This window comes from Corvus moneduloides, chromosome 6 (assembly GCF_009650955.1).
Source record: "Corvus moneduloides isolate bCorMon1 chromosome 6, bCorMon1.pri, whole genome shotgun sequence".
Classification (NCBI taxonomy): Eukaryota; Metazoa; Chordata; class Aves; order Passeriformes; family Corvidae; genus Corvus; species Corvus moneduloides.
Genome location: NC_045481.1, coordinates 57,639,656 through 57,783,834, shown reverse-complemented (window position 1 = coordinate 57,783,834; position 144,179 = coordinate 57,639,656). Strand labels below are relative to the sequence as shown.

Sequence of the window (144,179 nt, the reverse complement as noted above, 5' to 3'; positions counted from 1 at the left end):
CAAGTCCACTTACTGCGACATTTTTTCTCTTTTCTTCTTTTTCAACATAATTCCCTCCACACAATTATGTACTTCCTCCTTATTTCTTAGTTATTTTTGTTACAGCTTCCATTTATACTTTATCCTGGTTTTATTTCCTATTAATGTATATAGACATTTTGGAATTTTTCTCTTCTTTTTTCTCCCCACTTGACCATTCTTGCTTTTTGAAGTTAAAATGTATCTTCTCCATATCTAGAAATCCTCAAAGATTTCATGTTCATTTCTGGGTTTGTTACAGAGTCTCCGCTCCAAACCTATTTTGCATCATGTCTGCCTGTTATGCTAAAAGCTAAAAATCTCAAAATGTGTCTATCATCATAACATTCCCCAATCTTAGAACTAGCTGGTTTGAAAAAGCTTGATTTAAAAAAACAAAAAACAAACCATAGAGCTGCGTCATCTTTAAAGCTACAGACATTTCTACAAAAGAAGATACAGGTTGCTGGTAGACGAGAGGCTGGACCTGACCCAGCCATGGGCACTTGCAGCCCAGAGAGTCAAACATATCCTGGGCTGCATCCAGAGCACCATGGGCAGCAGGTCCAGGGAGGGGATTCTGCCGCTCTGCTCGCTCTGGTGAGACCCCACCTGCAGTGCTGCACCCAGCTCTGGGGTCTCCAGCACAGGAAGGACATGAACCTGTTGGAACATGGCCACCAAGATGATTAAAGGGATGGAACACCTCTCCTATGAGGAAAGGGTGGGAGAACTATGATTGTTCAGCCTGAAGAAGAGAAGGCTTTGGAGTGACCTTATTGTGGCCTTACAGTACCTGAAGGGAACCTTCAAAAAAGGGGGAGAGGGACTTCTTATAAGGGCTTGTAGTGACAGGACACGGTGGAATGGCTTCAAACCAAAAAAGTTAAGATTAGATATTAGGAAGAAATTCTGTACTGTGAGAGTGGTGAGTGACTAGAACAGGCTGCCAGAGAAGCTGTGGATGCCCCATCCCTGGAAGTGTCCAAGACCAGGCTGGATGGAGCTCTGAGCAACCTGATACAGTGAAAGGCATTGCTGCCCATGGCAGGAGGGTTGGAACTAGATGGTCTTAAAGGTCCTTTCCAACTCAAACTATTCTATGAGTCTATAATTTTACATACCAATATCAGCAAACTATCTTTTAAGAGGATGATTAAATATAGGATTGAACAACCTATGTTAAAACAAAATAGATTTCACTGTAGATCTACAATTATAAATAATTAGAACAGAGTGAATAATGGCTGCATCCTTCTGCTGAACCATGGACCTCTCTTTCCTTGAGGCAGATCACCAAAACACATTGCATTTTAAAATGAATTATTTGCAAAGGTTAACAAAATAATTTATGGGACATTTTGTGCAGATCGAAGAACTTTTGGTCCTTTTCTAAACTTGTAATAATGTAGATTGTCTCAACTGATGACCTTCAAAAGACCATATCTGACGTAACTGAGTTCCACTGAAATGACTGCCTGCTCATTACATTTGTAGCACAGATTTTTTTAATCCTCACACCCAAACAGATTACATTGTTGTCTAGTAGATGCTGTCCTTTCATTTTTATAAGCACCTTGTAACTGAGTATTATTAGGGTAGAAACATCTTTTACAGGTTTTCTGGAAGCCTAGCATAACTTCTTCTTATGAAATAATATAGGAGGTCAAAAAAGAAAAATTCCACAGGTTTTCTGGAGTAAAAAGTATCTAGGAAGGAAGGGGTGCTGTTCTTCCCACAAAACTATGGTCATGCAGATGAATTACTGCCCTGGTTTCTGCTGGAATAGTTACTTTTTTCCCAGTAGCTGGTACAGAGCTGTGTTTTGGATCTAGTGTGAGAATTCCGTTGGTACTATGCTGCTGTTTTGGTTGTTGCTAAGTAGGGCTTACGCTAAATCCGGGACTTTTCTGTGCCCCATGCCCTCTTGTGCACAGTGACCAGGTGCACAAGAGGCTGGGAGGGAGCATGGCTGGGACAGGTGACCCGAACTGGCCAAAGGGATGTTCCATCCACAGAAGATCATCCCCAGTACATAAACAGGGGGGAGTTGTCCAGGAGTCACAGATGACTGCTTGGGGACAGGCTGGCATGGCTGGTGAGCAACGTATTATTGTGCATCATTTTTTTCTCTTGGGTTTTATTCTCTCTCTCATTTTGTTGTCTCCTTTTTCGTTGCAATTATTGGTATTATTAAATTTTATTTTGTTTCAGTTATTAACTGTCCTTAGCCCACAGGTTTCAGGTTTTTTTCCCAATTCTCCTCCCCATCCCACTGTGTGGCTGGGCGGGGGGACTAGAGGTGAGGGTGATGATTAAGAAGCTGCATGGTACTTAGTTGTCACCTGGAGTTAAACTATGACAATGATCGCAAATGAAGAGCTGTATTTTCCTGCCTTCCTCTGCTCCTATAAGAAAGTGACCTACCACTGCTTGCTTTTCACTGTGTCCTTGTTTTTGTTTGTTCATTTGCTTGTTTTTAACAGAATCTTGTTTTTCTCTTGGTGGCTGAAAAAGTTAATGGTCTTTAATTTTCTCTCTCCTATTCTTGTGGTCTAATGCTCCACAATATCAGAGAAACTCCCATGTTTCTTAGTTCAAAATCTAGCTCAGTTGCCTAAGAGTGACCCTTTGGCTTTTACTGTGTTCTCAGGACTCTCTAACAAATTTAAATCTTATTCTGCAAAGCTCTTTCATATAGGCTGAGCTTACTCCAATTAAAATAACTCAAGTCTTAATAAACATAAGTGGAGGTGGGAGGAAGTTCTGGTTTAATTTTGGCCTACTATAACATGCTTTGTAAATAGCACATTATGCATATTGGAATTATCTGTACCACTACTTAGGTATAAAAATAACAAAACAAATGGGTCTATAGTGGTAAATCTGTCTTGTGCTGTCAAACTAGCTGTACTTGTCTGTCTTCCAAGCAAAAAAACCCTTGAAAAGCAACACGTCTTTTAAAATAACAAGGAGAAAACAGTACAGTAGTTAAATTCATGCCATCTATCTGAACGACAAGTGATACAATATTTCCTTAACTATAGTAAAACTAAACTAGAGACAACCCACAGACATGGGCAGTTGGTGAGTGGGTAGCACTCCAGTACAGTCATGCCTGAAGAGTAATTGCATTGTAATTGGTATTTTTTTGCTTTTGCTCTCACTCTACCCAGCTTCCAGCAAGTGGGTACTCTTCTGCCCCCACACACTCCTCTTATCTGCATGGACTGGGGGAGTGCAGACAACTGAGAGAATTTCTAAAATGCTCCAAAGAAAATCAACTTTTCTCTCATTATATTTAACTATAAGACATACCTGTTTTGTTGTTGTAAAGCTGAGCTGTCCCAATGTGAAGCCTTCAGGAGCTCTCCAAAAACGTACAGGGCTACACCAAGTTCTCTATCGTCTTCTCCTTCAGATTACTTTTATCCCACAGTAATTGCCTCGTTACCTCTCAGCAACTTTGTGCCAAAGGACAGTGAAAATGGATGGCCTTGCACTGTGAGTTAGCAAGCAATCTCACGTCCTTCTCATATGTATATTGGGGAATATTGGTTCCAAAACAGATTACATTTTTTTCTGAAATCACCCTACTCACCAGCCTCTAGGGTCATGTTCACAACCTTACTTACTGTTATACAGTTGGTAAGAAGAATCTTGTGGAACACATTTGACCTTTATGTGGAAAAACTTGTCACAATGGTTAAGAGAACACTGTAAAATGTACAGGTTTGACTCTCTCTTGAAGTCATTAACTCCCCATAAAAGTAATTTTTTCACCCACAGATTTCTCTGTTCTACTCTCTCACCAGAGAATCTGACTGGCAGGTATTTTGCAGGGGAAGATTCTGGGGGAAACTATGTGTTCTTTTGGCTTTATTATTAAACTGTGTATTCTTCTGGCTGCTCTTCAAGACTCTGAGAAAAGAACTTAGATCAAATGTTAGTTATCCTAAAGCTGTGGAAGTTGGTATTCTAAACTTAGACTGGATTTAGTTTTGCTCACCTCTCCAAATTTAAGACTGAATCTATGTGCAAGACCAGTTACCTTTGATAGTAACTCTGATCTGACTCTTTGCGTTTGTAGCACAGCCAACTGTGTTTACTTTTAGATGCAGACCATGAGTTTACCAACATTTAATTATTCACCTGTGCTTTCTGTTATGAGAGGTACTTTCCCCTACACCTTTGCAGGAAATGGGAGTGGCAGTCAGGGCCATCTGTTAAGCACTGCTATTTCATGTGCCTCTGCCAATATTTTATGGGATCAGAGTTTGCCAATACACACATTAATTAAAGCACTACAAAAAAGTCAATACTCTAGATTGACACTAATCAATGTCAGCTTCTTATTGAATGAAACAATGCAGTTAGGCTTGCAATTGTATGACTAGAGAAAAATACAGAGCCTGCTGCAGAAAAGTATAGCCAGCCTTACTGTAGTGCAGTAGTAAGCATTAGAGGTGTTAAGAACAGTGTTGTCCCCAAGGCATATACATGCAGTACTGTGTCTTTCAGTGAAAGATGGCTATAATTTGAAGAGCATTACAGAAAGCAGACAGAACTGGTATTCTTGGTTTTGTCCATGCAAAATGGAATCCTAGTGAAATATACTTAGGGACACTTAGAAATTAAAAAAAACCCCAAAACCATGTGTTATATATATATATATATATATTCTCTCTCCATATATATTTATATATCTGTGTATATATATCCAATTAAGCTGGCCACACAAACTTAAAACTGCAGCTAAAGTGATACAAAATTGCATCTTGAATACTTCTCTAAACCAGTCTGACAATGGTTGAAGAAATGGAAAAGAAGACAAATCCATGGGAAAAAATGTAAATGGATTGAAGACCTTACCCAATGTGTTACATTTTATAAATGTCAGTCAATTTTTCTAGGAAAGACCATGGTAACAAAAATGTCCATAATCATTGTGATACAACACATGAACACAACTTTTCCTAGCAACTGAGATGTTACTGCTGTATCTAGTGGTTAAAAATTCACTGTCTACATATTTTTGAAGAAAATAGAACCCCAAATATATTTTTCCCTTCCAACTCTTCAAAAGATAAATACAGAGCTGCTGGAAAACTTAAGACACAAAGAAACAAAATCAGTTTTTTAAAGTGGTTTCAATTGTCATCAGATAATGTTTGCTGCTGGGAATATTCTTCGACAAAGGGTTGACTACAGAAGAAATTAAAGATATATCTTGAAAACTGATGAGACATTTAAAAGTCATCCTTTCTTTAATTAAGAAATAGAAGGTGAAGAATATTTCAGTTTCTGTGAAGTAGAGAAGTAAAAATACCCATAGTGTGAATAAAACCCATAATAACTGTTACAGTCTGGGCATGATCACTAGATTATTGGATTTCTATTGATTATTTCAACTGTATTTCTCTGAAGTTTTCAGTGCTGCCAAACCCTGATCTTGTTGGTTTCAGGAATACGAGGCCAATACTATCTTCTTTAGAAATGTATGCCTACAAATTTTATCCATGCAAGTTTGTCCCATTGTTATGAAAGCTCACACTTTATCTCAAGATATCATGGTAGTAGGAGAGTTCATAACTATATCCAGTTTGTAAATATTCTTCATGAAAGTCGCTGCTGCTACCAACAAAAAGCCTTCCTTCATGTGTGCTATTGTGATTTGCTATTTTTATTTCTATCCAAATCTTGAAATCTAGTTATTAATAATTCAGTTTGGTTACAGAAACTGAATTTTAGTAGTTTTGTTGAAATTCTGTGTTTATTTTTTTCTTAATTTCAAATTAATAGCAATCATTTGCAAACTCTTAAATATTTTGGTTATGGTTTCAAAGTACCAGTCATACCATAATACTCTCTGGTATGCACCCAAAATGTTAAATGGCAAAGCTTTAAATGCTAATTTTGAAAAATAGTTGCTATCTCATGTTACCCTGTGTGGCAGCTAATAAGTGTGTGTATGCTCAGTATGCAAATTCATCCTTATATATAAAAATACTGAAGTTCTGTTGTGCTGCAATAGGCTTTCAAAGTTGTAGTAGACACAGCAGTAGCAAGCTCTACTCTATAGAAAACATAGAATAAACATAATTTTACAGTTTTAGTTTAACAACCATTTTTAGTCTTCAAGAAACACTAACAGAAAAAACATATATAACTTAATATTTAAATGTTAGTATTTGTACCAATTGATAGTAAAAGGATTTCAGGCATGCATCTATTGCTAGGAGCTAACTAATGAGTTGAAAACTTGTTGGAAAGTTAACTTCTAAGTTACAGTTCACTTTGTGCTTCATTTTAAGTAATGGCATTAAACATGGTAGGATCATATAATGCAAGGTACAGAAAAACACTATGGAATCCAATGAAGTAAGAGAAATTTAAAAATTATACAAAAGATTTTAGTTATAAAGTTGATTAATTAATGGAACTAGCTATCAAGATACCAGTTCTCTATTTTTTATTAGACTAAGTTAGGTGATTTTCTGTGTGTGTATTGTGTGTGTCAGTCTGGCTGACCATAACTGAAAATGTCATAATGCTTTTTGGTCGAGTAATGATGATGTATTAAGAATCTCTGATGGTGACATCTATATTACTTCTTGAAGTTGTGTATTATTGTGTGTTTGCATACCTAGAGTAAATTCTTACACGCCATGCAGATCTCTGTTGGACAGCAGAGGCTTCAGGAGAGGGAACATTACATCTGCTATATTTTTGGAATTAAAGGCTGCAAGATCCTTTCTCAGCTTTCTGTGGCTTTTAAATAGCAAGAAATTCCTGTAATAGCCTATTAACTGTAGCAGTTGAATGTCTTCAAGAATTGTAGGGTAGCTTCTCATATTTGAGAAGTCATGGAGGTCCAATGAAGTTCCCATGACTGGAAAAGTAGAAACACAATCCTTGTTTTTAGAAAATGAAAAAAGGAAGACCTGGGGAACTAGTCTAGTCCATCTCACCTCCATGCCTGGCAGGATCATGGAGTAGATCCTTCTGGAAATCATGCTATGGATAATGAAAAATAAGAAGGTGATTGGTGACAGCCAACATGGTTTCACTAAGGTTAAATTGTGCGTGAAAAATCTGGTACCCTTCTACACTGGGATTACCACATTGGTGGAAAAGGGAAGAGCAACTGAGCTCATCTGTCTGGACTTGCGCAAAGCATTTGACACTATCCTGCATGACTTTCTAGCCTCTACACCGGAGAGACATAGATTTGATGGATGCATCACGTGGTAGATAAAGACCTCCTTGGATGGTCATACTCACAGAGCTGTGGTTGCAGTTTGATGACCAAGTGGAGACAAGTGGCATTGCTCCAGGGTCAGTATTGGGATCAGCACTGTTTAACATCTCCAGTGGCAACCTGGAGGGTGGGACAGAATACACCCTCACCAGTTTTACCACTGACATCAAGCTGTGTGCTGCAGGCAACACTCTGCAGGGAAGGAATGCTATCCAAAGGGACTTTGAAAGGCTTGAGAGGTAACCTGATGCAAACCTCATGAACTTCAGCAAGGCTGAGAGCAAGGTCCTGCAGCTGGGTTGGGTCAATCCCAAGCAGAAATACGTGTTGAGTGGAGAAGGGATTGGGAGCAGCCCTGAGGAGAAGGACTGGTAGGTGTTGGTTGAGCTGGCAACATGTAGTTGCAGCCCAGAAAGCCAAACCTGGGGTGTGACAAGCAGGTCAAGGGAGGTAATTTTCCCATCATCTTGTGAGAAGCTCTTGTGAGACTTTATCTGGAGCACCGTGTCCTGCTCTGGGGCCCCCAACATAAGAAGGACAAGGATGTCTTGGAGTGAGTTCAGAGGAGCTGTGAAGGTGATCGGAGGCCTGGAACACCTCTCCTATGAAGACAGGCTGAGAGAGCTGGTGTTTTTCAGCCTGGAGAAGAGAAGGCTCTGGGGGGACCTTCCAGCAGCTTTCCAGAGCCTAAAGGGGCTACAAGAGAGCTGGAGAGGGACTTTTCACAAGGGCATGTAGTGACAGAACAAGGGGGAGTGGTTTTAAACTGAAAGAGGGCAGGGTTAGATTAGATATTAGGAGGAAATTCTTTACTGTGAGTGAGGTGATGCATGGGCACAGGTTGCCCAGGGAAGCTGTGCCTCCCTGGAAATATTCAAGGGAAGGCAGGATGGGGCCTTGAGAAAGCTGGTCTAGTGGAAAGTTGCTTGCCCATGTGAGGGTGTTGGAACTAAATGATTCTCAAGGTCCCTTCCAACCCAAACCATTCTCTGATTCTGTGAATAGTTATAGTACTGACTGAGATCTTTGGTTAGGATTAAATTATTGAGTATAAGATCAGCATTCTGAAATGATTCTGAATACTTCCTCTCTCTAATACAAGAAAAACCACAGATTACTATGAAAAGCTGTAGATGAGGCCATATAACAAAAACTGTGAAAATGAGCTAGACTAGGCTACTTTTCGTCTTAGCTACAGCTTATCAATATGCTTCATTCTATACAAGATATAAAATAAGCTCTCCATTCGGAATGTTTTAATTCTACATTAATAGGAAATACATGTCAAACGCTTACCTAAAACTGTGCTCTTCTATTCAATCTTCGGACACCTGAATAACAACCTTATTCTTTAAAGTGCTGAGCTTTCAATTACAACCAGTGATACCTCAGTGTGATCCAAAACAAGAAATGTTTTAATAATGACCTGTTTTAATCCTGGCCTGTATCAAAAACAGTGCGGCCAGCAGGACCAGGGCAGTGATTTTCCCCCTGTACTCAGTACTGGTGAGGCTCAGGAGAGACTTTAGTGTTCTCTACATCTCCCTGAAAGGAGGCTGTAGCCAGGTGGGGATTAACCCTTTCTCCCAGGCACTAGCAACAGGATGAGAGGAAATGGCCTTCATCTATGCCAGGGAAGGTTCATGTAGAGTATGCCCAGCCACTGCCCTGGAGGGACGTCTGCTGAGATAAGAAGATTGAGCAATCTCCCAGCAGGACCCCCCCTGGGAAGGCAGCTACTTTGCAGTTATGGCAAGAAGAAGACAGACCCAGAATCCTCAGGGAGACCCTATGCAGATCTTTTGTAACCCATTGGCCTTTACCCTCTGACACCCACCCCCTGTATCCCTATAAAGCCAGCCTCCTGCCCCTGCGAGGGCAGAGAGTTGCTCGTCCCTAGCTCCCCTTTGCCGGAGTACAGCATACCTCGTGCGGAATAGCCACACGAGCCTCTCGTCTCTCTCCCTGGTCTGGCCTGGAGGCTGCCCTGCAGAGCTGAGCTGAAATCACGAGCTGACAATCACTAAAGAGCTGACAGCTTCTGCACGGGCCCTCCTAGCCAGCAGCTGAGGGAAGACACCGGGCCTCGGGAAGACGACCCTCCACGGGACCATCTCTCTAGACCGGTCACAGCTTCCTCAGTCAGATCTACTGACCCCACACCAGCTGTAATAGGTTCAGGTTGGATATCAGGAGGAATTTCTTCACTGAAAAGATGGCTAAGCATTGGAACAGGCTGCCCAGAGAGGTGGTGGAGTCACCATCCATGGAAGCATTCAAGAAACAACTGGATGTGGCACTTAGTGCTGTGGCTCTGTTGTCATGGTAGTGTTCAGTCCAAGGTTGGAGACAGACAGATAGACAGAAAGAAAGAAAAGAAAGAAAGAAAGAAAGAACTATGATACTGCCTTTAAACAACTCTGAGTGCTGATTTGGAAAGTACAGAACAAAAAAACCCAATAAAGCTCAAAGTGCCTGAACCCACGTATTGGACACAAGTGACAATGCTTACAGAACTCTTTGTCTGACAAGGATGTGAAGTAGTGTGTGGGATAACATGAAAAGACCTCCCTGAAGGCAATCGTACTTCCTACAAAACGAGTGTTGGAAGCTTTAGATTATATACTCAACATTTTGTTTCCGTAGTAGGCATAGCAGAGGACAGATTTGCTTCTGCCCCCCAGCAGCGTTCCCAGCAGTTGTTCCCTTGATGGCAATCCAGCCAGTACTATCTTCACATAATTAGATGCTCCTGAGTTGTCTCCATAGGATCTTAGTTTTTTTCAACCTGCCTGCCTACAGACAGCTTCAGTGGATGCTGCAACTTTTTGATTCATGAGTGTCAGTCAGCCTGATGATCAGGTTTGTCACTCTGGCTACTTGCACAATGTTTTAGGACTTGTAACCATACAGATCAAACTGGCAGTTTCTGGCCATCTGCTTACATGAATGTAAGCGTGTGTGCTCAACCACACTGAGGTTAGTAACTAGGATTATCTTGGACATGGTCTCAGCAGCTGCATTTTCCGTGAGTGAAGAACTGTACGTTATAGGAACATTTATGGCTCAACAAGGGAGAAAGTGCCTCTTCACAGAGTATTACCTTCCCCCACAGAGTGTTTATCTCTTTTTTTGTCTCTCTTAGTCCAGCAACTATATACCCTAGGGCATCTCAAGAAAAGCAGAGGAAATTTTTAAATAAATGTCTAGGAAAAGATTGTTTTCTCTGCTGGTAATTTGCGTTTCTGTGGAGGGGCCAAACTGGTAATGGAGAGAGGCCCCAGAGAATTCTGAAGAACTTGGAGGTAGATATTGCTGACATCTGGATGTGGCATGAAGATGTTTTTGGACAGACCATAGAATTAGGTATGGTGAAATACCTGTTTCAGATCTGCTTCTATCTAGATTGCAGCAGTCTCCAATACTTGTCATTCCCCTTTCATGTACCATTTTCCAAAGGAGTGTTCTGATACTTGGCCATGGAAAAGGACTTTCAAGTAGGTCTTCTTGCTGAGGTGTTCAACCATGTCCCCAAGTGCTTCTGCTGCAAGGCAGCATACATAGACCATGAATTTGGCTTGTAGGCTGTTACTGCAGGTACTCTGGTAAGGTTTTGTAGACACAATAGCTGAGTTGAAAAGGCTCTTCAGGGGTATCAAAGGAGAATTTTCAAAGAGTTACAGTGCCTTTACCTAGAGCTTGAGCTAAATATCCCAGATCTGTTCAGTGCTTGGTTTGGTTTGGTTTAGCAAGCTGCAACCCGCTTAGGGCAGGGCAGCCATTCCGCCCTCCCGTAGTCCTTTTGGACGGCCCCGAGCTCCTGCTCTGGTCAGCTGGGCCCCACAACACGGTGATAGTAAAGGAGGCCAGAAGAGTCTCTCCATTGGGAAACTTTATTGTTACATGTTGATCTGCTGGTTCCCAGAGGCAGAGTGACCAAGAGAGACCACGTGATCCAGGTGCAGGGGGGTTTTCTCAGAGCTCAGGGGCGGTACATGGGCAGAGTTGGGGTACAGGAACTAATAGGGAGGACTCGAGGGGGTGGCCAGGACTAGGGGAGGGGGAAGGGGGGGGGGTCTCCGTGGAAGGGGAAGACCTTTAATAGGAAAAGCAGTGGGGAAAATACACCACCACACAGATCTTTCAAACCTGATAAATTTGCAGGTATTTCTAGCAAAAATGACAAGAAAGAAGCAGTAAAGATGAAAAAGGACAACTACAAGTATATGAAGACATTCAGAGACAAAAATCTAAACTAAAATAAAAGTCTCAACTTTCACTGAGAGCTGAGACCATCAAGTGTTTACAGAGATGGTCCTATACAATGTTCAATATTTCAAATAAAAGATGGTCATACTGTAGTGATTACCTGCTACACTGAGCATATTGGTTTTTCTGTGGAATGCATTCCTCTCCTTCACTATGGACAGTGCTGTCAAGAGAAAATAAGTTTTATAAGAAGCTGCACTGGGGGAGGGGTTGAGGGCCTGTAACCCCTGCTGCCCGTCACATGGATGTCCTGGAAATGGGCAGCAGCTGCCTTTTATTGTGGTGTTCCACAGCCAGATGATTCAATACTGTGGGAAATCCTTTTAAAACCTGATCTTGTTCAACGAAGCATTAGTTTTTATGCTGTTCCCTTTTCTGCCTTCCTTTCTCTAGGGCTGGGAAACATTTCTGGGCAGAAGAGAAATGGGAAACAAAGAACATTTCACAGTCCAGGTCAGGTTATGATTTCAAGGATTGATGGCAGAAGGCAGTGCACAGGCAGCTAGGGAGTTAAAATACATTGTACCAGCTACCCTGCATTTCATCTACAGCCACACGCTTTTGAGAAACAGAGATACATAAGGGAGATTTGACTGCTTTCAGAAGTGGTTCTGTGATTTAAAGGTCATTGGCATGTCCCTCCTCTAGGATAAATGGAAGCTGCTTGTCCCATCTAACCTTCTCTATAGCCAAGCACTATAAAGGGCCTTACTGTGGATGCCCAAAGTTCCACAGTAGCGTAAGCAGGCTGCCCCAGTTTCCTCACTCTGGGCATCTCCATACCCCAGGCTAGGGAAATGAGGTACCTAGTAGATATGCTGTGAGTAATAACCATTGTGGTAATACGTATATGGGAAGATACTGGTTCAGCCATCTGCATTAATTATTTATTAGTGGTCTCATCAGGAGGAGCATCAGCTCTGAGGCTGGATATGTGGGATAATCTCATGGTCTGTCTTTGGGCAGGAAATGCAACTGGACAGTAATTTACAGAGAAATAACATAACCTCCAGCTCCTCAGAACTGATACCACCCTGTCACATCTCATCATTATTCAAGTGTGAAACAGCTGCTCGTCTCCATCCACCTCAGGTTTTTCAGCCAGAAGAATTGCTGAAATACATCTTCTTTTAAGCTTACAAGACTTTTTAAAACATGCATAAGGCTTGAAAATGGAATGCTACTCAATGATTTTTATAGGCACCTTCACAGCCAATTTCTGCTCTGATGAGACATATCAAACATCTGCTTTTAGAAAGCAGCTCAGGTCTTTGTACAGTCTTAAAAATGGAGTTTATTGCATCTCTTTTTTGATAGTATGCATGTTTTACCACACAACCATCATAGATCTCATTTCTCTTAGCTGTATTTTGTTCTTAAAAATGAAGTTTAACAAACAAATATTTTATGTTTACCTATATGGAACAAACAGTTTAGCAGGAAGGTAAATTGCTAATCTTAGATGGTTGAAAGCAGTGAAAAGGAGAAAAAATTAATTTGGTGCAAAATAGATGGTAAAAATTGAGGTTAGAGTTTCTCAGTGGAGTTAGTAGGAGTTAATACTTAATAAAATGAGTTTCTTGAGTAAAACAGTAGGTGCTGATGATCCAGAGTTCAAGGTATACCCTTTTGAGGGTGGTGAATATGCTCCAGATGAGCTCTATGCTGGTTTTGTAGACAGAACACCGCTAGAAGCTGATGTGCATCTTCTGGTTTAGTTCTACTCTGCACACCCTGATATTGTTCTCACATGTGAACCACATTGGTTACATGGGCACAGTAGAAATGATTCACTTCACACAAAAAAGCTCCCAGGTTGCATCTACATCAGTGTCTTAGTTTGAGGTGTGATTCTGGATGTGATGGAGGGATGCCCACTAACCCCCCAATAATCCCATGTATTCTATCCATTGGATGAGTGGGAAGATGCCACTAAGGTAGCTTTTCCACTGGCTGTACTACTGCTATGCATCTCAGGCTGCTATCAGATGCCAGACCACCAAGAAAATGGAGGATCTGAATGTGTCAGTTGATTTCCTTCAGGTATACTGGAACAATTGTTCTGGGACAGTGTTCTTAAAATCCCCTGGGTCTAATCCTTCATGTTGAAATTCAGAAGGTAGAGGAGAACACTTTGAAAGTGTTGCCACCAGGAGACAGAACATCTTTTGTTTTACTTTGTAGGTACTGTTTTTGTTGAACAGAAATATTCCCCATCAACCGTATATTTGTTTGGTTTTGTTTCCTTGTTTGTTGCATCAATAAAATCTGCACCTGTTTGTTTTGGCATCAGGAACATTTAGTTATCTGGCCTGTATAAACATTTCCCACCTGCCTTGCTTATCTCTCTTCCAGTGATAAATACTCACTACTCTTGTGGGTAAATAGCAGACCAGTTAATCCAGGTGAGGCAAATTCTTTAGGACATCTGCTGACACTTCTTTTTTAATGTGTGCTTTTGTATTAGAAATTATGAGAGAGGTTTTTTTATTTAAGATACATGGGGAGAAAGAAAATGCATTTCTAGATGATGTGCTGTTATGATGAGCAGGCATTAATAATTGACATTCGTGGTGAGACAGAAGGCAGTATGCACTCTGAGGGATTGTGATGATATCATGGTAACCATGAGAGCAAAGCACGAGTGGTCTGTGATGACGGCAGATATGTGCATTGCTCTATACAAGCTGTTCCTCTGTTGGGTAGTTTACATTTGATGGAAATCCATTTATTAAACTCATACGTAATATATCTACATGTACCCCTGAAAGTTTGCTGGGGACAGGATTGGGTCAGCTCAGTTGCACAAACATGGGGAGAATGAACAGCTTCTAACATGCATCACCCCAGCAAAATGAAGCAGAATTTCCGTCCTTGTGTTACAAGGGGAATAGCTGTGCTGCAAGGGAGGAACCTGCAGACGGATGAGCCTGTTTTCCAGAACGAGTAGGTGAGACTTTCATCTTGTGTGCCCAGGACGCAGCCTGCTTTATGAGAAATTATAGATAGCTCCTATGAATTGTTGTAGTTGCAATTTCCTTTCATAACCTCAGTCCTGTCCCAAATATAATGCAAAGATGTATCTCCTCTGTGGTTACTGGCATGCATCTCCTTGCATTTGTGTAAGTTAAAACGAGTATGATCATACAGAGAGCTGCTTGTATTCTTCACACCCTCATAAACCAGTGTAACTCCTGAGAAAAAGATTGTTTTCTCAGACCTTTTTTTTTTTTTTAACTTAATAATAAACTTACAAAAAAACTGATAAAAGTTTTGTTAAAACTTATCAAAATACAAATAGTTATTGTTTTCACTCTAATAATTTAGCAAATCAATTAATTAGCCTGGTGATAACCACCTCAAAGGGCAGCACTTTGACTCGGGTCCCACCTTTTCAGAATGGTTAAAATGGTGAAATGGTTTGGAGCAAAGTCTGGTACAGGACAGTGGACCTCCAACCCACTTTTTGCTGTGGTGTTAGTATATCAGTTTTCTTCTGCCTTTCCTTTTCCATGAGGGAAGGATGCATGCTAGCAACGATACAGGGCACCATACAGAGCTGCTGCTTGTTTCAACATATTTAACTAGGGCCTTTTTGTACATTCTTAGTTTTCACTGATGTTCAGGTGTTCTGTTTAGCTGTATGAGGTGGTAAAGAAAATGACTTCTGACATTCGAGAATCAGTCTGGAGTGAGAATTTTGTCATTGGCAGAGAGGTCTCTGCCTTCACAACACCAGTGTGACAAGGACCAGCCATCATTGGGTACTACTATGCTGTAGTAGTTCTTTGAATTAAGACATGATCAGCTTAGTATATAAGAAAATCTTTGAAAGAATGGAAGAGGAATTAATGTGTTCTTTATAATTCCTTACTGTCCAGAGAGATGGGTAAGGATTGCTGCCTGAGTTCCTCTGTTTTTCCCCGTACAATATCTATAGCCCAGTTATCTGAATTCCCTCTTAGGCTTTTCCTGTATTCATCTGTTTTAGTATTATTTCCACATAAGTTAAAGTATTTTACAAAAAAATTATTTAAAGATGGATAAGAAAATATAAATATAACAAAAATGTACCTCCTTTGTTTTTCTCCCCCTTCCCCTGATACTCAAACATTTTGTGTGAAGACAAAATATTTTAGTGACCTGGGGGAGAGAGGAAGAAGGGTTCAGTGACCTTCAGCAATTTTTGAACTCCATCTTTATGAATGTCAGACCCATTTCAGGTAAATACAAACTTTTCTGGTGTCTGTCTGGAGAACCTGTGGAGCCTATTGATCTTTTTAACTTGCACTTACTCCTCAGACATTCATTGCCACAAGGTAGGTTAAAAGACAAGTTTCTACAGAGTCTGATAATCAGCCTTCAAAGCTGAATAATTTACATTGTATTTTCAACCTGTTTTTTCCCCCAGGGTTGAAGAGCTATTAGGTGTGGGATTTATCTACCAAAATTAACCTGTTTTGTTTCTATTAATATTCAGATTTAGCTCAGAAGAAAGCATTCTTCCATTTCAACTTTATGGTTTTTGCCAACCCAGCTTATTACAGGCTTGAAAGGCCAAAGTGAAATGCAAAAATTGGCATTAGTTTTCCCATTAAAAAAAGCAGGAAACATACAATATTGGCACAAACCCTGTATTTCCTCTTTTGGAACACAAGGTGTAAGTAAACACCACGTTTTCAGCCCAATAAATGACATCTCTTCCAAGGAAACTAAATAAAACTACTCTTTCTGTCTGCTTTGTATGGAAACCGCTTGTTGAGAAATGAGCACTTGTATTTGAATAGCACAATTAACAATTATTTGTTCATTTACGACATTATTACATCTGTTTCTCTCAGTAGGAGTGTCAGGTCAGGCTGTTCTTGCCATGATGTCAACAGTTCATGCCTGTCTGTGGAGTTATTTTCCACAGGCTTATTTTCAGGCTGAGTGAATTCCCGATGCAGTTTACATGACTTCATAAGCAGTAGCTTGAGAGCAATGTGGTGGGTAACAAGTGGAGAAGAGAATGAGTCTGTTTGCAAAGATGGTGCTGAACCTGGAGGAATGTCTGTAGAACCAGGATTTCAAAACTGTCCTTGCTAGGGTGGGCTTGCTGCATCCTACCCAAGTCTTAAAATGTGTCCAAGTAAAAAAGGTTTAACTTGGAATCCAGCTCAGGTGTTTTGCTACACGTAGGCTCCATGTTCTTTGTTTGACAATCTGTGTTCAATACTGGTTTCTCATCTCACCTGGTTTTCCAAGAGTTCTTAAGATTTCTATTTCAGATTTAGATAGTTGCACTGATTTGTTTTGCTTTATATGAAACATTTTAGACTATGCTTTAATCCTTTTCTGTTTTGTTTTTTTTTTTGTCTCATGTTTCAGGTGCAACAAGAAAGTTGTTTTAGTTTCCCAATAAAGTTATTTTGGTTTCAAGAATACCACCTAAATGCTTTTCCTTTAGTTTCAATATTACATTGTGACCAATTGCGTATTTTTCCAGGTTGTTTGAAATAGTAATGATATACTTTTATACAGAGATACTGCGGGTATTCAAACACATTTTACCCTCCAAAACCCAATATGAACACATTTTATTTCTCTTTTATACTTTGAAGATTAAATTAAAGTCAGAGAAGCATAGAATATCCTAAGTTGGAAGAGACCCCCAAGGATCATTGATGTCCAGCTCCTGGCCCTGCACAGGACTACTTCAAGAAACACACCATGTACCTGAGAGCAGTGTGCAAAATTATTCTACTACCATTTTGGAATTATTTATGGGTAGCAGATTTACATATTTAATATTAAAAATTAAATTTTAAATGGGAATTATGAATTGAAGCTATGAATCTCTTTTTTCTACCAAGCAGGCAATATAGCAGAATTCTTAATGTGAGATATTTTCACAAATTGCACTGTACTAGTTGAAGATGAAGTAGAAATTTGACTGATGTTGATGGACATCTCTGCATTGGTACTGAGTGGGAATACACACCAGCTAATTATAGCATAGGCTAAATCTCTAACTTCTTGGAGCAGTCAGTGGAGAGAGAGCAACTTTTCCAAGGCACAGTTTAGAGTAGGAGCCTAGCATAGCTGTTCCTATTTGTGCCCTGAAGGATCACGTGGTAGATGTGTGCTCAGCCTCTAATTATCTGCATAACTTAAGGTTTGTATAAGGTCTGATGTTATAACAGCTAATCCTTACACGTTAATTAAATAAGTATTATGATATAAAATCACAACTTTAACTTTACATAGAGTAGAAAATGGCAATGTTGATAGGTTTTATAAAAATGTCTGTTATAAAATTATATAAAAGCACATTATTATTATTTTCAATAAACATGTGTAAAGACAGTAAGATTAGCAGCTGAACATTTAAGCTTCCTTTTTTAGGCAGATTTCTTAAAGACAAATAAGAGGTCAGTGAAGGAAGAATGTGTGCCATCATTCAGTAGTTAATAGGTACCATTACTTGCTATCCCTGATTAGTAAAACTATGGTTCTTGATTCAGGCACACACACCACACACACATCTCATTTTTTGGAAAAGTAGTCTGAAAGATTTATTGCATCTTGCCTTTGAGCTTTAAAGGGAAAAGGTTAAAACAATGTAATAACTCTTAGTCAAGTCATTTCATATTGTAAAATACATGAAATCTCATGAAAGTATCACTAGTCCCAGCACTAACAGGGAAAAAAGTTCTAATGGTTTCTTCTTAAATCCCTGCAAATGTCAGCTTTTAGTTTCCTTTGGTCAAATCAGAACACTATGTATTCTTTTTAGGACATTTTTTTTCCCCCCAAGGATTATATATTTCACTTTCTTGTCTCATCTTACTGCATCCTGAGGCATTCCCAGCTTTGTTCTCAGTCCAGTTATCAGTTCCACATGTCATCAAAGGAATACACAGGTTTTGGGTATCTGTTTAATATGCTCCTTTTAGTTTCTCTTTCTCAATTTACTGAACAGCTGCACAGAGAAAAACCTGAAAGCAACCCAGATGTGTTTAAAAAACCGATGTTTTTTATATGCAGTCATATAAATAATATTCCTGTTGAAACATTAACATCTAAACTATTAATTTAATTAAGGCCAATATAATCCTATAGCACATACCTTAACATTGTAAAAATTACAAGGTTCATCACTGTCCACAACCTAAAAATTGTGTTGAAAGATATATACTGGACCAAAGCTATCTGCTAAAAAATAAGCGAAGTAAGCTGCAGCATTGTGGTGTTGTCTAACATTTAATCGACATTCAGGAAGCCTGAGCCTGCTCTGTATACTTTTCAACAACAGTGCTCCACCACCAGCTGCTAATTCCTCCATTCCCTTTTGGTGTGCTGGGGCAGCTAGTTGTGCAGCTGAGAAGTTCAAACAACTCAAACCTACTGTTTTCTCTGCTGGACACCTGTCAGTGAGATCAGTTCCCCACTTTGGTTCATGAGTAAACACTTATACCAGGAGGAATGAAGAGATAATAAAACGGCAGGAATAAGATATGATGCTGTTGAAATAAAATGATTATAATAAATATAATAAAACATATGATGCTGTTGAAAGTTTTAGAAAGAGTAGACAAACATTTCACACCTTCCCATGTCAGTAAAGCTCAAGTAATTAATACTTTTCCTTACATGTACATCAAGAACTCTTTAATATATATGTATATATCCAAGATTGTGAGGAGTGGACTAAACAAACCAGTCTGTCATGGTTTAGGAATGGTATTCTCTATGCCTCTCTGGAACTGCCACAGCATTTTTTTTTTCAAATACTCTGCCATTTTATCAGGGTCCTGCTGTTTTTCAGGGGTGAACTTCCAAACCACTGGAGCAGAATAATCCTTCAAAAGATGACCCATTTTCTCCCACATTCCATGCCACTCATGTCTATCCACTCTTGGGGCAGATTTCTGAATAATTTCCCTAGAAATCTCTTTCATGACTTCAAGCATGGTGTGGACCCCACTGAGGAGATCTGGAAGACTTAGCAACAGGAATATTTTTTTAAATGTCCAAAGGGAATTCAAGTCTCAAAAGCTGTTGTAACAGGCCTGAAGGAGAAAAAAGGGGTAAAAGGCTGGGGAAAATCATCCTCCCCTGTTCCCTCCACAGACTGGATACGATTATTAATGGACTCCCAAAGGTAGTGCCCAAGGTAAGGGCAGGAGAGCAGCACTGCATACCCATCTCAAAATACCCTAATTGCCCTTGATGTCGTGTCATAGACTGATATTCCACAGCACAGCAAAGCAATCCTGATCCCTCTTCCTGCTTTGAAAATGAGCTCCATGATGGGCACGTAGTGCTTATATGGAAAGATATACAGGGTTAGGTGCCACACCCACATGAACAGACCAAGAGACATTGTGACCAGTGGCTCCAGACTTAATATACAGCAAATGCTTAGATCAAACTTGTTTCCAACCGTCTCTGGGCAGATCTGTTGCTATCTCAATCCTTCACAACCCACACTGGGCACCAAATATGGCTGTCAGTTTAGGAATGGTTTAGGAATTTAGTGTTCTCACTGAAACCACTCCAAAACATGCACTGCTCGCTCACTCTTCCCTGTCTCACTCCATTCCCTGTGTGGCACTGAGAGAAGAACTGGAAGCACAAAAGGAAAAGATCATGGGTTGAGATAAGAACCAATAAGATAATTTACTGGAAACAGCAATGGAATAAGAAAATAAACAGTAACAGCAACAATATTAACAGCAAAAGTGTACAAGGGAGGAGAGTGCTTCCCATGTGAATGCTCACCATTGTACCACAGGATGCTTGACAATACCTGGCTGTCACCATACTACCCTGACCTGGAAGGGACCCTTTCCCCATTCCTGGAAAATGACATGAGGTGGTATAAAATAACCCCTGGGTCCTGGCCATGGCCCCTCCTGGCTACTGTAAAAATTAACCCTGTCCTGGCAGGAACCAGGACACAGGCAAAACAAATAACAAATCATCCTTTCTGAAGAGCTGAGTTAACTTTTCCAGTGTAAGTTCAGTTCACAAATTGTTTTATCCACCACGCACGTGTATCTAGAAGTTTTTTCATTACATAGTGCATCATTTTTTTCTATAAATAAGTTGCAGATATCCTTTCTTGCAAAAAAAGGGGACAAGGTGAAAAAAGTCTATTATCTCTGTTCTCTGAGTGACGTTCAAGGCAAATAAAGGTTAAGAATTGAAGGTCATTCTTTCTGTTGTTTATCCAATTCTATGCATAAGAACAGGATTTTAAGAGTCATACTAGATGTTCACTGTTAACATAATAAAGGAAGATTTTTTTTTTTTCTTTTATTCATGAGTATTTCTGTGACATGCCAGAGATTCTTTTTTTATATCAATTGAGTGAGTTATGCTGGCCAACTTAGTATGAGTATCATAGTGCTTTTTCAACATCTCTATTTAATACATCTTTCCTACCTGCATACTCTGATATGATTCTTTCTTCTTTTAAGCCAGAAAGCCAGTTTTAGAGGCTTTTGTTTCTAGGCAGTTGTTCCTGATCCCATGCTGCAGTTTTGGTTGTGCCAACACTACTGCACATGGAGTTGCCTGGGTTAGAAAAAATCTTTCGGTTTTTTTCAGTTTGTTATTTAACCTGAAAAATGTAACTGAATGAATCTACAGCATATTTCCATAAACCTTTGAATTGCCACAGCTCAGTAAACTATCAAAAGGGCAGAAAACATTGGTAAAGGTGAAGAGTGATGTATGAAAAGCAGGAGGGTATTTTGTGAGATAGTTCATGATTGATAGGATATTTCTAATGAAGTTAAAGCATTCTTGAAGTTATTAGTATTTAAAACCATGTTTCAAAGTCAGGAAAAAAATTTTTAGTCATGGCTCCTCTTTTTCAGCACCACACCTTTTGGGCATATACTTAATAATTTTATTCCTGGTATTTCTGTTGTGTGCAGAAGTGGAACACCTGTTCAGGTTCACTTCTTCCCTCTATCCATTTTTTAAAATCTTTTAGTAATGCTTGTTATCTGGGAAAGATTTTTTTCTGCTCCTAATGGCATGGGTCATAATTTCCGTTGCGTTGTTTGATCTTTCTACAAATCATGAATTTGGTAGCTGTAATAATAACAAACCCCAGCAGATAAGAAATATGAAACAGAGGATTTAAAAGTAGTCCCATCACCAAAAACCTTTTTCCATATGAGTAACATGTGCCTGAAATAGCTCTCTTAAATGAAATGAAATGAACTAATATTTAAATTTGCCAAGGCTTCCACACTTGTGGAATTTGGATTTGGTCCTTTGCTCTTGGTCAATTTGGGGCTGGGCAGTTATGAGACACCTTTTTTCTTCTTGTGGATATGCTCCTTATTCAATTGTCTGGGCTGTAGAGCTCCACAGCTTACAGCTGTCAGGTAACTGCATTTTCCATTTCCCTTTCTGCTGCTCAGGGTGAGAGAGGGGGATGGACCTTTTTGTATCAGTGACTTTCTCTACACCAATCCCTCCTCTCCCCCAGAAAAGGTCTACATTTTTCCCGATTCATTTGGCTTTGTGTGGGATTGCTAGTTGTATAACCTTGAAGGCAGCAGCTCTTTACTCTGAAATCAGGACAAGCTGGTTTTTATTTTCAAAGCCACAAAAGAGCTTGCTTTAATATTTTCAGTAATGCTTTCCCAAAATTTATTTTCACATCAGTAAACTCTCTTCACACCCTCAATACTTCCACTGCCTATTTCTAATACTTAAAATAACTAGTTATTTCTTTAGATTCAATCTCTACCTTTGGGAAGTGTAGCGGATTTTCCTCTCATTAATTCACATTCTATTCTTTAATCTCAGCCATTTTTATTTTCAGTTACATGTCTTATTAATACACTCATGTTTTAGCTTTCCTAATCATCATTGATCATTTTTATTTCAGTTTGACATTTTCTCTTTAATGTCTTTTAATTGAACATAGTCTAATTTTGTAAAAAAAATTCATCAGGTTCCCAGTAACTTATTTTTCTGTCTTTCATCTTTTCCTAGATAATGAAATTCAACTAATTGTATGGTTAAGCTGTTCATTCCTCAATTATGAACTGTAGGGACTGTGAGAAGATGGACAGGTTTTATGTGATATATATTTTATACAAGCAGCTCTTTGGTCAGATTGAAAATAAACAGGAATTTAAAAATCGTTCAGAATTTAAATGACGTGGAAACCTAAATCCATACACTAGGCAAAGAACCTAATTTGTTTTGCCATACATAACATAGGTTTTTCTTTATATAGCCCTTCACCAAGGAAAATAGATATGCTGACTTATTACCCTTAGCTCCACCAGAGGACATGCAGAAATGTCTCACACTCCAGACTATATACACTTAAGACTATATAGTGGCCTCCTTTATACGGTCTCTCACTCTCATGTAGAGACATAGTAAAAATCTCTCACAGGACTGCCTCAAGGCATAACTGGCTAATGTTTGGAGAAATCATCACCAACTTTCAGGTCATAGAAAGGATGGCTCAGGTCTTATTAATTTAATAACTATGTTCCTTTGTTGTCACTTAAATTTTCCAAACTTAAAATGGGAACATTTATAGGACAGTTATTCTGTTTTAATCCTTTGTTCTGCAAAACATTCTACTGCTTGGTAAGATTAGTGGGCAGGTGCTCTGTCAAATTGCACTGATGCTACACAGCAAGTCTCGAGGCTTATGCACAGTTGCACTTATCCCTGTCGCTCCCTTGAACTGACCAAAGGATCTCAAAACAGTCCCCATTCACAACAACCACCACTTCCTAACAGTTTGTTACTGTCTTTCCCTTACTTCATTCATATGCCACTGTCTGTGTATATATAGTGACTGTTCAGACTTTATGATAGCATGAACATGAAATGAGTGCAATACAAATAATTTTTTCTCAATTTCAGTAATTGTTTCTTCCCTGCTTGATTATATGACATCGGTTAATACCTTCTGTAGTTTGTATCTTGCTGTGATGCCTGCCAGGTGGCTAGCTTGTGGGCCAGGCACTGGGCAATAGCCCTGCCTGCCACAGTAGCAGAGAACGGGTGCTGAGGGAGAGAGGGAGGCTAAGCGAGGTCCAAGCACGGCTCGCTTTAGCCACCAATGGAAAAGGCGCAAGGAGAGACGAAGCAACAAGTGACTCTTCTTGGAGGGACAGGAACGGCTTTACTGGAGCGCGGAAGAGAGGGGCCGAGAAGAGCAAAGAAAAGTCTCTGACAGGGGATTTTCTCCCCCACTGCTCAGGGCAGAGCAATCATAGAACATCCAATAACAGAACAGACAAGGGGTGGTACATTGGCGGGAATACATACAACTTAACCCATGGGGAGAGAGGTAGGCGGAGAGGGTGAGCAGAGTGGTGTGGTGACCAAGGGAGGGAAGAGCGGTGGCCATCGCAGACGTGCAGGGTGTCACATCTTTCCCACCTTGGCCAAGGAACTTTCTTGCCAGACAGCCTGAGGGCATCTGTGTTGTGGCGGGCAGCTATCTTAGGGTTCCTGGGCCTCATGAGAATTAAACCACTGGACCTTTTGTCCAACGGGGCCTAGGACACCCTGGCACAAGCCATGGCTCACTGCAACAGTATCTGTTTGCAACAAATGAGCAGCCAAGATGTTTTGCTTCAGGCATGAGAAATTTTTATGAGAAACCGATCCTTTATTTCAATACTTATTAACTTTGAAACAGATAATTTTCAATATAAGGTTGTAAGTATGGTCTGATTTATGGCAGTTAAATTATTGTAAAATTGACAAATCTCTTAGATATCCAGCAATCTTATGGGAAGAATGACTTCACATGTGTTCAATGCTACACATTGAATTTTACTGATAAAGTCTGAAATTCATGTCACCTCACAACCTTATATATTCTTTCACTTAGAAGTATTCTCCTTCTATCTCTGCTCCTTTTCACACTGCTAGAAATGGCAAAATCAGGCTTCTGAGATTGCCTTTTTCCCTTCTGTTTCAAGTGAAATGCAAAGTTTAAAAATCCCTGAAGAAAACATGAAATCCTATATTATTTACATGAGTAAGAATTCTACAGATGGAGCCTGACATAAGGGTGATTCAGTGGTGTGGGTTAAAGAGGAATTTCTCCAAACCTTTTCACACAACTAGGAATATCTCTCATCTAGTGTTTTTGTGAGACTTGGAAGGAAAAATAATACCCTTTTTGTCCCTCTATATTGTATTTTGAGTAATTATGCATTCCAGGTATTTTCTTCTAGTCACCTCACTGTCTTCACTGGGCATTGCATCAGACCTCATTGGCAAAGTCCTTAGGCTTGAAGTAGAAATACACCTAGCTTTGATAACTTCAGTGGAATTTTGCACCTGAAGTGGTTTGATTGTGTTTTGATGAGATTGTAAGCCTCTGTACTTGCATGAACATAAAAAAATGGATTGATATTAATGCTTACAAAATACTCATAGAGCAAATTCTTGTCAAGCGCTATAGCGGTCTGTGTAACAAAGGACTGTTTCTCATGAACCAAAAATATATGTATTTTCTAATGTTGCAAAACTGCTATAGCATTTTCTTTATTCTTAATAAAACCTAAATCCAGTATTTAGTAGACAAGTGAATACTGAGATCAGTGAGTGTTTTGCAGTTTAATGAAAGAATGAGATAGGCCTGGATTTCTGTAACTTAGTGTTTATTTTTTAGAGTCCAGTTTCAAATAGTACAATGTGTCTTCAGTTCTAGTCTAATGAGATATGAGGGTACATACTCAGCTTCTTGTTGATCTGAAAAAGGTACAAAAGTATTGCAGAAACCTGGTGCTTTCACTGAAATCAAGGGTCCTCAGTGTCTTCATGAAATGTGTGTTAAGTGCCTCAGGCTGATGAGAAAAATTGGAGTCCCCTAAATGGAACATGAGTGCCTTTCAGATAGTGCAAAACCTCCACCAAAATTACTCTGGTTATTGGTATTAGAATCAATACAAACTAAAAGTTAAACTAAACCAAAAAAATTAGTACCGAAATGGATAACCCAAATCTTCTGACTCATTTACCTCCTTCAACCCAAACTGCATGTGTACTTCAACTGATACTAAAATACTTGGTGTTAATCTATTGTTATGAATGTCACTGTTCTCTACAATTTGCTTAAGATTAGATTTTTTTGAGTATTATAATTGGGAATTTGGCAGAGCATAAAGTATGAGATAATGAATTGAAAGAACAGCCTGTGCTTGCAAATTCAAAGCATTTACATACGAACTATTTGCAGTTTCTTCAGAAATTTGTATTCTGAGTACCAGGTACTGACCTCACTTGCAACTCCCTTACCCTGTATTGAGCACGATGAGTAACATTTCCTGATAGTTTCCCCTGTATAAAGAATTATCTCATATTTTTAGCATGTAACTCAAACACAGCCCTAAAGTAACTGTTGCTCTGCAATTTTTTCAGCACTGATGAAGGTGAAAAAGTACAGACAAACATGCCCCTTTACTGCCTTGTCTGACTTTTGTACATTCAAGACTACTGAAGATATTTTCTAAAAATTCAAGCCTGATTTTTTGGCCTGCTTGCCTGTGGAGGACTGCTGGAGCATACTGTAGCTGGTTTACACTTTATTCATTCACTGGGAAGTTGCCTTGTATCCGGCTATTCAGATTTTGTGATGATAGAGAAAAATATAAAAGCCTAAAAGACATCAAGTCAAATGAGCAAGGGAGCTGGGGAGGGGTCTGGAGCACAAGTCTGATGAAGAGCAGCTGAAGGAACTTGGGGTGCTTAGCCTGGAGAAAAGGAGACTCAGGAGGGATCTTATGGCTCTCTACAACTCCCTGAAAGGAGGGTGTAGCCAGGTGGGACTTGGCCTCATCTCCCAAGGAAAGGGCCTCAAGTTATGCCAGGGGAGGTTTAGACTGGATATGAGGCAAGCTTTTTTCACTGAAAGACTGGTCGGGCACTGGAACAGGGTGCCCAGGGGAGTGGTTGAGTCATCATCCATGGGGATATTTGAAAGCTGTGTAGATATGGCACTTAGGGACATGATGTAGTGCTGGGTTTTTGGTTGGACGATGACCTTAAAGGATTTTTTTCAACTTAATGATTCTGTGGTTCTATGAGTATGTTATACTAAAAAGGAGAACTCTCCCTTCTCTTGATTGATAAGGGAAATTTTGGCTGTACCTTGTAGTCTAACTTCTAAATTTTCATATGATATTATGTATTGTCTACATATACTTCATACCATGGAAGTCAAGCTCATAAGCAACATAAGTAGACTTTATATTTTAATTAATCAAATACCTCTGAATTATTCCTTGTTCACTTTTTAAGTGAAGAAGCAGTCCTAGCTTCAAGTTGGTCTCCATGGCAGCAAATGAAGGCATTTCTATGAGATCCCTGTGCCCAGTTCCCTAGTGCAGCCAGCAGCTCTGCCATACAGTCTGTTATGTACCCTGCTCAAGCTTCAGCAAAAGCAGGCATTTTCAGGCCCCAGGACTTTTTATTAAAATTCAGATGATTATAAACCTCTTCCTAATTTCCAGACCAGGTATCAAAACTCTGCTTTAATAATTGTGTCATCTCTTCACTTTACAAAATCTCTGTTAAAACATTTTTACTTTTATACTCCAAATTCATCAAAGAGGTGGAAAAATCAGCCCTTACAGAGTGACTTTGTTCCTACACTTAAGGAGATGGTCAATGTTAATAATAAGATTTAATTGCACTTGGAAATTAATTTCATTTTTTATAGGCCAGTTTTATAATCAAGGTAAAATGGGGTTCTAACCTGCCATGTCTTTACAGGCTGATGGGCTAATTTAGTAGGAAGGTAGGATACCTGGATATTGGCTGCTCTAAAAATCCACAGAAAAGATCCAAAAGAATTTTACAGTATATATTGTATATACCACTTCTTATTAGCTATGCATTTTTGTAAAATATATATAAAAAATTAAAGTCCATTTTCTGAAGCAAAAATCTAAAGTGAAATTTCCAATACAAAATCTGAATTTCATATAATTTAAATGTCTTTGAGAATCAGGGATCAGATTTTAAAGGTCAGAGCCACACCAGTTCCTAGAATTCGGATTCAGGTGCTTCAAATACTTTGCCTGGTAATGTCATGACGGATGACAGCACTGCAGGATTTGTGTCAGGTTGTTTAATATTCCTCCCCCCACATAGAATTGTATCACCATCTAAGCATTTATATATATAAAAAAATTTGTTTTTAAACATGAAGCAATGCTGTCTGTAATTTAGAAATTTAGTAATTTGCATTATTTGGAATGTCCATAAAAAGTATTATACAAATGTACATAAAACTCTCTTTAGTCATTTACAAAATTCCATCACTATGAAAAAACCACTTTTGTTTGTTTTGGAGTATGTTAACAGTGTCAATTACTGTTGTAGTAACAATAAATTTTTTTACTTCACTTCTGAAAAGTGACCATATAGATACTAAAATAAAATACCAGATGCTTCTGATACAAAGTTTTTATACTACTATAACTACAAACAATTAAACCAGTTTGTTTTCTAGCCTTTTCTTTGTAGAAAAACCTTACCTGCATTCATTTAATTTTTAAACTAAGTTTTCTAAATCCCCTGCTTGGATTACTGAGGTAGATAGCTGAGTTGATTAACTTGCTAAATGCATATAAGCTTAACTATAGAAAAATTCATGTCAGGAAAATTTATGATGCTGTGTTAAGATACTCATTTGCAGAGGTGTATTCAAATCAGATTCAATAACGGCACTGAGGTAAAAGCAGTGCAGTTCATACATTAACAGTAAAAGCAAGGGCAAACATCAAATATTCAACATGCAGAGAAACAGAAAATGTTGGGTGTCTTTGATAGATGATGACTAAGAATGGGCACAGTAATGGTATACAAAACAATGAAGGACACAAAGATTACAAGTTCTATTCAACCCATTTTTCAACTCAAGTTGAAGGACTCGTCATAAGACTAGAATTTTAAGGTAAGAAAAATATCTTAAATCTTAACTAACAAGCATTCTAAAGGCTTGTATAGAATTTAAACAGCCTCTGTATTGGGGGTTAACACAGATCATTAACTTCATGGCAACCAAATATTGCCAGCTCTTTAGTGGATAATGAGACCACCTATTTTTTATATTTAACAGTAGGATAAGTTTGGGACTGCTCTACAGAAGCAAACGGATTCACAGAAGGCTAAGAACTGAACTTGGTATGAGCTAGTAGCAATTCACTAACTCGCTGGATAAAGCAAGATATCGGTAAATCTTTTTGTATCATGGTATTGTCTAAGAGTGATATATTAATAAAGCAGCCTGCTTAACCATTCTGCTATAGCTTGCCCAACATTAATTTCCCTGTTTAAACAAGTCTCAAAATTCATAGGGAGAAAAGACTACAAAGACTATATAAGTATCTTGTAGTGGGGGATTTACATTTATCATATGTTGGTGATTATAACAATTATGAATATGTACTTGGCAGATGATAAACTGGGTACGTTTGGTGGTATTTATGTTCCTCAAGCTGGCCTTGTCCAAGAGGCATAAACATGGATAGGCCACTTCTCTTTTGCTGATGTTACTGGCACCTATACTACTGCTCTCTCTTCTCCAGTTCTTCTCAAGTCTTGGCATTACTCTGTGTTTGAGCCTCATGGATTTTCTGGAATTGTGAACGTGTAGCTTAGCTTCTACTCTACTAGTGCTAAATTCCAGTTTTTCAAGGAAGTATTGTGAGTTCCTGTAAAACAGTATGAACCTGTTATGTACAAATATGTTTTCGTTCTAATTGCAAGATGGGCTACGTTTCTGATCAGGCAAAACAAATGGAATAGAGGTAATTTCCTGATATTACTTGCAAGTGTAAAGAACAACAATGCATTTAGCAATCTCTGTTCATTAAAGGTTTGCAAGTGGTCCCTTTAAATGTTTGTTAACTTTGCTTTCCAATTTACTAGAAAAAGGAAACTTATGCTGACAGGGAGGCAATGTTATGGGGGTGGAAAATAGGCACTATCCAATCAGTGAAGCTGGAGGTGGGAGGAACAGCTGCTTCTTAAGCAATGACACATAAGTAATATTAGTCCCATTTGTTTACTTACACTGTAAACTTAAACAACAAACATCTGTTTTGCATGTTTTCTTCCTAAAGGCCCTGACATTTTCAGCATAAACAAGGCTTCTTAGATTTTTTCATGAGAAAATAGTTTGAAGCAGTCAATAGTAGGAAGGTTATTAGTATTAAAAGAACACTCAAACCCCAAAACCACCACTACCGAAAACCAAAAATCACAGAGAAACTGCATCCAAACCCAAAACCAAGATCCAAAAGAAAAACATAGTTTTCTTTCAGTTGTTATCATAGTTTTCTATATTATATGCTACAAAACGCAGAGATAAAGTATGAGGGGAAAGTTAGATTAAGATTTTGGTTTTTTTCCCTGCTTTTCTCCTGTCTTCATGAATGTTTGCAAAGAACACATACCTGCGATCTATGAAACATACTTAACTTTTAGATAAATTCTGTTTCCCATATAAAAATAACTGGTGAATCACTCTTCAGATCTCAAGCATATTTTTATATTCTGTTGTGTTTCCTTTCTCTCTTTTGTGCATCTACAAAACCAATCCATTTTTAGGTCTTGTATACTTGGGGTATGAAGTACTGCTGTGATAAAGGGTGAGGGAATCTGTGTCTGTATGCTATACAGGAGGTCAGAGTGAATTACAGAAAAACAAAAAAAAACCCTACAGGGCAAAGACTTGTTTTATAGTGAAATTCAGTGCCCTGAAATGAGATGCTGGCTGGGGACTACCCGAAGGGGCACAGCGTCCTTTCTGCAGATGTCCCCAGGAGGGCAGCTGCAGCTTGTGCAGGCTGGTTCCTCTGCTCTAGGAGCAAACCCCAGGAAAACGTGACAGGAGCGTCGGCAGAGGCAAGGAAGAGGGAGTAGTTCTCTGTATAGGTTCCACAAGCGGAGTTTATTCCATCCACAGGCAAACGGTACAAGGATAAAGAACAATTTGAGGATAGGGTCCAGGCTTATACTTGGTGGATTAGGGGTGGAGAGAAGGGAAACAACCAATCGGATAGCACCAAATGGGATGGACTAACAGGGAGGTATCCAATGGGAATAACTTGGAGGAGGGATTTATAACAATGAACCAATAGGGCATCTAGCTGAGAAGAACTGTCTAGACTTAATGCATAGTCAAACAGGGAAAATACATATGTATAAGTATATACATAAAATTGGTTTGGAAATACGACCTGACTCCTCAACTCTGATATTGGATTAACAACAGAGTTGGAAGACATTTCATTATTTTAAGTGTCAAATTAGCCTGTACTAATTGTCAAAGATGTATTAAAATATTTGGAAAATAACTGATTTCATATGGTCAAAAAATATTTGCAAATATATTGTATTCCAAAACTACTCTAATCGGAAAAATACAAAAATATATTTGAAATATTTTTTACATATATTCAGAAATAATAACTTCATGTTTTGTTTAAAAATTTGCCTCAATTTAATTTAGACGGAGTAAAAAATATTTGGCATCTAGAAAAAAAATTCAGAATGAAATCTTTGCATGACATAATATTTGTTTTCCAAGAAGGCTGTGCTATCTTGTGTGCAAAAATGGGTAATTCCATCTACTTTCAGTCTACCTAGCAGTTGTTTTCACAAACCTACAATAGATTTTGCTTATAAAATGCTCCTTCTACAATATCACACTAAAATACCTTTACTTACTTGCTGCTTCCATGACACATATCAAGGATCATACCAGGGTAACTGGCAAATCTTGCCTCAGACCTTCAAGCCATTCCCAGTGCCACTTATTCACCCTGATCCTTTTTTTTTTTTTTTTCTGAAGGCTTTGCTCCCAGCTATATAGTCAGAATGTGCATACCATCTTAGCCAGTGCAGTCCAAACTGACATTTTATCTTGACTGACTCATAAAAGTAGATATTAAGCTAAGGTTCTGAGTTATGAGCTGAAACTGCAGAGGAAGCAGCAGACATTGTGTTCTACAAGCTACACTGCAGGGAAATAAGCCGAAACAGAACAGAGGTGTGACAAAAGTAAATTCCCATAATAAAATTTGTGAGTTCTTTTCTCAGTTTCTTATCTGTCAGATTAGAAGTCTCAAGCATAGGGATACTTATGAACTTGGATTAAACTCTCCCGTCTTTCTTCTCAGTGATGAAATCTGTGACGAAAGTCTTTATTTTCAAATTGCAGCATCATTCTTGTGGCTTCATTTTAATTTGTATTTCATTTGAAAAGTGGCGATCAAAATTAAACGCAGTAGTCTGCTAATCCCACAAGATGCTACATCATTGATCCTAATCAGTTGTCTTCATATTACAAGTGTCAAAATTAAATTAAATATCTTAGCAAAGCATCACTTTGTGAGTAATGGTAACCGCAGAAGTGTTATATATACAGATCCATGCCTTGAAAAGGCATCTATCTGCATGCATTGTGTGAACAAGGTGTATAATTGTAGTTCATGCATACATGTTCTTGCACCTAGCTGTATTAAAATGCAAGTTTGTTAAACAGCCATGGAAGCTTTTGGTTTTAAGCTGGCCCAATGAGATAAATATTGAAATGAAGTCACCTGACTCCACTGGAAAAACTCCAATTAACACAGTGGCTTGCAATCTGTCAGCATCCTCTGTTCTATATTGATTTTTCCATACTTATTCCTCAATGCTAAATGCTTAAAATTGAGAAACTTTATGTGAACAACAAACTCATTTGCTCGAAAATTATATATAGTTTGATGGATGAAATTTAATTCAATAAAATTGGAAATGATTTGCAGCACCCCTGTTTTTTGTATTTCAGTCCACATTTATTTTCTGTCCCATCGTGTCTATTTCTATGCTTTCTTTTGGCCTGATTCAAAGCTGGTGTTCTTAATATTGCAATATTTTCCTGGAGCTAGACATTTTGTCACAGTGTATGCTAAGGATATAAGTGGGAAATAAAAATTTTTGAATTGAGATATATCCTATTTGTGTTTTAGATCCTGTTACATATGGATTATCTAAACTGCTGGTGATCGATCAGAAGCACCCTCAAGCATTGGATCCCTTGGTTTTCTGTGGATCATTCAAAAGCTGGAATTGGAGTGCTCCCAAAAAAGCAGGATGAATCGAATCAGTGCATCAAATTTAGCTTCCTCTACCTACACATTCTTAAAAAAAAAATCCCAGAGTGTTTAGTACCCTCAAATGCCCCCTCATGACAGTCCCTCAGTCCTTTCTGTCACCTCAGTTTTGTGGTATATAATCAATCTCTCTGGAAGGCTGCCATGGAGCCATTGTGTTATCACAGACACTCTGAAATTGTAGAACTGTGCTATAATAATAATAATAATAATAATAATAGCACCACCTGGGGACCAGAGAATGGTGAAATCCAAAGCCAATCTATGAATGTGGGTAGTCTACCACAAACGAGACTACATGGTGCAGATACTTGCCCATCCACTTGACTTGCTGTTGGATTTGTTTAGGTATTTGAAATTGGTACTGTTGAGAATGTGAGAAAAAAAAATCAGGGTTGGTCTTCTGCTGTACCTAAACAATTTTGCATGGGAGGAAGTAGTTTAATTCTGAAATTTTATTTTGGTCTCATTCCTAGTTAAGAACAATTTTTTTTTTTTTTAGGGAAAAATAAAATCCTATCCTAGGCTCTTAGGAAGAAAAATAAGTGTTTTTTTCTGTAACAAAAGGTGTGGTAGGAGCCACTTGTGTCATCTTTGTGCCAGGCCAGTCAAATGACATGTAGTGTTGCATTAAGATAGCATGAAGGTTTTCCTTTTCAGGACTTAGGAGTTGTATGTAATTTCTGGTGACATTAACTTAAAAATGTGTAATTCCAGATTTTAGGGAGAACAAGAGTTTGGTGGTTTGTCTAGATTTTCATGAGAATCAAATGGGTAAAGAACAGAGGATTGGCTGTAAAATCTAAAATCTCTTGGCCTATAGTGGAAAAATTTTGTTTCAAGTAACTTGAATGCATGGACAGGAGTAATTTTAGAGTCTTGTTTGGATCACTAAGGCTGTATGTTGGGCATATTGGAACCTGGCTGTCTTAATTTCTGTGCCCAACTTGAACTATCATTTCCATCTATCCTAACTCTTGTGAATAGTGAGTCTTCCCATCCAACGTAAAATGTGTGGAGTGAACTTCATCATTTTACATAGCTGCTCTGCTGTGGCTCTTAAAATACAAAAGTTATTAATAGAGGACGCATGTCAGCCAATCTCTAAAGACTGGGAGAAGATAATAAAAAAGATGAAAATAAACAGTAACGTGACATCGGCAGTGATTTGGACTACTGTGTGTGAATAATCTTTGAAGAACAAGGCTGAGAAAGAGTAAAATATGGGGAACGCAGTGGTATACCTTGTAAGACTCAGTTTCCTTGGATGTTAGCCTCTCCTTGGTCTTCAGGTTTTCAGAACTTTTCAGTTTGCAAGTTCTACAGTAGGAAGAACAAACAAGCCATAAATAACTAAATATATGATCTCTCCGGAAGACCACACAGGACATTTTAGTGTGGCAACCAATGCAATCCTACGTAAGTTTTTCCTATTAAAATTCAAATAAACCCTATTTCCTTACATAATAAACTTACACACAGTAAACTCTAATCCTTACTCTAAGTCCAACAATTACAGAAAAACAGTAGCAGAAGGGACACTGACAGGTCATGTGCTTCACCCTTTTGTGCTGAGGTGTGATCTGACCTGTTGCTCCTCAAGCTCTATTTGTACAGTTGCTATTTAAATGTACTTAAAATGTTGTTATTTTTCTTACTGAGCATTTTCTGCGGGGCCTCATAACTGCACCACAGAATTTGTTCATTGTTTTATCCTAGGATAATGCATGCATTTCCAAGCAGACGACTTAACCACCTTCATTATATAATGCCAAACAATCAGACAATGGAAGCTAAGCCTGTTGTCAAATTGCATTTACAATTGACATTCTGTGAGACATTAGAAGTTACTACATATATCTTCAGTGCATGTGGGAGTCATGACATTAAAAATGACATAAAACTTATTATGCAGACAGAAAATAAACATTTTTCTTCCCTTAAAGAATTTGAGATTGATGGATAATTACTTTGCTTGCCAAGGAGAGACTTCCATAATCAGTATAAATCATAAGGTCATTAAATTGGTAGGGCAATGAGAAATAAATCAATGCCCTGAAGATGACTTGTAATTGCTTGTTGCAGGATACATGGCTGAATGATATTTTGTAAAGACCATACTGTGCATCTATTTAATTGTGTTGGATGTGTTTGCGAGTCTATAACAGAGCTAGCTGAATAAGTCAAAGACCACCCACATATGAACCAAATGACTTACGTGTCTGTGGGACACTCAGGAAAATCTGTACTTACTGCTCTAACTCAACTTTATCAGGAAATTCCTAGGCTGCCTTAAAAGAGCATAGAAAAAGAAACAAAAGTTTGATGCAATTCATTTAATGTAATACTAAATCCAACGATACGGAGACAAAAATGAAATGCAGTCATAGCGACAGCGATACTATTTTGGAATGTTCTGTATGTACATACTTCATAATTGGATTAAAATGACCAGAAAGTGACAATTCTCCCACAACCAGCCAGCTCTATTGTACCATATCTAATAAATAGTTTGGAATCAAAATCACAAGAAATTTGCAGTTCATGACCTTTTAGTAGTGTGGGTTTATAAATAATATATTCATCTAAATCAACTTGATTAACATGTGCATCTGCAGAAAGGCAGTAAATAACTATTCTAAAATTGAAGTAAATTGTGGTACAGGATTATCAGAGGGCTTCACATTCTAGAGAATTGCCTTGAGTCTGTTCCGCAACCTGGGCAAAATAAATATGCATATCTAAAATACATTTATGCTATTGTTTTCCCTGTGGATTCTGGACATTGTTGTTTTCAGTTAATATTTATATCAGTCATGATTAACTCCACTCAAAATAATAGGATCATTCCAGATTTATATCAGTGTCATTTTGTTAGCATGCCAGTTATCAGTGAAGTAAAATGTTCTATTAATGGTTGCTCATTCAACATGCTTAGTTTCAAGCAAATGTATTTGTTTAGTATGGATGACAATGATAAAGTACTTATATGACATTAGGGCTTAATCAGTGTCTGATTCCTATTGTGTTGTGGGCTGTACGAATATGGAAGTCATGTACCTTACCTCCAGATGTTTTAGGATTACAAATGAGAATAAAAGGCTTGGTGTAGTGCTAACAAATGAGAAAAAAAAAAAAGTATAATTAATATACTTTTGTTCATTATGTATTGTAGCCAAGGTTTTGGATTTTGTCTGTTTGGGGTTTTTTTTTTTTACCTCGGAGGCAACATACTAGAAAGTGGAGACAGTAGGAATGGCCAGACTAGCTACTGTGAAAATGCTGGAAAGGCATAAGAAGTGAGTACTACATATTTAACCAGTAAGTTACTGAGAAGAGTAAAGCAAATCTGAAATGATTATTTAATCTGAATCCTACCATTTTATTGTTTGTTAACTGAGAATAAGCAGACGCACAAGTGTTAGAGACTTTTCAGAGCACATATTGAAGCAGTTCACAATCTGCAGATTTCCATGGCTACTATCCAAGCATGTATTTCAAAGAGCAGTGAATATGACAGCACTGAAAATTCCAAACATTGTTCTTGATTAAAAATTTGTATATTGCCCCAGTCTTTACAAGGAACCAATGCAAAAGCTGCATCAGAACTCCAAAGCATACAGCATACATTCAAAAATGAGATTCATCATTCTGAAGGAAGCTGATCTTTCTGAAAATAGATGAGAAATGTAGAAATTTTATATTACATATTTGTCTAATGGTTGGATCCAGTTTTAAATTTCATTTATGATTATATTTAATGTTAAGGCTTTTATGTGAAATGTAAGAATACAGCAAAATTGTTCCCAGTCTGTTAAATTACAGATAAATATGTTTATCTGTTTTCAAATGGAGTACTCAATGGCTATCTCTATTTGCCTTAATTATGTTCAGTTAACCTTTGGAAAAAAAAAATCCAAATGTTTTGAATTATGTGTTAACATAAGCAGTTAGAAAATACACTGCAGTTTCAAACGTGATCAGTTTTAGTATGGATACTCCACTTCAGAAGTCACAGACTTCTAGTAAAATTAGTTTGCTGAATATAATAGAATGATATTATTTTTATTGCTTGATTATATTCTACTTTCAACTTCATCCTGTCTCAAACCTTTTCTGTATATTGAATATATTTTTTTTTTCCTGGTATATTTAAGCAATTGTCCTTTTCTCTTATCCACAAGCAAGAATGAGAGAAGGAGTCTGTGATTTCCTAAAAAGTTGGTATGTTTCTGTAGTGGTTCCTTAGAGAAGATGTTGGGCCAGATTTTCAGGTGTAACAGTTCAGTGCTGTTCCATCAAATCTGGTTCTTTTAACATAAGCAAACAAAATATGCAGTCAGGAAGACAGTACACAGGCAAATTGAACAGGTCTACTGAGTCATATGAACTTTGAACTTTGTTGAATGCCTAAAAATAAATATATGGAAAAAAAGAGATTTAAAAATAGCAAGGCTTCAGCTGACTAAACTAGAGCCATAGTATCTCCGGTGCTGTTCTGTTGCCACATCTCAATACAGAGAAGGGATAAAGAAGTCTTGGAAGAATTTTCCAAATAATGTTCTTGAGTAGCTTTCTTGGACTTGAGCCCTTTCAAAGTTTATATCATACTGGTACTGAGGAGAATATTCTTTTTTCAGCAACAGCAGTGGACATTTTCATTTCCACCTGCACTGTCTGAATACAGAGGAGGAAGACCAGAGGGCACTGAGTTGCCATAGACTGGCATTTGTACCTAATCTTCAGGGTTGTATGGTCTGAGCTTCACAAGCTAGATAAAGAGGACCTGCTCCTCCTGTTAGGCATCTGAACCTGGATGCTTATTTGTAAAGCATACAGAAGATTAGGTAACACTTTTGAGTCTCTATGACTAAATGTCTTTGATAACAAATCAGATATTTAGACAGGAAAGTAGACTAGAACTTCTGTTTTCTACAGTTCTGTGATAGTCTTATGTCATTCTTTTTTCACTTTCCACTTCAACAATGACCTGGTAAAGGAATTGCAAACATAGCAGATGGAATTTCAATATTACCTGGAGAAAAAGACTGAAAGAGGAAAGCCAAAGCCATTTCTTGTTTTATTTTGGGAATTAAAGTTGAGGATATGAGGTGTTTTCCCTTGGCCAGGGAGGCGGAGGGAAAGGAGGGGTAATGCCAGCTGCTCTGTTACTCATGAAAGCAAGATCTCACTAATTCGATGTTCTTCTCCACCTACATACAGAGAATAATCATCTCCTAAAAATATTTATATATCCATACTGATTTCAAATAGAACACATGCTTCCAAAAATGTAATAAAGAGATGTATGTTCCAGTAATGAAGGTTATAAAATATTTAAATACTTCCTCCGCTTCTTTCAAGAGGAAATGCCAAACAGCTAAGAGGAAGGAGATTCCAACTTCTCTTGTTTTTAGTGTGAGGTTCTCATTCCCCTTTGATTTATCACTCTCTTCTCCCAGAATAAAAACCTATTACTATTTTGTGATGCATATCCTGATCCAAACTTCATACATATGCATTGCCATATGTTTCACACTTCATATGCTTTCCTTAGTTTCATTTCAGGTTCAACATCAACACTCTTTACCCATCATGCTTATATACACATACTTTGTTCATTTCACACATCTTCTTGTGTTTGCAGAGTGGAATAGAGAAAGAAGTTGAATTGACTATATATCTTCTGGGGAAGAAGAGACTCCAGCTCATATATAGGCCCTTCTATGTCATTCTTACTCACTGCTTACTTGGAAAGTATAGTATAAGGTACTTACTGACTATATGAATCCAATCTAAACTCTATTGCTTGTGCAGGAGTAGAATTTCAGTGAAATTAAGAAAAACCTTTTTTATTTTGGTAAAGAAAATTAAGTCACGTTAAGAAATTACAAACAGCTTTGGGAATCTCTAGGCAGCATTACATAACTGGATTTTAGATTCCTTGTCACCTAGTGGAATACCTTGCTTGGTTTAATGCTTATGCTATCTTGGGGACAGGTAAGGATCCCTGAGTAGGGATTCTCAGGACCAACTTCCTGGCACAACCTAGAGTGAAGATGCAACTTGCTGCATGCAGGCTGCAGGGAGAGCCCTGCTTTAGCTCTGGATGCTCAAGACAAGTGTTGTAGACTCCAAAGTCTGTATTGTGGCTTTCCAGACAATGTAGTCCCTGCAATATAAAAAGAATCCTGTTTCCTGATGACTGAATGGCAAAGAAGATGGTACAGAAAGGACATGCTTAAGGTGATTGTTCACAGCACTAAATCTCCGAAGAAAGTGCTAAGGAACCGACTATGGCAGAGTATTCATGTTTAAAGCATTTTTCTAGGGTAGTGCTATGGATAGGTAAAAGGACTGCTACACAGGGCACGCAACAGAGGGTGCCTTGGCATGTTAAGGTATTTTCCTGGAAGACTTGTTGAAGTCTGGGATTTTAAATTTTTTTTTTTGGTGGGGGTGTGTAGGAAAGGCATGCTGTGATTTACCTGCCAGGTAGGCGAGGAGGGAATTTTTGTTGGTTTGTTTTTCTTTTGTTTTTCCTCCAGTGGGAATGAGATAATATGGCAGCCTTTTTCCTGAACTCTGCTTTCTTTGAATGCCGTAACTATATAATTATAGCATGCTAATGTACTTGAAACAGGTGTTGCAAATAGCAGTTTTTATAATGTTTAAATTTCAGAGTCTGCACTTAGAATACGTAAAAGAATCAGCAACTGGAGTTGTAAATCTCAACAATTCCAGATTTATAATAGCATTAGGAATTCTACCAATATATTTAGGATCTTACTTGGGAATACTGTATGCATTTATGGACAATGGTCCTTTTGATTTATTTTCTTCTTAGCAGTTTGGTTATGCTATAGTTGTATTTATATTTTGGATAGACTGTGTGGCCAGCAGGACTACAAAAATGATTGTCCCTCTGTACTTGGCACTGGTGAGGCCTCACCTTGAGTCTTCAAGAGAGCTGGAGCAAGTCCAGAGAAGGGCAACAGAAATGGGAAAGGGTCTACAGGGAGTCTACCTGTGAGGAGCAGCTGAGGGAGCTGTGGCTGTTTAACTTGGAGAAGAGGAGGTTCGGGGCAGACTTCTACATTCTCTACTACTATCTCAGAGGAGGCTGCAGCATGATGGGGTTTGACCTCTTCTCCCAGACAACCAGTCACAGGACAAGAGGACATAGTCTCAAGTTGCACCAGGGGAGGTTCAGGCTGGACATTGCAAGGAATTTCTTCACAATACGGGTTGTTAAACATTGGGATGGACTGCCCAGGAAGGTAGTGGAGCAACCATCCCTGGAGGTGTTTAAGAAAAGGCTGGATGTGGCATTTAATGCCATGGTCTAAGTTGACAAGGTAATGGTCAGTCAAAAGTTGGACTTGATGATCTCAGAGGCCTTTTCCAACCTAAATGATTCTATGATTTGGTGATTCTTTTTATACATGGACAAGCTGACTTTTAGACCTATTTAGGTATTGAAGAACAAATTTGCATTTTTTTTTGAGATCCATTTAGTTATTAATGTAATAATTTTCGATTACTCATAATTCAGTCAATGTTCTTCAATATGGGGTGTCTAACAAAAATTCTGTTCTGCTGGTACCTGAGAAAAAGCAGACCTGTTAGTTGAGGGGTATGCACAATTTAGATATATTAATTTATATCTCTCCTGGTCCTATTCAAATATACTTCATTTTTGACTCTGTTTTGCTGTACTATTTCAGTGAGTGTGAAAATGATATATACTATAAAACATAAAATAATTTAGTGATTTGAGTGCTCACCTGGAAAGTGACATACCTGAGTTCATCTCCCTTCTCCAAATCATGTCATGTGCAAGCAGAATTTGGGGAAGGAAATAAGAATATTTCATATTCCAGTGCTATGTCGGCTCTGGGTACAGCTGCCTCAGAAGGATTCTGTTCCTACGTCACTATCTTGAGCAGTCAGGGAAACAAATCTCAAGGTACAGGTGTGAGGTATTGCTTTAGAATTCTGTAATATCAACTTTTGTCAGGGGATGCACCTCAGTTGACCTCTACCCTTTCAGAACCCCAAATATCAGAGGAAACAACCATTCATTTGATATTTATACAGATAAGAATACAGCTTTATTCTCATTTGACATTTAAATACAGTTACATTATGGTTTTTCAGATAAATGTCAAATGAAAGGTTTCCAAATCTGACATTTTTTAATACTATGCCTAAAAATGTTGCAATCAAATGAAGAACTGTGATTCATGTAGCACTTAGCATGGTCTGCCTGTCTTCTACACACAACTTGAAGGCTAATTCCAGCTAAACAGAGATCAGTATGGTAGCCTTTAACCAAAAAGGAGAACAATAGAGTTCTCTGTGGAATTAATCATACCGAAGCAAAACCCCCCCCTGTTTTTCAGGTAATAGTCTAAGTCTTACTATAAAAGAGGTAAATAGCTATTCTAACTCTTGTCAGTCTCCAGGATTCTCTAACCAGGTTCTTCAAGTCATTTCACACATGGAGGCTTGAATATTAAGGATTTTCTTGTTTCTAGGTGCTTGACATTATACAGGATTTTGATTTAGCAGAGTGATACCACAACATACCAAAATCATAATACATGAGCAAATTATTCTTCATAGAACACAGAAATTGCACCAGACAGATGAACCACAATACAAGTGGTTTGAGACATGTATATACTTTCCCATGTGAGTGTGCTAACTCACACTCTTGATAAGCTCAGACAGAAACATTCACACAACCAGTTCCATTCAATTGAAATAAGGCCACCCTCTGGTTCCCTTAGTGTTGAGCTAAGTACAATTTCCTGTTAGGGTCAGTCACTCCTTCCATTTTTCCTTGAGCTCCATGACCATCTCACCTTCCTCCATACCCCCTGAGTCTTCTCCCATGTTATCAGGTTTGTTGATCAATCATAAACTAGTCACAGATTAGTCCAGTACTTTCCTAGAACTGAAAGAATGGGTATAACATAAGAAAAAAATGATAACAGCAAATCAAAACCATAGTGACTCTTTATATAAGCAACTAAAACACCATCTTTCAGAGATTCTTAACTACTTACCTAATAGATTAAATTCAATTTCCTCTGCCAAAAAAGTTCACTTGAGATCAAATAGAGAGTTGTTCTTGAGCTGGACAAGCAAAGCAAGATGATATGTCATTGAGATTACTTCAGAAAAAGAGTTTGTCAAAGACATATTTGATTTCTGACAGCATTTCTTCAATGTTGTTAAAATCCACTGTTGACACTACATTGTCTGTAAAAGACCTTGAAAGGATGTGAGTAAATACTGGCAAGTTTGTGGATTTATCAATAAGTTACTTTTCAGTGTGTTTTACAGTGATACAAGTCCTTTAAAAAAAGATTCAGTGATGTTTTATTGCCTTAGAGGATATTCCTTTGCTCTATTACAGGAGAAAGGGACCTAACCCCACATTTCTTCACAATATATTTATTTGCTACACTCAAATTTACTGCCTGATGATTAATAGATCTAAAAGTGTTCTATTTTGTAGACACAGTTATTCTGCTGTTACTAAAAGTTACTGGCCAGCAAGATGTTACCACTGACTTTTTGATTTATATAGAGCTCTAATAAGTGACCATTAAAAAAAAGATACATTAATCTTACATGAGCATTTTATATTTTAGGTATAGTCTGCATTGAATTATGCTCAAGAAAATCAGAGGGCTCTAATACATTTCAGCTTTATATAGAAGGGTTTACGAAGTACCTTTACACTCTTAGGTAATCTACAAAGATTTGAGCCACAGGATCATGGCGTGAACTGCGAACTTCCAAGGAAAATGGTCCAGAAGCAGACTTCCTCTTGTTCTCCTACTTTGGCTCTGTTCTCTTGGCAGTCTTAGGGAGGGACTGGAGCAATTTGTTTCTAGTGTGGAGGCTTATCAGTAAATGTCATTAACATAACAAGCCCTTGCACCAAAGAGTTATGAAAGAGAACAAAGGAACAAACCATCAGGAATGCTTCTGGAGCAGACTGTGAATGCGTAGTCTGAATAAGAGAGAAAGAAAGGGACTTGTAAATATGCAGATGCAGATATTTCTTTTTTGCCAATTACCTTCAGCTCAAATGAAGAACCTATATGAAGAACCTATATGAAGCTGTAGAGAATACCAATATCAAGTATATCAAGTAAAATTTGTCGTGGACAGTAGTTTCACATGTACAATTAAAATAGGGAGCAATTCAACTGTGTCTCTTAGTTCCACTCCTTTCCTTACTAGTAACAATGTTGTTTGTAATAATAGAAAGAAATTTTACATACTTGTGACAAAGGAACTTCTTTTGTGCAATTTCATTTGCAAACCTTAATCATAAGATGCAATTGATATTGTAAGCTCTAGACGTGTCTTTTCAACAGCACTGCACATTTCCTTGTGAGGCATTGTACTGAATCTCTACTGATTGTTGAAATCAAGTATATAGAGCTATTTCAGTTTGTCATGGGGCATTTCTTCTGGGAACAGAGAAATAGGGGTGTGGAGTTTCTAGCACGGTTTAATTCCATACCATCCATGTCATCACTGGGGGCAGGAAAAGGCCAGCACCAGAACTGGGAGAGAGGACATCCTGCCTGTCTGTCTTGGGAGAGCATTCAGGACCATGCTGCGACCACACCGGGCAGTGTCCAGTGCCAGCACTGGAGAGGTCTGGCACTGCCACTGCGTACTGGGGAGTGTCCAGTGCCAGCACTGGAGAGGTCTGGCACTGCCACTGCGCACTGGGGAGTGCCCAGTGCCAGCACTGGAGGTCTGGCACTGCCACTGTGCACGAGGAGCCCTGCTGGGAGAGCCTGGGCCGCGTAGTTGGGCCCAAGTTCTGCTGGGCGAACACTGCCAAACCCAGCCAGGCATGCCCTGACGGAGAAACCCAACCCCAAAGAGGCTGTTTTTTCCTGGTTCTTTTTTGTTTTTCAGATGTGGGGGAAGAAGCATCAGGCTGCGAGGGCTCTCCTCACCCTATTGCCTTTAGTCTGGAGACCGTGTGGGTACCACTATTTTTGGGCATTGGTTTTTGGTTCCCCGTGGTGAATGCCCTTTCTCTTTTGCATGGTTTTTGCTATGGGTAGTGCTGTGGTTTTTGTGATTGTAGTAAATTGTTATTCCAATTTATAATCTCTCCTTATTGTTCCTTCATTATCAGAAGGGGAGGGAGCCAAAGGAGCAGCTTGAGTAATGTGTAATTTTACAGCTGGGTTTTAAACCACCAGAGCATTTTATTCAACATACATACCACCCTTATCCCGGCAGCATGCCCAGAGGTGTTTCACTGTGGTTCACACAACTATCATTAAATGCCATTAATCACCCCCATGAAACAAAACAGGGAAGAAAGTCCAGTGAGCTAGTTTGTTTTCACCCAGTTCCACATGATTTTGTCTCCTGAAATTGTCTGATAACAGGAAATGGGCTGCTCACCACTGCATCCTATATCCCACCATAGTTGTTCTCAGCCATATTCATCATAAGCCAAAGCTTCAATCCGTCAAGCCCTGCACACAGATAACTCTGCACAGTTGAAGCTTGCTTGGTCCCAGTTTTCATTTGAAGCAAGTACTGATCTTTAGGGTTACATGCCCACCCTTGTGCCCCAGAAGAGAAAACTGTCATCAGAATTAGACAGTTTGTGAAATAAGAGTATATTTTGAAAAAAAAACCATTTATGAATTATAAAAAAGCACTTCTGTTGTTTTAAATCACGAGTTTGAGGATGACTCACATAACATCTTAGGCAAAATTCCTATACTGGCATTTGTATTTTGTTCATGAAAAGGAGTTTCACCCATCAAGAATTTTTAATCCTATTGGGTGATCTTTGCAGCATTGAAGATGTGAGCAAGCATAATGTTTAAAGGCAGAAAGAAAATCTGTATAGTGAGGACCCTGCAACATTTTGATATACATGCAGATGAATAATGGCAGGGTAGACAGGAGAACAAGAAAAATGGTAACGTGGAATTATGAAGCCTAGTAACCCCATATTTTCCAGCTGGTACCTCTTGGATATTTTTTCTTGAAGTTGTGGATGATAAGGGAGGCAAACAAACCATAAAAACCCATTCTTTCATGTTATTTACCGCAATATATATGAAAATGTGTCTTAACATTAAAGACTAATCACCAGGACAGAAATCTGTTACCATTCCAGTACAAAATATTCCTTGTGTGAGCTCTGGTCAGTATGGCACTGCAAAAAGATAACCTCAGACCAGATATGCCAAAAAATAATTTTTCTTATTTTCAGACGTAGAGTTCTAAACTAGATAGAAAGGTTTGTCAGTCATGGGAAGTCTATGGAAGAAACACAGTTTGAAATTAAGTCTAGATCAGAGTTAGTTATTGGACTGTTTGTCTTAGATTACAATGTAAGGTCTAACCAAAAGTATGTATTCTATCACCATCTTCATAAACTGTTAAAACCAGGTGGGGCAGGGTTCTTTATGTCTTCCATGACACATCCCTGATAATTCCCTCTGGGGGATATCTTCTGCTAATGGGCCATCAAGTCTCACTGCATGACTCACAAAATTACATCATCCCATTGTGAGATGCTCTGCCCAGGGGGAAGAACCAAGCATTCCTACCTGGTTATAATCTGAGGTTTGGAACACCATGGGGGCACTACCCACTGGATTCCCAGAGGAGAAGAGCTTCATAATCACCACTGGACCTCCAGAAAAGGACCAGACTTTACGACAGGATCACCAATTTGGCAGGACCACATCCATCACTCCAACAGGACTGCAGCCACCATTTAATTGGACTGCTACCACCACTCTGACCAACAGGGTGTCGTGTTGTATCCTGACTCTGTCAGTTTAAGCCAGTGTTTCTGTACTATTGCATTTATTTTACTTTTCCTATTAAGCTGTGGTTCTGACTTGGAATCTCTCATTTACAAAATAGCGCACTGTTGTTTTAATTCTCAGACCATCCATAGGACAATGCTAAGAAAACAATTATAAAATTAAAACCTCACTAAAACTGCTAGGCCTGATTTTCTTTACAAACAGGACTTTTAAGTGTACTAGATGAAATGTGTATTACTGAACAAGGAATTTAATTCTTTGTCCTTAAATGCATGGAATTTTTATGCCTCTTTAGTTATTTTGCTTCATTCTGGGGTCACAAAAAAAATCACCTAGATATCCCTTCTATGTCATCAACTAAAGTATTTTCTTGAGTTTTATTCATTACCTAACCCTATACAAAGAAACATGTTAACATGGATTTGAACAAATTAGTCTTCAAAAACGTGTACTTTGAATGAGTTTGAAAGAGAATGTACAAAATCCACTGCAAAACATCCCTTTCAAAGATCAGATGGACCAGAAAGGAAAGAATGACCATTGCTGCACTTGGAATTGTATTGCATGTCTGGACCAGGTTTGCCTTCTCACCATGAAAATGAAATTCACATCTGCTTAAGTTTTTTTAGCCGTTTATAATCCCCACTACTGAAATTAGAAACAGGTGCCAGTTAAATGAAAAGGCAACATAAAAAACCACTACACAATATGTTTTCCATGTGATAAGTGAAGTGTAAAAAAGAGAAGAGAAAGGTTATTTCAAGTCATACAGTCAGAGAATCAAAAAATCCAAGTAAAAAAAAAAAATCATGCATGTAAGACAGTATCTTTAACATGATTACACCCTTACACACCTAAAAGAAGGGCCATCTAATTCCTTTCTCCTAAAAAGCTCCAAAATGGCAGGTTGGGTATGAGACAATCTACCTAACATGTCATTCATTTAAAAGCTATGCTGGAATAATAAAACCTTATTCTTTTTATGCTGGGAAAGAGCCAGTTTTATAGCCATAATGATCGGGGAAATGGTACTGCCAAAGCAGAAATAACAAATAGAGCATTTATTTGCTTTCCAATGAATTCTTTACATTCATACAGCCTGAAAGTCACAGTCTGGCTTCAAATATCTTCAAAACTACAGGAGTAATTTTTTGAAACCACAAAATATGAACTTGATGTTTTACATACTTTCAAGGCCTTTCCTATATACCTCCTTTATGGATATGTCATCTATCTATCTATCTATCTATCTAATCCTTTTTTTTCAAGGTCATTTTCAGATGACAGAAGTCAACACTATATTCAGGAATATAAGAGCAGTCATAACATAGAACTAAATGAATGCAGACAGATTTTAAAATATTCGAAAATGATGAGGTGATGAAATACTGTAACTTTTTAAGTGTAATGATGTAAACCTTTAGAAAATGTAAAAATAAACGTTGTATTTCTCTTCTTCAACCACATAGAAATCAGAATCACATAATTTGTTGAGACTTCCAAACTCTTAAGGTTGCCTTATTTTACAAGAAAAAGTTATGAATTTACCACATGGAGATTGCATTTAATGGAAGTAGAGACTGACTCCTAATTGCCCGTTGCAAGTGACCACTAGAAATTGATTTTTTTTGCATATTACAATCTAAATATTGTACTTCTTTATTACTTTTGATATAATTTATTTTAAAAAAGTTTAAGAGGATGGAAGAAGACTGTATTTATTTTTTCATACTATTTTAAATAGTATTATACTATTAATATTTCTGGTTTGTGTCCAAGAACGTTAGACAGCACAATGTTTTAAAGAAATACTGGAGCAATTAAAATTGTTTTATTAAAGAAACTCCTAGCTCCATTAAATTAACCTAAACTTGAAAGAACATTCTATTTGCTATAAATGAACTATAAATTAAGTGCTCAGGAACCTTCTAGTGATAAAAAGCTTTTATATGATACTAATACGTTTGAAACTAAACAGTGTTGACTTTGATTTTTAGCAAACCAGGTAAATTTTTTTCATTATATAAGTTGAAAGGATGAGGAACGCATTTTGCATCAGAAATTTTCTAATATTTCTTTATACTGTTCCTAGTAGGAATACAGAATTCCTACTATAGTATTTCTATTCTACAAGTCAAATATTCTTGTAGAACACAGTTAGAATGTCTCATATTGGACAAATCAAATTATTTTTTTTCCTTGAACTTGGAAAACTTTTTCTACTTATGGTCTCTTATTAGACTCTTGACTTTATCACAAACATGGTCCAAACCTTACATATTCAGGTGTAGTCAAGTGCCTACAATTTTCGTATGTCAGAGACTGGGAGTGGAGTCTCCTCCTGGGAGTGCACTCTACCCCCTGGGGAGCCAGAGGCTATTGCCAAGATGGACCCGAGATGGACGACAGGTCACTAGTTCTTCACATTTTTATAGGTTTGGTTCATTTGCATATCAGGGTTAATTTATTTAAGAATATTACAATAGCTAGTGGTTGGGACATGCTCCTGACAGTGGAAGTCTTGGATTTTTATCCTTGCTTTCATATTTTCTCCAATGACTCTATGTGTATGCAAAATCCATACACAAACAACAATACACAGTACAGTCAAAGTTTATTTCCTTCCAGATTTGCTGGAATACAATGGGCATTGTGATCTTTGATCCTTATGAGTTTAAGGACTTCCTGCAGCTGGTATCAGCACATAAGCAATGGGTTTAGACATGGGCATCTAAATTCTCACGTATGTCCTAGACAGGTAAGCCCTTTACCAAATTTACTCTAAATACCTAGATGATGTGTGTAAAGTTTGAATTTAACAGGGCTGGGAGATAGGGCAGAGGAAAACAAACAGAAATTTATTCCAGTGACAGGGTCGGGAAACATCAGGGGCAGGACAGACTGTGTACCAAGATCTTTCCTGATGAAACAAGAAACTATTGTATTCCAGCCAAAACATATGGTGCAAGGAGGAGGAGGTGCTTCTTGCAAACCAAGTATAAAGAGGCACTGCTCCTGAATTTAAGGAGCAGCAGTAGATGGGATAAGAACTAAAATTACTTTTCCTTTGCTAATTTAACAAATATTTCTTAGATAGATCTGAGAAATAGATCTTTCTCAGAGCAAAAGGATTTATTGGAAGAACTCTGCTCATTGTTTCCTAAGAATAATTACTTTTTTCCCTCTTCTGACCATGTGCTTGATGCTATTTCGGCATAAAGGAACGTATAGCTCATGTTCAAGTCTGAAATTTTTGGTTAACAGAGTTGGGAATCTTGTGACAAGCAGTAACAGTCTTCGAACTGCCCAAAAGAGAGTTTCTAACTTATTCAAAATTTTAAAATATCTACAGTAGGTTCTGCAAACAGTACCATAACATATGACTGAATATGAAGATAAGAGATTATAGGTTTGTTTAAGGAATTTGGCTGCAAGACAGCAATACTATACTCTCAAATCTGCTTTCTATTACATTTTATTGTGCTTCACCTTTTAGCATGTGGATATTGCTGGCATCTTAAGGAACACATATTTTTAGGCATGTGGCAAGGTAACTTCATTGATGATTGGATATTTTGAAATTAAGGTGGTCTCAAAGATTTTCACAAACTCTAATGCATATTATTTTTGTGGAATGTGTAAAATCAATGTATCTTTACCTGAAATACCTTAACGATCTCCACATTGTGTTAAAAATGTTCACTTTAGGAATGAAAATTCAACAGTAGTATTTTATTTTCAGTACCTCTAAATTAGCGTATTAAAAAAAAAAAATGACTTGGGTGAAATTTTGACTTCTTTGACTGCATATTGTTGTGATGCCATTTGTGAAAGAATGTAAACTTTTGAGAAGACATCTGCAAACCATGAATCTCATAAAATTGGTGTACCACTTGACTTGCTGATGTAGAACCATGATAGAGCATCACAACAGAAAAATCACATCCCGCCTATAAAGAACCAAATGCATTTTTAAGTCATTGTGGGAAAGTTTGCATTTCAGTTTACTACTATTCCCTCTCAACACAGGATTGACCTTTTCCTAAAGTTTTGCATTAATCTTGATCATCACATTAAATCTCTTCCTCATGCTCTCTTGTTACTCTATATTATTTTGATTTTTCTTGCAAACGATTTTTAGCAGTAAAATGAATGTTTTAAGTACCTGAAATATAATAAAATTATAGGAGTTTCGTGAGTTGAATCCCGGTTTGGTCTCCTCTGGTGAAGACTTGGCAGCTGGGGTTGTGATGGGAGTCAGCAGAGTTCTCCATGGGTGAGTAGGCAGCAAAAAGTCCAGTTCCTTGAGAAGGCTGTTTCCTGCAATGTCCCTTGAGAACTTACACTCTTCATTTCCAGCTCTAATGAACACAGCCATGACATGAGTGTTTGAAGAGAGAAAACCCTTCAGTGGTGCAAGCAGAGCATAGGAAGGGCAGAGAGCTCAGAGACAGGACTGGGAGAAAGTTGTTGTGTAATTCACTGTGGAGCATAAGACTAACCAAAAGATATGGGGCAAAAAAGTCAAATTTATTTAAGTGTATACATCTGGAGAAATTGCCAGCTCCAAGACTGGCATATTAGAATAAGTTCTACATGCACAATGAGGAATAAAAGCCACAAGGTAGTGATTTCTTTGTCTTAATTTTTAGTGTATTATGTGTTTTTTTTCCTTTGTTTGAAGCTTTTTTCTTATTTACTGTATATATACTGAAATATGTGTGTACTATCTAATATGCTCTTTCTCTCAAAACAGTAATTTAAGATGAATCTCATTAAACCCCGTCTTCCTGAGAAGATAAACAAAGCACTAATGTATTTTTAATGAGGTAAGGTGATTTCTTGCTGTGAAAATGTGCCTAGACCTGTGAAAACACCATTTTCTTTCTACCCAATGAGGATAATGATGGGTTTTTATCAATGCATCATTGTCCTATTTGCTGCTAAGACTGACCTAGTGAGCTACATATAAGAGCTAGGGGCTCTTCTGCCAATAAAAAATTCATTATTGCCCTTCTGAAATTGAATTGTTTCATTGTTTGAATTGCTGTAAAGCCATTATCATAAATTTCCACAATCTTGTTTGAATTACAGATTTCAGCTTTGTCATATTTCTTTTTTTAATTTTATTTAGGTTTCATAGCTGTTGCTTCTGGTCCCATTCAAAGTCATGCCCATCAGAACTGGGGGGCATTTATTTCTGGGGGGTTTACTGTGCTCTGAATAGTTGCTCATGGTTGGAACAAAATCTGACTCTTCCTTTCTAAAAAACTCTGTTTTGTCTTGTTGAACAAACTTAGGCTCTCACTTAGCAATTTTATTTCATACACAAAAATAAGAAAAAAAAAATCCTTGTTTTTGAGGGAAGCGTGTAAAGGATTGAAAAAGGGTATGAAAGGTGTTTCTCAAAGTACAGCATGACAGTATTTTTAGAAAATAAACCCAGAAAGAAGACTGAAAAAATATGTGAAATGCAACTTCTGAAATACAAAACAAACAAACAAACAAAAGACAGAAAGTAAATTTTACTCTTTATCCAAACCCTTCAGAACCTCTTTGGAGTCACTTAACGTAGAGCACTCTGGGTATCTTGGGAAATATCTGTTGTCTTTATATATTTGACACTTCAGATTGTATTAAAATAAGATAATGACAAAAATATGCATGATTTCGTGTTTTTTTACATTATGCTGAGGTAAATTTTTTTCCTGAATTATTAATTAAATTATTTTCTGACATTTGTGTATTATTATTTTGATGATTATTAATGTTTTGGGTTTGGCTTTTGTTTGCTTTTTACATTTTAGTCATGGTAACAGGTATGACAGACCTGTTGCAAATTTATTTTACAATTTCTCTGTGGGGACTATATCGTCTTTTAACAGTAAATAAATTCTATTTGTTTCTTATTGTCTTCCTATTTTTTGATTTATGATAATCATTGGATTATTACTTATATTTAAATTTAGGAAAGCCCTAAAATACAGAGCTATCTAATTTTATGTAACGCATTGGGGAAGCTCAAATTTAAGTAAAATCTCTGCTTTTGGGTACAGGCATAATTTAAGCAGAAACTTTCAAGGAAAAGGCATACTTTTATCAATAGGCATTTGAATTAATATCTAAATGGCTAGTGTATGTTACATACAGAAAGACAGATCTGAGAGAACCTTGGAAACTATTTTCCTTTCATTTCCTGTTTGTAGAAAAACTGCTTCCATAAAATAATTATTGACTCTAAATTGAATTTCAATATGTTGCAAGAGTATTTTGTGAATTATTGGCACTTAATTTTTTCCACTTGGGACTTCTTGTGGAAACGTACATATTTTTAAAAATATCTAAGGCCAATTTATTACTTCGTCAGTAATAACAAATACTGATCTCAGTTTGCAGATTCTAGACGAAGACAAGGGAACTTTTTAAGGAGCATTTATTCAATGAATGGACATTAGTTTTGAAGAAAATTGAGCAGTGCCATCTTTTGTTGGAAGAGACTAACTGCAACTCTCAAGTGTCAGAATATTTGGATCAGTTTTGATTTGTGCACACAAATTTCTGTCAGTTTTGTTTATCACTAATAGGACAGACCTTTTTTTCTTACTAAACAAAAGAAAGAACATCTTCTGGATTTGGTGAATATTTGCTGGGGGAGAAGACTTCAAGAACGGACATTGTTACAAACAAAAGTCAGGACCTACCATTATACTAGACAGATATTCTTTTATAAATGAAAACATTCAGGTCAAATCCATGAGAATAGGTTATGTCTTTTTTATAATAAAGACAATACATTTGGATTTAATGTAGTTAATGTTTTTAAGAAAGGGGAAAAAATGTACCTACCTGTAACATATACTGCTGATGAATCACACTTTCTTTTCTGAGAGATCAAGCTGAGGGTGGTCAGAAGGTCTTTTTTCTGTTACATAACTCAGGGAGGAAAGAGTGAAATGAAAAATAGCAGGTAATGAACATGAAAACACAGAAAATTTTGCATCTCTGATTTTACTCATTGTGTATGATGGCAGCTTAGCTGGGACTGGTGCTTTATGAGCAAAGCAGTTTTTAAGAAGTAGCTTAGTGAAATTTCATAGTGCCTTTCAAAACTGGGAGTTCTGTTTTTTTAGAATGGCTATCAGTTCTTCATTTTCTTAAGTGTAAAGACATGTTGGATCCATACCTATTATTTTTTGCCTATTTTTCAGAATTTTTACTTTTTTGTAATACTCCTTTGAGTTCTTTCTGTAACTTCTCTAACTGGCCAAATCAGGACTCTTAAATCTGGATTTGACTGTCAGACTTTTGCTGAAGATGAGAAGTAGATTACCTATAGGCCTGTGTAGTTTGTCGTCAGTACCTCAGTAGGAGTCAAAAATAAGAATAGAAAAAACTTGTATATTTACATAACGTATTAAATGGATTTATAATGCATACACTGCACTACACCTGTTCTTCCTTCCCACCATACAGTAAATTCCCACATGAAAGTGCAAGATGATGGGAAATGCTTATGGGAGAGGGAAAGAAGAGAATATGCTAGACTAGGGAAGAACCCTCCTTAATATGAGTGCTAGGCTTAAATCATCCTTTCACCTGAATATCCCTATCTACAATAACTTTTCCTGAGCTGGTAGAACTGCCACCAGTCATCATAAACTGCTGTAGGAAGCATGAAACTTGAATCATCCTCTGCATCTGTGGCTGTAAAATCTTCTGTATATTCTCCATTCAGATGCTACCTGAGTTTCAACACTGGACATATCTGAAATGACAGCCACTATATTCTTGCTCTATCCAAGCCCCAGATGATCTAAGCTTAATAGACAGTCCTTTTTTTTTTTTTTTTCCCTCTGGGAATATCCAAATCTTTCCTATAAATGTGTCACTTCTTTACAAATAAAATTGTTTCATAAACCACTATCAATACTGTAATACAAAATGTATTTTCCCTTGGTGTCTCTAAATTTACTTTCTAACTTACAGTACTTGACCAACATTGATGAATCTGATTTATTTAGTTCTTTAGAAACTGTCTACTTCCTTTAAAAAGGATAAAATCAAACCATTATTTTGCTTTATTTATATTTACACATAGAGGAAATTATCATTTATAAGACAAATAACAAACACTGTAAGTCATTAGTCTTTTTATCTGTCAGGACCCCAGATTTAGTTATATTCCGGTAACTCTTACAAAGGAGCTTTGGAAAATGCATTATTTGCCACACAGTTCATCTTGTAAAAAAAATAAAGTGGAAAAGAAGTTCACTAATGGTTAAGAAAGTACATAACTCTCTCCTTGTAGTTACTAGACTTTTGTGTTTCAGCGGCACCGGGGGTATTTGTACCTTTGAGAAGTCTGAAGATAAACCAGACCAGTGTTGCTGGTGGCTTTGGCAAGTCTCTGAGCAAGCAGAGTTATATGAGCTGGAGCATGTACTTGGAACTGTGGGGCACGAATGGTGTGAGCCTGAACTTGGGAAAGAAGAGACCTGCAACCTCCTGTTCTTCATCTAGGAATGACCTACAGAACTCTCCCTTGCTTTGTCCTAAAATCTGAGATATAATATTTAGATAACATAAAGATTCTCGTAAGACTTAAACATATTATCCTTGCTTATTTCAAAATCCAAAATGCAATTTGTGGAATAAAAAGCTTCCCTCTAATCCATTTTGATAAGAAATAGTTAGACTCATTGTATTAATAAATATTTAATACATTAATATGTTCAATCAATGAAATTATCGTATAGTTTTTATTGTTGGTTTTCCCAGCAGGCTTTGCTAATAACTGTTTCAAAATCTCAAAAATGAACTGCAAAAGATTTCATTTGATTGTATGAGTAAAAACTGTTTACTCAAACAGCAAAATGTTGATGAGCACACCCTTATTAATCTCTGCGTCTTTTGTAGACGCAACTTGTTCACAAGGTTTCTCATGAAAATTATTAAGCAGTTTCATTCTATGTCCTTAGCTTACTAGGATATATGAACACTGAATTTGGAAAGACTTGAACACTTATTTAAATCTTCTTTATATAAACGTCTCTTATGGGCTTGGCCATGTCAATGCTGTCATCAATATTAGTGCAACTACACATCAACAGAATGCCTGAATGCCCTGATTATTTTTTTGCTAAAATAAACTTACTGGAGGTAGACTTTAGTACATTCTGTATTAAACAGACTGCCCAAGCAATATCTGCATAAAGTAGGGTGGCAGTTTTGGTGGTCTTTAACCTAATAACATAAACACATTTGAGTGATAAAGGAAAGGAAAAGTATTTCTGTCCACAGTCAATCGTCAACTGATAAAAAGAAAAAAAGCAAGTTTGTGCACTGAATGTTCTTTTGTAAATCAGGAAGAGTTATTTTCCTCTTCTGTAAAAGAATAAAAGTTCTAGGGGGAGAAAAAAAAAAATAGCACGGTAAGAACAAGGACTCCTCAAAAGTAATGCACAGATTTGGGGTTAAAATGTGGATGGTGATGTCCTTCCTGTGAGTGACAGTGGGCACTGCCCTATTTGCATTGGTGGCTCTCAGATCAGTTTTTCATGCAACAAAATTTACATTACCGTTTCCAGCTGTAGTTTGTTAAAGATTTGCATAGTAAAATCTTAAACTAAGGGAATGATTTGGGGCATTTTTTTCTTTTTTTAAGTAATAAAACCCCATGATTTTTGACACTGAATATGGTGAGCCATCTATGAGCAATGCAAAACCCTCCTTATAATAGCAGATATATTAAAAAAGCATTAAAATCAAACAAAAAATTCGAGAAGTATAAATCTCTTTTTCAACAATTCTAATGCATTTCCCTTCAAGACTGCAATTTTCAAACTATTCATCCATATACTGCAGAAGGGCAGTAAGGCAGCCACCTTTTGCTGTAAGGAAAGTTGCTACGTTTGAGAAGCCAAGCATATCCTAGTGTGCTTCTAGATCATTCATGATCTTGCACTTTCCTCACTAAGTTCTGTTTCCCAAGTAATTAGGTGGTATCTACTTACATGCAGTAGACTAACCTCTGTCTCACGCATCCTTGCCTCATTTCCTCATTTAATGCTCTTTTCAGTCTTGTTATTTATTTTCTTTAATATTACACTTCCAGCTCTATAGCCAGATGAGTCACACTCATTGCCATCCACAACAGCACTCTCCAAGGCCTGCGAAACAATAAAGTAATTTATAAAAGCTTTTCCACTGAAGTTATATACAGAGAATCTAACCTTTATTTTAGTGGCACTTGAATTATGATTAAGTTCCATTCATAAAAGATTATTCATAATAAGAAATAGAAGAACATAATGTATGTTATACTATTAAAAAAAAAAAAAGAAAAAAAGAAAAGAAATGAACCCGCAACACCACAACATAGCAGCATAATGGTGTGAGGCACAGAAGCTTACAAACTGTTCTTCATTCAGAAACAGAAAAAATTAAAACAGACTAAAAATTTCAGAGTGTTTTCCTTCCTTGCCATAGAAAAGGGGATATCCATTTCTCAGAAATTTCTTCATTAAATACAGAATGACTGACTTATTTCATCACAACAGGAAAGAATTTCAAAATATTGTTTCTCTGTATACTGTTCCCTGTTCAGCTATCATTATTCCACCTACATTTATTGCATTTTGCAATTAGAATTTGGGATAAGAAAGTAATTGCGACCTTCCTGAATGTGACATTGACAGAGCCACAAAAAAAATGTGTGTGGGATAAAAGACGGGGGTTCTCTCCAACATTGCTTCTAACATACAGAAAAAATGTTGCTAGCCAAGAATAAAGATATGCAGAACCCAAACAGAGAAGAATCTATTTACCTGTAAGAAAGGGGAACTCCCATACTTCTTCCATGAAGGAAAGTATCATTTTTTCAATTACAGCAATATAGAAACATGACTTGTGAAAGTATAGTACATTCCTTTTGCTGTGATTTTAATCACAAGTTTCAGTTCATTGATTATAAAAGGAATATACTGAATGAGGAGATGGAAGAATTGTTATTAGTATTTCTGGTGACTTGCTCCATTGCCTTCTACTGGAGTCAACATTAGACATCCAAACACAAATACCCCTCATCTGCACTTGCATCACTGAAAATGTTCTGAAAACAAGCAACTTTTGAGGTGCTGGCCTCCTTTAATAGTTTATCAAAATCCTCTGCTGAAGACATTTAGTCAAATCTTCAGTGAAGTATAAGTCACAATGCAGCACTGCCAGTTTCAACATGACAGTGTCATCTCTACAGGCATCGCGGTCTGGTGTGGTTACTTCTCCAAATCTATAAAGCATAAAATGAGCTCTCCTGGTTATATTTGCTGATGTGAGAATGACACAAATGCTCAACAGCATTCCCATATTAAGGAAGGTATCTCTTAACTTGCTAGGAAAATAAAAATTACTTAACAACATACGCATTCAGAATTCAGAGTCTAATATTGTGTAGCTCATGAGTTCTGTTAATTTGGGTTTAAGATGGCAAACAAAAACTTGAACAGAAAAGTACTGCTGAAATGGAAAAAAATATTTTTTTGTTTGTTTAATTTTGTTTTACAAACAAACAAACAAATATATAAAATTACCTTTATGTGGTATAGGAGCTGGAAATGAAATTAAGAAACTAGACTCCTACACTTCTAATCTGAAGTTTAGAACACATATAAAATGAGAGTATTTTGTCAGAGCAAAAAGATAACTAGTTAAGCAACACAAAACCACTAAGAATTACAAACTGGAAGTTTTGTCCATGTGAAGATCATTCCATTCACATTTAAGGAATATTTGTTTTCTTCAAAATTAAACTAGTGTTACTTACAAATTTGAATAAGATAGATTTCCACTGGTTTAAAAAAAAAAAAAACCCAAACACAACAAAACATTAAAAGTATCATTTTAATACCACTGCAATGCTATTAAAAATCAGAGCACATTTCATGCTTGCAGAGGATGATGAAGAGGAACACATAATTTATACCACCTTAAAAATCTACTTCTCTTATAAATTGTGCCATGAGAATTATATTATAAAGTTTCATCAATATTTTTTCATACCTAGACATTTCTGGAGACCATGGCATGTTACAGGTCTGTGTAAATATCACACACACATTTTTCAGTCTTCCTGTATAGAAAATGGTATATTTCTGTAATATTCTATAAGCATGATAATTGTCTTTGGCTGTACACTAACATTGTTAACAGAGTCTTTTACAACAATTGTCTACATCCTGTAATTTTCCTCAGAGTTGAAAACTCTTTCAAATGAACATGAGTCAGGCAGCACTTTCGGGAATAATGTTGCAAGGTTGTAAATGTTGGTTACTGTTCCCACGGAACGCCTTGTGGAGGAAGCTCATCGAGTGTCAGATGCAAACTGCAGCTTGCTAAGGTACCTGTAGCATAGTCGTGTTTTCAAAGACATTGCTGTATGTTGTTTTGCTAACTTTGAAGAGAAGCAGCTATTTAGATTGGCAAGCAAAACAAGGGTTGCAAAAACCACATATGTGACACTGATTATGCCTCACTCGATTTAAAAATGGATCTGGATCCAAGGCTTGTTTACTCTTTTTGATTCAAGATAATTTTATATTAAAAATTAGTTATTCAAAAATCAAACACCAACCTGTTTACTGGAGAAGCACTAACAATAAACAGTTTTATTTCAGCACTCGGATGATAGCTCTGCAACCTCTTTTAAGCTTAAAGACGTGCTCAGCTCTTCCACCTTCTTTAGGAGCCTGCACTACTATAATTGTGCCCTATACTTGGAAGTCTAACCATATGATAGAACTCATGATAACTTCAGTAATTAAACTCTTATCAGAAACAGGAGAGAGCACAAGGTGGCAATAAAATAAAATTAAATAAATCTGAATTTAACATAAATTATTTACTTCTCTCCAAATATTATTACACTTCAGGGAAGCTTACTTCATATTGAAGTGCTATCAATTTTGCTTCTTTCAGTTCAGGCTTCATTATTGGGGTAGATGTTGTCTCAGATTTCTGATGGTTTTGCTTATTTGTGTCAAATTCAACTTAGATAAAAAGAAAAAGAAAAAAGTTGTGCAATAATATTTTTAAAATTTTCATGTTTCAAACAATTAAGATTACGTCATTGTGTGACAAGATCAGTATTTCATAGAAATAAACTTGAAGATGCATGCAATGCTCACAGAATGGGTGAAGAAAAAGAGTTGATTTTTTATAACAAGTGTGCTACATAATTGTTCTTAAAGGACTTTATATGAAGCTGGGCTTTCCAAAGTTGTAGATGGTTACATTTTCAAAGCATCTTGTCCTATATATCCTTGTGCTTTATGTAGTGTTACGAGTCTGAGTTTAATGAATGATACCCGAAGGGTTGTTAGGAAGTTGTGCTGTAGGGAAAGACTATTCTGAGTCATGAACAGTGCTGAACTGTAGACTCATTATTTTGATTAAAAGCATGGCTTGTTACAGGCCAGCTGTTTATGCAATTTTTAAGTAATACATAGTTTGTGATATCATTAATTGAACTTTTCTTTATTTTCATGACTTTTTAATCTAAACTGTCGTATTATTATATTGTTTTCATCATCACTTTTGCCACTGGTCATGCATGTATAACACCTGCATGTTTGCAAAATAATTCTTCTAATGCCTACTAGGAATATAATACTGTTTTCAGTTCTTTGGCAGGTTTGGAATTATGAATCATTCAATACATGCATATATTACATAGCTTTGGTGCTGGGCCCGTATCTGCATCCAGTTTGCAAAATAATTATCTAACCCAAAAATACTTCTAATAAAGAAGTTTATAATAGAATTTAAACAATAATTTTAAACAAACTTCATTTCTCTTTTTCAAAAAGTAAATTCAAATAGGATACAGGTAACAAAACAATCTACTGAAAAATTAGTTCCATAACTGCTTCCCTGCGTGTACTTCTTTCCTTGGTGGACAAAGTTATTAAGGTCACAGTGATAAGATTATTCTTTCTATGAATTACTCAGTATTACAAACCATGAGGCAATCAGCAATAAATAAAATATTATTCTGAATCATCTCAATAGATGTCAAGTCAGTAGGTAGCAAATAGGCCATTACAGCTAAAAAAGTTCCACTCATTATCTCTGCAAAGCCAACTCAGTTTCAGTTTGTATTACTCTTATTTGAACTATTAACACCTTTTTTAGAAGGAATATGTAATGATTTGAGTCATATCCAATCTACTGTCTCTAGTGGCTGCAGAAAGTTAATCTGTGTCATAAAAGATGCAGAAAATACCCTGGAATATGACTCTATGTGGAGAGAACTGTAATGAAAAATTTCCTTCAAGACCTAAGATTTCTTATTTGTGGAGTCCTTGCTGACAGGCTTGTGTTTGACATGTCTGGAAAGCTTGTAATTACCTGGCTCTCATATATTGTACTCCAATTCTGCAGAGGACTGCTTCATAACTCAGTTAGAGTTCACTGGGAATATAATACTTACTAATTAGGAGAATGACAGACAAATTCTTAGCACTGGGGTGGGCTCTAGACCTTTTTATCTGAATTGCATGTAGTTCTCTGTTATAGACTAAAGCACCTGTTTTAGACACTGCAAATGCTCTTTCAAAGCTTAACATTTTTTTCCAGTCACTGCAAAGTTGTATCCTGAAGGTAAAATGGAAAAGGAAATTTTCTCTCACTTCATGCATCTTTTAAACAAATTCTGAAAATGTATAGGCACAAACATTCCACTGATGTTGAAAAAGAAAATATAAAATTAAAAAAAATCCCATTTTAACCAAGTCCAAAGGACCTTAAATAGAAAGCATCTACTGCTGGTAAGGTTTTATTCTGAACACTGAACTTAGTTCAGTGGATCCATCTAAAATATGCCACATGGGACTTAACCAAAGGGAAATCAGTTTTCTGGGAAGTGACTATTACACTAGCTAAGAAGTTATCAGAGCTACAATCAGAACTGTTTATTTGGGTTTTTTTGTGAAATGTGATGAAGTCTTGTTTTAAAACCTGGGACATCCATCCCCCATCTAGGTATCAACTCCCAAGAAAGAACACCACATGGAAGAGCCAGTTAATGCATCTTTCTGGAACTGAGGCATTTTAGGCTTTCTAGTACACACGCATATTCTTCTACCTGACACTGCTCAACTTACAAAGAGAGCAAGAGAAAGATCTTTCAAAGAATGCACGAGAAATTTGGCAAATGCCATATTAAGGCAAAAAACTTACTGAGATGCATCTGAAAAAAGAAGTACAGTCACACAGCAACAGAAACATCTAAATCATAGAGCTGAAAATAATTTTGAACAAAAGATGACATACAAAACAAGTGTAATTCAACAGAGTGATATTACTCCTCTGTCCTGTCTCAGAACATGTTGTTGAACCTTCATCCAAATTAACTTGCCCCTTTCATTTACACTGTGATGGATCTTTCATCTACAGTTTCTCTGCATTTCGACAAGATACAATCTTGTCTTTAAATGAGGATGAGTTAAGCAGACAAAGTTTGAAAGATTGATCCTCATGGATCTTTGAGATGAGAAGCATGCAAAGTCATGCACAAGACTGATCAAGTAATTAGTATTTGAAAATGTTAGTGGTTTGGAAGTATTTTATTAGCTGTTTCAATATACAAATACAAAATACTTCAATTCAGAGGATTTTTTTAAAAAACGCCAGGGTTCATTAAGCACAGCGTCACCAGCTGAGCAAGGGAGGGATTGTTCCCCTCTGCTCTGAGCTGGGGCAGCCTCACCTTGAGTCCCGTGTGCAGTTCTGGGCACCTCTGTAAAAAAAAGACATGAAGCCATTAGAGAGTGTCCAAAGGAGGCCACGAGGAAGGTGAAGGGCCTTGAGGGGAAGCTGTATGAGGAGTGGCTGAGGGCACTTGGTCTGTTCAGCCTGGAGGAGAGGAGACTGAGGGGAGACCTCATTGCAGTTACAACTTCCTCGTGAAAGGAAGAGGAGGGGCAGGTACCAATCTCTTCTCTGTGGTGACCAGTGACAGGACCCAAGGAAAGAGCATGAAGTTGTGTCAGGGGAGGTTTAGGTTGGATATCAGGAAGAGGTTCTTCACCCAGGGAGTGGTTGGCCACTGGAACAGGCTACCCAGGGAAGTGGTTACAGCACCAAGCCTGACAGAGTTCAGGAAGTGTTTGGACAATGCTCTCGGGCACATGGTGTGACTCTTGAGGTGTCCTGCACCAGGACAGGAGTTGGACTTCATTGGAATTTATTGCTTTTGTTTTAAACAGACTTTTTCCATGGAATCATGAATTATAAATCCATGGACTGTGGAATGGTTCCAGTCCCTCATCTGTACAGTCACTGTGATTTTGCATCTGTAAACCATCATGAGTTATGTAGCATACTTATTATTAACTGATCAGAGTTTACAAGTAGTTCTAGTTTACAAGTAATACTAAATTTTCTCCAAAGGGTTCAGCTGACATAGATAGCAAGCTGTCTGAGAGCAGCTGTTTCTGTTTTGAGTCTGTTTTTGCACTAGGCAGATTTTAATGATTCTTTTTTCCCCCTATTGCTGCTACACTCACAGGGAACCCTACAGTCAACTTTTTCATTCAAAAACCCCCTAGAAATTTACCTTTTCACCGCTATTTGTATTTGGACTACATGATTATTGAAGGTCCCCTCCAACTGGGACTATTCAATTCTATTGTATTCCATTCTGGTCTTCAAATAACTTATGGAGTTGTAGGAAATAACTAGCATGTCCATATCTAGAAAGATGACTGTTTTGGCCAGTTGCATTGATACTATAGTTGTAGTGTCGAAAAAAGTTTTCCTTATGTGGGGTCTTATCTACCAGTAGCATGTGAAATTACCAGCTCCAACTACAACATCTTTGCATTCATCTCCACCACCAAGGACTTCCCATGCAGCAACATGTAAATTGCCTGTGTGAACAAATTGGATTTTCCGGAAGAACAATACCAAAGTGAATGGAGAGCATGTTTAGTTTACAGGACATCTAATAGCATAACGTTCCTATGAAATCCAAGTCCTGTTATTGTAATTGTGCATTTTACCCTTCACTCAAATAGACAAAGAATTTACCTCAGAAAAACAAACAAAAAACCCCAAACAAATATAATTTCACAATAAAATCACAATATTTCACAGGAAGTAACAGGAAAAGGAGGAGTTCGTTGATTGATTAAAGAACTAGTCCTTTCAAAACCAATTTCTAGAAGGCAGCAATTATGCCATCAAAAACTGGTGTAGTGAGTTAATGAACTGAAGATAATCAGTTTTCACTGTCTCTGTGGCCACTCTGTTTCTCAAAAGATGTTTGGATGACTTCTTTTTTCCTGGGAAGCAGTGGAAATGTGAAGTAGAAATCAGAAAATAGAAGTTTCAATTTTTAATTTTTTTTTTTAAAGTGAAACTTTAACATGCCTATTTGGGGAAAGGAAAACTTTAATTGAACTTACTTTTTGGCAAAATTAGCATGCCAAGAGAAAAAAACTGTCCTCAGCTCATTTTGCATGAGAAATGGACCATCCAAGCAAAAAACATCCCAAGATAAAAATCTCACTAATGAAAAGTACTGTAGGAAGACGTTTATTTATTTTTGAGATGAAGTATTTTGTTAAGCTGAAGGTGGCTAGACTTACTTGGATGGAAAGACTTGCAAAAGGAAAACCGTCTGGCATCAAAGAACCTTGGCTCAGTATTTTTATTTACTTATATTTTATTAGAATGAGCTTCTTTGGCAAGGTTGTGTTTAGCATAGTTACATCCTTCTGGGCAAATTGCTATATAAAATACATCTTAGAAGAGACAGAGAATTTTTTTTAAAGATATAGATGGCATAGACTGCCTGAGTTCAAGAAGTGTTTGGACAATGCTCTGAGGCACATGGTATGATTCTTGGGGTGTCCTATGCAGGGCCAGAACTAGATGATCCTGATGGATCCCTTCCAACTGAGCTCATTCGATGATTGCACGATTCCATGTAACGAACACAAGTATCTGTCTTCACTGTGAGTCTTATATTCCCAGATGAAGGCAGAATTTGTCTCATGGTCTCTAAGCATAATTCTACCAATAATGTTGACCTTTCATAGAAGACATTAGTTAATGTACATTCAGAATTGTAAGGAACATTTATGTTTCCTAAAGAAATTACAAATTAATTAATACTCAAGTATTATTAAATGAGGCATAGAAACTCTGGGGAGGATTATATGCTTTGGAGAGTGTATGTATATAAAACATAAACTAAGATCACAAAATGATGTAAATCATACATATATTTGTTATTGCTACAGCATTGTTCCTTCCGGAGTATCTCTGATCTTCTCAATAGAAGACCTGACTTTTGGGTGAAAGAAGAACCCTGTAACCAAAGACACCAGAGAATTCTTACATTTTTGGTACATGCAGAGCCTCTATTTAAAGTCTCATACAAAAGGTTTCTATAGAAACCTGAAGGACTCAGACAACTGGTGCTAAAAAGCTGGACCCTGAGGCCTATACAAAACCCACTGTAACATTAATCTCTTCTACTGGTTCCTGAAGTCAGTGATCTCTATCATGTTTCAGCATACATCCTTTATACACGCTATTATACCTTACACTAGCACACCCTATCTTTGAAAATAAAACATTCTGGTAACAGTTGAAAACATGGCTTTGACTCAGGTCCTTAACTGATCCCAAAGCTAGTGAATTGAAAATTGACTCTGATCTCCTTTCTGGCATATACTATCTCCTAGGACATGTAACATGAGTTTTACTTTTTTTAAGAAGCCTTTTATCCTATATATAGTTATGCTTTAAATTGTTACTCACTAAAAGAGCAAGTATTTTTGGTTGCTTCTGAAAGTCTTATTTCCATAGTGATGCTGACAGAAATATGCAATACATCATGGTAAGTGAAGCTTAACTCACTATCACAGATTCTGCTCCCAGCTACCATTTTAAACCCAGGCTGGAATATTGCATGTGCAAAACTCACCTTTTTCCTGAACCCTATTTTAATATATGTTCACTATAAAGCCTTCACTCTTCTTAGCTCTCAGGTTGTTCCCTGTTTCTGTGTTGGTTTGTTTCAGTTAGCTATCCAAGGTTAAAGCAGTTAATGACTCATTTCAGGGTTCACTCCTAAACAGCAGCTTGGTGAGGCTGCAGGAGGATCATCTTCCTCTTGCCTCTGTGAGGAAATACTCTCCTAACACTGCTGCAGTCCTACAATAGTACTTTCAGAACACTTCCACCCCTAATCTTTGCAGAATCTCTTTCCATCATGCTTGTTTTCATAATCCAGAACCAGCAGGATCCTCATTCCTGCAACAGTATTTCCCCGTGTTTCTCTCCTAGAATGCTTATAAATGTGCTTGTTTTGTTGGTTGTCAGGGCTATGCAGAAATCCAGAAATACACATCTATTAGGTTGCCAAACATGAAAACTTGCAGTGAGCAGAAGGTGTAGCACAAGAAAGATGGAAGGCAATTCACCTCTGTCACTTACTTGGGGCAGTGCTTTCAATGTGCTAGAAAGGGCAAAACACACATTTCTTGTATCTACTTAGGGGGAAATGATTATTGCACAGAATCCTTTTTTTTCTTGGCAATATTCTTAGAACTGCAGATTCCTTCATTTCCCTACTTCTAATGTTTCGGTATGGCTCAATTTCTGTTAAAAAACATTTCAAGAAGAATTTAAAGGAATATTTTCTTTCTACTACACCAAGAAAAACCTGCAAGAATGAGAGAACTTCAAAGCTCACCAGCAATGCCAGTGTTTAACAAAGAAACGTCTCTCCAAGAGACATGGGGCATCCATTTCTCTCTGAGTTTGCGGAGCCGCAATAATAGGACATACCACAGACACCAATCCAAAACATTATTCATACTACCGATGAACAATTCTCACAAATGTTATGGAGTTTGGGGCAAGTATATCTTTATAAAGAATTCATGACATCCCTCCTTTCAATCATCTCAGGTCCACCCACACTGACATTTCGCAAACCAAGCTTATCCATAATACTTCTCAGCACAAGGCATTTTCTACACATTTATTCAGGTCAGCAGCAAATGTTCTTATTTTCTAGCCTTAAAAAAAACCCCACAACCAACCCCCCAAAAAAGAAAAGAAAAGAATATGCTCCCTCATCTTTATAAGAAAGACTACTGAAGGTCAAGGTCAAGAAAAAAGGTCTTTGCTCTCATCTTCTGTCCTTCCCTTAGTTTGTGCAATACCTTCTTTCACGCAGTGCACAATGTATTTCCCATTGCAACTCTTGCAAGTTCTTTCTCCCAGGGATAACCCAGATCAGACAGAAACAAAATGACAGATTTTGAACATCTTTGTCTATTTCCCCTTGCAAAAATAAGGAGCTACCACCATAGAACTTACCTCTAACAAATTAAGTTACAGACAACAAAACAGACTTTGATTACTTCTTAGTTAAATATTCACTGTACCTTATTTATGCCAAGAACTACAACATGAGTTCTTCTTCTGTGATTATCGCAAATAACTATTTCATTGGACTTTCTTGCTGTATCTTAATTACCCACTATGTTGTCTAGATCAGGTTGTGTTTTTTCAACAATGTTAAAAACTGCTAGACAGTCCTTTCTCCTAATTCTGAGGAAACAGTTATGCTTTTCGCATGGATGGACTTCAGTGACATACTTCACTTACCAAAAAATCACAAGACAACTAAAGAGTTAAGAGTTGCCAAGGAGATACATGTCTCAGCTGAAGACTATCTATGATACTTACTATATTTGATGAGCTGCATTCAGTGTTGGAAAACTACTCATAGAAAGTAGTGTGGTACTTATGCAAAATCATTAAACATACAAAAAGATCCATATCAATATTTTTTTCCTCTCTCTCTCTCTCCTTTAGCATGATGCAATGCTAATTCACATTTACTGGTTCACCAACACAATTATTTCACAAAATTCTGTAATTATTAAACGTTATCATTCTCCAATTTACAGATTTTTGTTTTGGAAGTAAAGCCACTTGCTTGCAGCTTGCTACTGTTTCATGGAACCAGCTGTATTAAAATTAATTTATATTAAAATGAACTATTACCTCTAAACAAAGTAAGAATCCATTACTGCAGTTTCAGACAAAAGTACTCATTAGCTTCTGAATTTTATTACTGTACCACTTCAGTACCATGCAGACTTACTCATGAAAATTGCTTTCAAAAACCCATGTCAAAGAATGCTGAATAAGGATTTCAGAGGCTTTTAATTAATTTTTAATCTTTGCTCCTGAGTGTGGAGCTGATGTCAATAAAATGTCCAGGAGGACTTGCTTTATTTTAAGGAAAAATAGTCAGGTTTATGCCAGTATTTGCTCCCAGGTACGGCTGAAATGTTTTATCTTAAATAGCTCAACAAAGTTAGCTTCAGGCAACTAATCTCAAGTTAAAAATATCAGCTTTAGGAATAAGTACAAAAAGCAAATGAAAATGGTCTGGCACTGGAAGAGTCAGTAAAGCTTAACTACCTGTGCCACTGCCAGGTCCCTGTGCAGCACAGGGTACCACAATACACGTGTGGGAAATGGGGCTTTGATGGCCTGGATGCACTTCCTTATGATTCCATCACTCCATAAATGTCAGACATGTGATGTGAATTTCTATTCACATTTCTACTTTATTGTATATTCCTGAGTAATCACTATAATCTGGTTTAATAACTGTGGTCATGACTGGGCATGTACATCTACTTCCTTAACTTTCTCATAAGAAATCCTTGCAAGTTCTCACAGTGAAGTTCAGGAGACAGAGAAACAAGACTAAAACCATAGAAAACCTTTATTCAAGATTCTACAGTGCCAGTATGATTTGTACATATTCTTGCAAAGCCCTTGAACACATGTATAATTAAGAACTTAATTAATTCCACTGAAGGAAATAAAGCTGCTTTGTATGCATCACTGTTTTGAAGGAGTATGGCATTATTCTCTGAACAGTAAGATTTCATAGAATGCTGCTGAAAAGGATCAATTATAATTTTCTGATTACATGGAATAAAAACTAACCCACCCCCCAAAAAGTACCCCTTCAAAAATTTAAACAAGGAGACTTAAACAAAATGTATTTTTTTACAACATAAAATATATTTAAGATGCAATTAAATTGAACACATTTAGATCTCAGTCAGAGAAACTAGTTAAATTCAGAGAATCTAGACAGAGTTTTTTAATGTATCAATATATATTTTGAGGAAAGGCTCTTTTATGCATTCAGAGGAGGTATTGCTCATATTTCTTTGCTAAATATGAGCACATGTACAACAGACTGCAGAATGACTGGTGTTGCTGAAAAAAGATCTCAAAAAGGGGTCATAAAGGGAACAGGCATCAGATTGGATTTAAGGACAAAATCTCCTAAAAATAACATGCCTGTATACAATATCACTTCAGCAAAGAAGAAATGGATAATTATAATAAATGAAAATTGAGGTCCCCAGAAAGGAATACTATAAGGACAAATTTGACATACTAGAAAAAAGAAAGAAAAATAATCTCAAAAGTAACAAAACCCACCAATATTTTAGAGTTTCTTTCTGAATATTCTATTAGGGGCAGTAGTATTTTTTTACTTTGCCTTATGAAGGAATGAAGGAATGAATGAATGAATTGACTAATAATATTTTTTAAAATAAATTTTAAATGCATTAACTTTAGAATTAATTTACTTGCTGGACAGAGGTTAAACAGAAGTTAAAATCCTCTTAGTTTTTCAAAACAATCAAGGTAATTGAATTAAATTGAAAATGGATCAATTTATTTAATATAAATCTTATCATTCTGTGGTCAAAATACTCCATCATAAAACTAATATGGTCTTTGAAGTTTGATAAAATTGGATACTCTGACAATGTTTTGATCTTTCTAATATTCAAAAGAAGGCTTCTATGGAAGACTGAGGGAGTCTAGAACCAGTATTTCCATCTTAACTGTCTTGGAGAAGGAGCTTAGCAGAACAGGCTGCTCAAGAAGGAAGAACAACTTCAATAAAGAACTATTTCCAGGCTGTCTTGCTGGATTAGAATTATCATTCCTGACAGAGGAGCAGCAGATTGAAGGCTGTGACTAAGGACAACAAATTCTAATTGTGGAAAATTAACCTTGTAATCTTCTGATTGTCCTCTAGCAAGAGATCAAATACAATTTGAAAGCATTGCTAATAAGATGTTTTTAAGAAACATTTCAGGGAGATAGGATTGTAGAGGAGGATTAATGTAGGTATAGGCTGCAGAAAAAAAAAAAAGGAAATACAATACTCCACAGAGCATCTGGCTTGTGATACAAGAATGTAGGTGAAATTGAAAGATATTCATTTACATATGAATACATTCCTCTAATGAGGAAAGAAAAAATAAAGCATGAAAGGAAGAAGGAAGTGAAGCTTTCTTATTCTAAGTTGACGAACATCACACGAACACCCAGAGTAAGGAAGGCCCTGGTGACTGTTTTAATTTCTAGGACTCAGCAGGTTATAAAAATCAAGAATCTTGTCTCATCTTAGTCAATGCTCAAGAAAAAAACCCTCATTTATCAAAGGGTACAGCTTCAGCAGGAATAAAATTACTTTCTTCAGGTGGTTGGCTCCAGCCCAATACGCTCTTCTATGTCTTGCTTCCATGTGCAGCAACCAAATCCCGTTTTATGGGCAACAGTCAAGATCGTGAGCATACTGTTGACCCTGGACACTCTGATCAAGAAACCTCACCTAAACTTCTTGCTGAACATTCAATTTGATGGAAGTCAAACTGATCATTTACCCAATACACATATTGCAAACATCTACATTTTAACAAAGCTAATTTCTGCAAAATAAACACTTTCAAAACAATCACATCCAGAGTAATCATTTCCAAGAATATTAAATTTATAGATGTGGATTTCTGGATATGAGAGAAAGATTAGTCTCAAATAAATTAAATAAGCAAGGTCTAGGTTATTTTATTCTGTTCCCCAAGAAATTAACCTTATACTTTTCTGTCATAGAGTTTTGCTTCTCTTTGCTTTAAGAACCAAAGTGTCAGACTGTCTCCCAGGTAACCAACAATAGGACAAGAAGACACAGTCTGAAGGTGTGCCAGGGGAGGTTCAGGTTGGACATCAGGAAGAATTTCGTCACAGAAGGGGTGGTTGGGCACTGATAACGGGCTGCCCAGGGAGGTGCTAGAGTCATCGTGCCTGGAGGTGTTTTAGGAAGAACTGGATGTGGAACTCAGTGCCATGGTCTGGTTGACAAGGTGGTGTTTGGTCACAGGTTGGACTCGATGATCTCAAAGGTCTTTTCCAGACTAGTTAATTCTGTGATTCTGTGATTTGGGCTAATAAAACTGCCACAGGATGCAGATCTCAGGTAGGTAGGAGCCAACCCTTTCCCGCTGAGTATGGGCTACAGGGTGCCTGCCTTTAGAAAGCTGTAATGAAAAAACCTTTGGCTTCAGACTGAGAAAGACATAACCCACAGAGTCTCTTCCTTCTCTTTTGCTTTCTGACCCACAGTTGTCCAATCTCTGCTGCCAGCCAGCTGACACACTTCAGTCACACTGACATACCTGAACAATGAGTCCTTTTGTCACAAACATCCAAGCTAGCTGACTAGATAAATTTATTCCTGTTATGACGGAATGAAGTAGCTGTATTACACCTGTTCTTTGGGTCCTGGTAGACCTTTCATAGATCTAATTAATATACTTCTATTGAACAAAGACTGAATAGGAGACCAAAATTATTCCAATATAGTTCTAAAAATGTATAATGAACTGCATTTTTTAATGGCAATCGGGGAAAGAAGAATGCAGAAACAGAGCAAAAAGACAGGAAATACAGTGCACCTACCCTGTGTTTTCATGTGACTTCAGCCTGTGATGTCTAACAGGTAAAATTCGCATTATAATTTTTTAGAAAATTGACTTTTAGGATGGGACATCTCATATGAAGTCTGAAAGTGAAGCGGATGATACATTAAGCAACCAACATGGAATTTTACAATGGAAATATATATGGTTTTGCACTTGGTTTCTAGGGAGAATCAGGCTCATAATTTTGGACTAGAAATCATTAATATCTGTTCATATACAGATATAATATCTATTTGGACAAAAGTTGCTGAAGGTGGCCAAATACCAAGACATTCCTCCCCAAGCAAGGACTCTATATTTTGTTTTAGGGAGTAAAAATAATTTTGACTGACAGCAGAGGATATAATTATGTATGCAACCTTAACTGTCAGTGTTTGCAAAAGCAGACCTTTTATTGCTAAATAAATCCACTGATGTTATCTGTACTCTCTCTGAAAATAAGAAGAAAATCAGTATCAGACCAGTGCTGGTTGAATTTTAAATGTGAGATTCTCAAAAGATAAAGTCTTACCTGGAATACTACTGGCATTTATCCATCACTAATAAGAACAACTTTAACAGAGCAAGGAAATGGAAGAATTTATAGAATAATTAAAGGAAAAATGAGACCAAAGTGGCTTAGTTTTCCAAACAGAATAAAAACTTTGGGAAAAAGGAGAATCCAAGGAAAGAAATAAATTTGTTCCCTAGAAACATACCAGAGGAAGAAAGCAGTCAGAAAAAAGGCTGTGTGAAAGGTCAATGTGTCAACAGGACAAATATGCATGAGCTGTACATAAATAAGTTTAAAAAAAGCCTCCTATGCATCAAAGGAGTAAGGATCTGGAAAGATCCTCAGTGGGAACAAAACCATTTATTTTAAGATGGAGTTTCATTAACTTAATGGAGGCAGATGATGCTAGAATTTACATTAAGAACAATTTGAATTTGATGGTCCAGATCTTTCAATATACTGTGCTCCAGTTCTAGCCTTGGCTCATGCAGGTTACCTTTGTTTAGGTGAGAAGTTGGTGTCCACCACAAAGATATTTCACTACACAGATATGGCATCAAAGCTTGGGTTTAAATAAACAAATGTCAAGCTATGACAGATGTGATTCAAGGAAGAATTAACTTCTCCAATATCAGACTGACAAGAGGTCATAGATCTTCATCATTTCCACTCACTTAGGAGGTGAAAGTGGGAAGAATAAATGGACAGTGAAGTTTCCTTTTATGTCTGATTCATTTTAGCTATATTTTCACCTCCCATCAGGAAAGAACAGAATAGGGAAGATCCCTAGATATCACTTCCCTGAGTTATGGAATATGACTTCAATTTCTTGTAGAAACCTCTATATGCAAGGACAGGATGGAGATTACTTCTGTCTCTGGAAATGTCAAATATGAGATCACAATATCAAAAATTTCTTACATAAGGCACACCAAACCTCTATCTGCACAAGATGATTTCAAGCAAGTTATTATCTCCAGTTTCATCTAAATTTATTTTGAAAACATTAAGATGATGGGGAAGTAAGCACACTAGGTGAAGCACATTGAAACCTACCAAAATAAAATGTTTCCAGAAACAGCTAAAACAGAATCTTTTCATATGTGATAGAAATAGGAGGCTAAGAAACAAATCCTTCTGATGCTCTTTGCAGAAATCAATGCTCTTTCCCGACATTTCTTCTTCAGTACCATTCAGCTTTACTGTCTGATCAACCAATACAAATCTGGCCATAAGGAAATCTATTAGGGCAAAAAACTGAAGCCGAGGTAGGGCCAATGCACTTCATGCAGAAGATTGCTTTTGCAGAGCTACATCCCTGCTTACTCAACACCAGTGATCATTTGTTTGCAGAGGCTCATGATTCAGACCCTGAAAAGAACAACAGCCTTTTTCATACATCTTCTCAGTGCGAAGAGCAGCCAGTGAAGAGCACTGAATAACAGGAAAATTAAGATGTGTGTTCTACAACTCTGATGGTGCAAACTCGGTATCTTCAGTGGTTTTTGTTTTTGGTAATACTAAGACATGTTTAGGGGAAAACTGTCCTGTCTGTAAAGTTCAGTTTACAGTGGTATTACTAAATTAACTAAAATTGGAGTAATCCTGAGTAAGATATCTATAATACTAAATGATACTAAATGATAAATATAATCAGACTTAAAAGATAGGAGTGACTGGAAGGAGGGAAAAACCCCAAACAACCAGAGACCAATAGGTCATTTTAGAACTGACAAAATATTCCAAACACAAATAAAGAGTTCATTATATCTGAATAGAATGTTTAACCCACAGCTCTTCCCCAACTCACCAGGTAAGTATTTTGCTGTACATCAAAGTTTAGGAAATTGCTATGGACTGAGAATGGAAAGAGGCCTTGCTGCATTATTTCTAGTCCTAACTTAAGATTCAGAGAATTTTAATAACTTGGCTAAATCTTATTTCTATTAATGTAATTCTCCCATCTATCACCAAATGGAGAGGATATTTCCCAAAGGATATAGAGACCCAAAAGATAAGAATCAAATCTGCATTTCCATAACAAATACCTAGATAATAAAATTTTCTCTATTTTTAATGTTGTGTAATGCACTACAAACACGTAAAACTGTAGGTGGCTTACTTTGGTTTTGGGGTACAGAACTGAACTTTGCAATATGAAAAAAATTTAATGAGTTCAATTTCACCTTTATTTGAGTGCTTCTATACTTGTCTAGAAGAGGTGGTTAACCATTTAATAATATTTTTCATACATTTATGTTCAAAATGCACTGGTTTATGCTTTTAAATTTTCCTTTATTACAATGAAAGTGACTTAAAATTAAGTGTGGGAGGCATAAAAAAATCCACCCTACCCAATGTCAAGAAGAATATCAAATTATTGATCTGTATACAGGAGGAAATTAAATATGGTATCCCCTTCTCATTTAAAAGAAAATAACTGCAACAACTCTTCAAAAGTTCACAGAAGAAATAGATTAAAAATGTTGGCATGAAATCAACTACTGTCTTGAATGTATCTTCTGCAGGAGTTTTATTTCTAGAACACGGAAAGTGCAAAGATTTGTCAGAAGTGTATGGACTTAACTTTCTTTGCTGATCTTAACTTTCATGCATACAGTCACAGAGACATTTCATAGTTGTGACAGCCAAAATTGTTCCTTTATCTCTGAAAACAAAATTGTTTTCAGTGACATATCATCTTAATATATTTTGCTTCTGGAAGTTTCTTTTGGGATTTCTTGAAAACATCTCTGCATTTTATTAGAAGTCAGTTTAATAGGTGGACAAAAATCAATTCATGCTTTTTCCACAGAGAGTTAAAAATAATTTTTTTCAACTCTGACACCTGAGTTGTATTAATCTGAGAAATTTTATCACCATTAAATATTCATGAAGGGTCAATTCCAACTTGTCACTTCAGTGTAAACTATTTATATCTGTGGAATAGTGTTTTTACCTTCATATAGTGCAATTCCATGGAGAGCTTGGTCTATAAAGAAAACAAAGAATGAGATTAAAGAGACAAGGACCTTATAGGTGTTAGTAACAAGAAATTCAGAGGTAGAGACTTGAGACATAACCACAAAGTGTATTTTTAGCTTATCACAGCTAACTTCAGTACTCTCCAGCCTCTGCCAGAAAGCAGGACTCTTTCTTCTTATTGACAACAAAAGGAACCAGAGATGACCATCCTTTAACTAAAGTTTTCCTTTATAGTATTTACTGTCCCTGGATGATTTAGGCAACAGTTCCATGCACATGGACTACCAGGCTGCCAGAGTATAGGTTCAGAGATTCAGTCCTTTACTGTAGCACATCATAGCCTGGGCTCTAGGACCTATATTAAATTCTGGTTTTGTAATCAGCAGTCATATCCATTCAGTTTTCAATTCTTGGGTATACACACTCTAAGTTGTGTATTTTTTGATAATTTGAGAGACAAAAGTCTTAAAAGGATTGTGGATATTCAGATATTCAAACTAAAGCTTGAATGCAGGATCTTTAAAACATGGAAAAACCCTGTTTGGAAAGGATGTTGGCAGTTCATCTAGTCCAAACATCTGCTCGGAGCAGAGTCAGCCATATGAGAAGACATAGTTGCTCCAGGCTTGAACCAGTCATGCCTTGAAAAATCTCTAAAGATGGAGAATATACAATTCTTTTGGGCAACCTGTTCTACTATTCCAATGCCCTAAGGTGAAAAGGGCTTTCCCTGAACCAAAGTTTGAATATCTGATGTTTCAATTTATACCTACTATTTCTTACCCTCCCAGGTCATACATGTCTTCCTTCTTGCTCAACTGTATAAACATAAAAGTAGGATACTCTTTTCCGACACTGACACTATAGTTGTACTGAAGATAAATACTTTCACAAAAGTACAAAAATATGCTTTTCAATGGCATATTTTTGCAAAATGGAGATTTTTTCAAGTAGTTTCATTAGTAGTTCATTTAATAAAACCAACAGAAAAATTAACTAACCCATTTTCCTCTGTTCACTGTCTCCATTCCTACCTCTCATACCTGATTTTCTGGCCTTACAACTGTCTCACTGAAAGAAAAAAAGCAAATAAGAGGTGAAGAAAAATTAGGAATAGAAGTAAATAAAAATACCTCAAAAGTTTAGAATTCCCATTTGAAAAATTAAAACAATTTCAGAACATCTTTTGTATCTTCATTGTTTTTCAATTCCAGTATAGCTCAAACCCTTCATCGCTATATATAGTCATCTTCCTCGCTATGTATTACTTATATAGGAGAAAAAGTCTTAAATTCTGGTCTACTATATTTAGCCTTCCTGAGTCAAGAAATTTATTGCATTTGCAGAATTGCTTGGAACTCTGAGGACTCTTATTCTTTTGATCGAGTATTGAAAAAGAACCTCTTGTACCCACCTTGATTACTGGTGAAGAAAATCAAAACGCTAAGAAACTCACAAAATATTAGAAATAACTTGAATTTAAGACATAGCATCAGTGTTGGTTCTGTTAACAATGACAGATATTTGGACATAAAATTTTGTTAGTTGAACAGATTTATCATGGAATAATTTCTATGCAAAGGCCAACATTTTCAAATGTCAGTACCCAAAAATCCATCTCCAGGCACACAATTAAACAAGACATAATTTTCAGCTGTACATCTGTGTAATTTTAACTATTCTATGAAAATCTCATGAGTTCCAAACAAGTTTATCTTTACACTGCATGTATATATAATGTCAAGATTTTGAGAGGCTTTAGGTTTTGAGGGGAAGGATTCAATGAAAACACTTCTTCAGATAAATTCCCTCCTTGACCATAGACATTAAATAAATCTCAGCTATCTTCATACCGGATTACATCCTTCTGTTCTTCACAACAGCGGAGACAATAAATGGTTGAGAATTGCTGAGAAATAAATGTTTTAAAGAGATAGTCAGAAAGTTCAGTTTTGTGGATGGTGACTAACATATTTGGGACAGTATGCTTACCAATAACAAAAAAATGTTTCAAAACATCTTTTCTTATACACATGGCAAAAGGTTTTAAGAATTGCATTCTTCCTTATTTCTATAGAAAGTAGATACTCCAGTTTTTCTATTTTGTTTCCATCCATGTGGATCCATGGATGAAATATCACCCAGACAATTGGAAGCAATGCTCTCAATTTTTATGTTAAACTCTTTTTCTTATACGCAATGATGTTTTGGACAACAACATTAAAACGCATTTTAGCAGGCTTGTGGAAGTCCCCAGTTTTACAAATGGGAAATTAGATATTAAATGTACATCACAAATTTAGAAGTAAGCAGCTGGCTGACAAATCTTTCCTCTGATGATTTCTGTCTTGTTAGCTTTTTTGTAAGTCTCCCAAGAGTTTCTTTAGCTGCACCATGTGATATTTCACTACTGCTGTTTTCTGCTCTTGCAGCAAAACCTACTATTTCATCGTAAACAAATAGTGTTAACACTTGTGATGCTTAATGTTTTGTCAGTTTGCTCAGCAAGTGTGAAGAAAATGCAAACACTTTCAAGCCTTTTTTCATGCTGTCAGACTGCACTAAGTTGTTCAGATCTCCCAAATGGATGGTATTGTATGCTGCATTTAGATCATTTGCTAAAAAATTAAGAGTTGACACTCATGCAATTCTTAAAACTGGCAGTACCTGGTTATTAAAACTTTTTTTTTCTACCTGGAACAATCAAAAAATTTTATTCACAAAAAGATTATAGGTTGTGGACATATTTTTTAACTGTGACAGGCTTGCTTCCCAGAATGGCTTGCCTTACTTTCATTTCTGTGAATGGCTTCCTAGGTATTCCTATGCATAATTTCAATACACATGCTTTGTATTATATTTTGATATGCAAATCTGCACATTATCTACCCAATTAGATATGCTTTTCAAAACCCTAATTTTTCATAAATGTTTATATCTTTCATCACTTCACATAATTAGTCCTTTAGTATGAGGGGAATGAAAAACTATATGTGAATGACATGCTTTGCAAAATATGGGTTTTCTTCTTTCTTCCATCAGTTATATTCATACATCAATCTTAAAAGAAGAAAAAGGTGGTTGTGTCACATAAATCATTAATGATTTATGATACATAATCCAATTGCAATAACTTATACTACCTTTAACAAATGTGGGTAGCCTTGGGAAAAGCTGATATACACAATTTGTACTATGCACAATGTCACAATTTTAGGGGTTTAAGGGCTCAAAGAAGTATTCCTGGAGTTTACTGTCCCCTTGATTTCAAAATATGTTTGAGGTGCATTGAAACATTGAAAACATAAAGTTCAATGTATTTAACAGATATCTAGTGCTTTTTGACAAGGCCTATGATAATCGTGTTGGCCTCCAGCTGCTTATCTAGAAGGTTACATGTTTCCATAGATCATAATCTCCAAATCCCATGCAGCTGTCTCAGATACTGCATTGCATCTGAAATGGCAAGAGATGCTTCTTTTTAAGCAACTGAATTAAGCCAGTAATAATGACCACAGCTATGATCTTCTAATTAATTTAAAGCTGTAAATGAGATGCAAGGTACCATGTTGCTCTATTTGGTATGAGAGACAAAAGAAATTCTCCACCTGTGAATGGCTGCATGTAGTTTGGGCCTAGGGGGGATGTATGAGTGGTGGTTTCGTTCTTTTTTTTTAAATGTGTTTGTTTGGGTACTTTGCAATTTAGAGGCTTGGTTTTGATACCCTTCCTCATTTCCTATACTTTTATACTGTTGGGTTAGTCTGTTAAGTGAAGGAGGTCACTAAAAAGGTTTTACAAGAGAAAAAGCCAAAAGAATGAATGTGCTGGTGAACGTAATTTCTTGTCTCCTACTGGACTTATGGTTTGTTTGGGTTTTTTTCTGCTTCAAGATAATTTTTAAACAGACTTGAACAACCCTTTACATAACATTGTCAGTTGGAACCAGATTTATTTGTCCAATGAAGTGTGTTTTATCAGAACATTCATTACCCTTTTTGAACATAGTGGAGTCAAGGATCAGAAAACAATTTTCCTTCTTTCCTGTTCTAAAAACCATGATTTTTTTTAGTGAGGTTAAGCAGTGCTTTTTCAAATTCCCTATGCTTGATGTGTCATCTATCGATGAGTCAAGCCTGTTATGCTGGAACTCTGAATACGAGAACTGTCCGTCACTTTGAAAACTTTTAAAAGGAATGCTTTATTTTTTCTATAGGTAAATTTGAAATAAGTTTTCTTTTTATTCGTAGGTGTCATGGCCATACCCATTGATACAAGGTGCTTGTGTACAGGCTCTTCAAATGTTCATGTTTGAACCATGACTGCATTGCCTAACCAGCTCTTTTTTGAAACACTAAAGCTACTACATGAACATGACCAGACTGGAATTTCTTTGCATTTTTAGAAACATCTGCTCTACATATCACTGTATAATATATGTATGTATTTACTGTAAAAGAAATTAAGGTGTCACTTTGCTGCCAAAAATTTAAGCATGTGCAGGACAGCACTATTTTTGACACAGTGCAGATGGAATGCTTTAAAAAGGACAGTTTAGCCTTTGCAGCCACATATAATGGATGTATACCCATCCTCCAGATAAAAACAACTCTATGGAGTGAATGTTTAGTCTGCCTTTTTGCTTTACACTGAATTTTATTTGTAACAGCTGCTTTCTAGTTCACATGAAAGTAATATTGATAATTGAGGGAAGAGCTTTGCATCTAAAACATGAATCATGTTTTTCTTACTGACCAGTTTAGCCCCTTCTGTAAAATAAGGGAGTTTGAATTCACAGGTCCAAATTCCCAGGATAACACTCTCATGAAGCAATGATAGGCTGAATGGGGTATCCCTTAAGACTCTTGCTATGAAACTTTGCCAGTATGTAGAGCAACATATAATATTCACAGGGAGAGATGCAAAAAGCAGGAGTGAGACCCTACACAGTGGTTACAACATAGCTACGGCATCTGTAATTTCAAAAAGCTCTCACATCCTTTACCTTGCATGGAGCATAAAAGTACAGTGAAGAATACTGGAAAGCTCGTGGAAAATATTCAAGGATTGACATGCATCAGGAGACTCTGGTGGAATAGAAGCACAGGAGAGGAAGCTTTGTCAGTCTCCCAAGATATCCATTTCATTGCTACAGAAGAGACAGTGGTCAAAATGAGGTATTTTCGGTTTTGCCTGATCCATCTCTTAATTTCTCAACCTCTGCCCCTTCTCAGTGAACATTCTTTGCCGAACATTTTTGGTTTTGGAGTGGTCCAGTTGCAAAAGGAACTGATGGTCCCATTTAAATTTATGTTATTACTTTAAATTAGACTGTTAAACTAAAGTGTCACTTAGAAAAACACATCTGTTTTGCATCATCTAAAAAGTTGAATTTGTTCAGGAGATGGTCAAAAATATCTAAAAAATTAATAATAAATCAAAGTTTCAGAATATGTACATAACCATCACTGCAATATATATATATATTACAGTAAGTAACTAAATATCTCAATGACTGTTATTTGGAGGGGAATTTGTAAGAAGGAAAGAGTGATATCCCAGCCTGGATATTCTTCTGTGCTCTTTCACTTTCAAAGCTATGTGTAAGAGCCAAGGTCAATCTAGTTTTAAACATTCTTTTCCTAAAAGCTCTTTCTGGTCCGTCCAGGTTCACATACTGAGTCCCATACAGAGAAAATAAGAGTGAAGAGTGAAAGTCTATTAGTGTCTCAGCACAGGTTAGAACAGCCCTTCTGAGGACTCTCTGCCCAATCCCTTTTACTGTGCTTTGGTTCACACTGAGGGGGGATCTCACTGACCACCAAGGGGATTTTGTCTGGAGGAGACACTGCAGGAGCTCTCCTGCCACACTCAGCTGCAGAGGGGCAGGCAGCAGCCCATAGGACTAGACTAGAGCCACTCTGACAAACAACCATTCCATACCAATGTAACGGGGATATCAGGTCCTCAGCACCAGCCCTTTCACTCTGCAGACCCATTCCTGTTTCTCCACGCGCTAAGGCAGAGGCAGCTTGACTGCCTGCCAGCGGCATGTGAGGCACCATGACAAGCATTTCCTGCATATGCTCATTCTGTGTGCTTCTCTCACAAAGTCAGGCAGAGAGCTTGCTGCTAAATAGCACAAGACATTCTCTTTCTTTGGTGCCTGAGCAATCTGTCTCTGTGGTCTTCCCAGCCTTTATGAGCCCAGGGATTTGGAAAATAAAAATATCAACTAAAACCAACTAAATCATACTGTACAGAATAAAGCAGAGACAGCTCTGGCTGGCCCTCATTATTCAAAAACAGAGTACTCTGCTTATACCACTGATAATGTAGAAAAATAAATGCTTCTCACAGATGACAAATTTTCACTTTCATGTTTCTTCCAATAAATAATATTGAGTTTGTGTAGATATTTTTTAAGATGAAGAAGAACGAAGCAAAATTAAATGGTATTGAACATCAAAACGTCACTTTAGCTAAGCAGCAGAATGTTTAGATCTTTGCTGAAAGCTTATCTGAACTACTGGAAGCTCCTTGACTCTGCAAAATCATGCAAAACATTTTAAAGCAGGTCAAATATCAGGCACTTCAGCTGCCAGGAATTTCCCATCAGCAAAAAGGGGAGGAAAGAAGTTCTTCTGTCATTTCAGAATGTAGGAAAGGCTAGTGCTACAGTCAGGTGACAAACTAGGGGGATTGGGTATTGTTTTATCTAAATTTTCCTTCTAAGAATTTAATTATACATCATTATTTTTTAATATAAATAGATTTTGTTCTTTTTGAGAAAGACCTGTGTCTAGATTCAAAAGTATTCTGCAAATGCAGTGCCGTGCATGCTTCTGAAAATCCTTATGGACAATTATGTGTATAGAATATTTAATTGCATGTGCACATATGGATTATTTCCACCACTTGCAGGGACACATCCCTAAGTGTTTGCACAAACAATCATAATATTTAGACATAATTTATTAGCTGGACAATTATACAAATTATATATTTGTATTTTAAATGAGTCCCATATTTTTATCACATTCTGTGTAATATTTGATCAACTCATTAAGAAACATGAGGATTAAAATTCAGGAGTGTCTGGATGCATGCCTGTTACACTTAATTAGTGATTGCTGGAAAAAGGATCTGAGAATTATCATACTGCATAATGACAGAGATCTACACAGCAATAAAAATATTCTGCACAGTATTTTAATAAGATTCACTGCCTTTGGTAAACTTAAACAGGTGAAGTAAAATGCAGCATTTTGCATTATGTGAAGGTTTAATTTCAGAGTTTTATTTATAAATATTGCAAGTCAATTAAAGAAAGGAGTAATTGTCAAAGTAGGAAGGCGTAATATTACAGATTTTTTACAGCCATGTTGTAATGGCTTCAGTGTATACTAAATATTTAAACACATATAACATACATTAAAAATTTGACAGAGCAGCAGAAGACAGAAGATAAAAACACTGCACTTTTGCTATAAAGATTTCAGATACAATACAGAGCATGAAAGCAGAGTAACTGAGTAAGTGTGGATCATCCTGATGCTGAGAACGTTCAAAGGGTTAAGGATGGCAAATCACATTTTGTTGCTATGTGCAGCAAGGATAAAGATCTACTGGAACCCCCTTTAATAGGTGAAAGGTGGTCTGAGCCAAAACGCACACACTGACGTCCAACCCTTCCCCAGAGAATCAATGATGTTTTTTGTGTGTGATCAATGTAATATTCCACAGCTAAATTTAGGGACTCTGCATCCTATGAAAATTACACCTATGTCTAATTAACAGTAAAAAATTGTGGTTATCTACAGGTTTAATTATTTAATCTACAAGGTTTTGATTAACTTAATCCTTTTAGTAAGAACAAAAGAGTATATGAGAAAAAAAAAGCATCTCTAATGTTGTTTACTCAGAAGGAATTCTGTAATTTTCCCTAGTCAGCTTGTAAGATTACACCATCTTTGCTGTTAACTCCCCTAACCCAAGAAACATACAGTGTGAGACAGACTGCTAATAGTTTTCACTGTCTCAGTGTATTACTTGGTTAAATCATAAACTATGTCTACAAAGCGTCTCCTTTTTTGTTTGGAATTTTTACAGACTTTTATCAATAGATCATAAGATTCAGTGTTTGATTTTGATATGTTAGAGGAAAGCTAAAAATTTAAAACCAGATGCCTTTGGCAAATGAGTCTTTACACCAAGGTTCACTCTCTTTTCAGTACTGGTACTGCATTCTGAATATTTACAAGTCATGGGGTGACACGTGTTGTTCCACCAAAGTCAGAGGGAGTTTTGTCTGATATCAGTGGGGCCATATTTCGCTTTTAATAATTCGTGTGACGTGCATGCTGGAGTATCTGCAGCAATGCTGTGGGTGGGTATTGTGGAAAGGATGAAACAGGAAAGAGACACTCTCCTCATAGAAACTCTTCCAGGACCCATTACCACTGCAAGCCCTCTTTTCTCCAAGCACTCTGAAGATGCTTGTTTATATGCTATTGTCCTGCCTCAAAGTGTATGAAAAAAATCATTTAAATGAAGATTTAAAGGAAGAAAGAGTCCTGAGCCTAAAGGAATAAGAGTTCAGTTCTGAGTTCTGACACTAGGCCACTTTAAAATCATAAGCAAACCCATATGGCTTAATTTAGAAACATTAATAAGAGAAATTAGTACTTGAGGAGATTTCTGAGAATCTCGCAATTCATATCGAACTAAAAAAAAACCCATAAAAATCTACTTTTGGAAATAAACTTTGAACTCTTCCAGGTATTCTTCCCCTTAAACTTATTTCCCATGTGTGAAATGAAAAAATGAAGACACACAATAAAAATGAATATTTAAATATCAATCGTTGTTCTTAGTATCACAAATGTAATTGCACATTCAAATACTTTAAGGGTGGGGTTGGACCTGAATGATCTCCAGAAGTCCCTTCCAACCACAGCCATTCTGTGATTCAGTGATTCTCTAATATTTAATCTATTGCTGTATAAATCACCTTATCAAGTAGAAGTTCATTAGGTCTAAATGCCATATGATGTAGGGATTATTTTGAAGTAGTTCTTATGTTAAGCATACATTCAAAAGCATTTTTGTAGGAAGAAGCCTACGCTAGCAAATAGAAGACATTTTCAAGAACCAATTAAATCTATATGTAGGAAAGTAAAATGTTTTTCCAAAACCTGAAGAATGGTTCTATTTGTACGATTCCAGGGTGCCCTTGTGACTCAGGCAGAGAATTCAGGACTTCTTCCCCAAACAGAGAACTTAGTAGTATTATCATTAAACCAACAAGAAAAATATATTGGTCAATAAAAGTGATGTTTCCAGTTTTCACTTATTGGCAAGTAAGCAACACATGGGCAACTCAGCTAGAAAGTTATTTAATCATTTCAGTTACTTGTTCCAAATAAATGCAAAATTTTGACCCATGATTAGAACAGCCTACACACAGATTCACAGACACAGGAAGTACTGCAGCTCTTCAGTGATACTTTTAGATTTCTAGTGCTAGAAATGCCTTCTGATTTATCTAAAATTATAAGCCAAGTTGTGATACCATCATCCCTCAGCACAATAGCTACAATACAGACTTTTTCAGCTGTTCCATGTTCTTCTTTGCCTACTGTGTTTTGTATTAAAGACAGAGTTTTTGTAAATGTTTATATTATCCCAAAAATATGGTTCTTCTGATCTTATGAGGTAAGTGCAAAGAATAAAAAACTGAAAATATTTTTCCTATTGCTGTGGACACATAAACAAATCAAATGTCTTCTTAAACCACTCATCTCTGCTTGTCAAAGAAGGCAAGAGGTGACAGAGGCTGACTGCAATCCTGTCTAATACCTGCTGATAAATGTGAGGACTCATTGTCACTAGCATTCTCCACCATCTCCTCTCACAGACAGGCTCCAGAACCAAGATTTCTCTATAAATAAAGTTTCAGGGCCACTTTATGACCACATGGCCTTCTGGTAGAAAAAAAGGGAGTCATTCACATATCCCCCCTCATACAGTTAAATAAAAAGAAGAATTCTGGTTTGCTCCATGGAGAAAGAATATTCAAAAGAACATGCACAGAACTCATTCATCCTTCCTGTCTGTAGAGTGTTTTCTATTAAATGTTAAAACAAACTGTAGTGACTGAAAGGCAAAGGAGCCCCACTGTTTAGAGGGAATAAACACTGTTAATGCCATTACTTCCAAGGGGTTACTGATCATTATGAGATCTTGATTAATCACACAGTAAAATAAAGAAGACGTTCAATTGAACATGCTTGGGTTATTTAAGTCCTGTAACTTATCTGTGCACAAAACAGGATACAGTTGAATTTTAGCAGTGCTCAGGTATGTCTAACTGGGAATTCCAGCCACTCCACTGCAATTTTACTTATTTAAGTGATGTGTCCTATCAGTGATAGGCAAAAAGACCAAGAAAATTACCCAAACTCTGTCCCTGTTGTACCGGGGACAGTGAGAAAAATGACATAGACTTCAGTCCAGGAAGGAAATGGAATTATTTATTAATTTCCAAACTCGTTTATATAACCCGGTTCACTTCACTGGCATAAGGTTATTGGTCCTTTGACCATCCACCTCTTAGAATGATTGGTTAAACCCTACAACACCCATTTCAAAATATTTCTCCAGTCAGTATCATAACAATGCTGCATAACAAGCTGCAGGTGGCAAGATAAAAATATTGGTTTACAAAAATCTCTCACTGTTTACAGCTAGCCTGCGTGTGAAAGCAAGACTTTCACATGGATGCTGACAGAAAGCTGGAAAATTTCTCTGCATCAAGCTTTCAGCATCCATAAAACTCAACTGCCCAAAACTCCCAAACCATTAAAAATATACTAAAAATCTTAACCGACTTGTTATAATCCCAGATCATGAGCTAGGGAAGTTAGACAATTCTCTATATCTAGCAGAGTTAATATGATGGAAAGAATGGAGACCAGAGGGACAAATGGAAAACTAATTTGGGAGAAATTAAAACATTTGAGGAACTAATGTGCTCAGCTCCATTCCAAGAAAAGAAGAAGGGTGTGTGTGGTAGACTGACCAGAATACATACACTTGAAACACTGGAAGACAGCACTTCCATTTGATAATTTGCTGGAAGTTTCTAGCTGGCAGTATTTGAGCTTTATTTAGTCTGCTCTTAACTGTGCTTCTTGCTATACATGATGATAAAGGCTGACCTAATGAAAGCAAAATTAAGTAAACTACAAATCCTGTGTGCCATTTTTTTCAGGTGTTTACTCATCCAATGCCCCCACAGGCCCAAATGCTAGCTCATTATTCCCAATTGTACTCCATTTCAAATCAGTGACACAGACACACAGAAAGGTTACTTGAACTATCCAGAACCTGGTTTTGACGTAAATTATTCTTGCATATGTTCAATATCTTTAGAAGAAAATAGTCCAGGCAGGCCTATATACTTATGTTTAACATTTCTGAAACAATTTTGAATCCAACTGAAGTAACAGATGACTGCATTAAAAGAAGAAAAAAACCAAACATTTCAGCAGCTATTTTTCAGATGAGTCTGTTGTGCATGTTCCTGACAAAAACTAGGCAGCTTTCAGGGTATGTATTATGTCTGTACAATGAACAAGGCTGTTGTCCATTGAGAGAATGCTTTATCTGAAGCAAATAGGAATATGTGGGATGAAAACTGAAATAGTTGAAAAGTGGAAAACTGAAGGACAGAACAGGTAGGTAACTTTCAAGGTTACATGGAACAAGTTTCTGGTGCAGGAGGAAGACTGTTTCAACCACTGAACCACAGGCAGTAAGGAAAATGTCTGTCCATGGAGTATAAGGAAGTATTTTGTTTGCCCTTACAGGTCATTTTTTTGGTCTCTGCAGTGCTGTGGGCTCACTGCTCTGCCCTGGGCTTCCACACTGCTAATGGGAGAAATCAGTTATGAAAATAGGCCAGCTGTTGGAACAAGACTAATAACACCTCCACTCTTTTCACAGGAGATACAATCCACTCTTCCTTTTCTTAGTTTTTCTAAATGCATTCCTTTCCCCTTTAATAGATTAAATTGAAAACTACAAAAGTTTTGCAATAAACAATACTTTCAAACAGTCACAGACATGTCACTTTCATTTTTCCCCTCAAGACAAATTCTTTCCCCAGTGTGCATAAACTTTCCAGAAGATGGACTTCAGACTTGCTTTTAGGATCTCTGAAGAGACCAGTGAAGAGATACTTTTGAATATCAGAGAAGTCACCTGATTAAAAGTACCCAGGAAAATGTCATTAGTTGAATTCTTTCCTGACGAAGAGTTGAAATTAATGTGTCCATTGAAGCAAATTCAGTTACAGCAACTTCACAGCACCTATGTGAACGTATGATGCATCTTTGCTTCAATATTCCGAGAATTCCTTTTCCATCCTACCTCAACAACTCCTTCTCTGAAAGACTGAATGGCAGAAGGAGTTCTGTGGAACTTTTTTGGCCGTGGGGTCACAATGAGTTTGGCCCTGTACCTGCGTCACACTGCTAACAGAAAAAAAACACTGTTAGTGACCAAAATGTCATTTGTGGCTTGCAGTGTAGAAGTGCAATTCTGTGTTAGCAGTACACGATTGCCTGTTCCTGGCTTCATTATCTGTTGATGCTAACAAAATATGGATTTACCAGTGTATGACAGTACTGCCCTTGATATCTAAGGCATAAATTAAATGAAATGCAAATAGAAAAACCCCCAAGCCTAACTCAGTTTGCGAAAGACTGCTTGTTCTGTTTGTACTTTTGTCACTGCAGGCAACCAGAGTGTGAAGCAGGTAAGAAGTCAAGCAAGCTCTTGACGTCAGTTATTCCTCATTTGGAACAATTTTAAACAATCTTTGACTTATGTTCATATACTGATCATTGATTAAGCCCCAGGGATGTTTCCTCCAGTGTTTCTTCACCTTTATTACTATAAACAATGTAGTACTTTTCCAAACCACTTAGTCTCAAACTCTGTGCACAGTCTATTAATAAATGCACCCTTACATGTTTTTTTCTCATTAATACCTAGATGACAGCTGATATTCTGACAATCTCTGGGTCTCTGAAACACTCATCATAATCAGCAATAAGTCATGTTTATTCCTTAGTTGCACTCAAACATTAGAATTTATGCACAAAGAATAAATCATTCCTCTAACAGAATGATCAGTTTTTGTATTTCTCCATCTAGTTACATATTACTCACTTGGCATTTTCAGTTAAATGAATGTGTTCACTTAAAATAAATAGTAAGGAAAAAACAGTAGCAGAAACAGAGGTTTAATAGTCAAATAGCATGCATATAACCATCACTAAGGGACTCCTGATGTTATAAGAACCCACTGATGCCTGCCTGTTTTCATGCACACAGCACACACAGTGGTTTTAGTCAGAGATCGTTTCTCTCAGTGTCTTTTATTAAAAACAAAGGAAGGCTCCAATTCACAGATTAATATGCTGTGACTTAGCATTTCAGCTGTTTTCAGTAAATGTTGCATGTGTCTACCTGCATTTCATGTTTCTTCATAGCAGGGAACCCAGTAATACAGACTGCTCTAGCTTTGTTTTCAGCCTTTCTCCAAACCATTTGCAAAAGCCACTGCAGTGTCTTGCTACTGCCTCTTGAAAGCCTTAACTTGCCTAATGACAATGGTTTTTCAGAGCAGAGTAATTGAAATAAGTGCTGCATCTCAACAGATGAAGTCTGAAAGCTTTCTCAGAGGAGCTGCGGACGCTGCAACTGCTGAGCATGCAGCATGGCAGGTCAGCTATGGATTGCACATGAGATGTGTTGCACTTTCTGCTGGAGCTGAGCTTGGATTGCAATGACCCACCACACCAAGAAGAGCTGTTAACAGGAAAATTATTCCTCTCCTTCCCATCTCTGGTTATGATCAGGAATGGTTCTTCCTTCAGGCTAGCACTACTCTAGAGAGTGGTAGAGCAGAGATGCTTGGCTTATGAGGGAAGGTGGAAAAGATAGTATTCCCAAAGTTGGAGGTGGAAGGAAGGGAGGAGGTTTGCAAAAGTACAGACGAGTTGGTTTAACCCCTCTGTTTGCAAGCTGCTATCAACCTCATTCTTCTGATTTCCAGTCTGTTGCCATTCTTCACAGAAAACATGCAATGTTGGGTTGGGTTTTTCTTCTGCCTGATTATAAATTTGGTGCATCTTCAACTGAGAATGGCCCAGCAGAATAAACTAATAATGAAAATTGTTTTGACTGGATCAAATGCCATTTCCATCCACAGAAAAAAGAATCCCCATTTGAATACTCTATTTTATGATTATGTGAAAAAAATTCCCATCTTTTAAATTCAGCTATTTATTCACAGCCTACCAGAAGCACCAATGGAGAGTAGTTCAATGCGGATAAGTGAGAGCACAACTACAAGTTAGCATGGGAGTTACATATTTCTGTAGTCAGGTCATACAGTAACATGATCCATCTATTACCAGCTAGGCCTGAACCTTTCAACAGGATCATGAAGCACAACGATGTTTATATTCAGTCATTTACTGCTGTTGTTTCTTACCTTTCTCAGACATGTTCTAAGCTGTGACAAGAAGGAAAGTCTTTAAATTTCTTCACACATCTTTTTCTGTCTAAAAGGTGTTGAAGTAACTACTGCTAGCATAGTTCAGGACAAGCATTTTTGTGTACCTGGTGATAACAATTGTTACTTGTCTTGAATATTGACTTCACAGTACAATGGCCTTTTAATTTTTTTCCCTTTCTATTGGATATTTGGAAATACTTGGAAAACAAAAATTATCATTGTATTGGGTTTGTATGGAAAGCTTTTGGTAGCAGAGGGTCTACAGGGGTGGCTTCTCTGAGAAGTTGGCAGTATCTTTCCCCATGTCCAGTAGAGCCAATTACAGCTATCTCCCAGATGGACCCACTGCTGGCCTAGGCTGGGCCCATCAGCAACTGTGGTGTTGGGGTCTCCTCCCCCCGCCGTGTAGCCCTGGGAGAGGGGCCCTGAGGGCACAGACACGGGGTTCCCCTGCCCCTGCTCAGCCTCGTTCCCATTGGTTGGTTTGTGTTCCCTGCGCGGGCAGAAGGACCCTTGGTCCGGTGACTGTAGCAGTTCCTGGGCAGAGCCCCAGCCGTGCGGCTGGAGAAATAAACATCTCTGAAATATCTAGCAAGAATCTGTCTGTCCATATATATTTCCTTTCCACAGGACTCCTGGTTTGATATATGCGTGTTGCAGGATCCCCACTGCAACATAATGGTGGAGAATTGTGAGCAGAACGATCCCCGATCCCTAAGCGACTGATTTGTGTGAGTAAACCCTGGAAACTTTGGATTCCTCTTCTTGGTTTTGCTTTGCTATTCCATATCTAAACTATGGAGGAACCGTGGGAAGACTCTTGGCTCTCAGAGCCGCATATGGACATTTATCTTAAAATGATTCTTGAACAACGATTTGTAAATTTTAGCTTGATTCAAGCTCAAAAAGAACTGAAACACTTCCTGGCATGGTTGTTTAAGAACTTTTTCTATGTTTCTTGGGATGTAATTCTTACGAAGGGCTTTTGGAAAACCGTTTGGACACAGTTAATATTGGAGTCAAAATATATGCCGATGGAAGAATATTTTCGTGAATATTATTTAGTTACCGAGACTGTTGAGCAATGTCAGCTGTGTCCTGGCGAAGGGAAGCCTGCCTCAGGGACCGTGCGGCCCAGGCCACGTGCACCGAGCCCTCTGCGAGCAGCAGCGAGACAGTTCCCGCGTGCGGGCGGAGCCACACGAGCCGCAGTGTCGGTGGCGGAGCGAGGTGCGGTGGGAGCGGCGGGACCCGGCGGTGCCCGCCCGGCCGCGCGCAGCGCGTGGTGGAGCGAGCCCCGGGAACGCCCGACCGAGAGGGGCGGCGCGCGGGCAGCGGCTGACGGCAGCGGCGGTAGAACGGAGCCGCGCCCAGCCGAGACGCGCGCTGGAGCAGGGCGCGGGGGGGTCGTCGCTCGGGGGCCCGGCCGAGATGTGGGTACAGCACCCGGCAGCGGCAGCGAAGCTGCGACCAGAGGAGGCGACGCACGGAGAACTGAGCGGCGCGGCCCGGCCCGGCCCGCACAGCCCCGAACGCGACCCCGGGAAGAGCGCGCAGGCACCAGCAGCCCCGACAATTCCAACACGGGAGCGACCGAAGGAGAGAGCAAAGACGCAGCGAGACAGAAAACAGCAGCCACTCGGAAAAAGGAAAAGATCATAGTAACTAAGACCTTAGGGATAGTAAAATGGTATAATGTTAAGCAAAATTATGGTTTTATAACAAGGTGTGACAACCAGCAAGACATATTCGTGCATAGAACTGCTATTAAAAAGAATAACCCTGAAAAATGCATCCCAAGCTTGGGAGATGGAGAGGTAGTGGAATTCAAAATTATACGAGGTATAAAAGGGTTACAAGCATCGCAGGTCACTGGGCCTGATGGTGTTCCTGTAAAAGGCAGTATATATGCTAAAAATCGTAGTCATGTTAGACAATATCTCCCTTGTAAACCCTCCCTACAGTCTCCCTTTCCTAATCCCACCTTTCCCTTTTACCCTATGTCCTATTACCCCCAGTGTATTCCCTATCCGTATTTTCACCCATGGTTTCCCTCACAAAACCATGCTTTTGCCAATTGTTTCCCCAAAAATCCCTTTCCAATGCCGAGTGGAGGATGAAAAGGGGGAGGGAAGAAGTTAAACCCTCTCCTGCCTCAGTTTCCCCACAAAGCATGCTCAGAGAGTCCTGTCTCCCTTCTGTCAGCCCTAAGATGTTCCACAGAATCTGTTTGGACATGTAAAGACTCAGGAGGGTGGCTTGTTTTGTTTTGAAACTGTTCTTGTTATGTTTATCCAGTTGTTTTCATTCTCCTTTTATTAAAATAAAACGGGTGAGGTGTTGGGGTCCCTCCCCTGCCGCGTAGCCCTGGCAGAGGGGCCCTGAGGGCACAGACACGGGGTTTCCCTGCCCCTGCTCAGCCTCGTTCCCATGGGTTGGTTTGTGTTCCCTGCGCGGACAGAAGGACCCTTGGTCCCGTGACTGGAACAGTTCCTCGGCAGAGCTCCGGCCATGCAGCTGGAGAAATAAACATCTCTGAAACAGCTATCAAGAATCTGTCTGTCCATATATATTTCCTTTCCACGGGACTCCTGGTTTGATATATGCATGTTGCAGGATCCCCACTGCAACACTGTGGTAGTGCTTCAGGGATAACATTTAAAAAGGGGGGGGAGCCCCCAATCTGTGCAGCAGCAGCTGGATAGATGGGTGAAAATATGTGAGAGGAAGGTCAGTGCAGAAGGAGAGGAAGGAGGTGCTCCAGGTGCAGGAGCTGAGATTCCCCTGCAGCCCCTGGTGCAGCCCAGGGTGAGGTAGCTGCACCCCTGAGCTCAAGGATGTCCATGGGGGTGCAGCTATTCCCCTGCAGCCATGGAGGAGACCCACACTGGAGCAAGTGGATGTTAAATGAATATGGGACCCTATGGAGAGCCTGTGCTGGAGCAGGCTCCAGTGGATGGGGCAGGGCCTGTGGAGAGGAGCTCACACTGGAGCAGGTCCTTTGGCAAGACTTGTGATCCTGTGGGGCACCCACACTGGAGCAGCCTGTTCCTGAGTAACTGCACCCCATGGAAGGGACCCCCACTGGAGAGGTTCTTGAAGAACTGCAGCCAGTGACAAGGACACACATTGGAAAAGTTCATAGAGAACAGTCTCCTGTGGGAGGGACCCCACCATGGAGCAGGAAAAGTGTGTAAGGAGGAAGGAGCAGCAGGGACAGCATGTGATGAGCTAACCACAACCCTGCTCTGCTTTGTGGGGAGCAGGTAGAGAAGTCTGGAGTGAAGTTAAGCCTGGGAAGAAGAGAGAGGCAAGGGGCAGTTTTTAAAGATTTGATCTTACTTCTCATTATCCTACTCTGATTTTATAGGTAATAAATCAAATTAATTTTCTCCAATCAAGTCTATTTTTCCCATCAAGGTAATTGCTGAGTCTTTGTCTTTATCTTGACATACAAGCCTTTTGTCATATTTTCTCCTCCCTATTTTGCTGAAGAGGGGAGTAACTGTGGCTCAGTGGGCACCTGACAGATAGCCAGTGTAAATCCACCATGGCATTTACCTATTAAGGTATCACTAATTGCAGTAGCACAGCTTTGGAGTGAATTCAACTCCCTTTGAGGCTAGCAACACCAGTCCAAACACTTCTTCCGAAGATATGAAGTGCATGGTACTCATATGCCTATGGTAGCTGCTATGAAGTTGAAAAGGTGAACATGTTCAAAGAGTATACTGACAGATACTATAAGCCCAAAAAGCTTTCCTCTTGAATGCCATCCACCAACATCACCATGTTTTGAAGGTGAAACACACTTCATAGAAACCATAGAAAATGCCTGGAAGAACTGGGAGAATTAAAACATAACTACAAAGTATATACAGTGAAAAAACTAACATTTTGAATAATTTCTTTGAGGAAGGCTGCTTCTTTCAACTCTACTGCAGTACTCCTTACCGTTCTTCCACTTGGCCTTGTTCAAATCATCATTCCTGCTGCAGGAAGGAGAGCAAAATTATTGCTGTAGAATAAAAGTCCACGGACAAGGAATGGAAACAGAAAGAATATATCTCCAAGAGCTCCTTCAATGTAGATGAAGCTCACCCTACAGAGAGCAAGATGCCTTCCTTCTTCACTTGCTCCCTGTTTCTCACCTCCTGATACTTTTTCAAAATATTATTCACTGAATGTCCTGAGTTTTATCCTGTGATATTTTGTCAGGTGTGTAAATTCCAGCCTACTAAAGAAACACAGGATCAAAGTCTAAATTGACTTGCTAGAGTTCAACACACCTGAGGAGGTTTTTCTGACGTATTTTTACTTTATTTTTTGATGCTGTACACCTACAAAGCATGGAGGGCTGGCAGTTACTGTTCTAAAAAGCACAGTAGAGCAATAACAGATGATCCTGAACAAAGTTGCGAGAGGTCTGCAGTCCTCTTCAGTACCACGCAAATTTAAACTTGTAGCAGTTTTGTGATGGGTCTGTAGGGACCTGAAGGCCCTTCTCTCCCCTACCCCACAGCCCAATAAATTTTCCAAAAATACTTCTGTGTGTACAGGTAAGTAAATGCTCAGATTAAACCCACTGGAAGCAGCAACAGAGGTTAGAAGTACTATTAGTATGCAGTGCTACTCCTACACCAACAGCTGGTAAGCTCTCAGAAAAACATAAATAAACTAATTAGAGACAGAAAAATCTTTGGTGTAATGATGTCCAATCACGCACTGCACCATCCTCTTTGATAAGCAAGGGGAAAAGGGAATCAACACATTTTCACTTTCAGGCATATGACCTAGTCACCAGTAACCTTCATCTAAGTAGCCAGGTACCTTTACATATAGCTATGGGATGATGCACACAAGCATGTTTGGATAACCAATTAATTAAATACAAATTCTATCAATTCGTCTGCACCATTTTTTTATTCATGAGAGCTGTAACAGTCTAAAAATTCCTGAAGGAATGTGTGGGAATGCTTGTCACCTGTGAAATGATAGTGTAACTTGTGAAGTTTTCAATACCTATAACAGAATACTGAGGACATGTCATTGTACAAAGGAAGAGCATCTAATAAAATTCGATTACAGTATTTCTACTGTGGATTTAAAAAATTTGCCATGCTTACATTTCCTGGCTTTTATGCAAGACTACTTACCAAGTTTTAGCTAAAAGGGTAAAAATTCTTATGTAATTTAATGCATCAGACAGGGGAGAAAATGGTGAAAAGGGGAAAGAAGGACTCTACAAGATATAAGAGATGACTATTGCAAGATTGACAACATCAAAAAGCATGCATATGGATGTAGGAACATATGTCTACCTCTTTCTGGTCATTAAATTTAATTCTCTTCAGATGGAGGTTAATTTTTTCATCTCAGTTTCTTCCTTTTCCATTTCAACAGTCCTATGGCAACACAGGCACAGACCAAAGTTGGGTGATTCAACTCAAAGGTACATGCATGAATTGCACAATCATATTAACAGAATACTTGATTTTCAAAATAAAATGCAATACCAAGGCGTTCAGTAGGCACAAGTGCTGACTTCAGTAAAAGCAGAATCAAAACATAAATGCTGCAGATCAGGTCCTGTGCTGTTTTTTATACAGAGATGGAGATCAGTTTTAATCATCTTATTAGTGGTGGGTTTAGTTTAGGTCAGGATGTGCTCTGACATAGAGCTTAATGACATATTAGAGGTATAGATAGTAGCATCAAGAACAGTTTTCCAAATTTCGTAAAAGGGAAGAAAGTGAAAATCTAAAGCAGAAAAGAAATAGACCTTTAGTGATTTCATTGCTGAAGAAACAGCCAAGATCTCCTCCCACCTATAAGTTCTTCTAAACTCAGAGATCTGCAAAATCATAATTGTATTTTCTTCTTGTTCACTTAAGAAACATATATTCTTAGTGATGTGTAAAAACTGCTTATTAACCACCTGCAACTTTTCCACTGACTGGGGAGACTGCCATTTCATCACAATGCCAGAACCTACTCCAAGGGTTTTGCAAAGTCACTAAGTGCTCAATGAAATTAAAACAAATGGGAGATTTTGAATTTCATAAAACATCATGCACATAAGATTTCAAAACAAAGAGAACTGCGAAAATCTTGGTAGAACACAGAAAAGAGTAATCCAGGTAGGGGCTCTTTTCTATATTCACCAATAATGATTACAAAACTGTGGAGGGAAAAAGAAGTATGTTAGCACTAACAATCTGCCTCCCATCAATTGTAAAAATCAGCATAAACCTCCCCACAGCAGAGGAAGAGCATTGATTAACATCAAATACTGGACCAATCTCTCTTGTTCACATTGGACCATTCATCCCTTCTCAAGATAGGTGGTTAGGGCATGTATTCTACCAGATACTGGCAGCAGCAGTTGGAACATTCCCTTCATCTTAAAAAAGATCTCAGGCACCCACTACTGTAATCTTTACATTTATAGTAACCTGCCAGTTTCTACTTTTATTTAAAGTAAGTCCTAATTGTACATGGCATTTTAGGTCTCAGTTTAAATTTGAAATATGAAACAGTATTCTCCTACAGATTTTTCAAGGAAAGCTGAGAAAACACTATTTTTTAAGAATAAAAATAAAAGAGATGGGAAATAGAAAACCCTTTTATTTTTTTCCTCAGTGTTGGGAGAACAATAATTTAAAATAGAGATGATAGTGAGTAGTTCTTGAAAAGAGATAATTTCATTCATAAACTCGCTATTGTATTTTTATCAGCCGGAATTACAAAATTTGGCCTGTGAATTGCATGATTTATTTTCTATCATTCGTTTATTTTCATATAAAAGATTTCCGCTAATACGTTATTCCTGTAAGAATATTATATTATTTGCAAAAGACACTCTTTACTCCCCTTGGGTTTCCCATTCTAAGCAGGAAAATATGATGCTAATATTTGGATGACCTCCAGAAGAGGAGTAGACTAATAACTGGATGAGAAAGGAGTATAGAAAATGGAATCACCATATGCATACACTTACCTCAAAAAAGCTCTTGCAATACATGCATTTTTACTGTCACTCCCTGCCGCCCACTCGAATGAACAAGTTACGCTCTTCACCTTTATAGATCTTATCTTATAATCGTGCAGGGAAAATGCTAATTGCAGCAACATGCCATACTAACAGAAGGATTTATCCATTCTAACTACACTGTTTCTCAGTGATTTAGCATGACGTACATTTGTAGAATTAATGTACTGTGGATTTCATTTCTCGTAAAAGAGAACATCAGATGTTTGCTTAATTCCAACAGGCTCCACTTGTCCTGCTGGCTCTTGTGAGAACCTTGTTAGCAACATACATTCTACTACTAGTAGCTTATATCTATAGAGATCCCACACAAAAAAGAAAAAAAAACAAATCAAAACAAAAGAAAAAAAGGATTGAAAAATAAATCCATATTTTGACATTGCTGAAATATCCCAGTTCGAGGTAAATGGTTCTCTCTCCTCTTTTCCATTTCACCTCTTTAACAGAAATAATTAATCAGTTTGCATTATGTGGTATTTTCACTATTCCACTTGGATATAGAGCAGGAGGTCTGCAAACTGGAGCCCAACTTATAGTCAGGATGCCAGGGAAAGCATCTAATAGCCTAGGAAGTGGAGATGCCTTTAAATAAATAAAAATAATTTTAAAAAATTATAATAAGCCCAGCAGCTTGGGGAGAGGAAAAGTGAGCTCCACAAGCTGGACAAAAAGTCCCTATCCTATCCCCCAATGTTCTTTATGGCCCATGGAAATACAAGTTCTTCCCCCCTTCCTTTCACCTGATAAGACCAAAGGCAGCAGTAGCACATTTCCTGATGCCACAAGGTTCTCACTCATTATTGTAATTTTCCAGGTGTATGTAAAGTACTTTATTGTGATCATCTGGCCAAAATAGTATATGAATGCAAAAAAAGAAAAAAAAAAATTGCAGTTAAGTGGAGTTTATTGCTTCAGAACTTAATACCGTGGTCTACAAAATACACAAGCCCAATAATATATATGCTATATTGCATTATGTTCCCAAGTTACTTTTCCAGGCAACAAGGAAATAAGCTCTCTCATGTACCTTATTGTGTGGCTTATATCTATATTTGGGTCCAAATTTGCTGAAGACTATTGAACACCATATAGCATTTATGGGTTTCTATACATGGTCCAGCAAGACGCATATATCATGTAAAATATTGAGGTCTTTATCCTCATATTACTAAATAATTTTTATACACTTAGTTGTAGCATCATTTTTTCTAGCTATATCAGTGGAATTTAGTAAAAAACCCACAATGTAGTAGCCAAAACTGAAGAGGCTAAATCTCAACTAAAGAACAAAAATGACATGAAAGAAAGATTGAGTAAAGTTTAAGCCAATGAAAGTATGAGTCATTATTATATAACAAGCAAGTTGGATATATTTTAAGCTGAAAAAAAGATAGGTTGAGAGGGGAAAAGAGCACAGAAGTGGGAGTCAACAGGGGAATTGAGGTAAAGTAAGTGGGTATGTAAAAGTTTATGAGCACTATTAAGAACTTATATGTTCTCTTAATTCTTGTTTACCTACCTTCTTTTAAGTCTCAGGTAGAACTGTTATAAAACAGTTTTCTGTTTTCATCCCAAGGGATGAACTATCCATTCAAAGCATATCAATGTAATTAATTGCCACTAGGTAGCTATTAGGCAACTTCTAGGTAACTTTCACAAACTTATTCTGTTCATAGAAGACACAGCTGGGTAGAAATTAGTCTCTAAAAATACTTTCACACAACCTGCTTGTTTTCTAGTCACTGTCTTCTTATGTTATGCTCATTCCATCTGTCAATAGATATGAGTCACACATTCGACCTTTCAGTTTCACTTGCGCACATAAATTTCTTCCAATTTCCTGTGAAACAAACACTTTTAACTCTTTAGAGGCTAGCAGTTCACACAGATAGCATGCTAGAAGGGCTGAGGTAGAAGCAAACTCTCGTGTTGACAGTCTTATCTTTCCAGTCTGCACTACCTTTTGAGAGTAGATTGTCTCTCCATTTTGCTGACCACCCTTCTGCCCACACTACCACTAACTCGAACTGAAAAAATAGCAAATATGTGGAACTCCAGTTCAAAAAACACAGTCTAACTTTATTTTCAAAGAATGCTATACACCAGAGAAGCTGATACAAGTCACTCCTGACAATACCAGCCGTGATCAGCAGATGCACTGAAGTAAAACTGTAATTTTACCAAAGTAAAGCTATAATTTTACCATTTTTAAACCTGAAGCAGTCAACATTTGGTTCAAAGCTAACTTGAAAATAAAGACTCATGCTTGCCCAAATGCTACCCACTGACATAAATCATGATGCCTTTAAGAACTGATCCTACTTTGTTCCTTCCCAAACGCTAAACACCTCCAGTATGAACAAAGAATGAACATGGCCACAAAGAACACAGCAAAAAATGTGAAAGTCGGAGCATTATTTTGGGATTTGGGAGTGTTACCTTATTTTCTTTCAGGCATAGTGCACAGTTTAATTCAATTGTTCAGGAAGCCATTAAGACAAAGGGGAAAAAAATTAGTTTCAGTAAGAATCACAAAGCTGGACTATTGAGAGACCAAATTCTGTACAATGACCTGCTAAAGAATGATGGAGACTTGACGGGTACAATTTGTTAGCAGGCCTCATTTGCAAGCTCATTTAACTCACTATTGTTGAAACAGCAGCTCTGCAGTGAGATGCTTTCACAGAACAGAAGACTCACAGTCTGTTGCAATTAAGCATTACAATAGCATACAAGGATCCATGGTTTGGCTTTTTGGTTCCAGTCCAAAATACACCAGACTTGGACCAGCTGTAATATTGTCCCATCAAAACTACTTCAGCCATCCAAGCAAAGTTGCTTTTCTTCTATGACTGAGATTTCCCTAACTTTAGTAATTGGGGGACAGTTTTAATGGAGAAAATAGGATCAGGTCTTCAGATCAGGCCTAAAGTAGAAAGCCCACGGTTGCTGGAAGGGATGAGTGGATGTGTTATGGCTGAGATGACACTGGAATGGCTCAGACTCCTCTGCCTGTACTCCAATGTGACAACCTAAAGGGTCTGGTGAGGTTTCAGCACTGTCATGTAGGAGAAGCAATTTAGAAAAATCTGTAAAATGTGGAAACACGCAGAAAACCTGCTATTGACTTGTGGATGAAGACTGGATTTTTTGACCTTGGGACAGTGGTACATTAACATTGAAATAATAAAACAATGTGTGTTCTGTTGCTGTAACAGATATGTGTTCACAGGCACTTATTTAAGTGCAGACTTACCAAGTTAACGAATCCAAGGTGACATAGTAGATGCGCATATCTGGCCTTTGTGTTAAAAATCTTCTGTTTCCTTACAGAAAACACACTTAAAGGATTGATTTTACTTCTGGTGACTTATTCTTTCTTCACACTTTAAGAAATAACAAAAGAAAAAAGAATTTTCAAGTAGTACTGAGGACAGCAGCAAACAGGAACTTCGTACTTTGGTTTCTAAACTGAAGAAAAGGAAAGAAAAAATGTATATATGGACAACCAGAGCCGAAATGAGCAATAAGCAATATTAGCCACCATTTTTTCGTTTTTTTGTTAAGTGGGCGTGGGGCAAAGTGGAACAGTTGTTATGGTTTTTTATTAATATTTTTTGTTTGCTTTTTTAAAGTGTCAAAAACCATTCAATCAGCATTTGTATCCTGATATTTTGGTCATCATGTACCTGTAGGCTAAATTAAAATTAGAATTCTTCAGGTTCTTTATTAGTTCAGATAAACTGTTGCCATTGGCACGGAGTCAGCTGACAGTAACACCTACAGTGTCAAAAAAAACCCCACAAGCCAAAACCAGGAAAAAATCTGTTAAGTGACTGCTCTGTTTTAACAGACAGCTTTTCTGTGTCAAACTTTATCTTTGAAAAATACTTATAATACATGATCCATTTACAGATGTACACATGGTCTACTATTGCTTTCTTAAGGCTTTGAATCGCAGCATTTTTCTTCAACTTCCAAAAGCATAAGTGTCTATTATTGCTTAAACTTCATCTCACTGAAGTCAGTTGAATTTAGAAGTTGACTGTCAGAACATGTGTGATGAGATAGCAACCTAGTCAGGCTGTTCTGAAATCCATGTGTATTTGTTTTTTCACAAGAACCTGATCTTGTTTTTGGCAAGACCAAATTTTTATTTCATAAATCAGGCAAAGATGTCCAAATTTATTTTTAATTGTGAGACTATGACTTAATACAGATTGTAATTTAAAGCTAATTTTAAATAAAATTAAGTACAATTTATGTTTTAATTAGTTGAAGTCAGTGGGCTTTAAAGTCAATTAAGAGTAAATATGTATTTTAAGTGTCTGATTTAATAACTTTCTTTTGTTACTAGTAAAATCCAAGACAATCAGTACAAGTAGAATGAAGGAAAGAATTAAAGAGAGTCTGAACTCAGTTTTTCTTAAAGGGTTTTTCCTAAAACCCCAAGCAAGTGGTCCATATATTGATAACAGTAACATTAAGAATAAGAAATGCAGATTTGTAGATTCTTTACCAGATACGCATTTGCATCAGGTGACTCATCCCTTGATACAAATTTTGCAGCAAATCTGCAGAGGTGTAGTAACCGTAGTCATTTATTTGTATCAGAGAATTCCTACCTAGGGAAGGTAAAGTTTAAGAGCGGTCTTTTGGGTTGAAACTCTTATCTGAGGCAGTCAACAACACCAGCCTTTAACTCCATAACCAGGAATTAGAAAACTATTTTGCTACTAAAAGAAGCAGCATTCTACAGTATTGTAATTTCTCATGAAGTTTTTAGAAACATTTAAGTTTAAAAACATGAAAAAATGCATTAGCGTGTGTGTTCATTGTTTCTTGATAGTTACTTAACAGGTAGAACCTGTCCAAAGCTGCCAATAATTGACCAAACATTGTTTTCAGCAATATTTTCCAACCACAGCTACTATAAAATTTATTAACTGATTGCAAACATATAAGGAAAAACTTCATCAAAGTTTTCAAAGAGCAACAAATTTCACACATCATTCAGTTTCTGCAGGTTGATCTGGCACCTAAAGTTTAAACAAATGATGTGGAATGGGAATAGACTGCTTATGATTTAGCATACTGATGTGCCCAGACTCCTTCATCTGTATGCTGCAGAGTTTTACAGCTACAAGCTGCATTAAAATTGATGAAAGGCAATGTAACTTCTGTTGGATGATTCTGTGCATCTTTGAGTTGACAAAACAATGCAGCATTTCTTATTTTTGTTCACAAGAAAACCCCCCAAATATTTTGCTCATTTTATTTAATGAAATACCTTTTCTCCAAGTAACATCCTGCTTTGATGTTGATTCACTATTTCCACTCTTAGCTCATTGCATACTGCAAATGAGGACTAGTGATTAAGCCACTCTTAATAGCAGGTTAATGACAAAAAATTATTTGCTAAAATTAAAGGATATGGGAGACATGTAAAATCCTTCAAGTCGGATGTTGTAAAAGTCCTAGAATGAAAGATGGTTTAGAAAAGTCCTACACTAAAATAAATCAACTACATTTAGTGATTAATATTACATATAGAAGACAAGGTTAGACTTATGTGTTTGATAGATGTGTACAGGTGCACTGTAGAGGAGGAGGGCAATATGCATGACTGCATGAGATAGCAAAGAGTTTTTGTTTTGGGATGGGAGAGTTGTAACTGCTCTAGGTGGCTTCATTACACAGCAAAGGCAGTTGTTCTCTTAGTACTAATTAAACCTTGGGGAATGATTTGTTGAGGTAGCTCGAGAAAATTTGGATGAGAGCAAGAGAGGAATTTTAATCTTTTAATCCCAGGCAGAAGCAGAAACTTTCAAGTTCTAATATTTTGGGATTCCAGCAGAGCAGCTGCCTGACTGATACTGCAGAGAGGTAGAACTGAAGCTTACCACTGTTGCAGCACTTCTCAGGATTAAGTCCTTTTAATGTAGGTACCTTACTACATGAAAAAAAACCCAAAACCCCGCATCATTTTATGTGGTTGTGCTCACACAAAATACTCTTCAGGTTGTCAGGGTTGTATTAGAGTTTATGGTTGAATACTAGAAGTACCCCAGGTGGTGGCTTTGAATCACTAAATATTTTCCCATTCATTTTTCAAATTCTTGATAACAAATGAAGGAACCACCACTCTTCCAGAAAAGAAGTTCCTATAATTTCTATTTGCTTTCACTAACGACAATCCTCTCAGCAACATCACTGAAAGCTGTACTCTCATGCTCTCACGTGAGCTTGTATCAAAGATGGACTGCTAGCACAGGTGTTGTCTGATCTTTCACCTAAATGTGAATTTAAGTAATGACTGTTTTTTCTTCTAGGTCATAGCTTAGAGAACAGAGAACAGATAAAAGTCAAAGAAGATAAAAGAGGCTGCTTGTTTTTTTGCTGACAGAGAAAGTGGCAAACTGGGAGGATGTATAGGGTTCAAATAAAAAAAAATCAACTAGTAACAGTTCCTTGTCAAGGGAGGTGGAGAGAGATAAAAAGGGAGGAGAAGTTTTCTAGACTGGCTAGCTGAGTTAGAGCAAGCAGCTGTGACATATAAACACTACAACTTTGTTACAGATTTTTTAAGGGGTAAAAACACAGAAGAAGTAGAGTGAATTATCTGAGGCCAGGCAAGAGAGAAACAAGTATACACAGATTTGTGTATTTGGGGACAACGTTTATCACAGATAATATTCTAGAACACTGGACATTAAACCATTCCCTTTTTTAGACTTGAAAGAGCCTCAACACTTTATAATCCAGATAAACACATACTTCAGAAAAAATAATAAAGTTGAATTCTTTGCTGGGAAACACCATGAAAGCAGAATAATAAAAAAAACAACAAAAATCTTTCTTTTTCAAACACAGATGTCCTTCCCCATTTGGACTTCTGAGATACTTTTAGCTGCAAAAGAGCAGTTGAAACACTGTATTTTACCAAATTCCACTCCTCTGTTAAACTAACCTCTTCTGGGGTTCCATGAGTTTTCCATCTGTTATAATATTTCAAACTTCCTAGAAATCTTCACTTGTCTTCATTACTTTCTTCCCTTCGTTTCCCATCTTCCTTCACCTCTATCTACTCAACTTCTCTTTAGCTTCTATTTCTCCCTTCACTTCTGTCATTCCATAATCTTGTTCACAGTTACTGATGTTCTTTCCTCTCAAATTGCACTTCTCCTGTACATTAACCTTCCCCCCTCAACTTCCTCCTGCTATTTCAAAGTGCAGCCATCCTTCCTTGAACAAGATTCCTTTTGTTCCTTAAGGGAACAAGGCAAGAAAATGATCATGTAGTGTAAGGACCACCTAAGCTTCTGTTCTCACAGGATGAAGGGCCATACTAATAATTTTTAACAGTATGTAGGAAAAGGAAGTCTCTAAGTTTGCTCTTTAAGTGAGACTTTTTTAGTTCTCACCTAGAGCACATACATTTGATATTAACAAGAATTTTTAAAATAATTGGTGTGCATGTCTAACAAAATGTTTCCTTTGTTTTGAGGAGGGAAAATAAACCACGAAAAAACACCAAAAACCCAAACATACACATAAAAAATCAACCAACCTTATATAAGTGATGTTCAACATTGAAATCCTCAGGAACTTAGTGGACACTTAGCAGTTGTATCCACAAAATATTTTTTCTTCATGTAGAAGGAAACCACCTACCCCTAAATATTTTCCTTTAATGTACTCAGATATATTTGGGGATTTTATCAGCACCTGGAGGCTGCAGTCTGCCTGGGCACCAGGCAGAACAAAACAGCTGGTTTTTTTCAGGGACCTAAAGGCTTTCAAGTCTGGCCAATGGGTCCATCTATCTGGAGTTTTAGCAAAAATTACAACCACCCTCCCTTCAGAGACCCCCTCTCCTCAGTCCCTGAAGATCATAAGAGCTTGTTCATTCAAATGCCTAGAGGACCTACTGTCAAATAATTTCAACTCATAACCAATAATCCAAGGACTTGTTTTTAAGTTTTTTTTTAAACAAAGATTGTGCTCTAAGTTGGAAAAGCATAATACCTGTTATGAAGAAAATAAGCTGAATCCTTTTTGTCAAAGGAAGTGGTAGATGCACTCTTGACCAAAAAGTTGTCTCCTGAATTTCCAAGATATAAACTGCCTTTTAGTTGTCATCTTCCATAAAGCCCATGCTCAGAAAACCCAAAGGCAACAGGGTAATAAAAAAAAAATTATCAGCTGCCTCAGAAAGCAAGGAAGAGCTGGTTTAGAACTTCAGCATTATGAGACCCATAATGTCATGCCTCTCAGCAGAAAAACTGCAGCCAATAGGAAAAAAAAATCTGGTTAGTGTGTTTCTTTACAAAATAATTTATTACCATGCCAAAGTACTGCATATAACTTTTCTGATATATAAATCTTCCTTTGAAGGTTCAAATGATCCATAATTATAGCATTTTACACAAAAAGGAAAAGTAAATCTCTGAGTGATAAAGTCTTTTGAAACAATCTTTAAGACCTCCACTCATGGATACTCATGGATATCATTTTTCAGTTTCAAGAGATCAAGGATAACAAAAGAATGTGGGAAAAATTAACAACCCAAGAGATAACTGAAAAATATCAATAAAGTTGTATAAGTTATGGAAATTTGCCCACCCAAAGTAGTTTGGCAGAAATGCCCTTTCTGTTCCCAGAGTTAGAATTCAAATTTTGAGCTAATTTCAAATCCAGCACTTTCCTATTATGCATGTTTTCTTTGTGTAATAAAAGAATTCAAGGCAGCAGACATTTGGAGATGTACTGAAGATGTGCCAGGACCTAGAAAGTCTGCAGTCAGGTGAAGCAGAATATACCTGAATTTCTAATACCAGTTGGATTAACCTTGTCACCCTCAATTTAAATTTAGAGGACTTAGAGAGAAAGAGCTGGTCCCATCAGAAGTTAAAGCTAGAGGTAACACCAGGGCTAGGATCAGATGAAGGACTGTGTTTATAGCAAGGCCTTTTGAATCACTGCAAAGGCCATGTGCAGTAGACAAGTGATTTAAGACATAATATATAGACAGAAAAGAAATAGGGCTAAGATTTGCTGTTTAAGAGAGCCCAGCATGTGAGAAGAGCTGAGTTGCTTGGAGGAGGCTCTGGGCAGCTTAGATAGATACTAGAGATAGGACACAGTTCATGGTAAAGTCTGGCATCCGGAGGGGTTAAACCCATTTTCAGGCTCAACTAGACTTAGAGTATAAAGCATCTTGATCCCCTGAACTGAAGTAATTACTTCATTCTACAGGGGTCTTAAAGCAGATTGAACACTAGAACTGATGCAGATGTTTAGGGTTAGGCCTAGGAGTCCATAAACTTAAAACTAACAGAAATCAAAATGCATTGACAAGAGCAATTCTTACTATTCAATCCCACAGTTTAAGTCAGGGCACTAACAATATATTTAGAATGAGAGCTCAGTTCAAATATAGCTGAAAATAAATTTTAGAAGTGCCAATAGATAGGATGAAGACTGGGAATCACTTGGGAATTGGATTATGTCCCATGTGCGCAGAAGTTCTTAAGTTACTATGTTGCATGGTTTAAGGTGGGAATAGAGATAATGTTGTGAAATTCAGTGATTCATATCACAGTGCTGAAGTGGCCACAGGTCTAGGACAAGACTTAATGCTGGTGGAGGCTGGGATTAGGGTTGATACGGACAGAAATCCCCAAGCTTGGCTAAGAAAAAACTGGGAGCTTTCTAATAGATTTAAGGCACATAAAAGGTTGTAAATTGGTAAAACAATAGTTTAATAGAGATTTGAAAGTTCCACAAGGACCAAATACTTTGGTGGAAGGCATAACAGTGTGATACATCTCATTAGTCAGGGAAAAAGATCAGTAAAAATGCAAGCAAATTATGTGAGCACCTAAAAAAATGGAAGCAAAACCAGCATTACTACCTCCCTTTTTAACAGCACTTATTCTGCAGGTGGTCCATTTCCCCAAGACAACACTTTGTAGGTGGAGAGTAAATACAGAAGTCATAACAGCACTGTACAAGTTATGACCCAGAGCTCAGTAGGAGTATTGTAATTAAATCCCATGTCTTGATTTCTGCATTTTCATGTTCCAGTCAGAACCTAAAAGCACTAAGTCATGCGAAGGACTCTTTTCATCTTTCCAAGAAATATTTATATTAAAATAAATATGGAAAAGTAAATAGCTTTTTAAAATGTATCTTAAAGTAGTGAGGCCATAATCTCTGTCTAGATTAGGGGACTGGAGATAATACGAGGAAAATTGGTAAAAAGAATCATTGCAGGCAAAATTATCTGTTCATTTTAAAGATTTTTTGGTTTGACTTCATCTCAGTGAAGTAAAAACAATATGCATCATAATAAATTTCTCTCAAAAGAAGCTTTGTGTTCTTCCCACTACCTTTATGCACTGTTTCTGTGTTTTATAACTCAGTTTCATATGAGGATAAGCAAATGTCACTATATAAATTCTGTTCAAAACTAAAACACAAACTTGACTTTTTATTTAAGTCAACCTTAACTAAAAGGAAGCAGGCAGAAGTAATTCCCAGTTAAAAAAATAAAGTTAGTTTTATTCAAATGCCTTAACATGCAGAAAAGATTTCATTAGTGTTCCAATTTTTCATGTTCACTGTGTCATTTAGAAATGGTTTATTGAGGAATGTTACTGTTTAGAACTTTTAAAAGCATTGTTTTTGATTTGACAAGCCTGAGAATAAGCACCAAAGAAGATTCATGCCATCTGAAGTTTAGTAAGCCTGTATAATCAGCATGATGAATTATTTTAAAGAAAGGAGAAATTAAAATAACATGAAGTTTCCCACAAGCAGGGTAGGATATTTTTTCCATTTAAAGACCCAGTCCAAAAGTAAGGCATTTCAAATTTGTCATAGATCAGTAGTCAGGTACTGAGTGTTTACTTCATCTGTGTGATAGTATAAACAACTACATGTTCTGCTTCTCCTGTGCGGGCAAGCCATTCCCTGTGAACCCAATTTGTTTCCCCACGCCACACAGGTAGCTGAAGAATGTCTGTTACATCAGCTGCGTACAGCAATCATACCAGGTCCCAGCACTAAGCCAGTCTGGTTCCTGATGAATTGGTTTTTGTCCAAGAAATCCACTGTCTTAGAGCTTTGTCCCCCACATCACTCTTTCTCCACCTACATAGCATTTAGTCAACTGGTGAATCACCAGATCTCATCAGTATGGTTAGCAGCATCTCCCAGGCATGGCACAGCTGTAAATGGATGCTCAAGCCACACAGTGTGTGGAAGAGTTCAGACATTTACTTCCTACTAATGCCTTTGGGGCCAGGTTATGAGCCGTAGGGACCAGCACACGCCTACCAAAAACACTGCAGTGAGTGTGAAACTACAACCACTCCAGCAGCAGCAGACACAGAACATCCTAGACAGCACTTTTAGGAAGAAACAGTCAAGGGGCTTCTCTTTGTTCTAGACATGTCCTAAGCAGTTTGGTGGAAAACCCAACAGAGCAGAAGAGAACATTTCCCCTCAAATACTCCTGTAATGAAAGAGGTAGCTGGGGTGGAGGAAAGGCTAAGGGAAGGAAATGCAGAGAAAGTACCATTTTGAATATTTTAGGAAATTTTTTACTGCGTTCTGATGGGGAGAAAGAAACAACAAAAAAGAGAGCTAAAAATATCAAACTGACATCTCAGCCTTCTTAAAAATAAGTAGAAACACCATGCTCCTTCTGCAAAGAAGTTTCCTGGGTAAGCCAGGCAGTCTTGGTTTGCAGTGCCTACGACAGAGCCTGGGCAGTTCAGGCATTACTGCACTAACATCTGGCTAATGGATAGTCGGTGCAGTGCAAGACAAGCTGACTGCCATGGCTCATTGATATTCAGTGCCTGCAATCGGTATAGGACACCATTCCTGGCCAAAAGTTAAGTCATAGAAGACATCTGATTTTTCCTCTTTTTCTCCTTTCTCAGTTGACTGTAGCCTTCTACAAGTAGCAGTTCAGAGGAGTGTTATTTGAGGACATCAAGCATCATAGTCTGCAGCTACTCAACAAACACTAGGTACCCCAAAAACTTTTGAAAAACTTGCCACTTATAAGCTGCGCTAGAAATAAACATTTGAGCTTTGGTCCTTTAAGAACGGTTCCTGTATGTCTATGATGAAACATTGTTCCTGCTAGAGCTGATTAAAATGGAACAAACAAGGTGTGAGAGGTCAATAACTACACAAGTTCTCCAAGACTGACTCATTTACACAGAGGGGTTTTTTGCTATTCTGCAGTCAGTGCGGAAAACTGAGGAGTAGTTATGACTGTACACTATGCACACAGCTGCGTGAAAAAATTATGCTTTATTTGCCATTTTTTACCTTCTTTACAAATGCAACAACAGGAAAATTTAGATAGTAAGTGTAGGGTGTGGGTTTGTGACAATCAGGCTTAAGCCATCCTGGCAATTACCTTGCTTCAGAGACAGATTTCTGTATGCTTTAATTCAAGGGTAGACAGAGTTACCATTTCTCTCTTTTGACAGGGGTAGATCCAACTGACATGATCCAGTCCTAAACCCTGGCTCACTAGCAAGTCCATGAACCACCCAAATTACCTCTGTGTAGTCCTGTTCCTAAGTACAGGGACTCGTTTCTGCATTGGATTAGATTTCATTCTGATTGACTATAAGAAATAACTGTTTAATACTTCATTAACATCTCAGATAAGACACTGAGCATCTCCAGAGCATTCCTTCGAGTAACAAATTTTTTGGCTGTTTATATTCCGTGCTTTTGTCTTCATTTTCTAAGTGGGAGCCCCAAATTTATAGGTCCTACAACCCAAGTAAATTCTCATTGCCACAACTGCAATGTTTATAATGTGCAATTATCCTCTTATCTTGAATCAATGGGAATGTCATGTATTGGCACAAAGTAGCACAGAAAACATAGCAGATCTGAAAAGACATTGTAAGCCATCTGACCTCTTCTTTCACAGTGCCAAACATCTCTCCTGTTACTCTGCCTCTGAAGGAAGCTTTGCTGGAGAAGCCACTTCACACCTGCAGAAATATCTTTCTTGAATGATGGGGTAGGTAAAAGCATAAAATATTTTTATTGCTTAAGTTTCCTCATAGAACCAGCGTCTGGCTGCAGGGCACTTCCACCTACAGATCGACATAAAAAAGATCCTGCTGTATATAAACTGTCCTCCCCCACTGGGCAGGGGTAATGGGAGAAGGGAATTCTTTAGTTACTACTCTGCCTAACTGGAAGACAGACATTCCCGTAAAACTGTGTGTGGGTGCATTTCACAGTGAAACCAAAACACTGTTAAAAGTAAATTCAGCGAACTACTTCTCATGCAGTGCAGCTGCTATATGGAGAGATGAGGATATTTTATTATACATACACAAAGTGCCAGACACCAGCTCCACTGCAGTGCCAGAGAGATAGCTCTCCTTTTTTTGTCCACGGGATGCTGTTATTAAGGCTGTTGACCAAGGCACACCTTCACAGGTCAGTCCCAACCTGCCCCTTATCAACCTGAGGAGCCGAGAGCAATATGTTGTTTCTGATTGCAACTGTTTTAGTCCAATTAAATTTGTGTTTGGAGACTACACAATCAGCAACATAAACTGACGTGACACTCTTGACTTTCTAATTATACCAGATTTATGCTGCTAAGAGAATGAACATGGGCCAGCCTTTCAGCATGGCCATGAACTCATGTGACAAATCTGTTTCATGAGAAAAATTCATTGCATCTTGTTGCTTCATGCAGCATTGCTCCAAGGACATAGTGATGTGAAAAAAAGTCATACTGCAGCTATGAGGCACCACATTTTAAATAGAACAATCCTGTTGTGATGGTCAGGTACCTGAGCGACACAGAGTAACATGGATTGTTTTGTTTTGCAAGATTTAACCTCAATATGGCAGAATAAGAAAGGTTTATGCTCTGTCTTAGACCAAATTGACAACATTGAAATACTTTATGTTTAATATAATTGATTTTCTACCCACCAAGAGAATAGCTAAACACTAAGAATCAATGCCAATCTCTAAACTCCTACTTTTTTGGTCACATTTGACTGTTCTGTAACAAGTTATATTGAAAAGTGCCAAAGTAAAGGGAAAAAGGTAGCCAAGGGTATAATGCAGTCAGGACCATCACACCCTTCATAATAAACAGAATATCTAAATATTAATGACAACATAATTCTGTTTGGCAATAAAACTATGTTGGCTGTTTAGGAGACTGGTACCCTAGAGTTGGCCTGTATTCCTTTTTCATGCCAAAGAGAAACAAAAACTTACAACATTGCAATTCTGTGAATGCCGGTGGAGTAGAATTAAAGCTTCATACTTGGCCTGAGCAAGACCAACTACTGTTTATCTGTAATTTCTGGAATTTCTAACCCAGAAAAACATACTCTTCCATTAACCACCAAGTTCCTGTCTCAAACATTTGCATCTTAGATTTCTCTGCCCTTCAAGACATAAAGATTATTACTTGCAAAAAATATTTAAAGAAATGTTGACTTTTTAAACTCTAGTACCATTACCAACTTGTATTCTTAGGGCAATCTAAGAGAATGACAACAATAGTCAGGTATTATTTACAAGGGATGCCCATTTTTGGAAGGCCACTGCACAAGTTACATTTAAGATGCTGTTAAAAATTTAAAAATACTGAAGAAACAACAAATATGTATTAGATGTTAACATTATCATGATCCTTTAGAAATATTATTTCACTCACAACATAATGAGCTTTTTATAGGAAAATGCTACATACTCTGTGTCCATGCCACAGTTTCATCAAGAAAAATCAAGAGAAGCTTCACCTTCTACTATTTTACAGTTCTGCATCATTATTTCTGCATGGAAATACTGTTTCCATAAAGAATGCTAAAACTGTCATCACACCCTGGACACATAAACCAATCAGTACGCCTGGAGCCAGCACAACCAGTTAAGAAAAGTCAGGCTTTCTCGTTATTAACAGCATTGGATAAAGATACTTTTAATTTATATCAAATGTTTGAGAGTTCTTTATTAATTCATAAATGGGCTCGTTACTTGACCTACTGATTGCTCTTTGTTGACCTGCGTCTTAACTAAACATTCTGCTTTTGTCTTGCAGAAAACCACCCAAATTCTGAATTGACATGGGGATAAAGAAGAACTTTAGGGCCGTAGACATCCTGCTCTTCTAGTGGATGCTATAGTGAAACTTGTGCCATCAACTCCAGCACTGAGAACTTCTATCTGAAAGGTGTCACCACTGGGAGCAAGACAGTCGGAGCTATCACTTTCTCCATATCAAGCCCACCAAAGCCAGATCTCTCCACTGTGCTAGTGGAAACTACAAACAAAGGCACTCTTTGAGCCCGAGAGCAGTACTCCCATTAATCTTTACAGGGAACTAGGTCAAAGAAGCCCCCAGGCCTCTCTGAACTACATAAGCAAGCAGAGGCCTATAAAGGGATATTTCTGCAGCTGAGAATGCCTTGTGCAAAAGAACAGCCAATTAATAGTCTTTTCCAGACACACCCATGCACTGGATAACAGGAGAAACAGCAATGTCCTAGCTACTCCTTAGTTCCAGAAACATCCTGTTGGCTTGCTAGGCTAGTTGTTGGTGGGGGCAGGGCAGGAAGTCTATACAAAAGAAATCCCAGTGGATGCCAGAGAGCTCCAGGCTACTCTTTGACACCAGCTGTAGCAATAGCCAAGGATTTTGCCCACTAGGGACTGAAAGGAGATCAAACTAATCTAGGAACTGTTACAGTCTAATTACAGTTTGGTTGCAATGTACTACATTGAATTTTTAACAGCAGCTTGCAGTTAAACGGTTCTCTAACCTCTGTCAAAGTCATGGGACATCCAGTAATCTCTATGTTTTCTTCCAGCAAGTTATAACGCACTAGGAATTTTATCAGACAGTTTAACAGAGAGATAGAAGACAAAATTTATTTTAGACATGACCTAGAATGCACTCGCTTGAATATTATTAATGGTAAGAGAGCATAAATACAGGAAAACAACTAAGAAGGAACATAAAATACAGCTTGACACAAAGGAAGAAACAGTTTTGTTCGACTTCAGCATCTTGAAGTGCTTCAGCCTAAACAAATGTGGTAAGGAAACAAGACTGCAACTTGGGTATCAGACTACATGTATGGTATGATACAGAGGTGCTCAAATACCTAACTATATTCTCTAAGAACATTGCCTCCTACACACCAGAAAGTTGTATCAATAAACAAATCTTTTTAAGCCTTAATTTTTTGTTTTAAATTAGCCCCATGAAGCACACCTTTCCCACACTCATGAATAGAAAACTACCACAGGAATCTGTCTCTCATTATTTTGGAAAACACAAAATTGCAGATCACAGATGAAGATGCAGCAATGACAAAGCTTGTGGCAGGTTTGCATCCAGATCTATCCAGTCTCTCTTTTACATTGTGTGATACAATTCACATCCCTCTGCTGCTGCGTCTTCCCAGGAATTTTAGGCAGCACAAGTGCTTTCTCTGACATGCCTGTACCAATCTGCTTCCTCTGAGCAGCCCTGATGGCTCTCTCCAAAGACACCCAAGAGAAGTTAGATAAGTAAATTTCCCCCACATATTTCTACTTGCCAGCGCTGAAAAAACAAGAGGGAAGTAATCTGAACTCAAACGGGTAGAGGAGCCTCCCTATGCCTTCTCACATTGTTATTAATATTCAAATTCTGAATCATTTTGGAAACCAGGCACAAAAAGAAATCAGGCAGTAGGAATAATCACAAATAAAGAACCTTGGACATTTTGAAAACTTTACATATTTTTTTAAATTAATTTCAGCTGCATTTTGAATGTGTAGGAAACAGCTTGCTCTCCTCAGTCTCCCTTCCCTTCAGTTTAATACATCCCTTTTTCTGTCATATTTATCTTTTGGAACACTTTCCCCCCATTATCTCAGCCCATCCCAAGATACTGTGGCATTATCCTAATTTGCAGCAGTCTTATTTTCTTACCTAGCTTTTAGTGGCAGCTAGATCTGAATTTTGGTTTTTTTTCACATTAATCCCTTTAAAGAAGACATTTATTCCTGTTCTTCACGTGAATGGGGCCTAGCACAGGAGACCCTCGTCTTGGACAATCTCTGCACTCTACTAAATAGCACATTTTAAATGAGTTGAATTGGATGAGGAGAGAGTAGTGGATATTGTCTAGCTGGACTTCAGCAAAGCTTCCAACACTCTCTCACAACATCCTCATAGGCAAACCTGTGGACTGTGGACTGGATGAGCAGACATTTCAGTGGATTGAGAAGTGGCTGAACAGCAGATCCCAGAGGGCTGTGATCAGTGGCACAGGGTCTAGTTGGAGGCCTGCCACTGGTGGTGTCCTCCAAAGTTCAATACTGGTCCCAATATTGTTTAATTTACTCATCAATGACTTGGGCAAAGGGGCAGATGGCCCCTCAGCGAGTTTGCTGATGACACAAAGATGGGAGAAGTGGCCAGTACCCCAGAGTGCTGTGCATCCCTCCAGAAGGACCTGGACCTCATGCATCAGTACAGGCCGAGGACTGACCTGCAGGAAAGCAGCTCTGTGGAAAAGGACCTGGTGGACAACAAAGTGTCCATGAGTGTGCCCTGTGGGCAAGAAGGCCAATTGTGTCCTGTGGTTCACTAAGGAGAGCATTGCCAGCAGGTCAAGGTTGGTGACCCTGCCCCTCTGCTCAGCCCTGGTGAAGCACATCTGGAGTGCTGTGTCCAGCCCTGGGCTCCTCGGGACAAAGAGAGATGAGGAGCTCCTGGAGCGGGTCCAGTGGAGGGTAACAGAGATGATAAAGGGACTGGAGCATCTCTTATGAGGATGGACTGAGGGGAGCTGGGCCTGTTCAGCCTCCAGGAGAGATGGCTGGGACGGGGACCCTGTCAGTGTGTGTCAGTATTTGAAGTGAGGTGTCAGAGGATGGAGCCAGGCTCTGCTCGGTGATGTCAAACAGTAGGACACGAAGCAATGGGCAGAAACTGATGCACAGCAAGTTTCACCAGAATATGAGGAAGAACTTCTTTCCTGTGCAGGTGGCCACACACTGCAACAGATTGTCCAGAGATGGTGTGGAGTCTCCCTCCCTGGAGATACTCAAGAGCCATCTGGACACAATCCTATGCAATGTGCTCTGGAATGACCCTGCTTGAGCAGGGAGGTTGGACAAAACCTACTGTGATGCCTTCCAACCTATTCTGTGATTCTGTGGAATTAATGGGAAAACTTCCTGATGGAATAATAGATCAGTACAGTAAAATGTGTGAGAGCAATGTCATTAAATACTCCTGACCTGGCCATGCAGAAGAGTATGTGGTAGGAAATCGAGATTTTTTTTTTATACAAGGTGTGGGATGAGAGAACAGAGGAAAAACACGTTTATGAAGTTTTGATAGGCAATTTCTGGAAGTACAATTTGTAGGCTACCTACTGAGAAGAAAGTGAGATGTTCCAAAAGAATAGAGGTAAGTAAGGGTAAAACAAAACAAACATTTGATCAAATTTAAGGGAATTATGGGGTCAGAAAACTCCCTAGACACTGAAGATGTCAGGACTTCTCCCATTAGTAGTACCAGTCATATGTAGACATAGGAATGAGTTACCACAGTACCTCTGGGGGTTTATTTTTAGGTATAACTTGAGTGGTAACTCCAAACATATGGGAATGTAGCACGCCACAATAAGTTCCTATGTACCTATAAAGTATAAATAATGAGAGCAAGGATTTACATCACGTTATCAATAGTAGCAAATAAAAGAGATGCATTATAAGAAGATTCATTAGCCATGGTAGTCACAGAAGTCAGAAAGGACTAGCACTCTACAATATTCTACAACCTGAGAAACAAAAAAACTTCAGCTATGCTAAACAAACAGAGCAAAGGATTACTTACTCTGGTATTTTAGCTGCTTCAGTTCCCACTTTTTTAGCTTCATATCTGCATGTACATGCCATACAAGTCTTCAGACATCAAGAAGTCCAACTTATTCAAGAAACAAAGCTGCACAAGCAAAACAGAACTGCTGCAATTCCTCATTTATACACCATCAGGGAAAAGGAGGGGAAAATCACATCTGTTTAAGACTGAACTCTGAGTTCAAAAAAGCAAGGAAAAGGAAAAGGTGTTGCTTGTGCTCACATGTTCTGTAATCTGATAGGAGGTAAATTGGTTGCAGGTGTCACACATCTGAGACCTTACCCAAAGGAACATGATGGGCTTCATAGATGCCTCTTATTCTTGCATTTGGACTGACCTGAGTAACTGATTAATCTTTTTGCTGTTGAAAGCACACAGTTCAGCTATTGGCGTTTTCTTATCTGAAGTTGACATGAAGAAAGAGGTTGAAGTTTAAAATTAAGTGTACTAGACTTTTAAATTACAGTGCACAGAAAATTAAAAAAAAAATAGCATGTGCTTACAGATATGTCAAAGTTCAGAAGTGTTTATTGTTGGGTTGTATCTAGGGGTTTGTGGTTTTTTATTTTTCTTTTTTAACATTAAAAGCTTTATCTGTGACTACTGACAAAATTCTCTGATTTCACCCAGTAAACACACTCAGAACCACCCCCCCCCACACACACTCAAACGCTCTTGATTCAACTTACAATTAGATGAAGAGCTTGAAAAATTCAATAGATCTTGTTCCTGTTATAATCCTTCTGAAGGAATGCCTAACTTCTTTTGCAGCTGGTATCTCAATAGTCTGTCTGTTTAGACTTTCTATGCTTTTACCAGAGATGAAACACTCAGCATCCAGCTGCCCGTGCAGTCTCAAACCTCCAGTTCTGCACTTGCAAAACCGATGCCAGGGAGTGGCAATTATACTTCAATGACTTTATTGACTACAAATGATTAAGACAAGCATGACTAACAAAGCTTTACTGACCACTTTTATTTATAACGCAGCACCATTCCATACCCATTCAGAATTAGCTACATGTGGTTCTTGCATGAAGCACTGCTTTACCACTTCTTAAGTCTTTGGGGCTTTTACAATAAAAAGAGTTATCCTTTCATAACTGGTCATATTTGAAAACTTCTCATAGCTTTTTAGATTTGGGGGGAGCGCAACAGAATTCTATTGTTGTAAAGCTATAATTTTTTTATTATTTTCTTCATTTGGATTAACTTATACTGCCATCATGTGGGCAGAAATACGAAAAATAATTATTCAGTGACATCTCTCAACTTGAAAGCCTTACTTTCCTTTTAAAACATTCTTCTTACTACCAGTATGATCACTTACTCAAGATTGTTGAAACAGGGAGAAGACAAGCCCCTGATTTTTGGTTAGTTTTTGTTGTCACCGCACAGAAAATGTGCCAGTGCTTGAGGACTCAGTGAAAGCACCGTGAAGCTGTGTCAGAGCTGGGCAGTAACCGAGTAGCACAAGAGGTAAATATGCTCTCCTCAGCACAGTGCTTTAGCTACTCTTACTCACGCTTCTTGTCTGTACATGACACAAGTCATATGGGGGCAGAGATCACAGGGGCTAGAAAAAGACACAGCAAGCAAAAGCCAGGCAGGGCCTGATGCCTCATTGCAAGTGCAGAGCTTGTATAGGAGTGTCAATATTGCCAGGCTTTCAAACCATGCACAAGACTCAAGAAATCAATCAAAGGACCAGTTCCTTTCCACTTGTCATTCCCAAGGTCTATGTTCACCCCCTTCCCTGGGTGCTGCAAGAATGTTTTTACCTCTTTGAGCATTAGAAACTTCAACTGCAGTACTGTTGTCAGACATCCAGAGGTTAGAGCATGAAAAGAATGACCCAAAAGAAAAAATCTTCTCTTTTTTTTTACAAACAAACATAATTTGAAAGAAAATTACCACAAAATTTTAGTATATTATACGTTCCTTATTATTTTGAAGAGCTTAATAATTTTGGAAAAAAACCCCTCAGTTGTCAAATAACAAGTATTTGTATGGACTAAAGTTACTTAAAAAAATATTTTGTAAGACCTGTAAAGTTTTAAAAAAACAGTATAAGCAAATGATAGTGCCAAGAACCCCAGAACACAGACTGAAATAAGAATATGCTGGAATTCCAGAAATTATTCTTGAAAGACCAACAGTTTTCACATTCAGCTACAAGGTAAAAAACTAGGGCTGGGATGTCTGCATCCGTACATTATATCTCTCAATATATATCTCACAAATTGAGCTTACCAAAATCTAGTAATAAAGACTTCACTAAAGTTCTAAAATGTCAAAGTAAAAGCTGAATTTGTCACCTTCATGGTGTCTTTCTGCGCAGCTTTTATAAGCTGTTTTTCATGGCCCATCACATGGTACCAGTTAGTGGCATCAGCCCTCACAATGCGTAGCTCTGTATTCCAGAGGGTCCCACTGAGTGACGTGCTGCTCACACTGGGCTCAGTACAACAGGATCTAACAGACAGTAGAACATAAATAACATTGATTTCCCTGGCAGAGAAGCTTTTTAAGAAAGATGCCTCAAAATCCATGGAGTATGATTCTTATTCAGGAATCTTACTTATAGCAGTGTCATGGTTTAACAGAAAATAACCTTTAACACAAGAATACTACATCCAAACTGTATAGGACCCAAGTCTGTATGCCATAATCAGTTTATAAACAAACTTATGTTGTCTAATGTAAGGAATTTATACAAAAAACATGCATGTACTGCCACATAAGTGTTACTTGAGAAATCAACATTCACCAAGACTGAAAGAATATTTCCCCTACATTTAGGTACAGTGGTTACCATAGTTTTTTTCTTTACAACAACTATTAGTAACTGTTTTATTAGGAAATGTGGATTATAAAATCTTGTTCAGTTTAATGAGCTTCGTGACTGAGCTTTTTAATTATTTACTGTGCAGAAGTAACTTCATTCATTCATTTTCTCTGTGCCATTTTCCTCTTGTGTTAAAATCAGATATATTCCCACAGTTGCCTTTTAATAGTTATTTGGGGCCTTCAGAACTTGTCATGTCATAGCTTGCTGTTATACAGGTTACAGCTAGAGGTGATAGATAATTGAATTTATACCAGGTGTAACTCTTAATGTAACAATAACTCTTTCAATTTCTTAGCATTCATTTATATTAAGATCAGGTTAGTTCTCTCATTCATTAAAAGTGACAGCACTGTTCTCTCATTTGCCTTTAGACACAAGCTTGACAAACTAGACTAATGGAAAAAATAGATCAGGATAAATAGATAGATTAGAATTCGAACAAAAAGTTTCAAAACCATAAGAGTTAAAAAAAGGGAGGGGTGCAAACTCTGTAACAAGAGTCCCATCAAATAAACTGACAAATTAGCTATCTCCAGTACACAACAAAGTTTCATGCCGTTTCTGTCACTAAGGCTGAGGCTCATGCTTGACAGAAAACACAGGACTCCTCCTAACTCATGGATCAAGTCTATGTACAATAAAATAAACAGGAAAAAAAAGAGAAAAGAGAGCAGGCAGCACTTATTTAATCTATCCACTTCAGATTCACTCAGTCTTAATACTTTGCTTTGACAACCTCATACTCTTCAAAGAAAATACCTTGACAAAAAAGCATTGTGAACAGTGGTGCTGGAGGGCATCCAACATATGTTGCTCATTTACCAGTAAAATGTTCACCAGCCTCAGTTGTAGCTCCTTATCTGTCTCACCACTTCTTTTGTAAGCAGAAATAATTCTCGAGAAACAGTGTATGGAGTCAAGGAAAGCAAATACTTGGACAAATGTATAATATCCCTCTACTCACATAATTTTTGTGATACAGAACATTAAGAAACTGTTCTGGGTTTGGTTGGAGTGAATTTTCACACTGAGTATACTTTTATCCAGCTTAAGAAGGATTTCTCTAAACACAGGACAGAAAGAATGTTTCTAAAATATTTAAAATTGCTATCTGGAAATCTAGGTTTACAGTTGAAAGATTACAGAAATGATTTTGTAGTCTCAGTGAGACTCATTCTTTCCAGTTACTTACAAGAAAAATGTGTCTTGTTAGTTATCTAGCAATTCCATCAGAAAAGCTGGTAGAATATCTGAACTCTGATACACAAGACGTACACTGAAATACAGGTCCTCCAGCAAAAGGTCCTCCAGCAAAAGGTCCTCCAGCAAAGAGGGACCAGACAAAAACCCCTGTACCCTCGAAACTAAAGAACAATTTTACCAACATGCAGAGAAGCACCAAGTGTTGAATATTCCTAGGCAAACTCCTGCCTAGATAAAACATATAACAAAGAAAATAACCTTTTTTTACACTTTATTATAAGGTAGCAATCTCTAAAGGTCTAAAGAGGCTTGGGTCCGTATCTTCTTACATTGTCTTAACTTGTAATAGTCATTTAAGGTTTTCCCTTTCTTTCCTCAGTCAGACCACAACATGCAACAATGGTGAGATAAACAAAAGATGTTGGCTAATCAACTCTAAAAAAAGTATTTCTCCTTCTTTCTCTGAGGAAACAAATGTATTTCCATTCTTCTTCCCTAACCATCCTAGATGTGAGCCCATGTTTCATACCGTGTTTCCTGGGGCTGTCTGGCCAATTCCATTTAATGATCAGAGTTAGTTAAAAAACAGGCAAGGGCTCAACAAACCTGAGGGGATCCATTGCAGCTCTGAGAGCCACAAAAGGATTTGAGCTGAAGCACCAGCCACAGGGGGTGCTCAGACTGGGCTGTGGCCACACACACTCTCTGGCCTACAGCTGAACCCCTCAGCAGGGAATTTCTCCAGAGTTACAGGAAAGCAAGGAGTTAATATTTTACAATCTTTGCATTCCTTAGTTCTGACCCACAGATTCTGGCTGTTTGCCAGCTGACCCTTTACACAAACCTGGGAGAGCTCCAGGCACTGCTGCTCCCACTCCAGTGTTCCTGGTGCTGCACACAGCCCACCAGGTGGGGGAGAGTCTAGGCCAAACTGAGATAACCAAAGTTTGACAAACTCAGATGGGGATTAGCTTTATGGTAAAGAAAGGTAGGTTTGACAGGCTAGCTGTTCAAAAGGCTCAGAATTATACACTGCTGTCTCACTGTACATTTCAGGGGTGTGTCAAGGATGGGAAGCTATATCCAGGTCTGAAACTTTCTACAGTAAAACTAATCTGAAACCTAGTTAGACAAACAAATCCTGGGACAGATTGGGTGTGTTCATGCAAATACATGAAAGCACCTGAAAAGGTGCAGAAAATGTGTCTCTTATAAAACCCCCTCAGTCCTCTACTCTTTCTTTCTTCTGAATACTGTACTCCTCACTCTCAGACAACTTGGGTCTAAATGATTAATCTGTTTCCTGGGGTGATGGAAAAGGATCCCAGGTGCTTATGTTATAATCAGTTAAGAATTGAGTTGTATATACAAGGCTAAACCTGAAAGGACTGATGAAGAAAACATTTTTTTCAAGGTTTCAGAAATTCCTATCTGCAGGATAAGGAGATTCTGCCATAATTTCTCTTTATTTAAATAATACTTATCCAATTGTACCCCATAATTAACTTTTAAAAATCTGTCATTTAGTTAGTATTTATCTTGCTATCAATTTCCTAGAGGTTCAGACCTAAGGACAATTAACAAAACATGAGCCAAAATCAATTGCCTATATTTGAATACACAGAATATAAACACTACTCCCCCAAAAGCCTGTTTAAAAACCAGAGAGGTGAACAAAGCCTTGAACCAGCTGTTGTGACACGAGTGAGTGCCCAATGTTATGCTGTCGTAACCACTCTGTCAGTGTACACATATATTTACTCATGCAAGTGTCCAAGTAGACTTGTAAGCACTGTTCTAATTTTAAAGGCTGTGAGCCTGGACTCCAGAGGAATTCCATTGTTCATATAAGTAAGGGCAGCGCTAGCTCAGAGTAAGGTACCAAATTTGCCTTTCTAATCTGAAAATACAGCTCCTCCAATGTGCTATGAGGTAAGTGTTGGCTGTAGCCACAGTTTTGGGAAAGTTCTGTATTTATAGTGTTTCTCCACATCCAATGAAGAAGCCATCCTTAGCAAAACTTTTTTATCTAAAGTAAAAGCTCTAAGCTTAGCTCTGCCCTGCTCCTGTCAATTTGGCCCCTTTGGAGGAAACAACACAGACACAAGCAAATTTCTGCAAATGGCTTTAAAAAAGAGCTCATTTGCTCACTCTCTTGGGCCCCTGAAACTGAAATGTAAGCTGACTTGGTCTGCAAGATTCTCCCAATGGCCCGTGCTTTCTTCCCAGCTCTGCAAACTAAAGCCCAATGGAAGGCTTTATGAGGCAAGTGTAGGGAAAGGGTTTCTGCATTATTATTTCTAGTGTGACTGGAATGGTTTACAGAAGTCAGAGCAGTCTAGCTGCAAAGATATAGTCCACCTTTGATGTGAAGCTCCCCTTCTTGTCCTTTCTCTGCCTTGGATTGTGTCATAGGTTAGCAGGTATAGTCTCAGAAGTGATGTTCCTGCAAAGGGGTGCTTACAGCTTCCTCTATGACCTAACAGAACCTATCAGATGGCCAGTCTGAATATGGACAATTCTCTAAGCCACTTAAAATTGTGACCACCTCTGTGATCCACACTTAAGAATAGAAACTCCAAGGCAGAGCCTCTCTCTCTCGTTTCTGGTGCTGGGACAGGTGGCTCCAGGCCCTGTGTGGGGGGCCAACAGGCCCGGCCCAGGCCCTGCTCGGGCTGGCCAGGCCAGGCCACGGCCATCCTGGAGCCGATGGGCCCTGTTCCAGCCGCGGACCACCCCCCCCGCCCCCCCCGAGCCCTGCTGTGGGGAGACGGAGCGGCTTGGCTCCCCGCCCTCCCCTCCACTGCAATAAGCCACATTCCAGCTGCAAGGCTGAGGTGAGATTAACACTTTTAGTGCTGTGAAGAGCTGAAAACCTGAAGGAAGACAAAGAGGAGATGCTTAAAGCTGAAAGTCTGTTGTGAAGCTAGGATATATCAGAGTATGCGTTTTAATTCCATGAAGATATGGGGGGTGGAGTGTTCAACTCGCAAGCAAAAGCACCTGCGCTGAGATAGGCAGATGCTGACGCAGCTGTAATTTCATGAGAAGTTTGGACAGGGAGAGATGAACCAGATGAGGACTTCTGCTCCAAACGGGAAAGGAGAAAACCTTAGTTCCTAGAGATGCTCCCAAAGATTTCTTTAAGATGAAATGCTCCCAGAGATGGGTGAAGAGAACTTTTGTTTCTGAACGGCTCAACCTTAAAACTGTACCCCGAAAAACTTCAAGAGTGGACCCTCAAAAGCAGTTGTGGGAAAAGCTGCAAGTCGGGGAAAGGGACTCACATGCGAGCAGAGAGACTCCTCCTCTTCCTAAATGGACTGAACAGTATTTGGAAGTGGGCGGCTGTCTCGTTGTGATAATGTTTTCATAGCATGAGCAAGATAGACTCCTCTTCCTAAATGGACTGAACAAGGTTATTATGGAAGTGGTAAACAGACTGAACATCTCAAGGGTTGTCTTTTTACATTGTCAGTGGGAGAAGGGAGGAAGGTGGGGGGAGGAGGAGAGTTCTGAAGGTGGTATAATTTTTTTTTTCCCCTTTTTTTAGGTCTGTTAATAAACTTCTTCATATTCTTTCAAGATTGGTGCCTGCTTTGCGTTTCTCCTAATTCTCATCTCACAGAAGGTAAAGTAATGAGTATTTTGGACCAAACCACTACACTAAATTGGTGTTTCTGCCTGGTTACAAACCCAACCCGCTACAGATTGTATTATGTACTGCTTGGTTTATCCTGCTTTCATACTGTAGTGGTTTGGTCCAAAATACTCATTACTGTTTATCTTCTGTGAGATAAGAATTAGGAGAAACACAAAGCAGGCACCAAACTTGAAAGAATACAAAGTTTATTAACAGACCTAAAAGAGGGAAAAAAATATTACGCCATACCCTCAGAGCTCTCCTCCTCCCCCCCACCTTCCTCCCTTCTCCCACTGACAATGTAAAAAGATGTTCAGTCTGTTTACCACTTCCATAATAACCTTGTTCAGTCCATTTAGAAAGAGAAGTCTCTTCTTGCTCATGCTATGAAAACAGTATCACACTGAGACAGCCGCCCACTTCCAAATAACTCTGTTCAGTCCATTTAGGAAGAGGAGGAGTCTCTCTGCTCGCATGTGAGTCCCTTCCCCCGACTTGCAGCTTTTCCCACAACTGCTTTTGAGGGTCCACTCTTGAAGTTTTTCGGGGTACAATTTTAAGGTTGAGCCGTTCAGAAACAAAAGGTCTCTTCACCCATCTCTGGGAGCATTTCATTTCTAAGAACAGAGGCCCTCCGCCTTCCCTGGGAGCAAAGGGTCCTCCTCATCTTCATCTTTAGGACTATCTCTGGGAGCATCTCTAGGAACTGAGGTTTTCTCCTTTCCCATTTGGAGCAGAAGTCCTCATCTGGTCCATCTCTAGGAACTGAGGTTTTGTCCTTTCCCATTTGGAGCAGAAGTCCTCATCTGGTCCATCTCTCCCTGTCCAAACTTCTCATGAAATTACAGCTGCGTCAGCATCTGCCTATCTCAGCGCAGGTGCTTTTGCTTGCGAGTTGAACACTCCACCCCCCATATCTTCATGGAATTACAACGGGTACTCTGATATATCATAGCTTCACAACAGAATTTCAGCTTTAAGCATCACTTCTTTCTCTTCCCTCAGGTTTTCAGCTCTTCACAGCAATAAAAGGGTTAATCTCACCTCGGCCTTGCAGCTGTGTGGCTTATCGCTATTGGTCACCTGACCTCTGCCGGACAGAGGTGCCACTTTGCTGAAATCTTGGCCACAGTGGAGGGGGGGGGGGGGGGTGGGGCTTCCGAGCCGCTCTGGCTGCCCACAGCCCTGCTGGGGGGGGGGGGTCATCCTGGAGCCGTGGCCTCGTCCGGCCTGGCCTGAGCAGGGGCCGGGCCCACTGGCGCCCGCTCGGGCCCCGCAGCCACCTGTCCCAGCGCCGGAAACGAGAGAGACAGATGCTGACGCAGCTGTAATTTCATGAGGAGTTTAGACAGGGAGAGATGGAAGCGATGAGGACTTCTGCTCCACACGGGAAAGGAGAAAACCTCAGTTCCTAGAGATGCTCCCAGAGATAGTCCTAATGATGAAGATGAGGAGGACCCTTTGCTCCCAGGGAAGGCGGAGGGCCTCTGTTCTTAGAGATGAAATGCTCCCAGAGATGGCGGAAGAGAACTTTTGTTTCTGAACGGCTCAACCTTAAAATTGTACCCCGAAAAACTTCAAGAGTGGACCCTCAAAAGCAGTTGTGGGAAAAGCTGCAAGTCGGGGGAAGGGACTCACATACGAGCAGAGAAACCTCTTCCTAAATGGACTGAACAGAGTAATTTGGAAGTGGGCGGCTGTCTCAGTGTGATAATGTTTTCATAGCATGAGCAAGAAGAGACTTCTCTTTCTAAATGGACTGAACAAGGTTATTATGGAAGTGGTTCCAGGACTATCTTTTCTGTCTTTCTCTGTTATTTTTACTTGTACTAGGAGTGAGGAAGTTGTTGGTGACCATACTCAGGAAATGCTTTCACCAGACTGCTTTTTGAGATTTCTTTTGCAGTAAAACCTGGGAGAAAGTCGCCCATCCTTTTAAGTGACTGAGATGTGGCTTGGGTTATAAGTGCTACTTTCATGGTACATCTGAGAAGGATGAGAGGCAACGCAACAAGTACACATCAACTGATGAAGCATGAGATTCTCAAAGTGAAATATACCATACTTTCAGGTTTTAAGATGTACTATTTCCTATCCTAATTCAGGTACTTAATACCGTACAGTTACCCCTTAGGCAGAGAGAAAGAGATAAATACTTAACGTGACCGAATGGCACAATGAGCTCCAGAAAGGCATGCTCATGCCCAAATGCTGTTCCCAGAGAAATGAGAATATAGTATTTTATGCATGTTGAGGGACTTCATCTAATACACTGCGAAAAGAGCAAACTGGTTGCCATTAGGCAAATGTTCACTCTACTAGAACTATTGAAGCTGATGGGCAAATTTTTATTTTCTTCATGATATAGTGGCGGAACTCTACTGAAGGCTGTATTGCCACACCAAAACTAAGTCTTCATGAAGTATGAGTCAATAATGTTCACTTAGACCAGAAGTTTAGCTCTTCATGTCTCTGTGTAAAAACCCCCAAAAACAGGTAGAAGGTAAAATCTGATCTTTTGAAGATACACTGAACTAATGACTCGTGTGTAACTAATTCAAACACTTAAAATACCGTGATTAATTGAGGTCTCAAAAGACTTGTCAGGTAAATTAAGGTAATTATTTCGGTTTGGTTGAGAATGCAGAGTAGATAGTGACAGGTCAGCACAAACCTGTGTATATAATATAAGAGATCTTGTGACAAATCCTCAGGGAGACAGAAGCATTAAATTTAGATGGTGGACAAAAGAATTAGTTACATTAGAGTAATTGAGATCAACTGGAACATCATGTCCTTTCTTGAGTCATGGTTTCCCTTGTAGTCTTTCAGAACAATTACTGTTTTATCAGTACAGGGATTAAGATAAGAGCTTCAGAGCTGCATGTGATTAATTGAGATGATATACAGCTTGTACTGGAATGTTTCTTCATGGAAAAAAACCCTGAGTTTTGTGATGCATCACCTTAACTGGTCTTGAAAGAAAATACTTGTTTAAAAACTAAGTTTCTGTTCCTAATCATATAAAATAAGAGCAGGCAGGCTAAAGTTTAGCTGAGAATATAAATGCTTGAAATGTTGGCCTTATAGCATGATGCTTTCCCTGCCCACAATCGCTATAAAGTATTCTTAGAACTGCAGCCCAAATAAAATATTTTCAGATTTACTTAATTGCACTTTTTTTAATATATGTGATCTTCCCCATGGAATTGGGCAGAGCAGAAATTCACACAAATTTTCAAGGAAAATTGAAGGTTTTGGGCAATCTTTAAAAAAAAAAAAGTAGGAAGAAGTAGGGAGACATTTTGAAACTGTTGAGCAAATTTACTTTGTTGAATCGCAGGGAGTTTATTCCTCCTGAAATAAATTTTTTCTCTAACACACCTTTTAAAAAACAAACAAACAAAAACCAACAAAACCAAACCACAACCTATGTCATTTATTTGAGATAAATGGCATTTTTGTGGGTTGTATTTAATTCAGTGGTTTTATTTCAATGAGAAGACAGAAACTTTTCCTTCCTCTATTTCTCAGCATGCATCTACTGGAAGCAAAAATAATCTCATCCATAGGAAAATTTTTTCAACTGTGCATTAGAAGAACTCATTTTTAATGACTTTTGCTTTGTCTGATATTGTCTGAACCATTACTGTAGCCCCTAGAATATAGGAGACTTGTTTGTATTTCCCACTGCTTTGCAGGTACCAGTGATTAGAATAATCATCAGCAGAAGGAAAGATGAGATACACAGAAAAAGAACTCCAGCAGATCCAGTCTGGGAGATGTTGAGGTAAATGAGGAAGACAGGGAGAAGTTAAGTGGAGTAGGAGAGTGGCTGGTGGGAGAGAGCTGCAAAAAAACCCCAACTGAGCAGCATAAGACGTGCATGAAATTGGAGTTTTCTGTTTCTGTGTGAAACAGAGTTGAAGAGCAGAAGAAGCTGGAGGTGGTGCAAGAAAAAGAAGAGTGTGCAGCCTCGTTCATACTCTGCAGCTGTCAGTTCCGGGTGAAAGTTGAAACAAGGACTATGGAAGAGATGAGAGATGACTAGAGGCTTTCTCCACAAGTAAACACAACCTTCAGAAACTTGACGCTACTTTGATATGAGACAACCAAAAACCCCAGACACATTTATCTGCCCTTGCCTGTCACTCCTTATTCACCAAAATGCACCAGTGGCTGTGCCTGGACTCAGAACAAACCTGGACAAGCATAAATTCGTGGGGCAAGGTCTAGTTCATACAAGAGAAGAAAATATGTGAGAAGTGAAAAAAAACCAACAACAAAAAAAGTTCAAAAGAGCATACACTCTACAAAATCTGGTAAAATAAGGAAATGTCAGGTGCAAATTTTGATATGATCTTAATTTGACTTTGCCACATACAGACTAAAATTGCTTTTAAACATAGTTTATTTTAAATAAATAAATGAAGTTTGTGAGTGAAATTAGAGTCCAAGTTCTTCTTTGCTATTATTTTATAATTAATTAATACATATTAAAAAGCCAATAGTGACCAACATTTAAAAATTTGCTATTTTGAAGTAACTGAAGCATGAATATGATTTTGTTGCCTCTAGACTAGTGTATGATAAACAGTTGCTCCCAATCAGTGAAGCTCATTTGAATGTGGAGTAAATACTTACATCTGAATGATGAATATCTGAAAAGCAGATTTATCATGGAAAGCATTATAGACTGTTAATTGCAGCACTATTAAAATTGTCACAGAAGTAACATAAATGACACAAATGTAAATTACTAATTTCAAAATTAAAGGACAGGCATTTTTGATGCTTCTTTTAGATTAATTTACTATAAACATTGTAGTTTCTTACAGCAAAGCAACATGGAAGAAGAAATATGATGGTTGTGATTAATTACCATAAAATTACCAGCAGACAGTGTCTCATCACAAGAAATAGATGTCTTTTCTTGCTGATGACATGAAGTCAAACATTAGTGAACAAATCTATTTCCTTATTACTTGAATGGAGATGGATAGGCTGAAAATGATGACGGGTGACTGCAGATTGTCCAGTGCCTCAGAACAGAAATATTGAAATCCGCTTATTTTCCAAGTGCATTTGCTACTATAGATAAAGAACACAGATGAAGAGTTCATTCATCTGCTTACAGTAAAATCAAATTTACAAGTTCCTTCCTGTTAAATTAATCATAGCTTTCCCATACCTTATGAGGGACTTTCCCTTCCTGCACGCCTTGTATCCCAGGCTGCCTTCATTGCAGAGAACCTGTCACTGGTAAAACACTCCAGGTTTTATATCTCACCTCTCTGCTGGCATCCACTGAGGCTTCTTCTTACAATCAAGTATTTTCCAGATCACAGTGATTTAGTTTTATGTAGCCAAGTAGAAACCTGATGAGATCTTTATTTCTTCAAAATATTTCTTTCCTTTTTCTAGAAAAACACTAGTTTTGGTACATTTGTTAATGTAGCTTTGGAACATCTCATGCCATGGTCTCAGTTTAGTCTATTGACTGTCTATATTGTCACTGGGTTTTTTCCACCTGATATTGGTGCTTAAAGACCACTTTCACCAGTTTTCACTCATGTATGACAGACCATTTTAAACTCTAGAACTTTCAGCCTGAATGCAAGTTTTATTTTAAAAAATACCGTGTCACTTAAAAAGTAATTTAAACCAGAAAAAAAATATTAAAAGGTGCAACTCCTTTCTTTGATGGGAAAAAGGAACGAAATTACACCTGAAATTCAATTTAGCCACAAATTCCTTCAGCAAAAAATCTGCACTTTTGAGGTTAAAAATTCTATTATGAATTCTGGGAAAAAAAGAATGGAAACATGTTCAATTTTTTTTTTTTGCCCTATTTTCAGACAGATTATAAAAAGCCTGTGTCTAATGAATACCATAAATACGTTACACATCCACTTCTAATTTGAATATTTTTGGAGTTTAAATCAATGGATCTGAGAAAGAACAGAATCTCAAAGTCTCCAGAAGTTGTACAGAGAAGAAAATAACAGATCTGGAAAAATATCTCTCATCTGTTTGAAAGAAATGTTCTGGCAAAGGAAGGCATTGGAGCAGTATTACTGTTTCTAGTGAAGACTAATCTTTAAGTGAGGTCACTCACTGCCACTTGGGAAGATAAGATGAAGACACATGAGAAACCATTAAAACGGTGGATTTGGTTCTGTTTTCCTTGGTATACTGACCCTGGTGAGCTTTTCCTGAAATTGTCATGTACTAGAATACATAGTGCAACAGCTATTTCCTGATAGTGTTTGCTGTTCATGTGAATAAGTGAATAAAAATACTGTATGAATGAATGAATAAAAATGCTTCATTTTTTCTCACTGAATACCATTTCATACTGATATCCCACAAAGTCATGCACTGTTAACAGGTGCTACAAGAGTGAGCGTGTGAAATGTCTTGAAATGCTCTCCTGCCTAGCAGATAAACTGCTGGCTTATCTTGGGCACTTGGGACCACAGGCTCCAGCTAATGTCATTTCTCTTGCATTTCCACAGATATGAAATCATTTAAATCAGGCTGGTAAGAAATGAGATAAAAGGGGCAAAATCCTTTTCACTTTTAAGTCACGCAAAGTACCTAGGCACTGACTCAATAGTAACCACAGATTCCCTTTTTGTGTTTCTGATTGTAAAAATATTGAAAAAAAGAAAAAGCATGGCAAAAAGAAAAAAGCTGCTTATACTCTGAGCAAGCCAGAATTATTAGGACACTAGCATTTGTTTAGTAGCTGCAGTGAAACAAAGCATCCAAAAGCAGTGTGATAAGTTGTGATACACTGTCTGTGGATCAGAATGGAGGTGACACGGTTCAAACCTGACTATATTTATAATTAGCGTGGGTTGATCACACTGGACTGACATGATGGAGCAGTGTTGAGGAGACTCCTCAACACCTCCACCATATTCTGATTGGAGAGAGAGGGAGTTATTTCTTATCGGACTGATTCAGGTACCCTGAACCTCTTGGTACACATATAACCAAGCTTTTCCTAGGGAAAACTAGTCTGTAAACCTTTGCTTTCCAGGCTGCAGGGCCCTTTAGGAAGCACAACGTTGTCCCTTCATCAGCCTGTCACATATGACAGTAGAGTATCAGTGATCTTAGCACCACAGGCCAAGTAAGGCCTTATCCATGGAAATCCTATTTTTGTTCCTGTTCAAACTACCACTGAACCTGCTTCCCAACTCATCTCCCTATTCCAGATTTGGCACAATGTGCAATACCAGCTTATACTTGGGGTAAAGTTAGAATGGCACCAAACCACCATCAGTTTAGAGGATATCCTTCCAGATGCAGGACTGACTTTCAGTTGAAGAAAGATACTGCAGAGTTCATGAACTGAGGCTGAACTGCAGCTGAGGCTGAACTGCAGCATGACTGTGATATTCCCCTGTGACATTTTGGAGTACATACGTGGGTCCAAGAGAATGGCTAACTCTGCCTAGTGTCTGAAGTCCTGCAAGTCCTGCTAGGCAGTGGCTTTCCTCTCTGGACTTAACAAGTCTGCTAGTGAAAAAATTGTGACTAAGGTCTCTGAGGTCATTCTTCAGACACCTGACTTTCAACGAGTACAAACTAAAAACAGCAAGAGTTTGAACCTTTCCCAGCCTGGTGCGCTGTGTACATATTTCATTACTGCAGAAGAAGAAAGATGTCACACTAGGCAGAGCAATAGTCCACTGAGCACTGTGTGCTTGATATGCAAAACCACATCCCAGTCTTCAGCCCAATCTTCCTAATGCTCATGTTCTATTGTGCAGTTTTACACATTTGAGAAGAACAGGCTGTTGGAGGAGAGAAATGAAGGAGGCACAGGTACAGCACAAACGATTTTATCAGGGGCATCAAGTTGCAGCTTAACTTACAGCACAAAATTACTCATAATGTTTATACTTATTCCTTTTATTTGAGCAATCTTTTGAGTTTCTTCTCTTTTTTTCTTCTTTTAATTTCATATATATATATATGAAATTTTATGTATGTATATATATATGTACATCACACAAAACATAAAAGAGGGAAAATCAGAAGTAGGTAAACATTAGTTAAGAATTATATCTAAAAATGAAATTAGGACCACATTATTTTTGTCTAAATATAAAAATGCTATATTTTTGGCTGTCAAGAGCTTTTGCCAGAGCACAGATAGTGTGAACTGTAGGCTAGGGGCCCTCAGTAAACAAGAAAAATTATGTAAGTGATGATTTTGTCCCTTTCCCTTTGAAAGCAAAGGATGAAACTCACTACTATAAAAGAAAAGGAAAAATCCTGGAAAATGAAAAATGAGAGTGAAAATTATATGCCAGAATAGAAAGAATTAACAGTTCTAAGGTCTCACATTGCAATTTTTTCTTTTGTACATAGTCTAGTAAATCACAGTGGGAGCCTTCTAATGAGAGAGCGATGACAGATCAAATCTACAATGTTTCCAGAACTTTGTATCACTTTCCTAGAAAGGCCACCTTTGTTCTTCCAGGCTGGAAAGATATGCTCTAGTTGCTTTTTCCTAAACTCAACTATTTAATTCATGCCAAGAAGCAGCTGTTGGCTTACAAAAATGCTGGCTGATGCTGTGTACCACTATACTGCCGTTTGAGTTCAAGTTCTGTTTTCACTGCTATGCCTAAGAGTGCCAGAAGAAGGCAGAAGATGAACATATTTTCTATATCAAATTTTAGTAAAAGCATTCATGCCTACTCCACAAACAAGTTCTGAATAATCCATAGATTGTATGGAGTTTTTTAAAACTAAGAACTGTATACAAATTATTGATTTCAGACTTGAAAAGAAGAGAATGCTGCAAAATGATCAAGACTAAGAGAGAAGAATTAATTACAACAGGAAAACAAAATCGCTTTGTCCATGTAATGCCTCTTAAACTTCAGATATGCATCTGCACAGAGAAGACATCGCTTTGCCTTATGTACCATGGTATGTCAGCTTACAAATGACACGATGTTGCATGGATTGAGGCCTTATTATGGGGAAAAACAACTGGTCCCTGTGTTGACTGTACTTTAATTTTATATTATTGCCTGCACATGACAAATAAAAAGGCTTTTACAGCTGTGGAATTGATTTATATTTGACAATAACACACTTTTCTTCTTCTGATACAGAATTTCTATGGCAAGTCACTTTATTTCTCTGTGAAGAGTTTACAGTGAGTTAACAGAGTTCATAATTTTACAAAACTATTTAGGAACCTGTTGCTACAGCAGTACAATCAAAGAACACAGATGTGGTTTTAATTGCAAAGAAAAAAAATGCAAAGCAACCCATCAAAAAATAATTTTGGAATATGTTTTTAAAGGATATAAAAATTCCCACACTTAATTTGTGCATGCAGTTAACACAGGATGGTTAAATGGGGTTGTATTGGATGATGTTAATGTAGATGATCTCAAAGGAATTACCTGTTTCAGACAGCAGTTGACATTCAGTAGAGAACACTCCTCTCTCTGTTAGTCCTGCTTGCAGGAGTACACTGAGAGCTGTTAGAGAGGCAAAGTGTCTGATATCATTTCTGAAAGTATTCCTGATCAGAAATTTGGAGGAGGCAAGAAGAAGGGAAGTATTGACAGTGGTTTTTATAACCTGTCTTTCATCCATGTTTTTGGGTGACAGCTTTCAAACGTGACTTCATCCCAGTTCTTTGTGGCTGTTACAGAAAAACTCTTCCTCACTCTACAGTATCCTGAATAACCACCTTTAAACAGCATTTTTTACCATTCCAAGTGACACATTTCCGCTTTTCAGGATTGAATATATAAAATATCAGCATGTAAAAGATGGAGGGAAGATGAAGTCTTTTACCTGAATTTTTTAAAATGGAATCAGCTGTGACATAATAAGCTAAATACAGTGGACTGCAGTGGTTCTCTGGTGTGTTTCTGGATACACACATGCAAAATCCTTAGAAGGGAACAAGGTGTTCTTTCAATGCTGATAGCTGTGCTCGCTATAAATGCTTCCTCTATATTATGGCACCATATATTATATGAGGCGTAATGCTGGATGAGCAGTGGGGCCGATTGAAAATTGGATGAAGAGTCAGGCCCAGAGGCAATGTTAAGAGACCAGTAACAACTGGTGTACCTCAGGGGTCCAGTCCTACTTAAAATAGAATTACAGAATCATTTAGGTTAGGAAGGACCCTTGAGATCATTGAATCCAACTGTTAACCCAGCACTCCCAAGTCCACTGCTAAACCATGTCCCCAAGTGCCACATCAGGGCTTTTAAATTATCTGCAGGCATCGTGACTGCACCAGTTCCCTGGGCAGCCTGTTCCAATCCATGTCAATCCTTTCAATGAATGATTTTTTCCTAATATCCTATCTAAACTCCTCTGGGTCAACTTGAGGCTATTTCTTATAGTTTGGATGACGGGGCAGAGTGCACCCTCAGCAAGATTGCTGATGACACAACCCTGGCAGGGTGGCTGATATGCCAGAAGGACATGCTGCCATCTAGCTGGACGTTGATCAGCTGGAGAAATGGCCTGATAGGAACATCACCAAGGTCAGCAAAGAGAAGTGTGAAGTCCTGCACCTGGACAGCCATAATGCCGGGCACCAGCACATGCTGGGTTGTGACCAGTTGGAACGCAGCTTGGTGGAAAAAGACTTGGGGGTCCTGCTGGATACCAAGTTGAACATGAGCCACCAATGTGCCTTTGCAGCACAGCAGGCTAATAGTGTCCTGGGCTGCATCAGGAGGATTGCTGCCAGCAGGAGCAACCATCACAACAAAGATAAGGGGATCCTTCTGCTCTCCTCAGCACTGGTGAGGCCAGTGGACTGCTGTGTCCAGCTCTGGTCTCCCCAGTACAAGTGAGATATGGAGCTACAGAGAGAACTCAATCAAGGGCCACAGTGCTGATTAAGGGCCTGGAGCCTCTCTCCTGAAGAGTAGCTGAGAGCCGGAACTACATTTTACAATGACAGTTACATGTCCTTTTCTTTAGCACCAACTGAGCTACAAAGGCACATTCTCTTGTCCCTCTCCTTGCAGTTTCTAGAACATCCTCTGCACCTAAACCCAGTGGACAAATCTCACAGGACAGTATTTCTGGCTAAGAACTAGCAGAATGCTGCTGAAACTCTACTCATTGTCATTGGACTTTTCTGTTTTTTTCTTTGCTGACAAATGATATGAACAGAGATAATATTTTTTATTATCACTAATAATTTTGAAACATAAGAACTACATTTAATAAGAAGTTTCTTTTACAACATGATTTAACAAATCCTGGAGACAGATCCCTGGGTCCAACTTGCAGTTATAAAAGCTTAGATTACCCGGTGCTTCTACCAAGGACCTTACAGTGGATGCTTCAATCAAGGACCATTACGAAGCCCTTAAATGACTCTACAGGTAAGTAGAGCCTCATGGCACTGAACTGCTCAAATTCTATTTGACTTACCTCAAAGTACTGTACATGTTTCAAGGTAAGGCTTTAAATACAACCTGGGCAAAACAAAACTAAAAAACCCCTCTAGGCTACGATATTACACCAAAAGCTCATGGTCTGTCACAAGCCTACCTGGTTCTGTTGTCCTGGGAAGTTGTCCTTGGGAACCACTGTATCATCTGTAAGGATTTTAAAACTATATGCCATTCACCTTAATTTCCACCCCCATGTCGTCATTTTCATGATTAATACATTTCGCTTCTCTTTGAAGATGCTTCTTTATTTTCTAGTTAGATTAGTCATTCCTGTTTGAGTGACTAAAACCAATGACTAAGAGCATAGATTATTCTAAAAATAAGAAAATACAACAGCAATTACCAAGGAAGAAATTAATGTTTACAGATTTTTCACTTTTTCTTTTTACATGCTTAACACTTTCCCAGCTTCAACAAATCTAAATGTACTCAGGCCAGTTCTAGAATATTTACTTCCAAGAAAAAGTGGATGGACAAGTGTGGGAATAATCATTGTAAAAACTATCAATTTTCCCTTAAAGGGAAATGGAACTACAGTAATCAGAAGATATAGAAACTATAATTTTGTAGTAAGCACTTTTATTTTCTTTGACTTTTGCTTTATGTAATGTACGATAACATTCAACAGAATGGATCACAAATTTCCTTGAAATAAATCAATTTCTGTAGTTATATCAAAAAGGCTAATATCCTCAAGTTCTTTCAAGGTCTACAGATATATCCCACAGACCTGATGCCCTGCCTAATAAGAAGGCTTATCACAATAGTGCAAAGGATTGCAACAATAGTGCAGTTTAGGCTGCTCTTGTTGAACTAGTGCAGTGGTGTTGTGAATGAGTGGTTTAGGCAGCCTAAAGAACCACCATCAAAAGTATTGGCAAATGTAGGTGTGAAATGAATTTTTGAAAGCTCCAACTAACAGAGTTCAATGGCAACATTTAGTCTACTACTTACTGTATAGATAAAGCCTACAAAAGAAAACTGACTACAGAATCAATGTAAAATAACTCCCATGGCAACCAGGGATACAAAAAAAAAAGTGCAAAGGGTAAGAGAGACCCTTTAACTGAGTCACAACGTTCAGACCGGGCCCCCTTGCCAAACTTGCCTCAGACCTCATCACTAGATTATGTCTAAAGGATTTAGCAGCACTTAATCACTGACTAATTTAACACTTACAGGCGAGCTCTGGGCATTGCACCACTCAGAGGGGCACAGGAGCCCCAGGGGTGCTCAAAGGGCCTCACTTCAGACCACTGCTTATAGGGCTGCAAGGTGCCTGGCTTTAGTCATCTGTCAGTCTCCAGGTTCATTCAGGCAAATAATGTCCCAGGGGCATTTGGGATGACCAATCTCCTCTTGTGCCGCTCCTTGCTTAGAATGGAAACTCCTGATATGGACAGCGTTGTCCCTGCCTCAGCTGTGCAGGAGTTTCAGGAAAGGTCAAGGGATTCCATTGCCAAACTCATAAATCAAGGCCAAGGCCTAATGAGGATCCTTGGATTCCTGAGATTGTAGCATGGCCAAGGAGCAAGGCGGGGAGGGGAAGAGGGAAGGGCAATGCACCACCAGTGGTTAGTGTATGTTCTTGTAGTTCATTGTAAGATTACTTTTGTATTTAACATTAGGTCAATCAGGACTGGATTCAAGCTAAGTGACAAGATTACACAAAGATTTGCTGTAGTCAGAGTTAAGCCTCTAACAGTAGAGAGTTCATTAATACATCCAGACTGAAGGAAAAAACTCAAAGTGGACAGTTGTTTGGAAAGTGGAGGGATTTCACTGTTGTTCCATTACTATTTTCTATTAATGCATTCATAGATATATACAGATATTTCTTGATGAATTTATTATTAATATAATTCTCAATTATTTAACCCAATTAATTGTATATGTTGTATAATAAAACAATTAATATACTTTTCCTCTTAATTATGTTTATTCCATCTAAGCAAAGCTAAATTAATATTATAATAGTGCTTCAGGCATCACTTAGATCACTTAGAAACTAAAGCCCTGCAGCATCATAAAAGCAGGAATGGTGCTGATCCCAGAGTAGATAGAGACAGCAAGATGAAAATGAACAACAAAACTAAATAGTGAGAAAAATATGGCAATCTAATAGGCAATATACTTAACACTTTCTGTACCAACTGCTTACAATTTCATATATCAGTCACACAAAAAATACGAGGACAAGAAAAATTAACTAGTTTGACTGAATAGTACCCCGGATTTGTTCCCAGCTGGGGGAATTGAGGTCAAGAGAACTGATCAGAGGCAAAGAAATCTGTCAGTACAGTAAATGTGGTAGAATAACTACCTTACACAATATTTTTTTAGTAATAAGATCCAACTTCATCCAATGCAAATGTCAAGGCAGAAATGACAGGAGAGGAAACTATTACTGTTAAATGACCATCTGAAATACCTAAAACATAGTATTATCATGTTCTACTATTTCTCCCGAGTGAAGGACTAAGAGGTCATAATACAATTCATCTTTACTCATAACATAAAAACCTATAACATAATAAAAGATTTTGAAATTCAACACCTAGGCATGGACGAAAAATCCATAGTAGCATATTAGAAAAGATGTAGCAACAATATTGTCAATTTTCTTTTTGCATAATAAAGTACTGGATGTTTTTTCCCTTTTTTTTGGGCAAGATACAATTTCTTGATAAAAGTTTCTGTACTCTCTAACTGTATTAAGCTTCGTGGAAGGACACTTTTTGTTCTTGTATTTTTTCTATTTTTACTACTTCATTAAATTACCTTTTTTATTGACAGATAATATTTCTCCAATTTCAGGCCTCACTAGGAGGGCAGTTACAGCCTTTCATATCCACCATGAATTATGTTTAATTAATGAAGGAAATAAATAAGACAGTAACTTTATATAGATGAAATCATCACTGTTATCTGTTTTTAAAAGACCAAAATGAAGCATTGTATAATAGACCAGAAAATTACAATATCCCTGATTGAATAATAAGTCCATTTCTATTCCTTCTTTTTTCCTATTTGGAATGTATATGAGCTTTTAAAACCAAAGTGTCCTTCCAAGTCTGGAGTCCTAATAGCTTGTACACGCCAGGAACAATGAAATGATGCTGATAAGCCCAAGTAAATCAAATTAAATAAGTGGCAGTCAATCATCTATTTTGCATTTTTACTGCCATATATCAGTAGGATCAATCACCCTTTTCTCCATTTTGACACAGCATATGCAACCAGTATTTCCTGCATCTCCAAAGCAAAGATTTCATTATCAGTGTTTCTGCATGGTCTGTATACTGCACCTGCACAGGAGAGACTGCCTAATCTTCCTCTGCCTTCTGGAATTCATAATTTATCTTTGTATATCTTAGTTACCTTCCCTACATGTTTAACTAGACTTTTGAAATTACTCTGATTGGCTGAGCTACCTAATTTTCTACAAAGACACTAGAATTCATTCCCTACACTAATTAAGCTAGAGGTGGACACTTAGGGCTAAGTGCAAAAATTATCTTCTTGCTCTAACTCTCTCTACAGAGAGCAGTACAAGAAGTGGAGACCAAGTCTGAGGAGTTTTACTCTTTGCACTAGTTGAAGTGTAGTTTAGAAAGACAACTGAAGTTGAGCAGAGGCATCGCTGATCCAATTTTTTGTTCATCATGGACAACAGTGCAGCTATCAGTTCACTCACGAAGATCCACAACACTGACTCAACAAGACAGTCTACCCTATGTGTCACAAAAAAGCTTATCAATGCCTTGTAACAACTGCAAGATTAATAATATAGATAGGGAAGGGCCAAAATCCATAGGAGTACAAAGAGCAGGGAAAATCAGACAATGTCAGGTACTGCCTTTATTGTAATCATATTTAGAGACAAATTAGTATTAGTATGTAGTAGGCTAAGCACACAAAGGTAAAAAGCATGAATAAAAAGCCAGATTATATTCCTTCCACACAGGATGAATAAGCAGTGTGGAGTACAGTACAGTGCAAACATTACACACAGGCTTCCAAAGGAATGCACCTCTGAGAAGCACAAACTGCGCATCTCAACAAGTCACTACAAAAGAACTTAAGGGGAGTTTATTTCCCCCGGATATTGGCTTTATGTTTTCTTATCTCTACTACAGCCAAGAGAACCTCTGAAACTTTAATAAAATTCCATTTTCTTACTAACACTTCTGGTGATGGGAATGATAGATGCCTCATGTGAAATTGCAAGAATCTTTAAACTCAGCTGCCCACATCAAATATGCACAATCTTAGCTTCCTTTTTTATTAAATTACAACTTTATTTAAAAGTTTTTAAATGCTTAAAGTTTTGTGTAATATACAGAGCATGGACAGTATCACAAAATATTATGTTCTCTAATGCATCTTGACTTTTAATTAAAATTAACTGTAGGGGTACCAAACATGCTGGTACCCTGAACTGGTTCTACTGTTTTTTACAGCTTAGATAAAAGCACCTTCACATCCCTGCCAAAAGAAATGAGTCTCATTCTCAATGCCATGCTTCTCATGCTGTTTCTACACCAGTGATAATGAAATTATTTGATGATTCAGGCATTAAAGTTGACGTAACAACTTAGAAGTTGGAGAGCTACTATTTGAACAACATTATAAAGCATATTTTCTGCTAAAACAACAGACACCCAGCAGAACAATAGTGTGCATCTCTGCTTGGATTATTATAAGACTCATCATAGCTATTTGAAGACCAATGTGGGTTTATTCTTTCACCCTGCTCTTAACAGCAGGTGAAGACCAACAAAGGTAGGATCCTAAAGTGGAAGAAAACTTTGTGAAACAGAGAGATCTCAAAGGTACAAGAAAAGTAAAATTAGAATGCAAATTTATTCAGGGCATGTTCTTGAAATGATAATCACGTGAAATATTGGTCTTTGTTAATTGAGTTCAGTGTAAATACAAAATCTAAAAACTGCTGTTTTCACAAATGCGGCTCCTGAACAGACTGTAAGTGACAATAAAACCCAGTTCTCACCTAGAAAGTTCCAATTACTTGTCAGAAGAAACAGTATCAGACAAGTCAAACCATATCCTAAATTTTCTGCAAGAAAAGGAAAAACATTCAGCAAGGGGTCTGCACTGTAACTGCAGATAAAGATGGCCTACACCACTAATTACCTACTGCTCTATAAAAATGCAGAACCTGTTACTACGAATTAGAAAACTGGCACACTGTCTACTGGATGTGCTGTTCATTCAGCTGGACTTCCTTACCTAAGGTGTAAATGTTATACTCACACAGGACACACTGAATTAGCCAGTTTTCACAAAGAAACAGCACCTTAATAAAAGACAAAAAAGCTTGAAATAACCTGGAACGCTAACAATTCTACATTGTTCATTGGAGCTAAAACCAAACATTCCACAGTCAGGTGGAATGGAAGATAATTCTTTAGCTCAAGGTCTGCAGAAGATTGGTTTTATCAGCTGAAAATCTTGTTCCCAGGCAGTAATTTATGGTAGGTCCAGGGCACCCTTACAGTCAGGAAATCCTGCTTATAGATGCAAACCACAGTGCTCCAGGTACACAGCTGACACCATCATGATGTTACTCAACACAAACTTAAAACTCAGCTCTTATATGTGGGTCATAGGTCACCTTATACCTGGGCAGTCCCAAAAATTTAAACAAAATACTCTACATTAAAATAATAGGAGTATTTAGAATGCACCAAAGAAATACTGTTCCTCTGATTAATCTGCGTTCATGCTTGCTGGGTGTTCTCCTCCCTTGTTGTAGCTACAAAAATCCCAGCAGGACAGCAATCAGTATAGTTAGATCTCACAGGTGTTATAGATTACTAATTATACAGATTGTGATAAATTATCATAAATGTTTATGTAGTTCTATTTGAAGTAAACATTCTTTAGCCCAGATAATTTTAAAGGAGCAGTGGCAAATGGGCATAATACTCTCTGCGAAATTAAGTAGTTTAAATTTAAAAAAAGTGACATGACACTTCATGACAGGTTTTTAGAACTCATAAAATGATGTTTTTTAAAATATTCTCAACCTAACTTTATTAGCTTACTGTGCTTTAGAGCATACCACTAAGAATTAGGTTTTTTTGTTTTAACTTGGGAGTTCTCTGACCCAGTTCTTCAAGGAGAGCTACAACATGTCTGTAGCAATGTGTGCCCAAAGCAGATATAATGTGTTCTATTTCCCTTTTAGTCTTCATGTTTATGCTAGTTCAGTTCCTCTTTGTCTTGAAGTAACCATCAGCCTCCCCAGTCAGTTTTTAGTCTCCAAGCACCTCCATGGCCTGCAAAAGTGAAAATTTCTCCATCCCCTTGATAAAGAAAATCTTCTTAAGGAGTCTGTGAATTTTACTCTCTTTCACCCCTTACCACCGTTCCCTAGAGCTCTAAATCTCAAGGGCTCATTCAGTCCTTCATTCCTCTATTAAGACTGCCAAACAGTTGTAACAGCTACTATTTATTGCAAATCCTCACACTTTCTTAACATGATAACCTACTTCAGCAACTTTATCTTACGCAGGAAGATACTTCTCATCTCTGTAAAGCCATTCCAGCCACTTCCAGCCAGATTTTAAATACCGTTGAAAAATCTCTCCACAATCTGGGGAGCTGTGTCTGTTTACATGGGCTGAAAATCCACTTAACATCCTGGCCTGTATAAAGTCTACCTAGAAGCATGTGTGATTTATTGTTGTTTTAATACAGTTATGCATTTAAATAACTAATTTATATTAAATCACAAAAAAGGCATTCAAATTCACAGACCTGTTTTGCCTTGACTTTGTATCTCTTTTACCAGATTTTTGAAAGATGGTGAAGAATGAGCTCATATGTAGGTCAATGTAATAAAGAAGGAAGGATTTTAATAGGTTTTGTTGAAAGTTTTTTCTTTATAGCAAAGCATATTAAGTAGGTTTGGTAAAATAAAAGGTATCCAAATTGCACCTTTGCCTTTTATGACAGCTGTATTTGAAATGTCTCACAGAATGATAGCTTGCCATACAGAAAGAAAAAAGTGCTCGCTCCACGTGGTCATATTTGCCAGTTACACCCGTGGACTAAGCCCTCAATCTTTTACATTTATAGAACTGCAATAAAACTAGACATAATAAAACCAGCTGCAGGCAACAGAAGAAAATTAGAATTACATAGGCCTTTTTAAATCCCTTAAAATGCACTCAATAACCCCTATAAAATTAAATACCCATCCTAAGACCCCAAACTTACAAGTTGCAGTATAACCTAGAAAGAGATTGAAAATAATTTAGTGTACTTATTTTGCAGAGGCTTCAAAATTAAGGAATATTTTTGGGAAAATACATACAGAAACCATGGTAAGATGAAATCAGAAAAGCTGAAATAAGAAAACAAACATCAGGTTTCCCTGACTAAAGAAAATCCTGTACTGCTTCTAAATCTCATGGTTACTTTAACTGTAAGGAGCGTAAGAACACTCTCAAAGAAAGTACCCAAAGTTTTCTTGGTCTTGTAATGACAATTACAACTCTAACACTAAAACCAACTCCTAACACAAAGCATGAGACCTAAGCATAACCACAACACCAAATCCTACTCCTAACCCCTAAATCTAACCCTAACCCAAAGCCTAACCCTAATCCTAACCCTAACCTTTTGCTTAACCCTTAGCCCTATACCTAACCTAGCCCCACTATTTAAAGTGCAGGTTATAGGCTGTCCTATGAGAAGTGAAGGCCAGCAAGATTTTTCTCTCTCAGAACCTTCTCTTGCAAGACAAGGTTATTGTAGCAATCCCTGGACACATTCAATATTGGACCTTGGTTCTGGATGCTGGAAGTTGGTTCCTGAATGTGAATGACATCACCTTTCCTTGGGAAAGGAAACACTAGTCCTTCTACTGGTGCTGTGCATGATCACCTGCCCAATGCATGTAAAGGTCAGAAAGACCTCTTTTGTGTGGGAGCAATCCTTGGACATACTCAAGATAGAAGGGTGTATCCAAATTTTGGTGGTAGGCTTCTGAAAGATGATTAAAGTGCTTTTATGGGGGAGAGAATGCATCCAGCCCCTGTGTTTCAGGTGCAGATTATAGGCTGCCCAGGGGAGGTACAGGCCAGCAAGACCTTTCTGTTTTGGTCCTTTCTTTGTTGATGCAATCCCTGGACATATTCATTTTGGAGGTGGTATCCTTATTTGCATGAGGGCCTCCTGAAAGAAAATGACTTTTTTTCCATAGGAGGGAAAGTACTTAGCTCCAGTGTTTGAGGTACAGATCATAGGCTTCCCATGGGAGGGAGGGAAAGGGGAGCAACAGTTTTATGACTTGTCACATTTAGTGTGATAGCAATCTTTGGAGATATTCAGTATTGGAGGTGGTATCCAAGTTTTGGTGGTGGGGCTCTTAAGAGTTTTTGGAAAGTCCTCTTGATGGGAAGGGCAGCACCTATGCCCAACATTTCAGTTGCAGTGGAGAGGCTGCCCAGGGGAGGTAAATGCCAGGAAGACATTTCTCTCTTAGTACCTTTAGTGTTGGAGAAATCTCCAGACGCATTCAGTATTGGAGCTCAGCTGGTGGTGCCAGAACTGGGGTCCTGAATGTGAATCATCACTATAATGATATTAAATGTGAGAGCTGAAGGCACAGTCTTTTCCTTGGTGCATAGTTTGTCTGGTATCTTCTGGAACACCAGAGAGAAAACACAGTTAACTTGTTGCTCTAGTAGTTTTAGATTACTGGTTTCAAATTACTGGTAGCAAGCAAGTAATATGTTAATTTATTTAGAGATTGGAACAGCTCTATTTAAGGTATATGTTCTTTCCAAGAGCATACTCCCTTAAGGTATTACAGGGGAAAAAAGTATTTGTTCTCGTCTGTGTCCAGATCTATTATTGGATGGTTGGAAGAAAAATTACCATGAGAATGATTATCTCTTAAATTAAACTAAAAATTCACTAATATTTACTGAACTATCTCATAGGAAGTCCTCCACCTTTATGAATTGGTACATAAAAGTTTGTCATTTGCAATACATTTTCAGTCCTGGAACTCTCAACAATAGCCTACAGTCAGAAAAAAATCTTATAAAAAAATAGAGGGTATAAAATGCTGAGATCATGTGCAGTGAAATGACAGGAACAAAACGTTCACAGCTACTTGTAATTTAAATATGAGATTATCTCTTATGTTTATCTGTTTAGATTGAACAAAACTGAAATGAAGGACTCCCTGGAGAAAAATAAAACTCTGACAAACAGCAGGTTGAAAGATCATCATCCTGTAGTTGAACTCTGCGTTAGCTCCCTAGAGAAAACAGAATTATACCAATGGGCTAGTTAAATACCTTTCTGGGCTCAAACTCAAATGCCAACTGAGCAACTATTTTCATTTATACATCTCTCCACTTCTACATTCCAGGTGACTTTTTTCCCTTTGAAATTTTCTATCAGAGAAACTCTACTACTATTCCAATAGAGTTTCCTTTCTACTTTTCCACAAATCTGAGTGAATATTTGGACAGCAAAATCCATTTGGTACATGAAAATATTGTAATCAATTCAATATGTTCACTCACCACTTCAATAAGATAGATTTTCTGCTGTGAGTTTTCCAAATAGTTGAGTATATATATAAATCTATTATTTCTGTAGCGATAAAAATTGTAAAATTCTCCACTGGTGTTTCTAATAACAACCAGCAAAATTTTCAACTGTATATCAAAACTCTCTGCTGACAGCGACTGAAAAGATTGGCAAGGGTGGGGAGAGACTTGCACCACTAAGAAATGCCTCAACAGTATGAAGATGCATTGCTGCCACAGCGATGACATGCACAGAGAAAAGCATTAGGGAAAAAGTACAGACAGAGAGCAAGGCTTCAGTTTGACTTATATATCTGTGTATGCATTTGGGCAAGCTCATGTACCTGCTCATGTACCACTTCTGGGTAAAAGCAACTCTCATTATATAGAATGTTGTCCAGTATTTCTGTAGCTACTTCTGCAAGTGCAAGCATTCTTGCTCATAAAATGTAGCTGCATAGATAGCCTAAGAAAAATCTTCATCTCCCAAAATCAGCACAGTGCTGTGTGTCTCCAAAAATTCCTTGTACAGGAGTGAAGCCACAAGAATTCAATTCAGAAGGTTTTGCAAAGGTTAGCAACACACATCTCTTGCTAATAGGTCTTTAAGCAGTGTTCATAAGATCAGTCATGGACACATTAAAAATTGTGATTTTAAGAACAGTGTAACTCAATCAAGGTGTCTTCCATCTCAAACACAACTGCATTTGTGTTCTATTGCAACAAAAGTTAAGGTGCTTTTTATTACCTGATCATATTCGGGTCAAATTATGGTGTCTGTGTGCTTGTAGATGTACACTTCTCATCCCTATGCCTGGCATTCCTGTCTACTTGAGTAGAGATAGCACAGGGAAACCCAGAGTCCCCAGATCCCAGATGCACTGAAACAGCACAAGTCTGGTTTTGCCCTTGTTG

At 37.9% G+C, this 144,179-nt stretch overlaps 1 long non-coding RNA gene across 6 annotated transcripts; it reads right to left on the bottom strand.

Moving 5' to 3' along the window:
• Nucleotides 1–35,887: 35,887 nt before the first annotated feature.
• LOC116445931 lies at nt 35,888–131,799 on the bottom strand. Of its 6 annotated transcripts, XR_004240952.1 has the most exons (11): nt 131,653–131,798; nt 98,829–98,958; nt 78,934–79,015; nt 73,903–73,935; nt 61,324–61,353; nt 55,574–55,729; nt 52,407–52,493; nt 49,726–49,921; nt 41,787–41,856; nt 41,583–41,674; nt 35,888–36,382 (listed from the first exon to the last, which is right to left on the bottom strand). It is a non-coding gene; the product is annotated as an uncharacterized LOC116445931 (long non-coding RNA). The 6 variants fall into 6 exon arrangements; XR_004240951.1 differs by having other exon boundaries at nt 35,888–41,674; nt 52,407–52,482; nt 131,653–131,799; XR_004240947.1 differs by having other exon boundaries at nt 35,888–41,674.
• Between the last annotated feature and the right edge of the window lie 12,380 nt (nt 131,800–144,179).